Here is a 144,179-nt window from a genome sequence, read left to right on the forward strand (position 1 = left end):
CTATTGATGGACACTTGGGCTGCTTTCTTGTCTTGGTGATTATAAGTACCACTGCAATAAACATAGGGGTGCTCATATTCTTTTGAATTAGTGTTTTGGGTTCTTTCAGATATGTTCCCAGTAGGGGGATTGCAGGGTCAAAAGGCAGATCTATTTTTAATTTTTGGAGGTATCTCCATACTGTTTTCCACAGTGGCTGCACGAAACTGCATTCCCACTAACAGTACAAAGGGTTCCGGTTTCTCCACAATGTTGCCAGCACTTGTTGTTTGTTGATTTATTGATGACAGCCATTATGACAGGTGTGAGATGATACCTCATTGTGGTTTTAACTTACATTTCTCTGATGACTGTGACATTAGCATCCTTTCACATGTCTATTGGAAATGTTATTTAGGCTTTGTATATTTTACAAATTCTTGAAACAACAAGGGAACATTTTCCTGGTTTTCCCAACTGCATAAATAATGATAGCTCATTTTAAGTGTCAGAAATTTAAAATCGATTTCATAGTTCCTGAGACTATCTTGAACTTCTAGTTCACCCTCATGAAATGTTTAAGCAAACACTACAAATAAGAGTGTTGCCCAAGACCAGTTATGTATACTCTCAACTACATTGTCAGGTTCCCGATTTTGCAATCCATTAACAGGGAAGTCACCCTTTCCTTACAAAGGAACAACTTGCTTGGCAAGTGAAATTGCCCGTATTGCTCTCAGATGTTTATCTTCTGCAACAATGATTAACTGTTATTAGAATTGCTAAGAAATTTCTAAAACCCACCTGCAAATGAGTAACACCCACCCCCCCAAAAGGAATGGGGGAGAAACAGATGGGTAATGAATGGACAAGTGAATACTTATGATGTGCCTGGGTTTCTAGAGTCACTTGTTTTTCAAGTGGGTAAAGTTCAACACTGTTAAGAATAGGATGTTACCCTAGGCCACTCAGGGTCAGTTTTTATAATTCCTTTTGCCCAAGTGTTCACCACCAATCTTAAATACTATTGCTTCACCTAAACAGAAGACAGACAAAGAGACAAAGGTCAAATGGAGTCTTACCAAATGTGACCAACAACATGGTACTTCAGACATCTTGAGTTTTATAATTTTTTCTTTACTAGAGAAAATATTAAAAGCTTGGGATGAATGCTAGATAAGGTAGGAATAGGATGTGTAATAATGATAAAAATGTAATGTAGTATTCACAACTATGTAATCCATTGTCGAAACCAACATCTCCCTGGATATTTCCATTACAATCCTTGGAGAAACATGGCCTTTGAAAACACTTGGACTTCAGCTAATGTTACCCATTCAATACAGAGACTTATTCTTTGGCTTAACAATATTTTGTTAATTGTTTTAGATTTTGTGATTGAGTAGAAATAAAAATTAATATATGTAGTTTATTTTCTTCATGAATAGGGTAATATAATTGGTGAGATAAGCACAAAATAAACTCCAGGTGGTGTAAATGCAATAATAGAGAAAGATACATTTTAGAAAGTTTTCTATCTGGAGATTGGCGGGATGAAAGAGGATCATACCAAGAAGATGTCACTTGATAATCTTCATGGCTTTAATTTTCTTATTATCTAAAACTCAGAGGCCTTAATCAAAAGTTGTACTTCATGCACTGTAATTTGAATAGGCTGAATGATGCAACAATAAATGAAACCTGGAAGAGGTTATTAAACTGTGGGGCAAAAAAGTGTTTAATTCGGAACCTGGACATTAAGTATGGATGATGAGATCATTTGATGGTGGGGCAAAGGTGTAATGGGTGCCATAACAGAAAGGTACTTAAAACCAAAGAATGATGCAGGCAACTCCATAGACTACAACAGAATTTATTATGGGGTAATTTACTCATGACACTGTAGGGTCTGACAGACAGATGACCCAGCAATCTGTGCAGATTCTTCTCTGCTCACAATTCCTATTATAGCACTTTATTTTTTATATGTATAACTCTGTTACTAATGATTGACAAGACAAAGGGACAAAGAATGCTGTTACCTCCTACTCATCTTGTGATGGATGATCATAAGATGCTATCGATACTATCACCTGTTTGATACTGATCTCAGTTGTCATACCATTCTGGTCTTTACTAAAAGATATTTATGGCTACATTTAAGGAACACAGATAATCATCAACTAGAAGGCTTTGCTAAGGACAGTAAGATTGGTTAAAGGTCAAGAGTGAAAACTTGAAGACACCTGGGACACCGAGATGGAGTTGGTTTCTGTTCACAGCCACATCTATAAAACATACGATTTTCTCTTTCTTCCCAGAATAAAAGGAGGTAAAAGTTAGCTAATCTGGGATTCTGTATTCTCCAAAGCAGGGGCACTCTTTCTCCTTCCATCATCAACTCCTAGATTGATAAAACAAGGTAAGACGGCACTTTTTGAAGAACAAGAGAGGTGCTGTAGGGTGTACCTCATTTCCTTACATATTCTTTCTTACATGCTAAATGAAAAGATAGTAACAAAAGAGTGAAGTAACCTTAACTGAGTGGGTACGGCCCACTTCACTGGGGCCATCTGAGCAATCCTCAGACAACCTGGAGTAGCCCTTCTGGTCTGGACATGGAGCTCACCGGGATTACAATTCTGATAGTTAAAAGAATATTTTTATATATGACTCTCACCACATTATGTAATATAAGTTTACATACGATTTTTTCTGCCACTTCCTGTATCACAACAGTGCAGTGATGATGCATTTAATAAAAATATGTTGTGTTGCTCTGGCCTGAGCTATATTTTCAAAAGTACTTTCTCACAGCTTCTTTCGCCTGAGGCCAATCCAAATTTCCTCCTAACTCCAACTTCGTGTCTCTGACGATAAATATCCAGTGTGTTAATCTGAATTGCTGTTATGACACTCATGGAACAAGATATGACACAATTCAATAATCTGGTTCAGTTGCCATTCTATAATAAATCCATTCATAAGTGATCATGAACTTTCAGAGATACCTCCAGGGCATGTTACCAAATTGCTAACTGTGGAGTTTATCATTTCCCTTTTGTTTTGGACTCCTGTCAATGCCTACTACCTAAGTATTGCTTAAAAAGGCCTCCAGGCAATTAATTCGGTAAAGATATGAAAAGCAGGATACTTTGTTTAACAGAGTTTGTCATTTATTTAACAAATAATTACTGGACACTCACTATCTGCCAAACCTTAAAAAAGGCACTAGGAATTCAACAGTTAATTAACAAGGTATGTGTGATTCCCACTCTGAGAGATTCTACAGCCTAATGGGGTAGCCAGTTTCAACACCAGTGACCCTGCAGTGCGGTGCCCTGGTTGGAGCAGTGCAAGGTGGAAGGTGAGCACACCGAGTGGTGCCTCTACGGACCTGAGTGCGCATCAGGCACGCTACCTCCTCGACAGTGTAATAACATTGTTGGAGTAAAGAGTAGGTCACAAATGCAGTTAAAAAATGCGCCAGAACTTAGAAATAAGAAAGAGTTCGTCAAGGACAAGGATTCAGAGTGGCCAAAGAAGCTAGGATACAGAAGAAGAGATTAGGATGCAGTGAAACTTGAGGCCGAAAGCAAACAGAGTGCCAGCTCAAGAGGCTGTTTTGTTTTTATTTTGTCCAAATGGCAACTGTGATCCCTTAAAGTGTTTTCGATGTGGAGAGACAGAAACAGCTCTTTGATCGGGAATTGGATCCCGAAAGTTCTGAGACTGGTATTATGCAAATTAGCAAACTAAAATATTCAGAACATTAAGAATGAACTCGAGTATTTACATTTATAAATCTATCCAGCATCTATGCAGCATGTGAGATTCCCATTTTTCCTTTTTGAGGAAATGTTTGGTGAGTTGTTTCAGATATCTGATTAGGCAGCAATGGACTTATACCTGGAGAAAATGTGTATCAGAAAAAAAAAGATTTAAAGGGAAATATTAGGAAAGCGACATTTGTTAAACTTTCACTACATGCCAGATGCTGAGACAAGTACTCTCATGAACATTTTCTACTGCAATTGACCTTAGAAAAAGAGAGGTAATGAGAAATATACTGGATTAAATGGTGAACGACTCAGACCCATGCGGCTTCAAATATAGGTCAAAGTCCCTAGTAGGAGTCAGAATCCCAGCAAACAAGGCGGTGTTGTCCTTTCTAATAACGTTGCCCTGAAATGCAACTAAACTGCTCTCTTGTCAACACAGGAATTTCTTTATTCCTTTGATCTCCTAGATCAGGGTTTGTCAATATTGACATTATTGACACTTGGGGCTGGATAATTCTTTGTTGGGGGACTTCCCTGTGCATCGTAGGGTGTTTAGCAGAACCCTTAACCTCTACTCAAGATGTTAGTAGCACATTCCCCAGTTGCGATGACCAAAAATATCTCCCGACATTACCAAATGTCCTGCGGGGGGGGGGGACTTATCCCCAGTTGAGAACAAGAGCAATGTTTCTCATCAGTGATGTGAGAATATCTGAGAATAAGATATTGGTGTTGGCAAAGTTTGCTTTAGTCCCTGGGGAAATAAGGAAACTGGACAACAAATTTAGTTCTTCATTTTGAGTTTATCTTCTTCCTCCCTTCGTGTTTGGTATCAAATGTCCTTTTCTTTTCCATAGGGTAATGGTAGAAATAAATAAATGATTGTGTTTTTAGTTTTTAATTCCTTACTTGGCACAATAAAAAATCAGCCATCTTTCGTCAACTTTCTGATTTTTATTTTTGTGTTTTTTATTGTTTTTCAATTATAGTTGTCCCCATCCCCCCATTACTCTCCTTTCCCCTATCCACTCCCACCTCCCACATTGAATCCTCCCCATCTTTGCCTTTGTCCATGGATCCTTTATACATGTTCCATTTGTGTTGTTTTATTGCATTTTGTGTTATTTTATTCATCTATGAAATCCAAAATATCTTCTATAGAGAAGATTTAATGACTACCTCCTTAAAAGGAAAATATTCTTACAGCATCTGGGAAGAATACATCTGGGTTAATGCTGACTACATAGGAAAGTTTGTTTTAGAACCCTGAACATTCCACGTTATGCCTCTTCTGAAGAAACTCCTTCTGTCACTTTTAAGTTTATTCTAATAATAATGAAAGTGTTAACTAATCTGGGCATATATGTTTTAATGTAAAGTGAGTATATGCTAGAAAATTCTTCAAGGCCAAAAGGAAAGTCTCTTTAGTAGTAGAATTTCAGGTACAAGCAATTGAGAACCAATGAAGGGCATAGAGCCTAGCTTCAATTATATTAATTTTGCTGCTGAAATCAGTCCTCTAAAGTGACATCATTTCCATAGACATTTACACCTGCATGCTGAGGAAGGAAAATGAATGAAACAATGTTCTAATAACACTTCACGTTAATTTGTTTGCAGGTTACAAGTGCCCTTTTTTAGTTTTCAGTAGAGATTTGAAAGAACACTCACAAAGCATAATACTTTTTTAAGACACTAATATGTTCCAGAGTGTTACAGAAGATGGGATAATATAATTCTTCTGTGTGAAGTAAGGGCAGTGACTGGGTTTCCGACTCCTGTGGGTAAATCTATTCCCCAAGATCTACGCTGTTGCAGAATTTTTGACAAAGTGCCAAAACACTGTTTCTGGCTAGTCTGTAACATCACATGTTTCCATATCCCTGAGGCTTCTGTTTGGTTACTTACTCTTCCCTTTCTATTTCTTTCATACAAATGTTGGAGAGGTTGTGGGGAAAAGGGGTCCTTAGTTCACTGCTGGTGGGATTGCAGGCTGGTACAACCATTATAGAAAACAGTATGGAATTTTCTCAGAAAAATAAAAATTGACGTGCCTTTGACCCAGCAATTCCACTGCTAGGATTATATCCTAGGAATACTAAAACATCAATATCAAAGAACCTATGCACCACAATGTTCATAGCTGCACAATTTAAATAGCCAAGAGCTGGAAGCAACCTAGGGGCCCATCAGTAAATGAATGGATCAAAAAATTGTGGTACATATACACAATGGAATTCTATGCAGCAGAGAGAAAGAAGGAGCTCCTACCCTTTGCAACAACATGGATGGAACTGGAAAGCATTATGCTGAGTGAAATAGACCAGGTGATCAAATACCATATGATCTCACCTTTACCAGGAAGCTAAACAACAAAACAAACAAGCAAGCAGAATAAAAACAAAGACACTGAAATAGAGAACAAGTGGGCAGTGACCAGAGGGGAGAGGGAAGGGAATTTAAGGGGAACAAAGGGAGGGATTTGGAGGAACAAATATGAAGGACACAGGGATGAGGACTAGGGGGGGAGGAAATGGGAGGGAGGTGGGGAGACAGGGCAGGGGGGTGCTGGGATGGGAGAAATAAACAAAAAAACTGTACTTGAAAAATAACTAAATAAAAATTTTAAAAACCTTTAAAAAATAAATAGCAAAAAAAAAGTAATTAAAAAAACCAAAGACCTGTATTCCCTGCATTGCCAACATGCAAAATTGTTGTAAGCTCACAACAGAGTATCCGGATCAGAGAGAACTGACATGATGCCCAGAGCTCTCCTGAGATCCCCTCCCAGCCCTGGAATGACTTCACAAGTTTAGTCTGAACAAACTTCAAAGCAACAGTAACTGGGCAAATGTGTGAAAAGACAAAAATCTCATCTTCCAGTTGGATGCAGATAAGAACCAAAACAGGTCAATTTACTTTATTCAATTTTATTTAATAATAAATCCACTGAGCACTTTGAATTTTCTATAACTGATATTACAAATGTTCTATTGACATTAATTTTAATATATATTCTGTGAATAAAATTTTGATGAACTCTTTCAATGAAAGTTCTAGAATTCACTGTTTGTTAATTTGATGTTTGGTGTTTCTGGGTCAGTGTTTTCTAATTGAGTTTTTTAAATCAAAGTGCATGGGTTTCTTTGGCTAAATTTTTAATGTTTACTTTCATCTATGTTGCTGGGTCTTTTAAAAAAAGTATATTTTCATGAAATTGTAAAAGAAGTTTTTTATTTGTATGGCACAAATTTCAAAGTTAATACCGGTGATGTACTTCATGGATCATCGCTGGCAACTACCATCGAGAGCCACTTGAAGCCAGAATAATGTCTAGTATTATTTTGTTTGTACAAACTGACCTCAGTCCGGATGGTGTAAAACCTTTCTACTGAAATCGTAGGCCCTAGATCAGCAGTATCGACTGTTTGTTAGAAATTCAGCATCATCTCCCCTCCCAGATCTGTTGAATCAGAATCTGCATTTTACCAATATTCTTAGGTAATTTGTACACATAAAAAAAGGCCAGATTAATAATTAAGCCATCTGTCCTTTCTTTCTAGTTCACCACTGCTTAGCCAACCTACTTCAGATTTCTAAATTTTGTTCCCTTTATAAAACGAGCATTAAGAACAAGATAATCTCTAAATTTACCTTCAGTTCTAAAACTCATTGCCAAATGTGTAGCACTTTTAAATATATTTCAAGAAGTCAAACACACTCTAAATGTTTTGTTCTTTAAAATTGAAGTAATTTAAGAAATAATTTGTCTTTTTTGAAAATAATGAAAGTTTGAAATAATTTGAAATTTTTTCTGTATGAAATGCTTCATCAAACACTTTATGCAGTCCAAATATTTTATATAATTTAACCTTTCCATACCTTAATATGTATGCTTCTCATTCTTTTCTCTCTTTAGACCTGTATGTTTTAAGTTATTCATAGAATATTTGTCTCTTAACGACATGAGCTGGTTGCATGTATTCTGTCTGACAATGTTCGAACAAAAGGGCACTAAGCACATTGCATGAGAAACACTCTAAGCCTTGCATCTAGTTCAGTTGGCTGAAACATTTCAAATTATTATTAGTGTTTTATCTTCAGTGGTTGCGCTGTAGAATATGTATATTTTGCTTTAGAGAAGAAATGGATATGTCTATTGAATATATTCACTCAGCCAGTGTGTGCTGTGTTCTGTCTTCTCTATGGACAGAAACTGGTTGTTCACAAGGATTTTCCAGGGAAGTGTAGGATGCCTGAAATGTAGTGGGCATGCAGTAAGTGAGTCTAGATTGATGTATGAAATAAATTAAACTTTTATTGATTTAAAACTCTTAGAGAAAGTAGGTCTGCTCAGCTATGGAGACTCATCCATGCCCTCTTGGTAGTCGACTGTTCCTATCAATTCTCACTATAGTATTCCCTGGAATTACAAAGAAGTATATACATGTGTTCCAAGACACTCTTGGGAAAACTTGTGTTAAAACCAGCTTCCTTCATTACATACCTAGAACCTGGAAATACCAGAATTTCTTCTTTACCTCTCATGAGATGAAGAGGAATCTTGAGAACTTTAAGTATGATGTATATGCTTCAAGACCTTCTCATGGAATGTTCTTTCCATAAATCTTTATGGTTCACACCCTCATCAGCTTTAAGTTTTTCTCAAATGTTAACTATTCACCACGGAGAACCTGTATCCCTATGTCATTCATCTGGTGTACAAGGGGTTGATGACATTGACTGCTGACCCTCCTGGGGTCACCAAGGCCTTTCTCATTGAGGACGACCTTACTGCCTAGTAAGTAGGTCGCCATTGAGGGCCTTGAGGGGACTCCATAGACCAGAGCCCTGCTGGGCATGGAACTCCTTCTAGGGAAAGACTTTCGGGCCCCCTGCCCACGGACTACTTCCTGACCAAGTTCTACCAGAATGTGGACGCCAAAGGTGAGATCTGGGTCTACATGATCCAGAGGGACTGGACAACTGAATCAGGAATCCAGCATGTGTTGCTGACCACCAAATGCCTGCTTATCTACCCTAACCTTGAGTCTGTCCTTCACCAGGGAGCGAGTCGTCTGCACTGGGAAACTGCTGGGAGTGCCTCTCCCCGAGGTATGGCTGAACCCCGGGATCCACGGGGGCCTGTGGGGAAGGAAGCCTCCTCCACCCTCCCCGTGGCCCCTCCCCGTGGCCCCTCGGTGCCTGGGAGGAGCTGAGGGCACCATGGACAAGAAGCATGCTGGGCAAGGAAAATATGAGAGGCAACGCTGCAGTGGCCATACTGGGTTCCTCTCCTTTCCCACCCGAACCTGACCGGACCCCTAACTCTGTGTCCAAGTTATTTAATCATGGCTGGAGTGGAAGAGGGTATGGCAGTGCTGGGGCCTGGATTTGTTTCTCTAAATAAAATTGGAAAAGCAAACATGAAGTTGAGGTTTTGTCTTCCCTCCTTATTTCAAATTGCATTCTTTGCTTTAGTTTTCTAAAGTCATTTATTCCCCTTAAGACAAAGTATATATACTAATATACTAATATATAAATATCATATACATATATGATATTCATAATATATTAGTATACATGGAAATATATTAAATGTGTGTTAAATATAAATATATAACGTTAATTTCCCACTAAAATGAGGGCAAAGATTTTGTATTCCTAACACCTAAAAAAAATGCCTGCGCCCTGGCTGGTGTAGCTCAGTGGATTGAGCACGGGCCTGCGAACCAGACAATCGAGGTTTGATTCCCACTCAGGGCACATGCCAGGGTTGCAGGCCGGTTCCCTGCAGGCCAGTTCCCAGCAGGGGATGCACAAAAGGCAACCATACATTGATGTTTCTCTCCCTCTCTCCTTCCCTTCCCCTCTAAAGATAAATAAATAAAATCTTTAAAAAATTTTTTCAGTTCTTGGGAGCCATTTGTAATGTAAATCTTCAGTTTTAAAAAAAATGCCTGGTACCAAATATGTGTTCAATTAATATTTATTAAGTGAATAAATTCATCTTGTACTTCCCCTGCCTCAGCCCCAGAATTCCCATGTCTTGTCCCAGTGTTTTATTTTTATTTTTTTATTTAATTGTTGTCCAAGTATAGTTTTCTGTCTTTTTCTCCCATCCCAGCCCACCCCCCCAGTGCTCCCCACCTCCCTCCCATTTCCACCCACCTTAGTTTTTGTCCACGTGTCCTTTATACTAGTTCCTGTAAATCCTCCCCCTTTTCCCCTGAAATCCCCTCCCCTCTTCCCTCTGGTCACTGCCCCCCTGTTCTGTATTTCAGTGTCTTTGGTAATATTTTGCTTGCTTGTTTTTTTTGTTGTTTAGGTCCCTGTTAAAGGTGAGATCATATGGTATTTGTCTTTCACTGCCTCAGTGGTTTTGCTTTTTAGAATTTTCATAACTTCTTGATGTTTCTATTTCTATAACAATTTTAGAATCATCTTGTTTCCAGGATAAAAGAAAATCTGTTGTCAGTTTTATTGTGGTGCATTAGATTAAAGAAAACTGATATCTTTATAAAATGTTGAGTTTTCCCATTTAATACATTCCCACGTATGTTTCTTCTTTCAAGTCTCTTTTGTGTTCTCCAGGGATATTTTAATGCCTTCTTCACACAATTTTTAATACTTTGAGTTTATTCTGAGTTGTTTTATTTTTTATTATTAAAATGTCATTTTCTATTATATATAAGGGATATATTTAATTTAATTTTTCATATGAGAACTATTGGTAGCTGAATACTTATTTCATATTTTACTAACTTGTTTTATAGAAACATTTAAATGATTGTTTTCAGTTTTTCAAGAGTACAATAATATTGTCTGCAAATAATGAGAGTTTTAGGTGCATAGTATTTAATTCCATTTAGGAAAAAAATAGTTCATACCATAATTGCAGAGGAGAAAATTCAGATTTCAACGGTGTACATGAATTTGTCCCTTTCCATTCACTCATAAATTCTTCATATTTATTGAGTTTCTGCTATATGCCAGGCACTGGGAATTATTATTTTAAAAACAAAGAAAAGAAAGAAGCTGGGTTTTGTTCACGCCTTAGGGAAAAAATGCATTATTCATTTTATTCATTGGAAATTAAGATTTGTTAGTATTAACTGACTAGAAAAGGAAGAAAATTCTGTAGTATAAATTCCTGAAGGAACATTGTTTTTTATTTTTGATAGGTAATATATCTAATGGATTTAGTGTTGAACAGTTTGCCACATTTCATAAATGCATCCATGAGTACAGACATTAGAAAGGGATTCGCTGTATCTAAACTGATAAATAAAATATGTATTAAACTAGATTAAGTAACTATAGTTTATGTTCTTAACATTAAAAAATAAGATATGTAAAACATGACTAACAATTATATTGGTATAATGAAAATGTGTGTAGTTTCACATCTGTGCAAATTCATTAGGAAATATTGCTAGTTATAAGGTATTAAAGAGAGCTGGAATATATTATGTTTAAAGTGTGGGCTGTGGAATCTGACAGGGTTCAAATCTAGGCTCTGTTAAATAACAAAATCCAACTGAGTAAATTTGAACATCTGATTGGCTTTATTAAGTCATTCATAAACTTGGCAGCAAATGGAAGGGCACTGGAAAGTATTGTACAATAGGGAAAGTTTTAGAGGAAGAAGACAGTGGGAGGGACTCCATTAGCAAATAGAAGACAAAGGATTTAGACCAGGGCATCTTCTTTTGGGTGGAGGGGAAGCCAAGTGTTCCATTTTGCAGATTTTCTCTTCTTCTAATGGGCGGTGAAGATGGCCCGAGTAACAGTTTATGTCATTGGTGTTGAGTAGAAAAGTCCAGACTGGTTGACTTAAGGTTATATTTCTGTGAAAGGTTGAAACTGTAACTAAAGCAGGTATTAAATCTAGGTTTAGTATTGAAGCAGGGTAGCGAGGCCAGATGCTGGGCAGTGGGGGAAACCAGTGAGCGGGTGGGGAACCTGGTTTGACACAGAGGCTGCACTCCCCTGCAGGGTCAGAACCGCCCAGGCAGCAGATTAAAAGTGCCGGAGGCAGGAGGAGTTGGCCTGAGGCAACTGTAAACAAAACAAGCCAGCCTGCTCCCCAGTGCTGCAGGGACCTATCGGGGGAGGGGCTTTGGGAGAAGGCTGTTGACCAGGGCAGCGGTAAACATCTTGTGTGGCCCCCAGCACCGGCGTAGCTAGTGACTAAGCTAGAGTGAATTTGTACTGAGGCTGCTTGCGCCTGAAAGGGTCAAAATACACGTATATGGTGGAGGTCAGCAGCTGCCTCAGGGGCTGGATGCCCCACCCTGTGGCCAAGACCCTGTGTGCCTGTGCACAGCTGGGAAACATCTGTTCCCTTCTGCAAAATGGTGGCTGGAACAGCGACAAAGACAGTTATGACAAACATGACTGATATTGGCTCACATTGGTTGAGAAGTTGGACACTCCCACAGCAATGGGATTCCGGAAGGGGACTTTAAAGCAGAACACGCACAGAAACCTCTCTGTCTTGCTTGCCTTGTGCGCCCTGTTAGGGTGTGTTTGCGGAGTGCCCACAGGGCTGGCAGATGCTGGGCCCACGTGGAGTTTAGGCCTCGGTCAGTGGGAGGCCTACGCACAGAGGTGGAATCCCATGCTGGGAGGTGTGCCTCGCTGCGCACCAGCTCTTGGGCTACTACAACACTGTGCACTGCACGGGTCACGAACTGCTTCCGTTTCTTGGCCTGAGAGCAGCATGTGGAGGCTGGGAGCAACACAGCAAAGTATGAGCTGGGAATGTTCCTCTGCCCTGGGGGTGCAGGCCGCCTCGGGCGCCAGGGTCCCACGGATGAAGCTTCCGCTGAGTGACTGTCTGGAGTGATCTGGCAGCGCACCCCACCCCAGACCCAGGAGAGAGAGAAAGAGAGAACTGGGTGAGGCCATGGCGACGCTAAAACCTGCAGGTGTGCCCCAGAGAGAGAGCGAGCCTGAGGATGGAGACCGGTTTGTGTAGCCGTCTTGAGCTTCAAAAGGACACAGATAAGCAATAATGGGAAAGTTCGGGCGTGGATTTAGATTTCAGTCTCTCTGGGAACATGGGAATTTCGGTGCTTTGCAGAAGAGGTTGGTTAGGAGTAGGAATGCTCTCAGCTCCTCCAAATTGGGTACCCTGTTAATAAAAACCTCTTTTGTTCCCCCCACATCTTTGCGTTATGCTTGTACATGACAGCAAATGGCTGGACCCCAAGCCGCCCGGTTGCAGTTCCATGGGTTTTTAGCACAAGTGACGCGATTTTGAGCCTGTGGCTGCTTTTTAACAGCTCTTGCACTTACAGACTGATTGATATCGGATATGTTGAAACCTCCTGAAAACTATTTTCTCATCTTCAAAATGAAAAAAAAAACCCAACTCGGCACCAAACTACAGTGTTTTTATGAGGATGAAATGCGTTTTACAAGGATTAAGGATGTTTAGAACAATCCTTGGCACTTAGTGAAAAATAAATGTTAAGACAGATGCGGTGAAATAGACATTGGGAGTAAGCGGAGTAAAATTCTTTGATCTAGCCTCACACTTGCTTTTGTAAAATATGGCCATTGTAAAGTACATAATCTCCGAGATCCTCCCCATGTTTATACAGTTTATCTCGTTGGTTAGATTATATGCCAAGCCACGGAGAGAATCAGTTACTTGGTTCCAAAGCAGTGATTTGCATTGTTCCAGGAAAAAGGATCAGTTGTTTGCTATGTGTTGGAATCTGCCCAATTGGCCTGGAATTGTGCAAAATTAGTACAACAATATTTGATTAATATAGTCCAACACAAGCATGGGGAAATGTCTTCCCGATGAACTCCATCCATCCGGACTAAAAAGAAAATCAAAATATAACTGAGCTCTTAAAAAATTAGGCATTTTCATTTATAAACTTAAGATTGTATAAATAAGAAAGCACTTGTTTGGGATTAGAAAATATTCTAAAGTCAACAAATCACTAAGGTCTTTGTTGAAAGCCTTTAAAGATCTGAATGGTGTATGTTTCCTTTTGTTCATTGACCTGTGATATTTTCAAGGTTTTATAAAAAAGTAAAGAGAGGAACTACTAACCTATTATTTCACATCAAACAATGAGAAATAAATGCAGTATTTTTATTGTATTTTTTTTCAGTTCTAGAAAGCCCTGAACAAAAATAATACGCTTAAAAGAAAGCATGGCCTACTTTTGAAAAAATAGCACAACTATACAAATTAATCCCTTTCAGAGCCAAACTTCTCGTGGCCCAGCTAAGCAAGTCACTCTGCATTATGGAGAACATCACGTGTTATTTCACTGCACATCTGTCACACATTTTAAAATATATTTCAATCCATTTTGCTTCCTTCTTTCTTTTTTATGTAAGGTGGTTGTGTTCCTTCTGCCTTTAAGGACAGTTCTTCCATGACTTGTATTTTAGATCCCATTCTGTCCATGTCTTTGACCTTATTTTTAAACAATTGGTCCATGTCTGAAACAAACTAACATTTTGAATTACCTAATTTTTGCCTCATCATATGTGTAGGAATACCTAGTCTTTTTTAATAATTAATTTTATTTAGTTATTTTTCGGAATACCTAGTCTTGATAATGCCTTCGCAATATGCAACTGAACAAAAAAATTGTCAGTTAAATTTGGTGAAAGTATTTCCTTTTCCAATATTTAAGTCAAATCACGTTTACTCTCTCCTATATTGCAATACCCAAGGCTATTGATTTTAGCCTACTTAATGAATAGTATTAAGATTAAACTAGGGCTGGGGGGACTGAGCATTCAGAGATGACCTTGTATGGAGTCAGTATAACTGATGAAAGTCAAGATTATAAATAAGTAAAGGGTGTCTTTTTGAAGTTGTGGAGAACTGGCACTCTTTGCTTTTACACTTACATAGCTTTAGAATAACACAGAATTTCTAGTTAGAACTTGCTTTCGTTTTTCAAGCCCCACTTTGTATAACCAAGTCTACACTCAACAAAATCCTGTAACAAGAGCGAATGGGTTATAAACAAGTTGGCCTACTTCAGAGCTAGTGGACTACTTTCAGTTTCTCAAGTAGAAAGGTCTTTCTCACAACAAGGCTTTGACCCATGAGTTTTAAAGCATTTTCATAATGTATCTGGATTTAAAATATACATATATTATTGTAGGCCGATATTATCTCTTATTGGGAAAAAAATTCTTTCGACAAGACTGCTAGCACTTAGGAGCACTAATATTTACAAATCTCAGAGGACTAGGTACTTTACTCTACTTTGGCCATAAGAATTGCTTCTCCTATTCTTTTCAGATTACATTAAATTAAAAAAATATTGGAGAGAGTCAGATGTGTTCCAAGGACCCACCAAAATGCTTGAAGCACAAAGATGAATACGAAATGATTCTAGCCTAGATTAGCTTGAAAATATGTGCCATTGTGCTCCTTGTAACTGCAGTTATATAATTTTCTTGTATTGTTCTCGCAATTCCCATTATACAGAATGGGGCAAAAGTAGGTTTATGATTTTGAGTGTGCAAAACACAGAGTATTATTGTATAAAACTCTTGTAGTATTATGTATTAATTATTGTATTATTTTCCATACAAACAACTGTAAACCTACTTTTACCACACCTTGTATAATTGAAGTTCAGATGTCTAAGCACAGTGCTGGCTTAATAGATATTATGTTAATCAAAATGAATTATATATTAAATAAAGTTCTCCAAACTATTTCTTGTACACATGTTCCTCAGTCCAAGTGAACAAATTATAACCCCCCTGAATGAACTACATCTAGAAGTGATCGATCTGCTGCATTGTGGTTCAAGGAAAAGTTCTATAAGATCCTACCACCCCCAATGTGTATTAGTAAATCTATTTTTTTGGAGAGCTTTTATGTGTTACACCAGAGGCATGGACATGTGAATCCCCACATGGCCAGATAACAGCTTCCAATTCAGTGGAATTCTTAATCATATTAATAAAAATACATTTCTTTCCTGGGTTTTAAAACATCTAAATCAGAAAGATCCATTGTTTGAGCAGGGAAAATAAGTCTTTTACAATAGCTGTTGCCAAATCCACACCTTGACTCCCAGAGTCATATATTTCTATCTCTGGAAGAAGGAAGAATAGGCACTTCAATATAACTCATTCTCAAACCTCCTTGCAATAGTCCCTTGTAATGTTTTGTTCTAAATTTATAATAATCTTGCAACAAATTTGTTAAGGCCGATAAAATGGTGTGGTTTTTTTCCTCAGGCCATTTAATGGCCTTTTAAAAAATACTTTGGTAATTACCCAAAATATGGCTTTCATTTCCAAAGAAATAAGTGAGAGAACTCTATTTCTGGATTACCCGAGGGAGCAGATAAGTGATGCAGTTTCAACCAATCCCATGCATTGTTGTGAGACCTGAAATCAGAAGTGAGTGAAATAAGGAGGCAGTGGAGGAAAGTGTGAGTATGAGTAGCAATTTCTAGTTCCTTGAGGATAAGAAGGACACTTTTTTACTTCTAGTTCAGTGTGTTTATTCCATAATTCTAGGAGTCAAAGGTGTGGATTCTGGTCCTCCCTAGTTACACTGATCAAAACCACACAACTGGGAACTGAGTAAACAACCAGGAAATGGATCTGGGCTCCCCGTGGTCTGCTGTGAAGCCAAGTGACATAAAAATTCCAGTTCTCCATCGTCATAATCCTTTCCTCTCAGGTATTATTAGCATGATAGTATATAATATTTTGTAAAATATTTTTATATATTTCTTTCCAAGATCTCATGTGCTTTATAAAGTGTTCAGGGTGTATATCTTTGGAAAAGCTAGGAGGAAGATCATAGGTAAGGATTATCTATACAACTGAGGTAGAAACCAATGAAAATTATGTAAATATTTGTGGATAAAAATTCAGCTATTCATATCATACCTTGGTGGAAAAGATAAATAATCTCTTCACCATTAATGAAGCACCTATTGAGAGCAAGCATTTGGGGACCACATTTCTATTGCTTAATATGGAGTACTGGGCTGAATACTTCTAAAAGTTCTAGGAAAATTAAAAAGAAATGACAAGCCTAGAATGCTAACCCTTCTCATCCAGACTTCTGTAACAGAATTGATTCCTAAATTCTTGATGGATGTAATGAATTATCTTCCCTCCTATGCGTTCAGAAATGTACTGAATGTATATATGCACTGTCCTGGAAAATACTGCGAAAAACAGTCGTGTCAATCATTCTCTGTGGGACTTAATTCTCTCCTATTGTCCAGGTGAGAAAGGTTGCTCGTCTGTTTTGGCTAAAGATATGCATTGAAGACAGATGTCACCAAGATGGCAACATAGGAGGCTCCTAGAATTCCCCCTCCCCATGGATGCAGCAAGAATACAGCTACCCATGGATCAATCCTCTCTGATAGAAATCCAGAAACTACTTGAATAACTTCTACATATAGAAAATTATCAGCATGTGTAAACACAGTGATTAAAGTAAACAATTGAACTTTTTGGGTTCAATGCTTATACAAAACATGAATTAATATACACGGTAATTAATATGATTTGCCTGGTCATTAAGGACATTTTCATATTTTTATGAAGACAGTAAACAGCAAATATAGACATTGTTCTATATTATAACTATACTATTAGTGTATAGTTATACATGTAGACATCCTTCCATTTAGTAAACTCTGTTTCTGTAATTGCTCCTAACCTGTCTCCTTCTGATTTTGTCCTCTGTAGTTGTTTGTCCACACAGAAACCAGACTGATTCCTGAAACTAAAATGAAGCCACATCACATGCTTGCTTTCCTTTAAACCCATCATGACTTCCCATTTCCCAAAGAAGAAAAGCCCAAGTCCTTACAATGGCCTGTAATCTTGTTATCTTGGCTGTGTCTTCATTTACTCAGCTCCAGGCTCTTTCACCTTCTTGCTGTCCCTAGAACATATGGGCCATACTTTGGTTTTTCACAGGCCTTTTCCTTCTCTCTGGGTCTTTCTCTCTTCCACTGTGATAGTCTGTTTTCTAATTTATCTCCTTCATCATCTATTGGCTATTTCTCTCACCCCCTTTAAGCCATTGCTCATTATGTATGTCTGACTTTGGCTATCTTACTTGATAGCCTACACCACAACCACTGCTCACCTTTTTCACACTCTCTGACTGTTTTTCCTTCTTTAGTATTTATTACCCTTTACAGGATTTACTTCCTTTTATTATTTATTGCTGATCTGATCATTAGAAAATGTAAACAAAATTTACATGATAAATGTAAACATTAGAAAATGTAAACATGGGCAGGCATTGTAGGTCAATCAGTATTTCTTGAATGACTAATTAACCCTGAACTTTAATGTACCATAAGTATAGATTAAGAATTATCTAAAGAAATGTTTTAAAATATATGTAAAACATAAAGAAATGAAGCTTTGCCATACAACACTATATTTGCTGGGTTCACTTGACTAAAGATTCAGTAGGCTCTAACAGGCTATTATACAAATAATGGGGCATATTTGTGAGATACATAAAAAATACGTCCTTTATTAAAGAAAAACAATTACAGGGTTAAATGTTTTGTCATTATTTTATAAATTATTAAACATTTTAAACAAAAACTCAATACCTGGAAGAAAGGAAATCACTTTTCTAAACAATTCTTGAATTGAAAAGAATTTCAAATAGTAACTACAGAGTATTTATAATAAATGACATTAACAACATTGCGTATCTAAATGTAAGAGACGTGGCCAAAGTCCTCTTCAGTCGTGCATTCAAGTCCTCACCAGTTCATTCATAACCTGGGCCATGACCATTGCCATATGCCTCTCTCCACAGTCTTCTGCTCTTCAACCATGTTTCGGCTTTCTTAGAAACCACTAGCATGTTTTTTAGTAAGGCTTCCTCTGTGGTGGGCAGAGCTGACTGCTAGAGACATCTGGTGGAAAAATGCAAAGATAGTGAGAAGAGTGTCAGCATGGTGTGCTTTGAGCTAAAATGAGCAGAAGTGGCACACTTTTTGTTGCCCTTCAGTGCTGTTTCTTCAGTGTTCTCCTTTCCTGCTTCTAGTGCCTGCTTTGGAACTCTGATGCTCCTGTCCTGCCTCTGTGCTCCTCTACATGGCCCACCCTTTTCAGCAATATCACATGTATCGAGATTTTCTCCATCACTAGTCCACCCAAACTCACTTATAATTTCATGAACGAAATAAACAAAGAGCCCTGGCTGGTGTAGCTCACTGGATTGAGCGCGGGCCTGCGAACCACAACCGAGGTTGGATTCCCAGTCAGGGCACGTGCCTGGGTTGCAGGCCAGTTCCCAGTGAAGGACACACTGGAGGCAACTATACATTGATATTTCTCTCCCTTTCTCCTTCCCTTCCCCTCTAAAGATAAATAAAATCTTAAAAAGATAAAGAAACAGACTCATAGATACATAGAACAGACTGACATCTGTCAGAGGGGAGAGGGTTTGTGGGGGGCTGGGTGAAACAGGTGAAGGGATTAAGCAAAAAACAACAACAAAAACCCGACCCTCCTAAACACAGACAACACTACGGTGATTACCAGAGGGAAAAGAGGGTGGTGAAGACAGGCAGCAAATGACAGACTTGGGGGTAAATGGTGATAGCAAAAGATTTCAATTTGGATGAAGAACACAGAATATACAGATGATGTAGAATTGCACACTTGAAACCTATATCATTTTATTAACCAATGTCACAACCAATAAGTTCACTAAAATTAAAACGAAAGACTCACTTGTCTTGTGCTCTTTTCCCTAAGAGCATACCTCTCTGTAAAGAGTAAACCAATCAATAGTTTAAAACCAACTGATTTAACTTCTACAGTTGACCTAACGCACAGTCTAGAAAAGGAATCCCTTTGGGTTAAAGAGAAACAGCTTTCATCAGGGTTGCACTGCCATGACTACAATTATCAGCCATTTTTCTGCCCCTTTTACAGCACATCCTCTTTAACAAAGGTGTTTATAATATTCCTCCTCGCTTTCTTGCTGTTCTCTCTTGAAGTCATTTATAAGTCTTTTTTTTCCCCACCACTTCATCAAAACTGCTTCTGTCAGAGTCTACAATGACCTGCGTTTCGTCCAAATCCAACGCCAGTGTCTCTGCCTCCCTTGCCCAGCGGCAGGCAGCCTGACCCCCCACTTCTGGGTGGTGATGTGGAGGATGTGGGACCAGGCCCTGAGCTCCAGGCTGGAAAATGGTTCGGGGAGGGTGGTGGGTAAAGCCTCGCAGCTGCGGGTGAGCTCCTGGGAAACTCCGTCCCCTCTCAGCAGAAGCTGGGGAGCTCGTACTGAAACTGTCAGTGCCTCCCCTCTCCCAGTCTCAGTTTGAGACACCGAAAGGGGCCAGTGGCAGGAGAAGCCACAGGAGAGCGCGGCCCTGCACTGTAAGAAGATGGAATGCTAATTCCTGGAAGGACAGAATGTCCCCGCCTTCACTTCCCCGCCTCACCGCCCCTTCCCACCCCATCCCCCTGCATGTCTGCTGCCTGCGCCTCTGCTGAGAGAATAAAACCTGTACTCTGTGCACCACTTCCTCCCGCTGAGACCAAACACGAGGGTGGACAAAAAGTATGTTTACAGTTGTTTGTTGCCAGCCTTCATTATTTACACTTTCTTGTAGTTTGCTTGCAATCCTCAAGCACACTTTGGCACGGAGTGTAAAGTTACTTTTGCGTAATTACTCCCTTTAAGTTGTTTTTTTCCCTTGACTGTTCTGTAGAGTCCTCCACTTTCATCACGGAACGGAAAGAACACATGACAAAGACATTAATTCTACGGGGGTACTAACAAATCTACTGTTCTGCAGGCGGTGTATCTGTAGGGTACACTGGACTTGTTGATATTCCTGTTTGTTCGCTGTTATTAAATGCTTCCAGCTACACAGTGGATCTGTAGCTAGTTGTCAAGAATCTCATCATCTCTAAGCCAAATAATCCAATTGGGATGTTGGAAGTGCAAGAAGGTACTTTAAAATCATATTTTGGATTAAAAGAGCCTTACACCTATAATAGAGAAAACTGAAAGGAGTAATCAGTTTAAGAAAACTCAAAAGCCCTGCATTTGGGTGGGTCGTGGTAGCACTGGCTCAGCCGGGAAGGGGCAGCTTTGTAATTCTTCTATTCAGATGAACTACCGTTATATAAAAACAACCCCCTCTTCTGCAACCCTCCCCAGGGCTGCTTTTTCTCACGTGCACACAGAGTATGACATGGTTAGCAGTGGTCTTGTCTCAGCCTTTCAGAGTTCACAGGGGTGGGTGGAATTAAATTCCCTCCAGTCATAACTGGCAAGACAACTTCAAACCATGAGTTCCCCTGGGGCTTACTTGAGGTAAGTGCGTCAAAAAGCCACACCTCAAAATTCTAGAGGGAGAGGATTGACTGTCACATTTCTGCCTCTTAGGGCTGGGAGGAGCCCTCTGACTTTGCTCACCAGGTAAGTGGTTTTGCTAAGAGCACCAGCAGACAGGCCCCCACCTGAGTGCTTCCACGGTTTAAGAACCAGGCCCCTTGGTGGAAACCCTTGACTCATTTCATTTGTGACCCTGGGCAAGCTAGTCCGCTTCTTTGCACTTCAATTTTAAAATGGGGGGTGGGGGAAGGAGGGTGTATAGTTGTTATCTAAAGTCAGTTTTCTTTTACTCTGAAGCTTGTCTGAAGCATTGAAGCATCTATAACTAAAGGTCAGAGTTTGTGCTTCATTGAAGAGAGACCACCTCAGAACCTTCATAGAAGAAGGACAACATCAGGCACCTCAAACTTCCTAGCTCCAAAGAATAGACTCCTGGGCACAGACTTCAGTGGCTTTGCTTGGGCAGGGCTCCAGGGTGCTGCTCAGGATTTCCGGAACTCTGTTTATTTCAGAAATGGACAATTTCATGAGACCACTAACCTGAGACCTAGTGGAATAAGAATTGCTAACATAAATGAAGTAACTGATACACTGCACTGTGTTTACTGTGGATGTTGTTTTAATGTTTGATTTTTTTTGAGATATAAGGAAGCCCTTTGTAAGCTGTCTATAACTGTTAACTAATACATTCTTTAGTAAATTGAAATGAATCATTTAAAAATGATATCTGACTTTTACTGTCTGCCTTCTCCCCAAATTCAGAGCATATTCTTATTTTTCATGGGGATATAGCTATTGCAACTGTTAAAAAAAAGAGAGAGAAAGAAAAGAAAGCTCATACTAATAGTGGTAGTTCACATGTTCCTGCTACATGCAGTGAATGTGAGTTTGGTTAACACACCCTGTAGTTGAGGAATCAACCTCAGGAACCTCTCAATTCAACAGAACCTCCTTATAATCTGGGACCAAAATAATAGCATGTAATAGACATTAGCAAGGAGTCTTGCCAGATATTACAGAACCTATGTATTATAAAGGAGAAAGAAAATAAAGGTGATTTTGTTTTTTTCCCCAGAAAAGTCAAGAAAACAGCAGGAACTGTCTGCAAGTGCCCCTTTAATAGTTCTAATAGGTAAAGTCATGAACCACATGACTTTCATGTGGTTCAATGTACTTTCCAACTGCCATCAGATCCACACCCAAGAAGCCTAAGAAGATGTAATTTTCATCACCTCCAATTCTAGAGTCTCAGAGTACCCACAAGAAACTGGCTACACCCAAAGGAGACCAGGTTTTATTATTAATTGAGGTGGCACTGGTTAATAAAATTACATAGGTTTCATGTGTACAATTGTATGCTACGTCATTTGTATATTGCATTGTGTGGTTACCACACAAAGTCACATCTCCTGTCAACATATATTTGACCACCTTTACCCTTTACTAACCCCTTACTCCCTTTTCCCCTGGGTAACCACCATATTGTTGTCTGGGTCTATGAGTTTTTATTTGTTTGTCTTGTTTTCAGTTTTATATCCCACATATGAGTGAAGTTATATTGTTCTTGACTTTTTCTATGACTCACTTCACTTAGCGTGACGTTCTATGGAATATGTATAGTGAGAAGAGATTGTGAATTTATAGAGCTCCTCCACAGCCTCAGAGAATTAATCTTTGAGAAAGCCAGAGCAAAAAGCACCATCTCCACCTTCTAAAAAACTTCCCACATCAAAGTGATGAGTATAGTCACGCAAATGCTCTGCAGTCAGTAGGAGCTGTTGATGCAAATAGCACTCAGAAGCAAACTGCTGCAAAGCTACCCAACCCAGATGCCTCTCTTTGCTCTGGGGTCCACAGTCAAGAACAGTGTATTCTGCCCCCACACTGATAGGTGCGACTTCAGTCTCTCATGGCCCAGAAATTACTGGTGTGGCCATTGTTGACTTCCCTGCTGATTGCTTTGAATGTCTTGCATATTGCATATTCTACCTTGGTTACCTTGACAAAAGGATAAATTAGCTAATATTTGTATGGTACATTAACTAGGTGAACATAAATCTGATACACTGATGCTACTTAATAATCAGAAATATTTATGTTATGTTAAATATTAATGAGTTATGTTATCCTAAAAGCAGAATCTAGAAAACTAGTGATATCAAAATGTGTTTAGTTTAACCCTGATTTTTAATCTTTTGTATGTAAGACAGCTTGTATTTTTAATCTAGTTATGAAATTAATGTCAAATTAGTGGAAAGTTAATATTATTTTAATATTTTGTAAACGTGGTTTTTTACATCTTCAGAACTTAAATTGCATGAGGAGAATTTCAAATACATATTTTATGTATACATAAGTTTCCTGTGAAAATGTTGCTGAATTGTGACAATTATTTCACAGTTGACATATAGAGAGGAGTAAGTGTATGTCCATTTGATAAAACTGAAGACTATTGGGAGTTCCAGATGTTTGGTCTTAATTATAGTAAAATTATAAAGTAAAATCATTATATAAATTTACAGCTGAGTTCAAGCACATATCACAAATCCAGGCATTATGAAGGATAAAGAGAATAAAGAGTTTTATACAAAATTTATTAGCATCTCAATCTACATAATTTAATTTTATCATTTACTAGAATTAAAGCCACAATTTCTGGAACATATAGATACATTAACCCAGAACTATTAGGAGAAACAAAACCTAATTTGTTAGCTTATAATTTTAGTGTCTTTGATTATTAGTCTATTAGGTTGAATAAAGTCTTACATATTGAATTATTATTTATATTTCCTGTTTTACAGTAATTTCCTGATGTTCTTTCCCATAAATCTGTTGAGGTATTGATGTTTTTTCCTATTCAATTTGTGAGTGTTATTTAGAAATCTTGTTTTGTTGTGTAGAAGGATAATGCTAATGTGGAAGAACACAACAGTGAGATTAAAGAAAAATCCTTTTGTAACTAAGAAAAAGTTCCTTTCAACCGAGCATAAACCTCTGCAAGGACTATCATGGAGCAGCGATAAACAAAAGCACTATTGCTTGGGCATTCGGATTGGCTGAAAGGAGTTTTAGCAAATGATAGGTAGCTGCTACCACAGCCAGAGTCTCTTCGTAGCCCGTGTAAGTTCTTTATATGATGGGTGTATTAATTATTTGCAATAGTCACTGAAAATATTTCAATATTTATTATTTTATTTTAAAGTTTAGTTATTTTTATCTATAGAGTTAAATATATTGAGGTTAAATAAGCCATTTCCCCATTATACAATTTTCAATATTTTTTTTGCTTATAAGGACACAGTATTGGTATTCTTAGAAAGTTCCCTGTAGAGTTATGAACACATATGTATTGCCTTCATTGAGACTTTATTTTGGTGTGTAGTATAAAATGCAATATATTTTTTAGAAAATTGTCACCATTTGGCTCGACATGTTTATTGAATAATGTGTTTATTTCCCATTGATTTGTTTTGCCATCTTTAAAACAGATTTAATACTTTTGCATAAAATATATATTTAGAGATTACTTATTTTGTTTCATTTATTTGTCTCTTATGTCAGATTCACACTGAAAAAAATGTTTAAGTTTTAGAACATTTAATATGCGAAAGAATACTCAATCCACTATGAATTATCATTAAATTTTTTGCTGTTCTCTTTATCTTATCTGAACACTTTGTGTTTAATATATTTTCAAGTTTAGAGAGTTAACTGAAGTAAACATTTTCTGACATATATATATATATATGTTTTTTTCTTTGTCTTTCTTCATGAAACATTATTTTTCTTCTACCCAAAGGAATGTGTTCAACAAATGCATGTCTTTCTCTTTCTTCATTCTTAAATGAAGGTACCTCCTGCTATGAAACAAGATACCATTAAATCTGGAAGGATACCCCTCAGTTTTCTGGACATCTTCATTAAAGAGTCTGCAACTTTTAGAATACCTGTGTCTCATATAAAGCTGGAGAGCAGTTCGGTCATACAGTGATATTACAACTTCTAGGACTTGGCAAGTGGACAAATGCTGCTACTCTTCTCCGTGAGTAAATCTAAGAGGCTTCCTGAGGCCATTAGAAGACCATGAAGTGTGTTTTCGCTCCAGAGAAGGAGACAGGCAGGGTAGATGGGCCCAAACCTGTGTCACCACTGTTGGCAGGACTCTAAGAATGGCGTTTTTTGGGACCAAATCAATAGTGATGCAAAGGGGCCTTTTGCTGAACTCTGCTTTCTGGCTCTCTAGATGAAGGGGCTATCTCCCACCTTCAGCTGGGAGCATTCAAGGACAATTTATTCTCTCTCTAGAGTCGCGGTGCAGCCAGTGTGCAAAAGTTGATGGAATCCTCATGTCAAGTAGGGGCTCTCACTGGCCTCATGCACCGTTTTTGAAATCATTTTCTAAATTAGGGTGACGTTTTTCACCTGTGCAGTTTAACCTTCAGTTCTCTATGTTCATTTTAAGGGTTGGCTGTTACTAGAAGTGTTCAAAAGCTACATTTTAGTCCCATCTCAGCTCTCTACTGTCATGGCTCAGCTGAGAAAACTCCTATTGGTTGTTAGGGAATTTGTCTAATTCTGTTCCTTCAGTTGCTATAGTTGTAGAAATGTCTTTTATATTCTGACACATTTATTTTAAAATTTAATTTGTGCTACCATTCTGGTCTTTCCATTGGTCATATCTATTGCAGTGCATTTTAACAAGAGGCTAGAAAAAATTACTTTTCACTGGAATTTTCTGTTATTTTTAGACATATGCTGTTATTTGCTTTAAAGGTACCTATATAATCTCAGCAAAAGACTAAAAAATGAAGATACTTCCACCATTGCTCCTCTGCATTCAGGTTCTCTTTAATCCAGTATTGCTTCACTTGGATTACAACCTGTACGCAGCTTGCAAACACACACACCGAAGACAGCTATTGTTCATAACTGCCTAAAAATGTTTTGAGTTGTATATGGTTCATTGTTTGAAAAAAAAAAGAATTCCTTTTGTTCAACATCTAGAAGACAACTGTTATCTTTATTCTAGGCTAGCACTGTTGGATCAATTTAAGAAATGATGAAATTATTCTATGTCGGCAGACCGGAAATTATAGCCATTAGCCATGTGTGGCTGTTGAGCACCTGGAATGTGCTTAGTTCTTTTTTTTTTTTAAATTTTTTATTGATTATGCCATTACATTTGCTCTATTCCCCCCTCCCTTCCCCTCCACCCTGCATACCCCTCCCCCACCATTTCCCCCTTTAGTTCATGAACATGTGTCTCAAATTCTTTAGATTCTGTATTTCCCCTACTATTCTTACCCTCCCCCCTATCTATTTTCTATCTACTGTCTATACTACTTATTTTCTGTACCTTCTCCCCCCTTCCCCTCCTCCCACTCCCCTGTTGCTAACCCTCCCTGTGATCTTCATTTCTATGGTTCTGCTCCTGATCTAGCTATCCTCTTAGTTTGCTTTTGTTTTAGGTGTGGTTCTTAATAACTGTGAGTTTGCTGTCCTTTCACTGTTCATCTTTTTTATCTTCTTTTTCTTAGGTAAGTCCCTTTAACATTTCATATAGTAAGGGCTTGGTGATGATGAACTCCTTGAATTTGACCTTATCTGAGAAGCACTTTATCTGTCCTTCCATTCTAAATGAAAGTTTTGCTGGGTAGAGCAATCTTGGTTGTAGATCTTTGGTTTTCATGACTTGGAATACCTCTGTCCAGCCCCTTCTTGCCTGTAAGGTCTCTTTTGAGAAATCAGCTGACAGTCTGATGGGAACTCCTTTGTAGGTGACTGTCCCCTTAGCTCTTGCTGCTTCTAGGATTCTCTCCTTCATTTTAATCTTGGCTAATGTAATTATGATGTGCCTTGGTGTGTTCCTTCCCGGGTCCAACTTCCTCGGGACTCTCCGAGCTTCCTGGATCTCTCGGAAGTCTATTTCCTTTGCCATCTTGGGGAAATTCTCCTTTATTATTTGTTCAAATAATTTTTCAACTGGTGGTTGTGCCTTTCCCCCTTCTGGTACCCCTATAATTCGGATGTTGGAACGTTTAAAGATGTCCTGGAGTTTCCCAAGCCTCTCCTCATTTTTCTGAATTCTTATTTCTTCATTCCTTTCTGCTTGATCATCTTTTTCTTCTGTCTGGTGTTCTCCCTTGATTTGAGTCCCAATTTTCTTTCCATCACTATTGGTATCTTTTGTATCAGCATTCATTCCAATTAATTTAGCTTCCATATGTTTCTCTAATTTGTGACTAAAATCCACCAGTTCTGTAAGGATCTTTATAACCAGTGTTTTGAACTGTGCATCTGAAAGACTGGCTATTTCTTCATCACTTAGGTCTATCGGTTCTGGGGCTCTGAGTTGTTCTAGAGCCATTTTTGGTTTATTCGTGCTGTTTAGTGATCGGAGCGAAGCCTTAGTTGTTTACCAGGACGGGGCGACCCAGGTCGCTGGTTTGTGACGCTGTGTGTGGGGGCGGGGTCAGAGAGGGAGCGATGGCGTTCCTCTCCGCTAGCCCAGCGCATCCATACACTCAAACGCCTCAGGCTTGCTTATCCCATCCTAATTTTGCGAGCCTGCTGCACCTCGTGGGTTTCCCTTCTCACTGGTTTCTCCGCACGTAAATGCCCGCGACTGAGTGACCCACCGCGCCTATTCCGTGTGCGCTCCAGCAGCCAGCTCGCTGGCGATCAGCCCTCGGTTGCCTGCGCGCCCCGTGCACTGCCCCGGGAATTTTTTCTTGCTAACCTGCTCCGCTGCTGGCCTCGCTCCTCGTACCGGTCCAGCCGAGTATCTAGTTGTCCTTTGGACTCCGTATTGTCGATTTTCCGTGTGGCTTGGTTGTGACTGCTGTTAAAAATAGTTGTTCTTAGATTTGGTTGTGCACAGAGGCAAGGTGGACCCTCCACCTACTTCTCCATCTTGGCGAAGTCTCAGTTCTTTTAACTTATTATAATCAATTAAAATTTAAGTCATGTGTGATTGATGGTTAGCATATTGGGTAGCAGCTCTAGGTGTGGTTGGGATTTGGGCAATGAAGCATTTAGAGAATTTTTCACCATCGTGACAATCTCTTTGTCAGGAGTAGAGTGACAAAATCAATAAATATTTCTGAAGAGGCTCTTCGGTTACCTTTTGTGAAAAAATGGTACATTTACTGATCATGGTGTGCTTATTTGTTGTGCTTACGCAAATTAGCACCTGAACAAGAACTGATGTCCAAGGTCTGTGCTTGTGCTCAGTCAGAAGATATTACATTAGAGAAGTAGTAGACAGACGGAAAGAATAGAGCCTCAACAAAAATTTTAATTAGGAAAAAACTATAATAGGAAATGTAACTGATTACAAGATGGGTTTTAGAGACTAACAGGAAAACATGAGCCTTGGCTTGGCCGTTATCAGCTGTGTAACATTGGCAAGTTACACAGAATCTCTGAGATCCATGTATTTTACCACTGAAGTGGGGATAGTAATAATACTTCCATAACTTTTTAGGATATGTAGCAAAATGCCTGGGATAAACTAAACACTTTGTAAGTGTTAACTTTTCATATAATTAACTCCTCCCTACATGTCCAAAGCATAAAATTATACAAATTTAGAAATATGTGAGTATTGTAAAAGAGCATGTCTGATATACAGAAAAAATTACTTTAATGATGGATAGGTAAATAGATTTTCATCTCCCAAATCCACAAGAAAGAAAAACAATGCATGTTCATGTACAGATGCTTGCGGATATAAGTTGGTACCACTAGGAGGCAGCATAATACATCAAACAGGACTTTGGCACAGAAACACTGGGGAAAGTCTTGGTTGTATTATTCAACAATTCTGTGACTTAGAACAAACCCTGGAGTGATTTCAAGTTCCATATGAAGTGGAAATAATGACGTGTGTCTTGCCTACATAACATTAGAACTGTGTGAGCACAAGAACTGTGTTAAAGCATCTTTAATATATTACACAGAAGGTCCTCATTCTCCAATCTTTTATTCACAAAACCACGGCAGATAGGAGGTTGTATGAGAGAACAATAAATGTTAAAAGCAAGAAAGCAAAGTTATTCACTGATGAACTGACACTAATAAAATTGGCTTACAGGCATCTTCCCTTCCCACCTGGGGAGGGATTAGCTTCTATCTGTGCCGTGATATCAAGGACTCAGTACGCTGCTTTTTTACCAGCTGTTAGATGGTAAAAGTTGATAATATAGTGTAAAGATAATGTACTGTGCAAATTAAAATTGCTTTAAAAACATTTAGGATTTTGTGAGGGCCATGAAAGTAATAGAGATTGTTTAAATCACAAGCAAAGTGCCTAACAAATAAAAGAACATCAAAGCTGCACAAGTTAATGACTTATATGGGGAAGTTCCCTGGGACACTAAGGAGATTGACAGCTGAAGCAAAGGAGAATGAATTAAAGGATGGGGTATTAAGAAAGACTCTTGGCAGAACTAAAATCTGTATCCTCTTTTAAATGATGTTAGATGACAATGTTACAAAACTCAACAGGAGGTACAGTTGTGCTTTTGTGCTATTACAAAATTTTGTTGAAAAATAATGGCTCCCCCCAAATCACAATACTTGATTCTTTTCCCAATCCGTGAATTATGGCACACACACAATTACCCTTTAAATTTTAATTATATGATACATCTATTTTTCAAAATATTTTTCTTTATTTTTCATGATAAAGCCTACGTAGCTTCCCCCCTCACTATTTTCTATGAAATGTTGGTTCTTCTCTCAGATTAATTTATATAAGTGGCCTTTTTCTGGTACCAATTATACTTGTACATTGAGGACCTCCAGTATATATTAAGGTGACTTATTTAGTAAATAATAAATTCAAATTTGGAAATTGCTAAAATAATTTCACATGATTAGGTACATGCCTTATTTTTTCCACCTTGTGTCTTTGTATCAGCTGTGCTTCCTCCCATGTTTACCACTATTCTGAATATATAGTCAACAGCAAAAATATTAATAATAAAGTTAAAAATAAAACTTTAAAAATATGTGTTCCAAATATAAAAGTGTTCAATGATAACAAAAGTCAGGAAAATTATAATTAAATTTAGAATATGTGTGTACGTATTCTGGATTTAATTATAATTACATAAAAGACTTTCTTCTTTTACACAACATTATGTTTGGGAGATTTAATTTGTTGTCACATGTACTTACGTAGACCATTCATTTTAATTATGACGATAACGATCCATTTTCTACTGGATGAATATTTGATGCATTTCTTGTTGTTTGGGGCTTTAATGAAAACAGCTACAATGAACATTCTTTTCATGTACCCTGGTGAATATAATCACACGCCCTTCACTAATTTCTATAGCATAGAGACCTAAGAATAGATTTTCTTATTCCTAGGGGATGCTTATCTTCTATTTTATTACATAATGCTAAACTGTTTCTCAAAATAGTTGTCCACTTTCACCCACGATGGCTCATTGCTGCTGTTGCTTCACAGTCTTTTTGATATTTGGTGATGTGAGAATATGCTAAATTTTGCCAATCTAAAGGCTTATATCTCTTGGTGGTTAAAATTCACATTTCTTTTTCTAATTATATATGAGAATGACCACTTTTACACATATGCACTAGTTACTTGAATATCCTGTTGTTATGAAAATCTTTTCAAGTTTTTTTGCCCATTTTTGCTTGTGGGTGATCTATGCCCTGTGTTTTATTGGTGTTTTTTAAAGAATAATGGAAGTGAGTCCATAATTCTCTGTAAGTGTTGCAAATATTTTTTCTCATCTTGCACCTATGTTCAGCAGGGATACTGGCTTGTAGTTTTCTCTTCTTATAATGTTCTTATATGGTTTGGATACCAGGGTAATGCCGACCTTATAAAACAAGTTTGGGCGTATTTCTCCCTCTTCAATTTTTTTTGAATAGTTTGAGAAGAAATGATTCTTTTTTAAATGTTTGGTAGAACACCCCGGGTGCACAGCATCTACTGCATAGTCCTTGGTGAGTGCTGTGGGCATCCACTGAGCCTGCAAGACCTGTTGGGGTCCTCAGGGGCATCTCCAGGTCCAATAACTAGGAACCAGGGCAAGCAGTAGTTGTGGCTGTAGCCAATGCAGTGCACACATTTGGTTTCAGGGAACATCCACAGGTCCCTGTGCAATGGCAGGAGTCAGCTGGAGACACATATGTGGTGGTGGGGGCCAGGGCCAGTAGCAAGAGCTGGAACAAGCTGTAGGTGCACCGGCAGTTATGGAAGGCCTGGCTGTTGGCATGCATTACTGAATTTTAACATGGGTGCACAGCAGTGGAAGCCAGTGTTGAAATTCAGGCTGGGGGTGTCCCAATACTCAGCTGAAGAAGTTAGGGGCAGTTGATTCCTGGGGTTCAGGTCAGAGACAGTAGCCAGAGTTAGATCCAGGCCCACGGGCAGCTGTGAGGCCTTGGGAGTCAGGGCAGTGGTGTTCAGGCGCACAGCTGGAGGAGTTGGCCCCAAGTGTGCATACATTGGTGGGAGGCAGCTGTGGGGCTCTAGGCTGGTGTTGGCTGCCTGTTGGTCCTGATCTTTGGCAGGGTCAGAGATGGGTTGAGGGAGCTGGGATGGACTCAGGAGGCAAGAGTCTGTGAACGTGAACACCTGTGGGATGAAAACCAGTGAAATCTGTAGTGGGTCTGTGGAGGCTGAGCTGGCCCTTGTTTTGTCTTCAGTGGTGAAAGCCACTGAAAGGGGTTCTCTGCATGTCCCGCTCTGCCGCTGGGAAGCATAGTTACTTCTGCTGTGTGCCCGATACTAGTAGCCCCCGCATGTCTTCCTTGTTCCTAGTCCTTTCAATAATTTGCAGCTTAGCTGGTGAAACCAACTTTGGGTGAAACCAAAGGAGGCGGCTCACTCCACACTTTGTTTGCCAGAGAGGGGAACTCTTTCTGGCTGGGGAGTTCCCTCTTCATGCTGTTTAATGCCGGCCTGGAGGATGGGATGATGCAACCAAAGGAAGCTGTTCTTCCCTTTTTAAGTAGTCATTCTAAAATTTTCCCCCAGTGTTGTACTGAAGTTTCTTAGGTGGACTCCAGATCTCCCCCAGTGCTGTTTTTGTTAATAGATAGCTGTCTAATTGCTGATCATGGTAGACGATCTGAGGTTGGATCTCTTTTCCCACCATTTTGGTGACCAGGTCTCAAATTCCTTCCCATCTATGAGTTTAGAGTCATTTCCAGCTTTTAGAAGATACTGCATTCCTTGGCTTTGGTTCCCTCTATCTATCTTCAATGCCAGAAAATGTTGGGTTGGATCCTTTGAATCCTTTTCACATTCCATCTGTTCTGACATCCTCTTTCACTTCCAAGAACTCAAGTGATTAGATTAGGCCCACCCAGATGATTTATGGTAATCTCTATGTCCAGGCCCTTAACTTAATCATATCTGGAAGGTCCTTTTTACAACAGAAAATAACATATCTACGGGTTCTAAGAACCTAGGAATGATGCTCACATCATTCGAGGTCCATTATTTGGACTATCACGACAGGCGTTTTTAATGCCTCTCATTCAACTTTTAGTATTTTCCCTCTTTAGTTTTTGCACATGTGTTTTTATTTTCATATTTATTCTTATAAACTTTATATATTTAACATTGTATATGTTGAAAATGATTTACCCACATTGTAAAAATTGGTAAATTCTTTACACTATTTGTTTCTACCACAGTGCCCCCCCTGCAGTCCCTCCCTGATGCCCTGCAGCAGATTTAGGCACACTTTCTCACGTTTCAATCACGTTTAGTTCATGCCACCACGACAGTACTCCCATTTCTGAAAGTGTGTATTTTTAGCCTCTCTGGCTCTATTACTTCTTGCATATGTCTTGATTTTTGACAAAATGTTAACAGTTTTTTGCTCTGGAGTATTAACTATATATTTTTTAAACTTAAAAGATTTTATTTATTTATTTTTAGAAAGGGAGAAGGGAGGGAGAAAGAGAGAGAGAAACATCAGTGTGTGGTTGCCTCTCATGTGGCCCCCGCGGGGGACCTGGCCTGCAACTCAGGCATGTGCCCTGATTGGGAATCGAACTGGCAAACCTTTGGTTCACAGCCTGTGCTCAATGCACTGAGCTATACCACCCAGGGCTGGAGTATTAACTATATTTAATGAGTGGCCTAAATTAGTCTGTGAAAACAAAGTCTCATTTGTAGATAAGTAAGTTATATAGGAAGCTTAATAAACTATAACGGTCGTACTTAGGATATGTGGTCATGTAGTAAGCAGTTAGACAGGCATGAGCAGAGTAGGAACATAGGCCAGGTGCAGTGGGTCACCACGGCGGAGAGCCTTGGGTGCCTGGCAAGGAGCAAGACTACAAACTCTTGCAGGACCACTCCATTAAGTATTAACCCCTGAAGAAGACATCTAGTCCTCAGCTGTGTTTCTGCTCCAGGCCAAGAAAAGCAGCAAAACCAGACCAAGTCAGGCCATGGCTGACTTTAGGACCAGCCCCTCCCTGCATTAACTGGTGACCCCCTCCCCTAGTGCCAACCAATCACTGGTGGCCACCACCCTGAGGGGATACACCTGGAAAACTGATGAATATTCTATTGGGATCCTCCCCTGAGACTTCAGATAAAAACCATAAGAACAGAGGACTTAGTGTGGCTCTTTCTCTGGAGCATGCTGGCGCCTTTTTCTGTCCCTTTTTCTCCATCAAGGTATAACTCTCTCTTTCTGGAAAATGCCCGTAACTTTCCCCCTTCTCCTTCTCCAGTTTTTTCTGCATTTCTCTTTACCTGTCTTAGTCCTAAGCTCCAAGGGTCCTTCTTCTTTCTCTGTAACCAATTTCCTGAGCCCACATAGCCTAGCTGGATCACCTTTCCAACATCTGTGACTTTCTAAGTAAACTTTCTGTTATAATTTGAGTCTTGGCTCTGACTTCTTTCTTAGCCAGAACTCAAGTAGAAAGAAGGTTGCTGAACCAACCTTCTTACTCTGCTGGTTAAATTTGGTACCATTTTGCTGTTAACTATAGCATAATTTTACTAAGTAAGAATTGGGAATTTTAGTAAATAATTTTAAGACTTGGCAATTCGTATCAGTGTATCAAAGGAGTACTGAAATATATTTAAGTGATTTATTGTAGTTCAGTTCTTGACTTATGCTATTATTTAAGTTTATTAGAATGTGATGGCATTTATTAGAATAAACAAGTCCTTAGTATAAAATATTTAAGAGGTTCAGGCAACATATACTTGTTTTTTAAGAGTACAGGAAATAATGGCAACAGAATTTGGCTGAACTTACTCTTACCAACATTTTTTTAGCACCAGGTATAATTATAAATGTTCTTACTGAAAGGAAGAACCACTGCAGAGAATATGAAGTTAAGGACAATTCAAAAAAATAATTTGCACACTCTAGTCTTGCTGTTTTATACCTTGATTTGGTAACAAGTAGGATTCTATTAGGTTCCATTCAAATTTTAAAACTTTGTCACACATACTGCTTTTCCTTTTCCAAAAACAGGAAAATGAACAACTTAACAGTGAAGTCTTGGTAGGGTGTTAGGTAGTTTTACCCACAGGGAAGCCAACTTGGGGATTTTTTGTTGTTGTTTGTGGCTTGGAAATTTGATTTGAAAAAATTTGAAAAACACTTTAAAGCAAGAACTATTTTTTTTATAGCCTCTGTGGCTGAAATAATACCTGGCACATAATAGATACTGATTAACTATGATAAGTATTTTTGGAATGAATGAAAAACTATATTTTCCTATGTGAAAATCCTAAAGTTTTATTATTATCTCTCTTGAGTTCTTACACATATGATTATGAGACACAATCCTAAAAATATTTTAATTTTGTTAGCTTATGGTTTATTCTCAATTGTGTTAACTTTTCATCAGCACAAAAAAAGAGAAAATTTTTACAGCATATGATGAGTTGCAGTGACTGAATCCTGTATGAGCTTATGGCTAACCCCTGATTTTCTCTGATAATGAAGTTAAAATACAATTGGGTTACAGTAGATGTTATCTTGCTTTTCATTGAAATTGTACTTGACCTATGACTAGTTTTTCTTTCCTATAACACTCTGGAATTTGATTTTTTAACTCAGAACTAGTATTGTTTCAAAAATGTAAATATCTTTCATAAGATCAAAGAAATTGTGTACTAATAACCAAAAAAAACACAACTAGTATTATTTGTACTTTCTCAGAAAAGTATAAATTAATACTTCAATTGTTCATTTCTGACCTGTCTTAGAGACCCATAGTTTGTTTTCTTAAAACATTTCTTAAGACATTGCTGAAATATGTATTGAAATATATCGAGAATTTAAATGAGCATTTTTAGTAAAGAAAAAAGTGCATATACTTCTGTCTCATCCTATATATTTCCTCACTGTAGATCAATAACTAAAAATACATTATTTTTATCTCTGTGATGTAAATTTGTATTCATCAAAGAAAAATAGGTAGCAGATATTTTTAATAAGCTTATGAGAGAAAAGGCATTTCATTATTTCAATGGACTTCAAAGGAATTAAAACAATTTTAATATATAAACAGTTAACTACAGGGGAATTTCCATAAGACTGTCAGCTGATTTCTGAAAACAAACTTTGCAGGCTAGAAGGGATTGGCAAGAAGTATTCAAAGTCATGAAAAGCAGGGACCTACGGCCAAGATTGCTCTACCCAGCAAAGATATTTAGAATTGAAGGGCAAATAAAGAGCTTTCTAGATAAGAAAAAAATAAGGGAGTTCATCATCACCAAACCATTATTATATGAAATGTTAAAGAGACTTATTTAAGCAAAAGATCAAACTTGTCAACAAACTTAGCAACAAACACATATCTATCAACAATTGAATCTAAAAAACAAATTAAGCAAACAAGAAGAACAGAGAGAGAATCATGGATACTGAGAGCATTTTGATGGTTGCCAGGAGGGAGGGATTCTGGAGGAATGGGTGAAGTGGTGAGAGCATTTAGAAGTACAAATATGTAGTCACAGAGTATCAATGCGGATGTAAAATACAGTATAGGAGATGGAGTAGCCAAAGAACCTACACACAACCCATGAACATGAGTGATCTTGGGGGATCACCTGAGGGAGTTGGGGATGCGGGGGGAAGAGGGAAAAGGGGGAAAATTGGGACAACTGTAATAGCGTAATCAATAAAATAGAATTAAAAATGGTTATCAAACTTTCCCATAATCTGATTAAATTGAAAGAAAATGAAATACCATGAATAAATGAGTGGAACATAATAATCTCAGTGTTGAAACAGTAGCATGATGAATTTTTCATGTCTCAGATCACAGACAAACTACCACAGGGAGTTACCACTGGAGCTTTCCCTTTCTGGACATTCTGGTGTCTAATACAAGTTTAGTGAGTCTCTTGATGAAGTGACATTGGTTCATCTCATCTTTAATCGATCTGGGTTCCCATTCTATTACTTCTACATAAACCACTGATAACAAATTTTGATTTATTCTTCAGAGCTAAAAAGTTTCTTTAAACATTTGGGTTATATATATACTTGTACTCTATAGGTCTTATTTTTTAGTCTCAAGAGCAGCAGGTTGATCTCTTCTATATTTGTTTTTCCTCTTCTATGCAGTTGGTTTTCCTCATCACAAATGGAGACATATCTCTCCCACACTGCTATGACCTCAAAAAGCATATGTTAATAGTTTTGTCTGGATAGTAATAATTTATTTTATAATCCTTTAAATTTTTCAGAGCGATGGTGCTTTATGATTTTTATTTTTTTTATTTTTTATTATTTTTTTAAATATCTTATTTATTTATTTTTCGAGAGAGGGGAAGGGAAGGAGAAAGATTGGGAGAGAAATATCAATGTATGGTTGCCTCTTATGAGTCCCCTGCTGGGAACTGGCTCACAACCCAGACATGTGCCCTGACTGGGAATCGAACCGCGATACTCTGGTTCACAGGCCCGTGCTCAATCCACTGAGCTACGCCAGCCAGGGCCTGATTTTTAAATATAAATCAAATTTCACTTTCTTTCAGCTAGGATGGAACAAGAGGAAGTAGATTTGCCCACCTATCAAAAATATACATAATTGCATTTTTGATAGCAAACATGGTTGACTAAAATTTATTTTGCATTATTAGCACTTTTGAAGTGTTTTCTTGAATGCCACACTTATTAATGGTAATGCTATGTTGATGAAGTTATTTCCTACAATAACTATAAGGTTGGGGGATCATTAAAAGTGTTTTTGTTTAGAGATGAATCTTAAACACTCGTTGACTTGATGGCTGATTTTCCAGCATGTGTTCGATGAGATGACCTCATTGTGGTGGTATAAAATGTTTTATATTATCTGACAGAAATGGAATTCTATTTTGTCTAACATGATTGAGACTCATTCCTCCACTTACAACTTATTTGTCAAATTCTTAGAAGAATTTTCCACAGACTAGGTTTTATGGCTCTCTACATTTCAAATCTTTTTTTCTCTTCCAGTTTTCACTTGCTTCCAGTTCTGGGTTCTATAGCATTCAATCATATCACTGCATAACATCTGGTCTTGTACCTTACTGTGCCTTACGGTGCCACAGTAAGTCAATAGTGTGTAGGTTAAGAGTATTTCTAGAAGCCGTACCTTCACCAAGAAGGCTTACAAGAACTTAAATATATTTAGAAATAATAGCAAATTACTTACATTTGTGGTATTTCAATAACTTGAAAATTCATGCCACCTCAACTTCCCCTTCAGAACAGCAACAACAACAACAAAAAAGCTCTCCACTCTTTCAACACTAATGGAAGGAAATGTGGTATGATGGAAAGGTAGTCAGAGCAGAAAGAGAGAGCATTCTTAATTCTGTACAATTATATTAGGTTTACAAAATTTGCAAAAACACACAACTATGTAGACACATTTTGAAGGTTCATCTAGTACCTTACAAGGGAGCCAGGTAAGAGAGAAGCTTGAAGATTCAACTTCAACAGTTTCCAAGTAGATCCACCACTAGACACATTCCCATGTTTTTCAGAGAATGAGTGGTGAATGAATGAATGGTTTTTTTCCCTGTAAATGTGGAAGCCCAGGCTGTCAGCTGAGATTACAGAACTCACCAAAGAAGTGAGAGGGACCTGTAGGAGCTCTCTCCTTCACTTGTGTTCTAGGTTATCAGGTCGGTCTTAGAGCCCTGTGCAGAACTGAGTGCAACTTCAAGTATGATCTGACTTTTGCTGTGCAGGCAAAGTAGAAATGTCACCTTGCTCATTCCAGAACATTCACCACTATTAATCTAAACTCAAGTGGTTTTGTCGTGTGTGTGTGTGTGTTTCTTCTTAATTACTATAAATTCTATTGCAATAGGTTGTTATCATATCGTTTAAGCCATTATCTTTTTTTCTTCACTGATTTGCTATACTCTGCCCTCTATTTCCCCTGACTCCCCTCCAGTCCCTAGGAGAGTAATCTCTTCAAGTAAACATACTGTTAAAAAATCTTTAATTCCAAGCCCTGGCTGGTGTAGCTCAGTGGATTGAGCACGGGCCGTGAATCAAAGGATCACGGTTCGATTCCCAGTCAGGGCGCATGCCTGGGTTGCAGACCAGTTCCCGTCAGGGGATGCATGAGAGACAATCATACATTAATATTTTTCTCCCTCTCTCCTTCCCTTCCCCTCTAAAGATAAATAAATAAAATCTTTAAAAAAAAGATCTTTAATTCCAAGCTTTCTCTTTTTCATGTGACTTCTTGGGATAATATACCTGTCTCCCAACCAGTCGGTTTGCTACTTCATATTTATTCAAGTTTTGGTCTGAATTATTATTTTTCATGCAAAAATTCAAACAAAGGAGGAAAACACAGGACACATGTGATAAAACTTTAGGTAAACCACAAACTTCAAAATATGCCCAAGAAATGCCATAACCACTGCTGAGAGGAAATAGGTGCCAGCAAAGAGAAAGACTGTGGTTGTCCTTCCACAGCTGCTTTTCTCTGATGTGCAGTAAAAAAACTAGTTAGACATCTGCACGCAACTCTGGGCGGAGTGAGCCAAGTGCGTCTAGAATTCAAAGCATAGAATGATGTGTGTCCTATACCAAGAATTAAAAAAAACTTTTATCTCTCTATATTTTCTCTATTGTCAGAATAGAAATATCTTTCCTTAATATCTTTGCTTCAGAGACAATATTTTATAAAGCATTTTATGAAACTAGCAGTAAATATTGAAAACAGAAAAGGACATTAAAAGAAAATAAATACACAGGTCCCTTATTTTTCATGAATATACAAACGAAATCCTCAACTAAACAGGAGCAAATTAAATTTAAAAATGTACAAAAGAAGTATGCAGCATGACCAAGCAGGCTTTATTTCAGGTATAAAGAGCAGGCTCAACTTTAAAAAATCAAGAAATGTAGCCTATTATGTCAACAAGCTTAAGAAGTAGAAGCATATGATCATGTCGACTGGCAGGAAGAAAATGTGACGAAGTTCAACACCCACTGATAAACACTGATGAAACAAATGGGAATTTCCTCAAGGTGATAAAGAATGCCTACAAAACAAAAACTACTGCTAACATATCTGATGATGAGAGATGAGATACTTCCCCTTTTATGATCACTCTCAAGTTTATGCAACATTGTATTGGGTGTTCTAGCTCATGCAAGAAGACAAAACAAAAAACAAAAGGAATACAGATTGGAGAAGAAACAAAACTATTTTTTTCACCAGATGATATGATTGTCTAGTTAGACAACCCTGAAAAATCAAAAGTAAAATGATTGGAAATAAATGTATACAGAAAATTTGCAGGATGCAAGGTTAACATATAAAAATCAATTGCATTTGTATACACCAGCAATAAACAACTAAAATTTAACACTTAAAATACCACTTACAATAGCACAAATAATAAAAGTAGCTGTAAAATTATCAAAATACAGAATCTGATTAAAAAATTATAAAACACTGATAAAATACAAAAAATAAAAAAATTTGACCAGTGGAGAGATATTTTATGTTTATAGATTGAAAAATTCATTATTGCAAGGTGTTAATTCTTTCCAAGTTCATCTATAGACTGCAATCCCAAGCTAACCTTCTCAAACTATTTTGCACGTACCGAAATTGGTTCTAAAACTATAGAAAGTCAAAAGATCAAGAACAGTTTTCTCATGCTGAGGAAGAACAAAGTTGGAGGACTCACTACCTGATTTTAAGACTCACAGTAAGCTAATGTAGTCAAGACAGCATGGTATTGGTGAAGAAATAGACAGATCAATAGAACAAAATGGAGATCTGAAAAGTAGAGCAGTTTTAATACAGTTGACTCATTTTTTAGAAAGACACAAAGGCAATACAGTAGAGAAAGGATATATACTATATATCTATAATCTATCTATATATACCCAGAAATCATGCTGGAATACAGACACACACACACACACACACACACACACACACACACACATATATGTATATATTCTGGAATTTATACATATGTATGCTAGAATATATGGTGCTGAAATCATTGAATGTCTATATGTCAAAAAAGAAAGAAAGAACATTGACATACTTAAGCTTTACACTTTCAACAAAAAGTAATTCAAAAAACAACCATAGAACAAAATGTAAAAGCAAAACTCTAAAACTTCTAGAAAAAGAACAGAAGTATATTTGCATAATCTTGATTTGGTGAAGAATTTTTTAATTCAATACCAAAAGTACTATTGATTAGGTAAAATAAATTAGACTTTATTTAGATTGGAAAATTCTACTCTAATAAAAACACTTTAAAAAGAATAAAAAGACATGGCAAAGACTAGTAAAAAGTATTTGCAAAACACATCTGATAAAAGGACTTGTATTCAAAATATACTAAGAACTCTATACTTAACAGTAAGAAAGCAAACAAGTGAATATAAAATTTGGCAAAAGGTCTTAAAATATACTGCTTCAAAGAAAATATACAGGTGGACATTTAGCACATTGAGCACATTGGTACTCAACATTACCTGTTGTAGGGAAATAAAAATTAAAACGTGGAACTACAACTAGACACCTATCAGAATGCCGAAATCTAAACCGCACCCCCCCAGACTGAGACTACCGATTGCAGGTGGTGTTGGGGAGCAACAGGCTCTCTAACTTGTGGCTGATGGAAATGCAAAATGGTGCAGCTACTTTGAAAGGCAATTCTGCGGTTTCTTACAAAACTAAACATGCTGCACCATATAAGCCAGCAACTACCCTCTCATTTACCTAATTGATTTTAAAACTTCCATGCATGCAAAAGCCTGCACATGAACATTAAGAGTAGAATGATTCATGATTTACCTCAGCTGGAAGCAGCCAAGACGTCCTTCAATGGATGAATGGATGAGAAAACTGTAATATATATATATATATATATATATATATAATGGAAACAGCAGAAAAAGGAATAATCTATAGATCTTAAATGCGTATTTCATAGTGTAAAAAACAGTCTGAAGTTACTATTTTCTTTGTAATTTCATTTACGTGATATCTGGATGAGGCAGAAATGTAGAGAAGATTTGGGAGCAGGGTTGAAAAGTGACGCAAAGTGGATTTTATTAGGGCAGTGAACCTATTCTGTACAATACTGTAATGGCGGATTCATGACATTAAGCTGTGAACTTCAAACTCATAGAGCTTTATGGTAGAAAGACTGAACCTTAATGTATGCTAATAATTTTGGAGGCTATGAGCCCCCAGTGTGGAATAAAAAACTCCCAGAAAAATCTGGACATATAGTAAATGTGTGAAACAGCCTCACCGAAGGGTGTGGGGGTAAAGTTTGCTGATCCTAAGCAATTTCAGAAATGAGAAGTCTTAACTTGTAAGACTAATGACAAAAGGAAGTGTACATAGACACTGTAGATAAGAAAGTAATTCTCTATAAGGTATGATGGGGAAACAATTTTGAGCCAGTAAATATGTATACTGGAAATGAACAGTTAAGTGAATGAGTAGTGATGGTAGTAGATTTGTTTCTCACTCTTGGTGTGGGAGGTCATAGAAATGCAAGGAGGAGGCTAGCATGATCCATGGTGTAATGTACAGGGGTGAGCAAAAGTAGGTTTATGGTTGTTCCTTTGGAAAAAGCCATGCAGGTTAAATTACCATCCATCATTACCTAAAGGATAAATCATACATACTCACAACTGTAAGCCTTCTTTTGCCCATCTGTATATTAGAGTTGGAGAGATTAATATGAACTCATTGATCCAACTGAAGGCATTTCCAATGGCTAAAATTGGAACAACGGGAGCAATATACCGGTAATAAATAAAAGAGTGCTGAATTGTAACTCGAAAAGTAAAATAAATATAAATGAGTTTTTAGTGATATAAATGATTGAATAAATAAATGAGAGAATAGAAATATGCCCTCAAAAGAATTTTAAATAATTATGTAGATACTCTGACTTCAAAGAGTTGGACCATAACTCCTACCTTCTTAAGTGTGGGCTGTACATCTTGGCTTCCTACCAAAGAGTACAATATAGAGATTGGGACAAGAGTAACTTTACAGTTGATAAACTTGATGAACACTACCATAGCCAAGTGACTGAAGTTAACACCAGATAAAGCAGTGACAAGCCATGTGGATAGTATGTACCCTTCCTTCATAAGATGTGATAGAAATGGCAATTTATCTCTGTAGTCTCCATTGAAAACTTATAACCTGTGTAATGATGAGAAAAAGATTAGACTACCCTACCATAATTTGAGAACAATACACAAAATATCTGACCAACACTCCTCAAAAATTTCAAAAATCATCAAAAAATAAGAAAAAAGTAAAAAACTGTCACAGCCAGAATTTTCCTAACAAGACTTGAGGACTATTATGTGAAAAGAATGAAATTTTTGACTAGAAAAAAGCATGAGGTAAAAACTAAGAAAAAGGTATTAGTTAAAAAGTGAATAAGAATTGTATAGATTTTAATAATAAGCTAAGAATGTTGATTTATTACTTTTGACAAATGTATCATACTAATGTAACATAATAATAAGGGTGTTGGGTATGTGGAAACTCTCCATATTATCTTCACAATTTTCCTATAAATCAAAACTATACTAACAAAAAACATTTATTTAGAGAATGAGAGATCCTTCACTCTTTAACCATATCCTTTGTGGTTTTACAGCTAGCTTTAGGGTTTGTGTCAGTGCTACCGTTCTTGCACACAAACGCTGCTTTTGATTAGGTGATGTCGCTCTTTCCATCAAATTCAAATATGGATTATTCTATTTATAGGACGTTTGGACTAGAGGAAAGTACAGAGAGACCCACGGCTCAGAAGCCAAAGAAGCATCCCTGTCATTGCCAACACAAGTGGACGTGCCAAGGTAAGACTCCATAATCTTTCATTAGACCACAGATTATAAAACTAGGATTTTTTATGAGTCTTGGAATTCTAAGTTTTTAATGAGAACTTTTTAAAATTTGAACTAAAGTCTATTTTTCAAAAAATTTGTGTTCTTATTTTGAATAACATGTTTATGCAGATGTCTATGCACCAGGTTATGTGGTTTTCTATCTCTGTAATCCTCACGTCTAGCACAGTTCCTGGCATGTGCTTATATGTTTATAAACACTATTAAACAAAATGTAATTTACTTAACTTGTGTTGAAGGTTGTAAAAGTGTTATAATGATTTGTTTTATTGAAGCAAAGTACATAATTGTAAAGATTAGCCTTTGAGTTTTGTTTCATGTATACAGTACAACTTTTATTTAAAATGTTTGGAAAGATGGTTACAATATTCAATCTTGCTTATGTTTCTCCATTAAACACTCATTTTTACTATTATTCAATTATTTTAGTACGACTTACGTTTTATCTTCTTGGGCTTCAATCCCATGGAATATTATCTGTATAATTTAGTGAAAATGTAAATGAAGGTAAAGTGACAAATTTTAGCTGAAATGTTTTGACTAACCAATTGATCAGTTTATATCGACCCATTTGTTGGATAAATGGTAGTTTTGAAACAGAAGTGTTAACATAAGGAGGACTTTAATTAAATAAAACGCATTGACCCTTACTTTAGAATCAATAAATCTCTTTAATGATAGCTAAGTATATGTTCATGTCAAGGTAATTTAATCAGAGATTGTAGATTTCTTCCCCCATCATCAGGTGATGAACTTACATTTCTATGACACATTTTCAATTTCATTTTAAATACGTAAATATTTCAGAGAGAAAAATTATCATTACAGATTACTCTGAGTGTCCAAAGTGGCATCGGATTGCTCTGAGACTGGTCAGCATTGCACTGGTTATACTCACTGCTGCAGTGATAGGACTAGCTATTTGGGGTAAGTAAGTTAACAGTTATATCCAAGTATAGAGATGAACATATTTTCTTTGGAGTTTACCTTTATTTCTCTAACATTGTCAGATAACTTTTCACATTTGCCTGATGATTTCTTTCATTGTTATTTCAATCACATTGGTAGTGAATGACACAGTTGATGATTTTATCAATAATTAGTAGATTTTCCCCGTAGAAAGGAGGCAATAAACTCATTTATAAAACCTATTCTGCTCATAACTTTAATTATTTGGTAAATAGCATGGGCTTGACAGACACAATTGTATGAAATGAAGTTTTAAATCTTGGTAAAACTGCTTAGTTTTATGAAAGTTGATTGGCCCTTTTAATAAAATCTTTGATTTAAAAAGTGACTACATATTTTGAAGTTTTGACAAAATTTATCAGATTCTTGAAAATTGAAGGCCAAGTACAATTAAAGATTTATTCCTACAAAGATCATTCCTAGAACACCCAGTGCTAGTGATAAAAAAAGACTGTGCATGGGGTTTTACAGCACACCTACTACACAAAGTCACCTACCAAAACTGGGGGTCACAGCAGATCAGCCTGACACATAGAAAAACACACAGAGGCAGCCAAAGTGGGGAGACAAAGAAACATGCCCAAATGAAAGAACCAGAGAAATCCCCAGAAAAAGACCTAAATGGAGGCAAGAAATTTACCAGACATAGAGTTCAAAAGAATGGTTTATAAGGATGCTCAGAGAACTTAGTGAGAACCGAAAGCAGAAGATTGATTCAGTGAATTGGAAAACTAGGTGGGAACAAACACCAATTAGAGCAGCAAAAAGAAAAAAAATTTTATAAAGTGAGAATAGTTTAAGGAATATTTTGGACAACATGAAGTGAACCAACATTCACATCTTAATGGTATCAGAGGGAGAAGATTGCGAAGCAAAGGACTGAGAACCTATTTGAAAAAATAATGACCAAAAACTTCTGTAACCTGATTAAGGATAACACACGAGTTGTGGAAGCACGAAGAGTTCCAAACAAGATGAACTAAAAGAGGCCTACGCAAAGACACATCATAATTAAAACGGTAAAGTTTAAAGACAAAGATAGAATCTCAAAAGCCACAACAGAAAGACAGTTAGTTACCTACAAGGGAACTCTCATAAGATTGTCATCTGATTTCTCAACAGAAACATTCAGACCAGAAGGGACTGACATAAAATATTTGAAGTGATGAAAAGCAAGGATGTACAATTAAGGTATCTTTACCCAGCATGAATATCATTTAAAATTGAAGGACAAGTAAAGAGCTGTCCAGGCCAAAAGAAAAAAAAGCTAAAGGAGTTTGTTATCACCAAACCAGTATTAAAAGCTCTCTTATTAAAGCCAAAAATATTAAAGGCTCTCTTTTAAGAAGAATTAAAAAACATAGAAACATACTTAAAAGAATAAAATTACAATAAATATGTACCTATCAATAATTACTTTAAATGTAAATGGCTTAAATGCTACAACCAAAAGACATAGGGTAGCTAAATGGATAAGAAACAAGGCCTGTCTGTTTACATGCAGTCTACAAGAAACTCACCTCACAATGAAAGATACACACAGATTAAAAGTAAAGAGATGGAAAAAGATATTTCATGCAAATGGAAATGAAAAAATAAAAGGGGAAGTAATTATATCTCACAAAATACACTTTAAAACAAATGTTATAGCAAAGAAGGACACTGCATAATGGTAAAGGGAGCAGTCAACAAGAGGATATAACCCTTGTAAACATGTATGCACCCTGTGTACGAGCACTGAAATATATAAAGCAAATACTGATGGGCATAAAAGGAGAGATTGGCAGTAATACACTCATAGTAGGGGATTTTAACACTCCATTGGCATCAATGGATACATCTTCCAGAAAAAATATCAACAAAGAAAGAATGACCTTAAATGACACACTAGGTCAGATGGATTTAACTGATATCTTCAGAGCATTTCACCTGAAGCAGCACAACATACATTCTTTTCAAGTGCACTTGCAATATTTTCTAGAATAGACCATGTGTTAAGACACAAAACAAATCTCAGTAAATTTAAGAAGATCAAATTAAATTAACCAGCTTCTTTGACCACAATAATATAAATCATTAGAAAGAAAATCATTAGTTAGAAATGAATCACAAGAAAAAAAACTGAAAACCATGCAAAAAATTAAGGCTAACTAACTTGTTTGTAATCAATGAATGGGTTAACAATCATATCAAAGAAGAAATCAAAAGATACCTTGAAAAAAATGAAAATGACAACACAACCACCAAAATCTATGGGACTCAACAAAAGCAGTCCTAAGAAGGAAATACATAACATTTCTATCTTAAGAAATAAGAAATTTCTCAAATAAATGATCTACACTTTAAGGAACTAGAAAAAAACAACAAAGAGAGCTCAAAGTGAGTAGAAGAAAGGAAATAATAAAGATCAGAGAAGAAATAAATGAACTAGAGTCTAAAAAACAATACAAAATACCAATTAAACCAGAGCTAGTTCTCTGAAAAGATCACAAACCATCAGAGAGATGCAAATTAAAACCACAATGAGATACCACTTCACACTGGTTGGGATGTCCATCATAAACAAACCAGCAGACAACAAGTGTTGGAGAGGATGTGGAGAAAAGGGAACCCTAGTGCACTGCTGGTGGGAATGCAGACTGGTGCAGCCACTGTGGAAAACAGTATGGAATTTACTTAAAAAATAAAAATGGAAATGCCTTTTGACCCTGTGATTCTACTGCTGGGATTAAAGCCTAAGATTCCTGAGACACCAATTCCAAAGAATCTATGCGCCCCAATGTTCATAAGAGCATTATTTATAATAGCCAAGTGCTGGAAACAGCCTAAGTGCCCATCAGTAAATGAGTGAATCAAAAAACAGTGGTATATTTACACAATGGAATACTATACAGCAGAAAAGAACAATGAACTTCTACCTTTCATGACAGCATGGATATAACTGGAGAGCATTATCCTAAGTAAAATAAACCAGGCAGTGAAAGACAAATACAATATGATTTCACCTATAAGTGGAACCTAATCAACAAAATAAACAAGCAAGCAAAATATGACCAAAGATAGGAAATAAAGAACACACTGACAGTAACCTGAGGGGAGGGCGATAATGGGGCTTAGAAGAGAAAGGGTCGTCGAGGAACAAGTATAAAAGACCCATGGAAAAAGATAAAATGAGGGTAGGGGAGGATTGAATGTGGAAGGTGAGGGTAGGTAGGGTGGGGGAGAGGAATGGGGGAAGTGAGGACAGCTGTAATTGCACAACAATAAAAATAATAAAATAATAGTGTCTAATATATTAAAATAAAATAAAATGATATTACAATAAGATATCACCTCACAAAGAACAGATGTTGGTGAGGATGTGGAGAAAAGGGAAGCTTCAAGCACCGTTGGTTGGAATGCAGATTGGTGTAGGCCCTGGGGGGAAAAGTGTGGAGTTACTTCAAAAAAAATAAAAATAAAACTGTCTTATGACCCAGTGATTCCACTTCTGGAAACATATCCAAAGAAATGCAAACCACTAATTCAAATGAATATATGCACCCATATGTTAATTGCATTGTTACTTACAACAGCCAAGATTCGGAAGCAGTCCAAATGCCTATCAGTGAATGAACGGATGAAAAAGCTGTAGTACACTCACACAATGGAATACTACTGGCTGTGAAAAAAAAAGGAAATTTTACCTTTTGTGACAGCATGAATGGACCTGGAGAGCATCATGCTAAGTGAAATAAGCTAGTCATATATAGTAAAAGAGAAATACCATGCAATCTCACTTATATGTAGAATCTAAAGAACAAAGCAAACTAACAAACTAAATAGAAACATCCTCATAGATACAGAGAACAGACTGAAAGCTGTCAGAAGGGAGTGGATAGCAGGGCTGTGTAAAGAAGATGAAGGGAATTGAGCAACAGTATGGTGATTATCAGAAGGAAAGGGAAGTGGGAGAGGTAGAAGAGGGTAAAGGGGGGATAAATGGTGGTGGAAGGAGGCTTGATTTGGGATGGTGGACACAGTACAATATACAGATGGAGTATTATAGAATTGTACATCTGAAACCTATATAATTTTATTAGCCAATGTTACTGCAACAAATTCGATAAAAAGTACTATTTCTAAAATGAACTCTAGTTTAATAAGCCCTATGGGTAATTATGTCTGTTACTGATTCTATGTGTTGTGAGCTTCTACATGTTAGGATATAAGAAAAATACTTTATACACATTACCGTTTAGCCTTAGAACAACTGTAAGAGTGTTAAGCATTACCCCCTCTCATATATGACAAAACTGGAAACAGAGAGCCTTCATAACTAGTCCAAAACCACAAAGAATTCTAACCTATACTAATAAACAGATGCAATATTAAATATACTTTAATTTTACTTAGATGATTTGTTTCTAATTACTCTTTTGCAAGTGAAAGTCTATTTCTAAATTATCTGTGCTTTGTCAAATTAGAAGGTTGAAATGTTAGTAAACAGGCTTCCCTTCAACTACCAGGGTGCATTCACTTGCAATTTCATTTTAATAGATAATTAAAAGGCAGAGTCTTATAATTGTAGAAATCTAATTAGCGTTACTCCTTCTCTTTATTCTTAGTGAATCAGCTACGCATCCATTCCTTCAGTGATAACCACTGCATGGAGGTGTTTGATAGTGATAATGAAACCAGAGCTTGCGATTGTATGAATATTTTTCCCAGAAAGCAGCCCAGAGATACAAACTCCCGGAGTAAGTGATTTTATATCGTTCTACTGTAGTGGAGCAAAAACTTTCCTTCTACCCTTTAAAGTTTAGTACTTGGGGGATTATGAAGTAAACTGACAGAAAAACAATTAACAGGAGAAAAACATTTATTTACATACATACCAGAACTCACAAAAGAAGTAGTTGGTTCAACATTCTTGAAGTTAAAGGCTAATATGCCTAACTTAGTTTAGGTAAGAGATGACTTCCATGGGGAAATCTTTTTTTTTTTTAAGTGAAGTGTTATATTTTAGAACAAAGTAGAGAAAGAAAACTTATGATACTGTCTGTTCATGCAGGTGAAAGTAGTCATTCCATTTCCTTCATGAACATAATATTCCCCTCACAGGGGGACTTATGGTGGGTTTCCTCTCAGTATTTTTCCTGGGAATAAATCACCCCAGAGACAAAATTTATGGCAGCCTAATTTCTCAGAATTTTCTGCATTTAGTCAAGTAAAAGTAGCTCTAAAGAGCACTTCCTGAATCTCAAATATCTTCAGCTTAAAATAATGCATATATGAAAATGAAATATTTTTGTCTGATGTATTCAGACCCCTGTCAGTATTTTGAAGATGATTTTCTTACTTCACTTCTTCACCCCCAATCCTGCTTCTTGTTAATCTGTTCGAGTTCACTGCTTAGACTATGCTTACTGCTGATTTGCCTACGTACCACCGATAAAACTCTTCTCAAAGGCCTCTGTCTTCAAGAGCCAATTGGCTGCTACTTCAAGTTTTGTAATCCCCTTGCTAGATAACAAACCTATCACTGGCTATCTCTTTCCATTTTTCAAAATTTTATTTATTTATTTGACTTTATATACTTATTAGGCATATATAAAATACTTGGTTTACTGACAAGACAGCAAGAAATTTAGAAAAATTTTCTGCCTTTAAGAATCTCATGATCAGTGTGTGAGATTGTAAAGACAGAGTCAAATTGCACTGCCATAGGCAGTTTAAACTAATGAAATCTTTCCTAGCAGAAGAGTAGCTTCCTACATGAGGCATTAGGATCTCTAAAGGCAAGGTATGCTTTAATGATGATATGATAATAATTACCTGATGACATTTAATGAGTGTAGAGTCATTCCCGGAATATGTATTTGATGAAAATTAATCTAGATAACATCATATTAAATCAAACTCACAAATACATTGAGGGTTAGAAGGTAATAGCTGCATGAAAATTTAAAATGAAATCAGTTTTTTAGAAAATCGTGCTAGGGACTTAAGGGATAAATTCATTGTCCTTTATCCTTGGAGATGATTTGGTGGGAAACTGCGAGGTGCTTTGGCTTACAGTCGTTTTGTTGGTGTGATGGTCCTCTACTCTGCTACTCAAAGATATACTAGTGTTTTAAACTTATTTTTATCCATTAGATGCCACTTCTATATGATAGTGATTACTGCTTTTGTACTTATTTTTTGTTTTAATATGTGATAAAGATGTTAATTAAGTTTTAAAATTATAATGTGAAAAGATCAAGTTGTAATGCATTTGGGGATCACTATGTCTCAAAGGAAGGGGTTTTTAGTTTACTGACGTTCTGTAGATCTCAATTCACTCCGTGCTACAGCCATCAGCATTTTCCTAAAATGCAGAGCAGCAGCCAGGGCATTCTTGTAGTCAGAACTCTGCAGTGATTTTCTATAACCCTTAGAATAAAGTCTAAGCACTTTGACATATTCTACAATGTCCTCTGAGTCTTGATGTCCTACAATAGTGGTCTAATTTTTCACAACACAAAGCTCTCCATTGTCTTAGTCTCCAAAACAAACCTCTATGAAGTAATATGAGGCAGTATACTCTCTCAACTTCAAGTCATTAATCATGCCGATCAAGTCCATCTCTTTTGAATATTTATTTCTCCATTTCATCTTCTTACCCTCTGAACCCTTCTAACATACACATGTACACATATAGTTCAGAATGGACATGCTAATAAAATATGATAAAATCATAGTTGATGTTTTATATTTCTTACATAGTAGGGAAGTTAAATGTAAAAACATATATTGGATATTTGTGGTTTTTACTCTGTAAACTGCCTGCTTGCCATCTTTGCCTCCCTTTAAAAAAATTTTTAAGGTGCTCATTTTTTTTATTTATAAGTGTTTATTGTAGAATAAAAGTTAACATTTTCTCACAATTTACAATTAACCTTGAAGTAAAAAACCCACCATAAACCATGCTCTTTAGCACAGGTTAAATACAAAGGATTATACTAAAATATATTTCTGGTCCTTATGTTAAATTTGGATATTTAATAAATGCATTCTCATTAAATATTGAAGGCCATAGAATGCAATATGAAAATATAACTGATGTTTATGTTTTTGATTGCATTTTTCCCTTAAGACTTAATTCTTCAACTCTTCAGTAGGTCAACAAAGGGCTTTCTTATTCTGGTTATTCCCCTATTCCTCCCCATACATTATTCTTCTAGGCTTCCCTCAACACTGGGGGGCCTCCTTTTGATGGGAGTCCCAGTGCTATGGTGTGCAAAAATTATCTGTTGACCATTTTCATCATCTTACATTTGGCATATCAATAATAGTCCCCTATACTCTAAATAAATACAGTTTTCAATAGATTAATTTCTTTTTCTTTTTACTGTAATGACAGAAACCTAGGCTTCTTTATTGCTGTGAGTATGAGACTTTTAGGCAAATGAAAAGAAGAATGGGATGAATAATTCATGTTTTATTGTAGACACAAAATGCTACCATTGCCTAAACCTCTGAATAAGCATGAGAGCTCAGTCATTTATTTCCATCAATAATTTATGATACTGAAATTCAGCAAAAGTAAAGTTTTTCTCCAGCTTTGGTCTCACGTGTATTGTTGGATATTTTTCCAGGTAAACGTAGATAAAGCCTAGTTTATTAACACACTATTTCAATAACCACTTTTCACTATTACTTATAAAATAAAATTCCCTGTAAAGAGGATTGTAAAGAATTAGGATACTTCGATGATTTAAAACAGAAACTCAAAATGTAATATTTTCTTAAAGTAATCTAATTTCTCATACTGTCTCATAAAGAGCTCCCACAGTCTCTAGTGGGAAAAGCTAACTTAAAAAAATTTTTATTTAGTTATCATAAACAAAACAACAAATAACAAATGTTGAGGTTGTGGGGAAAAGGGGTCCTTAGTTCACTGTTGGTGGGATTGCAGACTGGTACAGCCATCATGGAAAACAGTATGGAGTTTTCTCAGAAAAATAAAAATCGACCTGCCTTTTGATCCAGCAATTTCACTGCTAGGAATCCTAAAACATCAATATCAAAGAACCTATGCACCACAATGTTCATAGCAGCACAATTTACAATAGCCAAGAGTTGGAAGCAACCTAGGTGCCCATCAGTAAATGAATGGATCAAAAAATTGTGGTACATATACACAATGAAAAGCTAACTTTTACATAAAGTATCTTGTGGCATGTATTTTCATGTTCATCTCATTTAATATAAGCATGTCAGATAAGTTTTTATACAAATTTTTATTTTCAAAATGATAAGCAATATTTATTGCATATAAACATTTTAATAAAATACAGTCAATATTTAGGTACCTCCTATTTAGTTTAAAATATAAAAAGAATCATTAGTTCAGTTGAAACCTATGGGTACTTGTTTCTGATACAGGTTTATTTAATTATTTCAAGTTTTTCCTTTATACAGAGATAAGTCTGTCATTGAGGCATGTGGACACTGTGGTCATGTTGAAGAATTTGTTTTACAAAGTTGCTAACACCTGTGTTAGAAAATACATTCTTTTGCAGTAAAAAATACTCTAAAAATGACTGTTTTTTCACAGCGGTTTGCTTCTGATGCCATTCAAGCTCTTTGTTTTATTTTAAATTTCCCTATTATTAGTTACATGACTTATAGTAAATCACTTAACCTTTAGTTTCTTAGTTTATACTTAAGCTTTACCTTAGTATCTTTATTTACAAATGAGGAACATACAGTTAATAATTTCACAGATTTCCTAAGTTTCTTAGAAGAAAAAAATTTATATATTCATGCGCACTAAATTATTTGACATGTAGTAATTACTCAGTAAATAATAACAATAATTACTTACTGCATTTATCTCTTCTATAAGTGGAGGGGGAGTTTCTTAAAGGTGGGATAAAATATTTACTTTAAAGAAAATAGTTTACAAAATTAGTGCAAAAATTGTTTTGATTTTTGTTTTTTTGATGTTCAAACCTCGTTCTCATTCCTACTTCTATACATATTGTCATTTCAGGAAACCCTACACTAAACTTGTGCCCTAATGGTTGGGTGCAGGAAAAAGGGAAACGTTACAACTTTTTTTACACTTTTAAATCATGGATCAATAGCCAAAAATCCTGTTTAAAAATGAAATCACATCTTTTGATGATCCAAGACAAAGCTGAACTGGTAAGAGCTAATTTTTAGCCCTTTCAAAACTGGGAGAAATGGGTATATTTTATAATCCAAGAATTATAGTACTAATGATTATTGCCACTTATTGAATTCCTGCTGTATGTCAGGAACTATGGTAAGCATATTATAAACATTATATAACTTAGTGGTTATAATAACCTTATGACATGAGTGATGTTTTCCCCATTTTCATAAGAAGAATCTGCAGAACTTGACAGGTTGCACAAACTTGTCTGCGTCATTAAGTAAATGGCAGAACTAGGTTATACATGGCATCTTTTCATGTTATCTCTTAGAAAGATAGGAGCTCTCTCAGGTACTCACCAAAAGCATACGGATATTCAGAAATGTCCTTAATGTCTTGGGCAGGAAATGTAGGGTTCTTTCACTTCATTTGTACAACGTTTTGCCATAGGCATCAATTTTCTATAAGATTGCACATTGGTAGACAAAGCAATCCATGTATATAGTCATTGCTGCTTTAGACAGGCTTATTCCTTCCTTGTTTTTGCTTTACATCTTCTTTGTGGCCTTCTTAAGATTTTCCTAATTAGGGAGATAAATATCAAAACCTTTTAAAGTCCGGAAAAGACCAAAGGGTCTATTTTAGTATATATAACTCAGTTAAGTTCCTCTGGAACCCCTTTTACAGGATTTCATACAAAACAGTATACAGGATGGAATCTACTTTTGGATTGGATTAAACATTACACATCCACAAAAGACGTGGACCTGGATGGATGGAACCCCATTAAACCCACAATTGTGAGTGTCTGACCTTTGAGTTTCATTGGGAAATATAAAATCTCAGCAACCAATTGTTAGTGGGAGCCTCCTGAAACTCTAGATAGGTGATTGGTCCACATTGTAGACGTTGATCTTTGTTAATGTGTGTAGGAAATTTTCCTTAGAATAATGAAGGCTCCTAAGTTAATTTATTTTTATATTTGGATTTTTTTAGTCTACCTATAATATTTGAGGTATAAATAGAAAATCATAGTCAATAAAAATTTTCTAAACTTAAATTCTTACAAAATATTTCTTAAATTTCATAAAATAATCTTTATTTTGATTAATAGGATTCTAATAATTAAGAAATAATACAAAATAACCTCCATGCAAACTTGCTTAGAATTATTAATTTGTAATCTAGTTTTTAAAATTAAGAATATTTAAGTTTTTTAGATCCCTTGTGTTTTATTTGTTTAAGACACACAAAATGTCAGTTTAAACATCATGGAAAATCAGAATTAAAACAGGAATTTTCCTTTATATTAAGGATGAAGGATTTGTGTATATCTGTATGTATACATATAAACAGATATTCTCTTGTTGAGGTGTCTATGTGAGTTTAAAAACTTAGAAGAGGAGAGGTTTTCTCCCATATTCTTCACTCTCTTTCCCCCAAGAAAAGCTTGGGGTTACTGTCACCAGCTTTTAGCATGTGAAATCTAGATGTGCTAAAGAAGATTCTTTCTCAGGATCTCTTGTAGACACAAGGAGACTCATTATACACAAATAGTGAGGGAAGTTTTCTGGAATGTATGACATTTGGGAATTAGGTCTGGATAATAAAAATGTCAATAGTTTGATATATTCTATAGAAAACTGGTTTAATATATTTGGAAACGATGTATACTTTTAGATGTGTTATATTTCTATATCTTAAAATAATAAATATGATATTGTATGCTATAGAGTTGATTATCATTAAATTGTTGCAGATATTCAAAAAGCTTGAATCAGGAAATTTGGGAGTAACAAAATAAATTTTTCTTCAAAAATGGCAGGATCGGCCTCAGGAATGTTTGGGCTGGTTTACCATAGAATGGGTGACTTTAAAGAATAGAATGATTTTTATTGATGTTTGAATACAGTTGTCTCCATTTTCCCACCACCACTTTCCCCCGCCCTACCCACGCCCATCTCCCACCCTCAATCCCACTTCCTCTTGGCTCTGTCCACGGGTCCCTCATACATGCTCATTTACTTCCCTTTCCCTTTTTTCCTATGTTATTTCCCTCTCCCCTCCCCTCTAGTTACTATCAGTTGTTGTTGACTTCAATGTCTCTGGCTATATTTTGCTTGCCAGTTTGTTTTTAAACAATAGAAATTGATTTCTCACAGTTATAGCGAGGAGGATAGCAAGGTTGAGGTACCACCAAGGTCATGTTTCGATGAAGGCCCTCTTCCTGGCTTGTAGCTGGAGTCTTCTCCCCAGATATTCAGTAGTGGAAGGGCCTAAGAATCTCTCCATAGTCTCTCTGATAAGGAGCAAATTCTATTCATGAGGGGTCCACCCTCATGACCTAATCACCCCCAAAGCCCCATTTCCTGATACCATCACATTGGGTATTAGGATTTTAAAATATAAATTTGGGGGGAGGAACACATACATTTAAACCATAGCACACAGCTTGAGAAACAGAACTTTGAATTCATTTTATGTATGATAAAGTGAAGAGTCTTCCTCCAAATTTTACAAAATATATTGGCATAGTCATTATGGCCAGTGTGTATCCTCTTAAAGGCCCTACTTTCCTAATACCATTGTTTTTAGGGGTTAAAACAGTTAGACCATAGCGGTCCTTTAAGATCTTTATTTTTATATAATTACATGGCATTGGGAAACCAGTGTTTCTTATTCACATTTTTATTCCATGCAGTATTTCTAGTTACAAATGACCATTTTTGGTTAAAATGTCTTCATTAAATAAACGATTGTTTAATGTACATTCTTTGTCTGAATATTACACTGCCTTAGATTTCCAGGTTGGAGAGTAGCACATTCTTTCTAAGAAGAGAGAAAATGCATACAATATTCATCTTTGTGTTTTCAGCAGTGTGAAGACAGTGTCTCCTCTTCCTCTACAGATTTCAAGTCACAGGCAAGGCTGGAGACAGTGCCTGCGCTGCGATAACAAAGAAGGGTGTTTTTTCTGAAAAATGTCACAGTCAAGGTTATTGGATTTGTCAAGATGTGATTTCTTCAGATGATGACCTCTAAATTGATCCAGGTATTTCTCCCATTAACAAAAATTTCACAAATATTCCTTATGCATTTATGTAGAAACCCTTCATTTCTACAATAAATATATGCTAATTCTGATGACAGTGCTGTAGATTTGTGTCACTATAAATCTAGGCAGTCATCCTCAGTTGATTCACATTATATTTTGATAGTCATCTCTCATTTATAACAGTAGCTATATCAGAGAGAAACTATCCTTCTACTCAATAATTCTCTCCTTAAGACTCTCAATCACCATTAACAGAGGAGCTTTTTTATGTTTTTTTTTAAAGAGAAGACATTAGATGATATATCCCTATACTTTATACCATTGAGTTTACACATTTGTCTACATCTTACTACTTTTTCCTCTTCTTATATCTCCAAAAAAAGTGGTATCCCTCTTTCTGTCTAAATAAAATTTCCAAGTCTGTAGCCAGGGTTACATCTCTTAATTATTCTAGGAAATCCCTTCCTTGATTATCTGCTCTCTTACCCCTCTCTTCTTATACTTCCTTTTATATCAGCAACTAAACATTCAAGAGCAACAAGAAAATTTTCCCTCAACCACATGTGGCTTCTAGTTTCTGTCCATTTTTTTCACACCTTGGGGAAAACATCAGCACTATTGGTGTTCCCCTTTTCCTGTTTCTATCTAAGACTTCAAGTTTTTTTTTTAATTGTTGTTCAAGTACAGTTTTCTGCCTTTCCCCCCACCCCTCCACACCACCCCAGCCCTCCCTGCCTCCTTCCCTGCCTCCCTCCCCCATTTCCACCCCCTCTTGTTGTTGTCCATATGTCCTTTATCATTGTTCCTGTAATTCCTTCACCTTTTCCCCCATTATCGCCTCCTCTCTCCCCTCTGATAACTGTCAGCTTGTTCTTAATTTCAATGTCTTTTGGCAGTGTCTTTGCCCATCAGTAAATTAATGGATCAAAAAACTATGGTACATGTACACAATGGAACTCTATGCAGCAGAAAGAAAAAAGGAGCTCCTTCCCTTTGTGACAGCATGGATGGAACTGGAAAGCATTATGCTGAGTGAAATAAGCCAGGAGATAAAAGACAAATACCATATGATCTCACTATTAACAGGAATCTAATCAACAAAATGAATGAGCAAGCAAAATATAGCTAAGACTTCAAATTTGTAAAATTTGCCTCCTGCTTTTCCTGCAATTTCACTAAAGTGTTCTCACATTGTCACCAATGACTTTCTTCTGGCTAATTACAAGAAGAACATTTTAGCGTTCATTTTAACTATCAACTTTGCTCATCACTGACCTATCCTTTCTTCTAGAAATATTTTCTAACTTCAGTATCTGTGACATGAAATGTTCTTGAACTGCTATCTACTTCTCCAGACATTCCTCCTTACTCTTTTCTGCAGTGCCTCTTTCCTCTTCTGATCTCTTAAACATTGTTGTTTTTCAGAGTTCTGTGTGGGTTCTCTCTCATACAAAATTCTTGGCTAAACTTGTCCACTCTATAATTTTAATTGCCACTGATTTACTGGTAAGTCCCAAACACTTATTTCTAGCCTAAACCTTATTACAGTGGATTGCCCATTGGGCATCTCTATTTGGACAGCTTAAGGCTCCTCAATCTTCACATGTTAAAAATTAAACTCACTAACTTAATGACAGAAACATGTCTATACTAGTCTAAGCCAGAGTCCTTGGAGTCAACCATGACTTCTACCTTTTCACTCTCAGTATTCAAACACTAATTTAAGTCCTGTCAATATTACTACATAAATATTTCTGAAATTCATTTATATATCTTCATACCTACCCTATCATCTGGATTACTGAGTCAATCTTTTTGTTTGCTTCTAGTTTTGTCTGCCAAAATCAGTTATTGATATTGTGTGTGACATAGTGACTCTCTAAACCTCATATCGGACCACAATGCTCACTACCTAATTGCTTTCAATGACATGTCATTGCTTAAATCTTTTTCCAACTCCTACCAGACCCTTTGGTTCCTCTTCATTTCTTCCTTATTTCCATGTGTATAAGCATGCAGACATACTAATTTTTGTTCAGTTCCTCAAATGCATGATGCTGTCTCAGGACGCTAATCTAATCACATATTGTTTGACTCAGTGTAACAAATATTTTTTTTCTGTGTTACTCACCTTTTTAAATTCTTACTTATTTTTCAGGTGACCTAGTTAAATGTCATTTGGAGGAATATACTTTTTGGACCATTCTCCACTCCAGACAAAATTTGGTAAATATTTTCATAGCTCCCTGTACTTATCTAATCTTAACATTGATCAATAGTACCCTCTTTTTTTGGCCATTGTTTCCCTAACTGATTTTAAATGCACTGTAAGCTATGCAAGATCAATAATCATTATTATTGTTTAGAACAATGACGTATAATGGATGATAAATAAATACCTTTTACGTTAATATATATTTGTAACATGTCCTATGAACTTCCCAGCCCAAGTTTTACTAGTTTTGCAGATCTTTTCCCAGTGTAGACAAGCATAACTTGTATATAGAGAAATAAATCACTCTATTTTCTTAAATAAAGGTCAGTGTTAGGTTTATATGCATAAATAAACAAAATTTTTCTTGTTTGCTGTTGGTTTTTGTTTTTAACCTAGAACCTACATTGAGACTTGGAGTAGAGACATGACTACATTAATATTTGTTAATAAAATATAAGTTTATCAATGGGACACCTATTTTAAAGTCCTAGATCCACTAAGAGTAAAACTTAAGGATATACCTGAATTTTAAAAATATATTTATTTCAAATACTTTTGTTTGAACAGAAGTAATTATAGTTTATAAGAAATAAAATAGAAAACCTTCAACTCAAAAAAATTAAACACAGGAACATGAAACCATGTTTATTTAGTATATGTCCTGTTTTTTTGAGTTTTCAATATTTGCCTTTTTTTTGAATTTTAAAATATATTTTATTAATTATGCCATTACAATTGTTCTATTTCACCCCTTCATTCCCCTCCACCCTGCACACCCCCTCCCCCACCATTCCCCCCCTTTAGTTCATGACCACGTGTCTCAAGTTCTTTAGATTCTATATTTCCCGTACTATTCTTGCCCTCCCCCTATCTATTTTCTACCTACCATCTATGCTACTTATTTTCTGTACCTTCTCTAATATGAACACTTAAGCAATGTGGAAAAATGATTGGAGAGCAGTTACAATTGAAGGGGGGAGAGGAATTAATGGAAGATTAAGAGATCTCTAATATTCAAAGCCAAGTTATCAATGTTCTTTGAAACACTGTGTGTAGAAGAGACTGTGAGCTGTCAGAGGGAAGGGAAGTTGGGGCGCTGGGTGAAAAAAGTAAAAGGATTAAGCCAAGAAATATTTTTATGATACATAGACCCAGACAATAGTATGATGACAGCCAGAGGCAAAGTGGGGCGAGGGGAGGTGGAGGTGGGCAAAGTGGGAGATCAATGGGGTTGGAAAGACTTTAGTTTGGGCAATGAGCACACGATGTTGTGTGCAGATGATGTTTTATTGAGTTGTACCCTTGAAACTTGTACGGTTTTGTTAGCTATCCAGTGTTACCTCAATAAATTCGATAAAAAGTATTTTAATAATTAAATATTAAAACATTTAAAGACAATTTAAACAATATGGCTGCATTTCTTTCTCTTTTTGTTTTATTTGAGGATTATTCATAAAATAACAACTCACATTAAATTCTAAAAATTGAATAGCAATAGAGAAATGTTTTACTTGTGAACTTCTGATGTGAGAATTCTAGAAACTACTGTGAATTTAATTAATCATGACTAAAAGTCCTAATACAAATCAAAGCTTGCCTTATTATTTCCATTATATATCTATGTGTGTATTTTTGAAAGATTAGAGTACCTGAATCTTAACAACTAAAGTTATTTTTAGATTATCTAGTCCTCCAAATTAATAATATTTTTTGACTACAGAGTGATTCTAGACGTTGGGAGGGAATCAGATTAAATAATGTAAATTAAGAGATTCTTAGTGGAAAAAGCTTCAGGAATAAATGGGGCAATGATAATTTATGGCACTTGAAAGTTTTTATCTTTAGACTTCTTTTGGAATGTGTGTGTTTATGTGTTTGTGTGCTTGTTTGCAATTGGGGAAAATTATGGTTTCACTAGGTAAGGGCTTCAATGAGGCTACTTCCAACTTCCCACTCAGACCCCTACTATAGATGAGTGTTACATCTTCTCCTCTACCCCCGCTCCCGAAAGGAAAAACAGCTCAGATTCCTTTGCTCCTAAAGATCTGACATTAGGTAGATTTGAAGTGTAACAATAGGAAAAGAAAAGAACAAGTTGCAGCTGCACACTTGCCACTCTCTATTCGTTTCTCACTGATGTTATGTTAACACAGTCAGGTGCACCTATTCAGTGATGCCCTTCATAGTGATGGTTTGTTCATTTCAAGAGTAGCCAGTTTAGTGGGGTGAACATCTTTGAACACCCATAGCTAAGGAATTTGAAGTTTCATACTACTTTTCTTGCTTACTTTTTTAAAACAGGAAGTTACTTCATTTGTTTGTTTTGAACATAGGAAGTTTTAATGTTGATTTTCTTAGAAATATTACGTAACAATTTCTGAAACCAATTTAACACATAAATTGCTGCGTAAGTTCCGTTGACTAAAAAGAAGTTGTAATACATCTTTCCAGTACCTTTTAAAATAATAGTTTTTAAAATTAAATTAAAAATCATAGACATTAACTTCATAAACAGAAATTTCATTCAGGGATATATACTTTGCTGAAAATAATTTACAAAAATCCTGTTTGGTACTAGTAACTTTTATGTGTTCAAACACTTCGTTACTTGTTTTACATTGACTACTAAAGTATACATACAGTTCTAAACACAGTTTGCTCATCATATTTAGACAGGTATTAATTTAACATCATGTCATTAATAACATGCATTTGATAGCAAAACTATGTTTCATATTTAAAAGACTATTGTGCTGAATCTAGTGTGTGAAATACCCGAAGCCTCCTTGAAATACTATAATACAGTACCATGTACCAGGGGAGAATGTGATTTAGTTTGCATTGAAATTAATTTATGGATTAATATTTTTGTTATTATGAGAAATAGCATTTGTACAATGATTAGGTGTTGGTCTAAGATTTGGTATGAGTTCCAGATTAAAGTTAAGTTTGCAGTAGAGTTAGTGAGTACCCTTGAATTTACTGTGTGGTATGAGGTTAAAATCAACAAAACAAATGAGCAAAATAGAACCAGAGACATGAAAATAAAGAACACACTGACAGTGATCAGAGTGGGCGGAGTGGGGTACGGGGCCAAAGAAGGGGAAGAGGCAAGTCAGGAACATGAATAGAAGACTCCTGGGCATGGGCAGCGGGGCAGGGATTGACTGTAGCAGAGCAGGGAACAGCAACAGGGAAAAGAGTGGGGCAACTATAACTGAACAACTATAATAAAATAGGTAGAGAAAAATACAGAATATGGTGTTAACTATAAAAGAAAGGATACTGTGCTAAACATAGTGTGTGAAATGCTGGTAGCTTTTCAAAAATATTATTATAGTGCCATTTACTGGGGCTATGTGGTGGCAAACATAGTTGGCAAATGGCTCTTTTGGACACTATCCATTTCACCTGGCTGGTGTGGCTCAGTGGACAGAGTGCCAGCCTGTGAAGCGAGGGGTCGTTGGTTCCATTCCTAGTCAGGGCACACGCCTGGGTTGCAGGCCAGTTCCCCAGAATAGGGGGTGTGCTAGAGATCACCACACATTAATGTTCCTTCTCTTTTTCCCTTCCTTCCCCTCTAAACATAAATAAACAAAATCTTTAAACTACAAATCATTAAAAAAAATTAAAAAATTTATTCCAAACAAGCACAAACTGAATAAACAGTCTTGAACTCCATTTGCAAGTGAGTGCTTAAGAATCTTAATGCTTAACCTTTTTTAACTTCTTTACTATTTTGCGGGCTCCCTTTCTACCATTATCATTATTTTTCCACCAAATGTCTTCATTAATTCCCCCCAAATAGTTTGATTAATTTCCAAAAAATAAAAACAAACAGTTGTGTTTATTTTAATAGTGAAAATGCATGTTGAATATGGCAGCTCAAGGGTGGTAAGCCTGAGATACATGTTAGGTGTTGCTTTGGTCCAAAGCAAAAGCAGAACTCCAAAAAGATAAATGAATCAATACATAAACCATTAATGGTAAATTGTTTATAAACATTGAATTATCAACCTGGGAATATATGTCCATAGATATCATATATCAGTTGATTTGCATTCTCACTTCTAAGTAAGCATCTCTTAAGTCAAATGAATTATCATATACTTAGTCTCACAAAATAATAATATTATATTCATGAATATCTTTTTTCTGCATTTATACTCAACGTTTAAAACATTTTAGCTTTTCTACTAATCACTGCAAAAAATAACATGTTACTTTCATATTTCATTTATGCTTAATAATATATATCCATATATATCCAATTATTTGTAAACTTAAGGGCATATATATTGTACTTGAGAGTACAACAAAAATTTTATTCAAGTAGAAAAATGTTTTAACTCTTAAAATGATCTTTCTAGAATTTTAGAGATACGCGCTTCTAGGCATAATTATCCATTAACCCCCAAGAGAGGTATATTTGTAATTTTATTTAAAAACAAAACCAAAATATCAATTCATTTTTAAGGTAACAACTTTATTTTAGTATCGGTTAAGAAACTTGAGGAGAACACTTTAAAATTTATGTCATTAAGTATGAAACAGCATTAGGTACGATAAAAGCAGAGTCATACAAAAGATTCTTGGCATTGTTCTATTAATGAGGGTTAACACAATGAAGATACAATTTTTAAAACTATGCCTCGAAAAAGCAAAAAAAACACTAGTACATTTTTCTACTTGAGTTTGGACACTGTTCAGTATTAGAAGTTTTGCAGATCCAGTATTTCAGAATATTGCAGCATCTCTATCTTCTGAAACATGTGCATTACTCTTTTTTAACTTTATTTTGATTGTTGACACTGTGACAGGTGTCCCCCTTCCCCCTCCCCCTTGGCTTACCTCCATCCATCCTCAGTTCCCCTTCCTCTAGTCACCCCCACACTGTTCTCTGTGTCTATGGGTTATACATATATGACCTCTGGCTAATCCCTTCTTATTTAATGCTTCTCTAAATACACATGAGCTGATTTATTTGTCTGATGTTATGCTATTCTTCTGCCTATAGGCACAGATTTAGCTCCATGATCAAACCTAAAAGTTACCTTAATTTAGACCCCACCTATTTTTTTAATTAGGAAAAAAGTATACCTGTCTATGAAGTATTTTTTTTACTTAATCCCTTCACCTTTTTTACCTAGCCCCCCAAACCTCTCCCCTCTGACAGCTGTCAGTCAATGTTCTCTCATAGACAGGCAACAGTGTGGTGATTACCAGAGGGAAAGGGTGTTAGGGCAGGTAGAAGAGAGCAAAGGGGAGATAAATGGTGATGGAAGGAGACTTGACTTTGGATGGTGAGCACAATACAATATATAAGTGATCTATTATGTAACTGTACACCTGAAGCCTATTACTTTTATTAACCAATGTAACCCCAATAAATTCAATAAAAATGCAAAAAAGGTTTTATGTGAACTACAAAGAAGAAAGTTTATAGATCTTTGCCACTTTGCATGCATCTATTTCACATATCCCCCCCAGACTTGCCCTTCAGTTCCAAAACTGCATAATCTGCTTCCTACTAAGCTTTTCCACCTGGACTTCTACAGACTTCTGAAGCTCAATAATTTAAAAATATCCTTTTGTTTCCATATCAGTTAACAGCACCCCTATTCACTTGATTGATTTACAGGGAAACCTGGGATTTATTCTTAACATCTATTTCTCCTCCATCCCTCTCATCATGTATTTTTCTAAGACTACAACCTTTGAAACAGTCTCTGAATCCATTTATTCCTTTGTATTCTCCCTGCTACCATTTCTGGGCACTGCTCTTATCACCTTTTCTTGCAGCGATTGGACAAATTTTTAAGTTTGTTTTTTGTCCATCAGATAGATTTTATATTGCCCTGAGAGTTATTCTGAATTATATATCTGAAGACATCACTACCTTATATATAAGTATTCAATAACTTTAGAGAAATAACCTAAAGCATCAAGGCTTAACTTCCCTTAGCATGGAGTCTAATTTCTGCAGAATCTGACTCCCTCCCTCCCCCTAATCCAGCTCTTATTCTTTCCCATCATATATCTGTCCTTCTAGTGCTTCCCGACTATTGCAGTTTGTCATTTGTGTAACACTTGGTATCCTCACATGTTTTTCACTCTACTAGCACTGTTCTTCCTGATAATTTTCTCTCTGGAAAAGCTTCAGTTAAAAGATATTTTCCTGTAAAAATTTTGCTGGGCACCTCTTTCTCAAGTTTTGGATGCTTTCTCCATGTGTTGTCATTGAACCTTTTCACATATCATACACACATTTGTTTTTATACTTCTACTTTGCTTGGTAATTACATGTTGAAGATTTATCTATTCAGTCTCTGATTTTCTAAACTAACTGTAGATCTAATGCTCAGTTCCTTGTCACCCTTTTTTATATTCCAGCTTTTGATAAATACATTTTACTTACTCCTGATACAGGAGAACAATGGAGTAATAATACCATACAGTTTGATAAAAGAAAGACCTTAAGAACAAAGTCAAAATACAGACCTTAAGAACAAACTCCTGAGTTTTCTAAAGATCCATGCAGTGGTTGGTTTTAATTAGAAAGGAAATTTCCTCATTAAGTCTTTTACTGTCTTGGCACTTACTGGACTGTGGACAGTTATTTCTCCTATTCATGTTGAGACTAAAATAATCAAATGACTATTTGTAAAGAATGAGGGAAAAAGGCAAGTCAGGGAAGAAAAGAGTTAAAACGAGGATGAGTAGAGAGGGTGAAAAGGTGGAAAACTTATTATGGTCTAGAATAAAAGATGTAACAATGAGAGTTTACTAAGTTATTTACCTAAATTCTTACTAGTCCCATTCTCTAATTATATATTATCCTGTTAAAACTGTTTATATTTCTATCAATAAGTATACATTAATTATCCATAGATGCAGATCACAGATTCCACAAGAACTTTTAAATAAAGGATTATGTTTCACAAAGAGACCTTGTTAATGTTGAATAAACATAAAAACAATACTCTCTGAAGAAGTATGCGTTCTGATGCAGAACCTGATTTGTTTTCTCAAATGGAGAGAAACTTGAGGAGCCAAATTCAAGCCAGCCCTTCATCCATTTGCCCACCAAAGGATTACTATTTAGATCGTGCCTTGTGCACTAGGTTCTTGGCATTCACAGATAGAACCTTGCTATTTCGAGACTCAATCCTGAAGGTCCCTTACATGATGGTCTGAAAGTGAAATCTCATTATTGCTTTATTTTTTTTTGCTGTGAGGTTGGGTGGGAAAAAGATTCATTTAGCTAGTAAATCAACACCTTTAAACACTATTATTGTATTTGAATTACACTAGATTCATGAATGAATCTCACAAAGCAACACAAATGCTGCATACATAAAAGAAAACCATCCAATGGTTATTGATAACAAAAGAAAGGAGACCACAAAAATATCAGAGTTCTTTTGATAAAGAGTAATTTTAAATGACATTTGTCAGAATCCATATGATTACATCTTAAAATGTCATTTAATTTCTTTCATTCATACATCTAAAATTCAATTCTATAAAATTTGGAAACTTTTAAATATGTTGAGGCATATACTTTTTGAATGCCAAGAATCTAATAAATTTCCAAAAAAAATAATTTAGAGATTTGAAGTGAAACATCAATAGAAATTCTAAACATGAATTTGTCTGTACCTTTACACTAATATAGCACATTTCTTTCAAGAAGGATACAAACTATATTTTATGTAAAATATCGTAGACCTGTGACATCTCAACTCCCTGGGATGCACGTGTCTCGTTTGCTGCAAATCCATTTTCTAACCAAATGGGTACTGGAACTGCTGATCCCAATCTTGTGAAGATAGGCACCTTCTCCAAATCCCATAACTTTAAACCTGAAACAAAACACAAGAGTTAAAAAAGGCTACAGAATGAGTGAGTACTTATTGGAAAAGTTAATAAAAGAAGGTCTTCTGCCGTGTGCTTTTATTCTTCCCCCAATCCTGTATCATTGGAATGTAAAGCAAACTGAATTCATAGACCTTGCCTGGCCTAAAAATGTCACCTATATGATGAAGTGCAGGATTTATTCATGATATCTTTATTATTCAACAGCTCTGGACATCGTTTTTAAAATGTAAAAGGGTGATGAGTATACTCACTTCCCACAGTTGTAAAGGTTCAATAATATGATCATGAAGCGTTGTATTTGGAATATTATGGATATTAAGTAGCTTATGTAATAATTTGTACTACTGCATTTTCTCTGGGTTCATTTTATTCTCTACCATGAAGAAAGCTTCCAGAATGGTGTGTATGGGTTATAACTCAGATCTCTCCACAGTGGGAAAGGCTCAGCTCCCAGCGTTAGGTGTGTAAATTATACACCCAGGACTTACCAGCCATTGTACACAGTTCCATCTATCCACTTCCAGGCCTGTCCTGGTTTTCGGCTCAGTCCAATCCAATATTGAGAATGGTCAGAGTAGCGCTTCAGGAAATCCTTTGATAAAGAATATTTACAGGATAAAGGGAAAATGCCTCGTTCTCTTGGATTTGCTTTCATCTAATTCGTTACATAATCTTTATATAGACACAGACTTCTAGATTTGCTAATAATCTTAGAAGTGACATTATCTTCATCTAGTTCATGCATTTGTTTATGGGTTGTGTGACTTCTTTAACAACTTTGGTAGTAAGTGGCATTGTGCAGCTCTCTCTCTTTTCTTTTTTCTAAATGAATTTTGTATAAGAGGAAAATGATCCCTTTTGTGAAGGCTTGGTCCAATTTGCTGGTAAATCTTTCTAGGCTTGCTTCCTTTTAGGATGGGAGAATTTTAGTTAGGAGCAAAATATTTTGAACAGTTTATTCAAGTTTTGTGTAAGTTCATAATTTATTCTGATACTTTGTTTTCTGACATGATTACCAATAATTTAAGTTTTGTTTTATTTGGCTTAGGTTTGGTCAATGGTTGCTTTTCATATCTTTACCTTTTGCTTTATCTCTGACTTTCATGTATGTGTGTGTGTGTGCAGGCATGTCTACATGCTTTAATCTGTAAGTGGCATTAACTGTACTTTGTTGGTTTTTAAAAACCAATGTGATATATTTATCTTTTAAGGGATAAATTAAAGACATTAACATTTTATCACAATTGCTGTTATATTGAATTTTGTGGTTTCTGACTATCTTTTTCTTCTTTCACTTTTTATGAATTCTTTTGAACTGATACTTTTTCTGTGTCTTTACTTGAACACTAGTTTATTTGAGCATTTTTTTACTTTTTCATGCTTACCATTTTATTTTTAAGAAATATATTAATCTATACATATTCCAATTTTAGGTTTTCTAAGCAATTGCTTAAATAATCATTTAGACATAATTTGTTTCTTCAAAGTTTTAAAAGTTATTGGAATAGAAATTTTTATAGTATTTTATGCTCTTAAATCTCTGCTGTTTGTATCAGGGTGGGTCTATCTTTTCTTTTTATCTGTGATTAGTACTGTCTATCCAGATAAATAGCTTTACCTTTGTATATCCTCATTGAGTATTTTGTTGCGTTCCTCTTTTTATTTATGTTGATTCCAAAAACTATTTCAATAACTATGCTTTTAAATTTATTTTCTTTGCTCTGTTTTCAGATCGATCTAATACTTTTTCATTTTCATGCTTTACTTTCATTTTTATTATTTAATATTCTAATGAATTAATATATGCTTTCATTTATATTTTTCAGTCACCCTAATATACTCACTATACATCTTCATCAGAATGTTCTACAAAATTAAATTTGACTTGGATCAATCCCTTTTCTGTCTATTCTCTATAGAGAAAGTGTTCAATAAATGAGAAATATATCTCCATGCTACTTAAGACCTTTTCTGTCTCTTATCATCTGATGTTCTACCTGGCTGTTATTTCTGGTCCGAGGGCAGTTTGCCTTGCACGCCTTTATATTCCCTCATTTACCTTTTGTGCCCCAAATCTCCCAGATCTTCATAACTGTGCTATTCATTTTGTAATTCTTTCTGGTATTTCTGGCAAATGGCTTGTTGTGGTTCTTTGCTTATATTTTTAAAAAATATAGTCCCACAAAGGCAACTTTCATTTGGTGTAAAATAAGAAGGTGAACAAAAATAGGCAGGTGACCCTGACTGGATGCTTCTTGTGGTCCCAGTTGCTGTGGAAAATAGGATCCCCTCTATGCTGGGTAAGAAGCTCTTTTCTGGACCATTTCCATTTCCAGTACATACTCTATAAACAAACTATAATCTCAAGAAGATAACTGTAGCTCAGGAGTATTGCCTTACCAGTTCTTGTGTGGTGTTGAATACAACAAGAGTTGCTGCATGAGAGACACAGAAGTTCTGGCTTGCTGCCCAGGTTGTTGTATTTTCAGAAAAATAGAAGCACTTTCCTAGGTAACCAATCCAGCCATCCAAGCATGATTTGGGGTCGGGGGAAGATTTACATTTTTCTACTGAAAAATGATTTAATACCACGTTAAGTAGTGAGGAGTGAAAAGCCCTGAACAATAATTAAAACAATTATCCATGTGATGAAATCCACCAGAATTGCTTTGATTCTTTAATCAAAAAGATGTCATTAACACTTTACATTGTTCCCTAAGTGAGAACAGCTTCCAGTTGTTTGTACTTATTTTCTTACTAAGTTGAAAGAAATTCTTGAATGCTGAGGTAGTAGTGTTTGTCACATTTAGGGCTTTGTGACCTTCTCAAGTCACACACTACTTCTAGGTGACCACATTCTCATAACATTAAACAAATATATTTTATATCCATATACAGGCACATAGATACATACATATAAGTGTATATATGTATATATACTGTGTGCAGAGATACAGATGTGTCTATATATGTACACAGTATATATTTGCATATACATTTACATATGTATGCACACATATAATCATGTATATACATCTATTTATATATTTTTTAATGCCTCATAGAATAAAGTTGGTTAATAATATATTCCATATAAAATCTTTATACATATGTGCACATATATGTGTACATGTATACAGAATACTGCTAATTAATTTCTATTACTTTATACATGTATATGTTAAATTCATATTTATAATATATACATTCATGTATGAATTATATACACATCTATATTGTATATACTTATGTATATATTTTCAAACATTTCATTAAAATAATTTTGAGTTCTTCATAGAATATATGTCCATAGTTCACTATCAGATAGGGGAGATGTATTTTGCTGCAATCAAAGTCTAAAAGTAATCTATATTTTGTACCAAAATACGGTTATTAGGATAGCAACAATTTTTGTCTTGTTCAGTTCTTTATAACCCATATGTTTAGCTGTGAATTTTGACTAGGAGTTGGAAATCTATCCCCATCATTTTAAGCTGTGTAACCATAGAGAACCTTGAACTCAATTTTCATTCTTATGAACCTCTCTAGTTGAAGTCTCATTTCTAGACCTCAACTAGAAACAGCTTAGGGAAAAAATACTACCGTTTATATAAAAACAAATGGTTTAGGGCAAGGTCATCCACAACTGGATAACCTTCCATAAACTGTTTGCTATCCATCCACAGTGGCATTAAGACCTTATGACAAACTGTTAACTAAGTCACCAAATGCACTGTTTAGTTCTTTTGCCATTTCTTCAGCATGATATTTTCTTGACGAAGGAAGCAGTTTGGTGATTTACATTTTACCACAAACTCCTTACCTTGTAAAGACCAAATAATACTGGCTATGAAGGAAATTTTATAGACATTGTTATTTTAATTCTCACAATATTTAGTACAGGTAGTATCCTCATGTTATAGATAGGCAATGTACACAGAAGTGTCTGATGACCCTTGATCCTGAGCTAGAGTATAAAAGGTACGCATACAATGAAATATTTTATAGGAGAGTTAATATGAGCATATTTAGGAAATAGAAAACTCACCTGTTAAAAATATGGCCAGTGTAATTATTATAATCACCAGGATGGTGGGGATGATTTTAGAGGTACAAGGCCTCTTTTTATTCCTTCCTAGATTTTCCTGTGACTGTAGAGTACGTCTGGAGGAAGTATCATAACCTGTAGAAAAATAATCAGTTTTTCATTACTGATAAATGACTTTAGATTGTTTTAGGGTTCATCAATATATACAAACAAATCATATTTATTTATATATACTATCCATTATCAATAGGAAATTAAAATATACCATTTACAATGGCATAAAATATTAAATACTCATAGATAAATCTGACAAAAAACATGTAAAACTTTTATATGGAAGATTACAAAACATTGCTGAAAAAATTGCAGACAAAATAGAGATACAGTTTTCATAAATCATAATACATTAAGACACAATATTGCTAAAGCATCAATTCTACTCAAATTAATCTATAGATTTATTACAATCCCAAAGAAAATTCTGAGCATGCTTTTTCTTTTGTAAAAATTGACAAGCTGTTTATAAAATTTATATGGAAATGCAAAGGAACCAGAATGGCAAGCACTGAGTTGGAACACAAACATTACCTTGTTTAAAGACATAAAACCACAGTTGCCAATAGAACATGTATTTGTGTCAAAATAGACAAGAGGTCTAGAACGGACTCACACCAGATTTTGGGCAAAGACACACACAAAAGGCTCATTTTGATAAATGGTTCCAGAGTAATTGGATATCTATGAGCAAAAAATATTTCTGATCCATATCATATCCTACATACAAACATTAAGTCCAATGGGTCATATAAGTGAACATAAAATCTAAAACTATAAACCAAAGATGTCCTCAATCTAATCCAAAAAAGTGTAGTCCATTAAAAAGTAATAAACTGAACTTCCTAAAAAGTAATAACATCTGATATTAAAAAGATAGTGTTAACAAAATAAAAAGACAAACTGGAGACTGGCAGAAAATATTTGTGAACTGAATGTCTGATAGAGGGATTGTGTCCAGAATATATTTGATATTTGATAAATACTACTCAATACTTGATAGGAAAACAATACAATAAAATATCTGAGCAAAAGAGTTGAACAAACACTTCATGAAATAAGAGACATATATGGAAAATTGAGCATAAAAGGATGCTAATCATCATTAGTCATAAAAATGCAAATTAAAACTGAATTTAGAAATCACTATTAGAGTGACTAAAATTAGAATGTCGGACCACATCAAATGTTTGGGATGATATGAAAGAACTATGGAAATCCTATCTGTCGTTGGTAGAAATGTTAACGGTACAACCATTTTGGGAAGCAGTGTAGAAGTTTCTTTAAAAAACTAAATATAACCTATGTACGCAAAGATGTGTACATAAATTTTTATAATAGCTTTATTTGTAATAACCCCAAACTGAAAACTTCCAAATGTTCATTAATGAGTGAATGCATAAACAGGCTGTGGTATAGCTAGATGAAGGAATACTAGTCAGAAAAATAAAAAAGAAATGAACTCTTGATATCTATGAAACATGGACCACTGTTAAAATAATTGTGCTGGCCCTGGTGGAGTGGCCCAATTGGTTGGAGTGTCACTGATCACATACACCACAGATTGTGGGTTCGATCTCTGCTCAGGGCACATACCTAGGTTGTGGGTTCAATCCCTGTCAAGGTGTGCATGACAGGCCATCAATCGATGTCTTTCTCTTTCTGTCTTCCTTCTCTCTCTTTCTCTCTCCCCCACCCCCACTTTATTCTCTTTCCAAAATCAATACACATATCCCCTTGGGTGAGGATTAAAAAATAATAATTATGCTGAATAGTACAAGCTAAACAAAAATGAGTACATGTTGTATGATTCCATGTATGTAACATTTCAGAAAACACAAACCTGTTATAGTGACACAAAGTTGTGGTTGTGTCAAAGAGGACATGCTGAAAGTGGTAATAAGAAAGATTACAACAGTGTGTGGCAAAACATTTGGCATTGATGGTTATGTCCAGCATCTTGAATGTATTTGTGGCTTCATGAATGTGTGTTGTATCAAAGTTTATCAAACTGTATACTTTAAATATATGCATTGTAATATATGTCAATATTATCTACATAAAGCTGTTTAAAAAAGCACAAAAAGCTGTTATCTTTTATTAATACCATGTGGATCTGTTTATAAGATACCTTGGAAAGATAGCTGAAAATAATTTGACACAGGTAGAAAAAATGGAAAGCGTAGAGACACTAGTTCTCCAGGAGGGCAGTGATTCCGAGTGGGCGGCAGGGAATGACCAAAGGTAACTTTGCTTAGATCACAAACCACATCTCCAGCCAGTCGTACCCACGCTCCTTACCTGAGGACTGGGAATCTCCTATGCTTCTCAGCCTTGTGTCATTATCCATGTTTCCTTCAGATTAAAAAAATACAGATTGGTCATTGAGAACACACTGGATTCAAGATCCCTGACCACTACTTGTGTTTAGCTTTAATAGTATAAAGCAATATCTAAAATGAAAATACAACATTAATATGAAAATATGTCAATAGTTCCTTAAAAATCTGATCATTCGATGCCATTCAAAAATCATTCTGTATCACTGTAGTTTGAGGAGTCCCTGGAGGTAGTTAAGACTCTGAAATAATTCTGACTGGATTCAGTGCAAAGAAAGTAAGATTCAGAGGTTTATGAAAGGCAACTGTTTGAGTCTTTACAGCATCACCCTGACCTACCAAAACATTGACCACTATGGGTCCCAATTTAAAAAAATCTGAGCATGAGATGGAAACTTAGACTTCAATAAAATAATATGAATTTGCTTTAAAAATAATAATTAAATAATATGTAATATTTATTGTGTTTTACTGTATGGCAGGCCTGTTTCTGAGCTCTTAAATGTCATGCTTTAATTTAAGCTTACAACATTATCAAATAGGAGCCTACTATTACCATTAATTCACAGATGAGGCAACTTTAAAGCAACAGAGAAGTTAAAGACTTTCTTAAAGTAACACAGCCAATGTGTGGCAGAGCTTAGATACTAACAAGCTCTGTTTATTCAACCACTCTGTTATATTTACAGCTTCTCTCTGTCCAGAACGTTTCCATAAGTATTCTTATGCTAAACTCCTGCTTCCAGATACAGATAGCAGAACTCAAGTCAGACAACAGCAAAAATGTGCTATTTGCACTATTCTAAGATGATTATAATCATGTAATTTCACTTGACAGAGGTGAGGATGAAATAAATATAAGCATGGCAGCCTATATTTTCAAAGTCACCTGGCTGAGAGACAAACAGAAAGTAAAGGGTTGGTAATTTTTTAAAAGCTGGGCTATAAAGTATAAAGTTCTCTTTAGTTATGTATTTTGAAGTTTATAATGTATATTTTTTCACATCTCCAAAACAATTTCAGGAGCCAAGCAGATTGTGTGTTTGTGTGTGTGTGTGTGTGTGTGTGAGAGAGAGAGAGAGAGAGAGAGAGAGAGAGAGAGAGAGAGAGACAGAGAGAGAGAGAGAAAGATTGGGAAAACTTGTGGATGGATTTTTCTCCAATATGCTATTTTAAAATCATAAATTTTGCCACCAGTTAGCCATGGCCACATTAATGCTGATTACAAACCATACCCCAAACTCAGGTTCACTTACTCGTCTGTGGTGTGTTAGCTGAGTGTTGTCTGATAGAAGTTGGCAACCATATGGCTGTTTCAAGCTGCAGTCCGTCTGTGCTTGCTATTTGGAGATCCAGGTTGAAGAGGCAGCTCTTCCAGAAGCTCTTCTCAGGGAGATATCAGAAGTGTGGGGCAGTGAGCCCAGCTACTCAGCATATCTCAAGTCAAAGTTAACCACGTTGGCTGAAGCTCACTTTCTGGCTGACAGTCGGGGGAAGTACACTTTATGTCTGGTGAGAGGAACCTTTTACGTCACAAGACAAAGGCTTTGATACACACTTGAAATCTGTAAAATTTTATTAAACAATGTTACCTCAACAAATTAAATTAAAAAAATTTTAAAAAGAGGAATGAATTGTCAATAACTTACAAACCATAACTTGCTGGCTGAAGCATTTCTTGAGCCCTTCTGGTCAAATGTCACCATTGATCTGCTTTTTTGTTTTTTAATTAATCTCTTAGATATTTTTGCATTATTTTGATTTTAAATTAAGCAGTTTACTTAAGAGTGCTGTTTTCAGCCTTTTCCCATTTTCTCTGATAGGCAACATAGCATCTTCCATTTAAATAAGGTTAATTACTTTTCAAAATGAGTTCCGTATAAACTTTTCCTATTTCTCATGTGTATTATCTCTTTTCTTCACTTTTGGTACATTTATATGCCCACTTTATGTTAGTCCTGTCATGTTTTTCAAAAGGAAATGCTACGGAGTAGAACAAACTACCTTGGGAGGAATAAACTTGTATAACACTACAACGAATACATACAAGTAGTTGGAGCCATAATATTGGAGGCAAAAGTCTTGTTTCAACCACTGTACTTTATAAATGAGGAAAATAAATTAAGTATAAATTAGTTAATTATTCAATTTTACTCAGCTGATTAGTGTCGGGTTCTGATTCTGCATTTGCCAATTTATTTTCTTTACATGTATGTCTAACTTTGTAGATAAATGTGATTGAGATTTGAAAGTTTGTTCTCAACTTATAAAATGTTCAAATCAGAAACTGGGGACTCATTTGATGTTTAAATTTTTACCCACAAATAACATTGATCAGAATTATGCATAAATATCTCTTTAATTTGTCTCCTATTGTCTCATCATCATAATTTTACTAAATATTTTAATGCCTTATTTCTTCTAAATCAGACATTTTATGTTAGTTTCTGAAATAATTACTGCACCTCTAGTCCAATCTCTATCTTCTTTTCAGCCCAACTTTCACATTACTGGAAGAATTGTTTCTTTCTAGAATGCAAATCTATTCATAAGCTTCATGGCTTAATTTTTTCAATTCTATTACCTCCAAATCAAAGTTAAGCTCCTGAGAATGACCCCTGGCAATTCAAATGTTGAATTACATTATCCTGTTTGCCTCTCTTCCTCTTTTTCCCTACTGGATTTTGCATAATTTTTCAAATATTCACACTCTCTCACTCTTCCATGCCTTGGCACATGCTGGTAATTCTACCCGAGGCACCCTCCTCTGATTGCCTACCCAGCTCAAGAGTTGCCTCCAGTGAAAACAGACTTACAAACAAACAAACAAAAATAACCATCTCTCTTAAGTCTTCACCTTCCCCAACATACTACCAATTCAGGCTCTGTATTACAGAATTTACCATTTTAAATGATAATTGTTCATATCTTTCTCCTTTAAGGTACTAGAAGCTTCAAGATGGAAAGAAATCTGTGTATTCACCTTTGTATTGCCACATAGTGATTAAACCAAAGTAGAATGCTAAACCTAGTGTTTGATGAATCAGTAAATTAATGTCCTCAGTCCTTTTGACACAGTTTCTGGTTCAGCCTCATTGGACCCATCCATGCTTTCTAAAACCAAATCTCTTTTAATTACAAAATGTGAATTTGTGCCTTATCAGATGTATCATTGTGGAATGTGTTTTTCCATTTGTTGTCTTTTCATTTTGTTGATGGGTTTCTTAGCTGTACAAAAGTTTATCAGTTTTGTGTAGTGTCATTTATTTTTCTTTTATTTTCCTTTCCCAAGTAAATCTATCAGAAAAAAGATTACTATAAGAAATGTCTGAGATTTTTACCGCCTATTTTTTCTTCTAGGATTTTTATAGTTTTGTGTCTAAAATTTAAGTTTTTAACCATTTTGAGTTTATTCCTGTGTATAGTGCAAGTAGGTGGTCTAGTATCATTAGTTTTTGCATGTATCTGTCCAGTTTTCACAACACCATTCATTGAATAGGCTTTCTTTAACCCACTCTATGTTCTTGCTTTTTTTTGTCAAATATTAATTGAACATAAATTTGTAAGTTTATTTCTGGGTTCTCTATATTGTTCCATTAATCTCTATGTCTGTTTTTATATCACTACAATGCTGTATATTTTCCTACCTTGTCCTCCAGCTCATTGATTCAATCCTCTGCTATGCTGTTTTGATTACTCTGGTCTTGTAGTATAGTTTCATTTCAGGTAGCATGATTCCTGCAGCTTTTTTCTTCTTTTTCAAGGTTGCTGAGGCTATTCTGGGTCTTTTGTGATTCCACATAAGAATCACAAAATTCTTATGAATTTTGTAATATTTGTTCTAGTTTTATGAAATAGGGCATTAGTATCTTGAAAAAAATTGCATTGCATCTATATACTGCTTTGGATAGTATGGACATTTTAGTAACATTAATTCTTCTATTCATGAACACAGTAAATACCTTCACTGACTTGTATCTTCTATTATTTTATTCTTCATTCTTATAATTTTCACAGTACAGATGTATTACATGCTTGGTTAAATTTATTCCCTGGTATTTTATTTTTTATGCAATTGTAAATGGAATTGTTTATGTAATTTCTTTTTCTGATAGTTCATTATTGTTGTATATAAATAAATCTGATGTCTGGATATTTATTTTGTATTTTGCTACTTTACTGAATTAATTTATTAGTTCTAGTAGTTTTTTTTTAATGGAATCGTTAGGGTTCTCAATATACAGTATTTTGTCACCTGCAGATAATGTCTATTTTACTTCTTCCTTTCCAATTCAGATGCCTTTAATTTCTTCTTTTTGTATGATTGTCGTGGCTAGGACTTTCAGTGCTATCATGAAGAATATTGGTAAATGAGGACATTCCTGTTTTGTTCTCAATCTTAAAGGGAACACTCATAGTTTTTGCTCAATGAGTATAATGTCAGCTATTAGTTTGTCATACATGGCCTTTATTATGTTGAGGTATGTTCCCTTTATTCTTACTTTGCTGAGAGTTTTGATCATAAATGAATGATGGATTTTATGAAATGAATTTTCTGCATTTATTGATATAATCATCTGTGTTTTACCCTTCACTTTGTTTATGTGATGCATCACATTTATTAATTTGCAAAGATTGTATCAACCTTGCATTCACAAAAAAAACCCACTTGGTCATGGTGTTTGTTCTTTTTAATGTATTGTTGTTATCTGCTTAGCTAGTGTTTTGTTGAGGATTTTAGCATCTATGTTCATCAGGGATATTGGCCTATAATTTTCTTTTTTTTCCTGTAGTGTCTTTGTCTGGTTTTGAAATTAGGATAATGCTGGTGTCATAACATGAGCTTGAGAGCCTTCCCTCCTCTTGAATTTTTTGACATAGTTTGAGAAAAACAGGTGTTAGGTCTTGAAATGTTTGGTAAAATTTGCCTGTGAAGCGATCAGGTCCAGGACTTTTGTATGTTGGGAATTTTTTGATTATTGCTTCAACTTCACTAGGTGTAATCTGTCTATTCAAATTATCTGATGCTTCTTGATTCAGTTTTGGAAGAATGTATGTTTCTAGGAATTTATTCATTTTGTCCTGGTTGTGCAATTTATTGGCAAATAGTTGTTCATAATATTTTTTAATAATCCTTTGTAATAATTGGTGTCAGTTTTTCCTCTCTTTCATTTCTGATTTTACTTATTTGGGTCCTCTCTCTTTTTTTCTTGATGAGTCTGATTAAAGATTTGTCAATTTTGTTTATCTTTTCAAAGAACCAACTCTTGGATTCCTTGATCTTCTGTATCATTTCTTTTAGACTGTATTTTATTTCTTCTCTGATCTTTATTATTTCCTTCTTTCTCCTAACTGGGCTTTGTTTTTTGTTCCTTTTCAGGTTCCTTTAAGTGTAAAGTTAGATCATTTATTTGAGCATTTTCTTTTTTTTTTTTTCAGATAAGTTTGTAAATCCCATGAATTTCTCTCATAGGACTGCTTTGGCTGTACCTCGTAAATTTAGGGTTGTTGTGTCCTTTTCATTTGTTTCAAGAAATATTTTGATTTCTTCCTTGATTCTCATTGTTAAATCACTCATTGCTTAGTAATATGCTATTTAGCTTCCTTCTCTTTGTGTGATTTTCTTTTTTCCCTTGTGATTGATTTTAACTTTCATACAATTATGATCAGAAAAGATGCTTAGTATGATTTCAATCTTCTTAAATGTATTGAGATTTCTTTAGTGGCATAATATGTGGTCTATCCTAGAAAATGTTCCATGTGCAGTTGAAAAGAATGTACAACCTGCTGCTGTGGGATGAAATGCTCTGAAGATAGTAATAAATCCATCTGATCTAGTATGTCACTTAAGGCCACTGTTTCCTTGTTGATTTTCTGTATGGGAGACTTATCCATTGATGTCAATGGAGTGTTAAAATCCCCTACTAAGATGGTGTTACTTTCAATCTCTGTTCTTGTCCATCAAAGTTTGCTTTACAAATTTAGATACTCTGTGTTGGGTGCATAAATGTTGGCAAAGGTTATGTATTCTTCTTTGATTGCTCCCTTTATCATTAGGTAGTGTTCTTTGTCTCTTATTATAGCCTTTATTTTAAAGTTAATTTTGTTAGCTATAAATATTGCTACCCCAGCTTTTAAATATTTTATTTGCATAAAATATCTTTTTTCCATCCCTTTTAGTCCTTGTGTATCTTTCACTTTGGGGTGCGTCTTTTGTAGACAGCATATATATGAGCCTTATTTTTTATCCATTCAGCTACCCAATGTCTTTGATTGAAGCAGTTAAGCCTTTTACATTTAAAGTGATTATTGATTGGTATGTATTTATTGCCATTTTATTTATTTTTAAAGATATTTTATTTATTTGCTTTTAGAGAGGGGAAGGGAGAAAGAGAGGGAGAGAAACATCAATGGGCGGTTGCCTCTTGGGGCCCCCTTACTGGGGACCCAGGCTTGTGCCCTGACTGGGAATTGAACAGGCAACTTATCGGTTCATAGGCTGGCACTCAATCCACTGAGCCACAGCAGCCAGGCCAATTTTCATCTTTTAACTATCTTCCTCTTCTACTTATCCCCCTCCTCCTTCTCCTGCTTGTTCTCCAATACCGTCTCCTTCTCTTCTTCAGGGAGGCTCTTTAATATTTCTTGTAATGCCTGTTTGTTGGTAACAAACTGCTTTAGCTTTTTCTTGTCTGGGAGCTCTATTTCTCCTTTCATTTTAAATGGTGGACTTGCTGGATAAAGTAGTCTCGCTTGTAGGTCTTGGTTTTTGTCACATCAGTCCTTTTTGGCTGAAATGTTTCTGTTGAGAAATCAGCTAACAGTTTTAGGGAAGCTCCCTCGAAAGCAACTGTCTTTTTTGTAGCTTTTATGATTCTCTCTTTGTCTTTAACATTTGCCATTTTAATTATGATGTGTCTTCATGTGGTCCTCTTTGTGTTCATTTTGTTTGGGACTGTCCATGCTTCCTGGACTTGTGTGTCTTTTGTCCTTCATCAGATCAGAAAAGTTTTCAGTCACTATTTGTTCAAATAGGTTCTCAATCCTCTGATGTCTCTTCTTCTCATACCCCTATGACGGTGGTGTTGTTATGCTTCATGTTTTCCCTAAGGTCCCTTAAACTATCCTCATTTTTTAAAAATTCTTTTCTCTTTTTGCTCCTCTGATTTGGTGTTTTTTTCTCTCTTGTCTTCCAAGTTACTGGTTCAATTCTTTGCTTCATCCCGCCTACTCTTTACTCTTTTCAATGTGTTCTTCATTTCAGGTATTGTATTTTTCATTTTTTTACTGGTCCTTTTCTTGTGGTTTCTATGTCCCTTTTTTGTGCTGTTGAGTATCTGTATAACCATTATTTGAACTCTGTAACTGATAAATTTCTTGCTTCCATATCATTTAGCTCTTTTTTAGGAGATTGCTCCTGTTCTTTCATTTGGGGTCTGTTTCTCTATTTCCCCATTTTGGCTGCCTCTTTGTATTTGTTGCTGTGAATTAGACAGATTTTCTATGACTCCCAGTCTTCATGGTCTTAATGTAGTAGGTGTCTGGTGGGGTCCAACTGTGCTGTGCCCTTAATCACCTGAGGTGGGTGCACCACAAATCTCTCTTGTGTGGCTTATGTGGTCTTTTTTTGTTGAAATTGAGTTTTTTCTTATTTTTATTTTTGAAAGAGGGAGGAAGAGAAAGAGAGATAGAGAGGGAGAGAGAGACAGACAGATGGTCAAACAGAGAAGAAATATAGATTAGTTGTTCCATTTATTTCTGCATCAATTAGTTGATTCGTGTATGTGCCCTGATTGGGGATCAAACCCACAAACTCGATGTATCAGGAGGATGCTCTGAATAACTGAGCTACTTAGCCAGGGCATGATTAATTCTTGATTGCTACTGCTCTGTTCAGGGCTGTGATTGGACTTCAGGCTGGCTGACTCTGAGGCTCAACCCCAAGCATAGTGAGAAAACTGCTGTGCAGGTGCTCGCTACTTGAAGCAGAATTCACCTCAGCAGTGTTGATACCTTTTGAGGCTTCTCTTTTGATACGCTGTTTTTTGAGGCTTATTGCACTCTGCTGTGATGTCTGAAGCTGGCTACTGAGTGTATTTGTTCTGGGTCTCTTGAGAGATACTCTGGTCCAGACCAGTATCAGTCACTGTTTGTAACTAATCCTGGACAAACTGTTTGGATGTACAAGAGATCCACAGTTTTGTGGTTATCTTTATTAGGTCTGGGTGCTGTCAAGGAAAGACCAAGCTGTGTGCTAACACTGGTTTTTACCAGCATCAGCCTCAGGGACAAGTCAGCAAAAATCCCAAGGTTCCCTCAAGGTCTAACTCCTTCTGCTTCTGCTTGCCAGCTGTGTGTTAGGCCCAGTCTCTGAAAGAGCCTTTGGTGATACTCGCGTTGCATAAGCTATGATCAATGAGTCACCAGGTGAGAGTGAGTGGTTATCTTCCGAGGGGGAGTTACTTGCCAGGCTTCCTCTTAAAGTTAACTACAGGGTATACTAGCTATTGAAGATGAGTAGTGTGTAATAAAATATGGAAGGAGCAATTTTTTTCATTTCAATGACTTTATGTTTTTATATCTTTAGAATAAGCAATGATTTTGCTCCTTTTGCCCAACCATTGCTACTTGTGATTTTCTTTTTGTTCATGGGAAAACAACCAATGCAATTAATTTTCATACTTTTAATTTATGAGATTAGTTTGTTAATTCTACATGGGATTTAAATTCATAAGTACTGAATACAGAAATTCTAGTCAACACCAGAAGTTTTTTGAGACCATTCAATTTACTACTATTCTAGGTACTGTGATTTTTTTTTTTTTAAGAGGGAAAAGGTACTAAATTGAAGTACACATTCCAAATAAGTTCTTGAACTTCAAGGGATTCATTCACCATATACAATAGTTTGGTAGAATGTGTGTATGTGTTTAGTTTTCTGAGTTGTCCCTTTCACCAGACCTTTGGAGAGTCCATTCAGGTAAGAGATCTTTATCAGCTGGTACCCTGAGGTCCTAGACTTATCCTGATCAGTGATCCCTTCATACCTTTCTTTTAAAATGTATATCTCTGTTTTTACCCTCTTTAGTGTCTTACTAAACTCCTTTACTTCATTTTGTTTGTTCCCATAGAAATACATTCCTTCAAATAGTTATACCTGGAGAGAGATAAATGTGGGGTAATTTCTAGGGTTTTGACTTGGATGACTGGAGAAATATGGTATGGTGGGTATTTATTTCTCATTATTTCAGATGTGCAGCAACTGGACCACTTCCCTTTGCTTAGGCAGATCTTCACCACACGAGTCCAGATGGAAGGATAAAGAAAACTTGTCACCCCCCCAGCCTCCCTTGGAACTGAGGATACTGAGGGGCACGTCTGGGTCATTTGGCTGTGCCCAACTCAAATCACCAGTAGGGAGCTCCCTATACACTTTCCTATTAAAGCTCCTCTGAACATCTAGGTGGAGTTGTCTAGTAGCCATTTAAGTACAAGATTCCAACTTTTAGGGAAGAGATATAAATTAAAACTAAGGGCTTGAGATTGTCAGCATGTATGAGTCAATAAAAGCTTTGTATATAGAAGAAACTACCTACATATAGAATATGACAGGAATATATGCCAAGTCAGAATAAAACATTCAAATAGTAGTATCATATGATTCATGTTATTTTATTATTAACTTTTTTCATTAAAAATCTTTTAATTTTTAAATAAAAATTTTGGTACCCTTATTCTAGTATGCTGCCAAGCCTTAGTATTTGGTCTCTTTCTCCTCATTTTACCTTACTAGGCAGTGTGGTTTTCTGCTTCCATGCAAAACCTGGGCCAAAGCTAGCCCTAGTCAACAACAACTCAGTTAAACCTGTTTCACACAAATTCAGTCTTAACCTATAAATAAATTGAACAAACTGTCAAAAAGAGCAAATACTTTATCATTACATTACATTTGTTGGTATTTTGGATTCTTTCAAAGCGACTGCATCTAGTGAAAATTTAATCCTCATTGACCTAATTTAGTAACTACTTTGCAATATAATAAATTCTATATTTTCATTTTGATGGAATAACTTGCAATTGTGTTTCTATGACAAAGGTATTTCTTTACTTAAGATGGACCATCTTAAAAGTTAAGATTGGAGCAAAACATTTTATACATAAGAATTATCCTAATTAACTTTAACTTTTACTTATAAAATTCAACATGTATATAAGTATATGCTTCAGATACAATTTTTTAAATGCAATCTCTGTTGCACTGCATTTTAAACCTTATATATAAAATATAAACCTGTTTTTCTTTCAGCTCCAAATTTATTGTTATGAATACTAATTTTTTACTTTTCTTTAACTCAGCATCTGTAAAGACATTTGATGTGTGGAGAGCTACTTTACTCATTCACTAAATGGCATTAGATTGCTTGATCGATATTTAAAAGCAGATATAACCTAGTTAAGTTTTTATTTTAATGTGCTTATTTTCTCATTATAAAACTGTAATGGGAGTAGATTTTATCTATTCAATACAGTTTGTACTTTCCTTACTTCACAGCATTGACTTTTGGGTAATCAAGGATCCAATCTTCTCTTTTTATGATTGGAGATAAAGGAATGGAACACACAGAGTCTGGCAGAAGGAACACCATTGAGTGTGGTGGGTAGAGTATATGAATGTCTCTCATGAGATGGACAGCAATTAAACATTTCACCTAGAATGTCATATGGTGTGCTTGAGTGTGATGTTGTTATGTTACAGAATTACATGGTCATGATTTTGTAATAAAAGATTTTTCTGTGATAAATAAAGGGTGTTATTTGTGCTGGGTCCTATATAAATTCTGAACCATTGAAAGAAGAAGGAATGCTGTCCACACAAGGCATTTTGTATCAGCTAGTGTCACTGTACCAGGTAATTGACACCAATGACAAGGGAGGTATGGATCTGTGGAACCTTCATGAGCGAGCAGTCAGCATTTTTGCCCTCATTGCTATTTTCGTCACCCTGTGCTGTTTCACCCTTGACCTTAGGCTAATGCTGTTACAAATGAAGGTTATTTTCATTTCCAGAGGTTGCTTACATCAATATCTTAGTGCCCCCACCCCAATTCAGGCACTAATATACATCTTGGAGAACAAGGGGGGCTGTTTCACTAAGAAATATTTCACTCATATTTCTTTCTCTCTCTCCCTTCCTCTCTCTCTCTCAAATCAATAAATATATTCTAAAAAACCAGGTTTAACTCATGTTAGTATGGCAAGTCCTTTGCTACCTCATTTCTATTTTTCCCGAAGAGAGCAGTTGTTTCTGTCATCTGTTCACAGATCACCACTTCTCACTTTGAAAACTGCTCTTCTAATCTAGTTTAGAAGACCTAGGCAAAGACCACATCCCCCTTTTATTTTTAGAATAGTTATGCCTATATCTGTTTCATTTACAGAAAAGTGAATGTCTGTAGGGGACCGGTTTGTCTTGGCTTGGCAAATATGACTTCGCAACCTACAGATGCGAAGCGGGGGGGCAGGAGCCAAACCTTCAAACCGAGTTTTCCCGTGGGAATCAGGCCTAGAAAATGCACCCAGACTGTTATGGCTAAAACTTGCTAAGACTCCCTCACCCTGGTCTAAAACAACAAATGTGTATTGTCTATCTTCAAGTTAATTTCCAAAGCCTGTATGAGTTCTCCCAAGGACAGAGCTAATGAGCTCCTCACCATTCCCCTTTGCATGTTATTTTTATTTCCTTGACTGTACCTAGAATGTAGACAATAATATTCTATGTGATAGATAATAAATCTTTTTATGATGTAAGACCCCAGGAAAACAATAAAAGCTTGTCTAGGCAAGGGTTAGGGCACTCCCCTCTTGAGGGAGTGGCCGAGGCACCATAGGCACTCTCCCCTTGAGAGAGTAGCCATGCTGTTCCCTTTTCCACACAGGATTGTTGTCGCCTGTGCATTGATCCTCGTGGTAAACCACAACAGGCAGACTCTGCTGGGCAGAGTCTGCAACAATGTTTTAGCTGGGGTGTAGTTTATACAGAGGAGATTGGTAAACAATATTAAAGACTTAAGATTGTCCAGAGGATGATTGGCCTTGAATAAGAGAGAAATTTTATTAAAAAGAGCTTTTCTTTTCATATTCCTCTTTTCCAAAAGAAAAAAATAAGTTTGAGGTCAAGAGTGTGGTATTTAACACACACCCTAAAAAAATGTAAAAGTTTTGAAATACATTTAGCATGAATGTCTTATATTTAGAAATAATTTTTTTCTTCATATCCCACATTACATGCTTTTAATTATTTCTTTCTTTTTCAGTGGACATAGAAAGACTAACTGTTAGCTTTTGCTACATAGTAGTCTTTTGTATGTAGTATCTAAAGATACTTCTTTAGTAAATTTTGGACTAAATATCTATTTTTCTTTCTTGTTTTTTAGAGTCACATATTATCTTCCAGAGTTTAAATTTTCCTTTGAGAAAAAGTTCTCCCAAACCTACTCTGGTCTCACTGTGACTCACGTGCAGTGGCTCCTTCCTGCCCCATTTGACCAATTAGATTTTTCCACTTTTCATAACACAACAAAATATTTTAGAAATAGATGATGTCTTATAACTGAGTCTTTCTTATATGTCTTACTTGATATTTAACATGTAATATCAGGTAAGGGAGGGAAGCTATCCTTCTTCCTTTGGGATTAAGACATACAAAGAATCTCTGCTAGTCTATTTCTCATTTTATGGAGAAGGTGACCTACAGAGGAAGCCCAGAATCGTAGGATAAGAAAATGAAATGATGGAGAGAAATGTTGACCTTGATAGAAAAGCAGCTGAGTCCCCACAGTGAGCCTAAAACCAGAGCTGATTAAACAATACGCTTTTGTAGGTATTGTATAATCAGTCCTCATGAAAACCTAGGCTTTGGTAAATACCATGTTTTATAATATGCACTTCCTAGGTCAGGAATCAAAAAATTAGCCAGCTCAGGTCCATGGAGCTGGATAAGTTGTCTGATTCTAAAACTCATACTCATGGTTTTTTTCATACTCAAGGTTGTTGGGTTTTTTCCTAATGCAATTCTCTTAAAAGCCAAATTTTCTTTTGAATATTTTATATCTTCCTGGGAAAAAATTTTCTAATTCAACACCAACAACCTGGTGACCGAAGGGTTGGATTCAGCCTTTCTGTTTCCTTTGTTTGCAAAGACAATGTTTAAAGAAACATTTTTACAACATTTGATAACATATGAAAATCGGAAGCTGTTACACAAAAATATGGGTTTCCTAAAATGCTGGACTATGTCATCACCAGGTCTGTAATCCTTCCTAGCAACATTAAAAAAAAAAAGGGAGCCGAGGGCTAGAATGGAAGAGGACAGGGGTCCTCAAATCTGATTACATTAGAAATGCTTTGACTTTGCAACACACATATGTTTGTGTTCCATTTGTGACCAATTCATCCTAATCTGTAAATGGAGATTCAGTCACAGTAAGTTCTACATGCAACCACTGATGTGGGATGTGTGCTCTTCAGTTTGTCACAGTTCTTACTGCACCCTCTTCACTCACACGTGACCTCCTGACCTTTGTAGAAGTTTGTCACCTCCGTTTAATCACATTCTCAACTCACAAACTCAAATGACAATTTGGATTTCTGTGTTCAGCACTCTAAAGCTCATTTTTTAGAAATTTTACCTGTACTCAGAAAATTGCCAACTTTTAAAAATTGAAATTAATCAATGAATATTGTCTGGAAGTTATATAATTATATATATCATAGTTCTCTTTATTATAGGAGCTGAGAAGTATTTTCTACTTTTTGTTTGTTTTTTGGATGCTTGCGTTTTACATACAAAAATAAGCCTGCTAACAAGAGAAATGAAACCTAGTTAAATCTTGTTTCCAGAACATACCAATTACATGGGAAATTCAGGAGAATGCTCTCTTATTTTTGTGATATTTTTTGTTCATTTTATACTTTCCTCCTTCCATGAAATTCCTCCAGAACACCAAATCTGTACTACATGGTCACTACATCCTTACCCTCTCCATACCTATTTTGAAAATTAGATGTAGCTCTGGCTGGTTTGGCTCAGTTGTGTGCAGTGTCATCCTGTACATGAGAAGGTTAGGGGTTCAATTTCCAGTCAGGACACACACCTAGGTTGTGTGTTCAATCCCTGCTTGGGGCACTAATGGGAGGCAACCGATCAATGTTTCTCTTTCACATCAATGTTTCTTTCTCTCTCTCCCTTCATCTCTCTCAAATCAATAAATATATATTTTAAAACCAGGTTTAATTCATATTGATGTCAGAAAAGCAAGTAATTGTGAAGGTAAATTGCTAGGTTTATTCCACTTTATTCCAGAATATAGATTGACTTGGCAGGGTGCAGTTCTCTTATGTTAATTCGTAGAACGAGACCTCAGCAGTGCAGCTTACATTCAGTCATTCTCGGAATTAAAGGCTGGATGACATTACGCCGATGTGCAGATGCGAGGCGAGGCCTTGCCCGACTGAGGATTCCTCTGAGAAGGTGCCTACACCGTTGAACAGAGTCCTGTATGAAAGGAGAAGCAGCCTCTCTTCGTGGTTTCCATTCTGCCGTGGCCAGAACAGGAAGGGATTTCCCAAACAGGCAATGGCAGTTTCTTAGTCTTCAGTGCAAAGTGACACAAATGACACCAAGAATTTGTTTCAATACTAAAAGCTAAGCCACCCCTGCCCCCCTCCTTAAACATCCCATTCCATTCCAGCCCACTGTCTCCATTCATTCATTACGAGTCAACTTTCTGGTTTAATAAAAATAAACCATTCCCTTCTGAGAGCCCAATATTCCTTCTATTATAGCCTGTTGCTCCAGGATTAGACAAGTGGATCAGTCTCAAATGGCACCGCTTTCTTTCCTGACTGGCTCTTCATTCAGTGCACACGGGTTATGCCAATGACTGTGCCAGTACAATTTGAAAATTTGGAGCAAGACGCTTCACTTAATCATACATAAGATGTATACAGAGTTCTTTTCCCCAGGCTGTGTGCTATGGCTAGAATGTATGAATCCCACCAAATTTATATGCTAAAATCTTAATACCCTATTAATAATATGAGGAGGTGGAGGTTTTAGGGAGGTGATTAGGTCACGAGGGTGGAGGCCCCATGAATGGGATTAGTGTCTTGTGAAAGAGGCTTCACAGGGCTCCGCAGCTCCTTCCACCACATGAGGACACAACTAGAAGCTGTGACCCGGAAGAGGGCCCTCTGCCAACTGTGCTGGCACCCTGATCTCCGACTTGTAGCCTCTGGAACTGTGTGAGATAAAATTCTGTTTATAAGTCACTCAGCTTGTTGTATCTTGTCACAGCAGCCCCAGTGAACTGAGACACTGTGTCCCCAGAATCTTTTGTGTCCCACACAGGTGTGTCAAGACCTCCGTGGGCAGAGAGGGGAAGATGAATGAAGAGGAGCTGTTCATGGGGCACCTTGCACTCTACCCCTCTTAAACCAATGTGCATCCTTTTAAAAAAAATATGTTATACCTACCGCTGTTCCACATAAGACTTGATATCCAAACAGGATTCTACTACTTAAAAAGTTTGGACACCCCTGAATTACAGGGAAATCTAGTGGTATTAGAGGTGAGAAAAATAGATTCAATACCATTCCAGTTGATTTTACTATCAATTAGTACCTAATCAGGAGGCTAAAACCCACAATAATTTAAATAGGGAAAACAATATAAAAATTATTAATAGAGGGTTGGAGTAATGAGGGTATTTGTTAAAAGGAAGTGAAGAAAACTAAAAAAATAGAAAAATATTCTACAGAGGGAGTAAACACTACCCCTTGGGGTGAGATAAAACACTCAAGGAAGCGGCCTTGAACTGTGGACTGAAATCCTGACCTTAGTAGATATGGCCCAAGCATGGCTCAGCAGATACGGAGATGCCAGCTGAAGTGCCACATCAGTAACTCTTCCCTCGGGAGTGCTGGGACAAGAGTCCACAGAGGGTGCTAAAATTGGGAACTCGCTCTAGGATTACCAGAGGGTATGTGAAGGGAAGCCCATCATCGTAGCGGCCCTGCTGGGACCACTCAGTTATGAAGGGCTTGAGAGGGCACTATTTGAAGTCGTTCAGGGGAAGGCACTCAGCTGACCACTGTGGACTAAAGAAAAACCAAAGCCGGGAAGCAGCCTGATGAACGAAGTTCACTGGAACCAGGAAGAGAAACTCCGTCTTCTTCCAGGTGTCTCCAGTCCCCTCAGCTGACAGAACGTCACACTGTGCCAGCTGGCAAAGGGGAGATATTTAGGGTCTATCAACACTACAGCAGAGCAGACCATGCAGGGCAGATTTGGACCTAAGAAGCTATAAACTGATGGTTGGCCCAATTCCTAAACTAATTGTTTGTATGAACTCCTTGCATTTTTCTGATAGAAAACTTGAGATAAGACCAAATCCTCTTAACTCATAGAAGTGTCATGCAGACCCTGAGAAAAGGATAGTTAGATGCTTGATGTTTCCAAGCACCTTGATAATGAGGATATTAACTTCATTCCACTCACTCATAAATTTATACTTTTGAACGCCTACTCTGTTCATGGCATTGTTCTTAGTGCTACAGGAGATGCAAAATATACAGTTCCTCAGGGGAGAGAAATGAGTGTAAAACAAAACTCTTAGCATTCAGTAAGGTAATCTAAAATATTCTAGAAGATACACTGGTAAGAATCCAAATCCAAACAGCTGCTAATAGAAGAAATGTTCAGGAGGTGCCTTAAAAATAAAAACCACATTTGTTTTTACTAAAGCTTATTTTACAAGTGTTTGAGTTGACTTGCAAAAAATATACACTTAGAGAAATATTCATTATCAGGAACACAGGGGGGAGGCTGCTTAATATATTGTCATAAAACTAAGCAAATATGGGTTTACTAAACATCAGATTTGACTTTGAGATTTCTGGTAGACAGAACTGAAAAGGAAGCATGGTTACTTACATAGCTGTCACTATTCAAGTCATGAAACATCACTTCATTGGGGCTTGTGAAATTTGTTTTCTTAATATCCAAAAATATATTTCTTACATGGAGTTTTCTGTGCTGATACATGTTAGTCCACAGACAAATTTTTATTTGACTGACATACAGTCTCAGAAACACAGATGGGCCCTCCAGAACTAAAATGATTGTGAACAGTTGCTGTAGTTAATAGCTGTGGGCTAAGACACATGTGTAAAGCACATGATGAAGTTTACACAATGTCGGTCCAAAGCAGACTTTACACCAGGTTCAGCCAGTGTTTGGCTTATGATAATGGGTTTTTGTCACACAGTGATTTTTAAGGAGAAAACAAAAATACTCATTTTGAATGTCTGTCCAAGTTCGCTAGTGTCTAAAGCTCTTATCTTCACCCAACTAACTTCACTATCTGCCCCTTGGGTGTAATATAACTGAGTATTATTATGGACTCTGAAACCACATTGCTTGAGTTCAGATTTCAGATCTGTCACTTTCTAGACCTTATACTATAATTTACTCAAATTCTCCAGAAGAAAAAGTGTCTTTATCTTCAAGATGGAAATTAGAGCATCATTCCAACACCCCAAGATTGAAGGTTTGATCCCTGGTCAGGGCATATACAAGAATCAACCAATGAATCCACAAATAAGTGGAACAACAAATTGATGTTTCTCTTTCTCTTCTTTCTTCCCCTCTCTCTCTCTAAAGTAAATAAATAAGAATGAAATATTTTGTTCATTAGATTCCACACTTATGGATACAAAGAACAGACTGACAGCTGACGAAGAAGAGGTGTCTGGGAACTGGGTGAGAAGGAAGAGGGGATTAGGCAAAGAAAACACAAAGACTCATGGACACAGACAACAGTGTGATATTGCCAGAGGGTGAGGAGGGGGAGTTTGGGGGAAATAGGAGATACTAAAGGGAGCAATAAATGGTGATGGAAGACTTGACTTGGGGTGGTAAACTCACAGTACAATACACAAGTGTTGTGGTGTAGAATTGTATACCTGAAACTTATATAATTTTATTAACAAATGCTGCCCCAATAAATTCAATAAAAATAAATAGGCAAAAATAAAATGGAGTAAAATAATAACAGTGTCTCAGGTCTTTTTTTTTTATGAGGTTCAAATACATTTATTTTTAAAGCAATTAGAACTATACTCAACATATAGAAAGTGCTTATTTAAGTGCTGATTTTTTTCACTATTTGAGTTTGAAACCTCACAGAATGAGTTGTTTAAAGCAAACGTTGATTATTTGCACTATTTTCTATTTGTTCAATTTACATCTGAGATACTATTTACTTCAACTCTTCCAACCATCCTGATGAAATAAACTTCTAATTTATATTTCTATAACCAATTATTTCTCACAAAGGTATCCAGTGTTTAGGGTCCAGGCGAATCTTGCAGTGCCTCGGTCACTGCCCGGTGGCCAGAGCAGCTCAGAGTCTCAGTGCGGGTCCTGTCCCCGCCGTGCCTCTTGACACCCTCATTACTGCGCTCCGTGTGTGTCTATAGTTCACTTTCGTGTTCAAGTGGGGAGGTGCGACTCTCTAGTTAGTGAAGACACCAATAAACGAGATATGTTAAGACTAGTTTACTAACCCATTTTCAATGCTCATCTTTTTTTTTTTCATAATTTAAGGCTAATTTAATCATGTAAGAAATCAGAAGAATTATGGAGATGTACAAAACAAATGGAGATCTAACGAGGCACAAATGAGCTTTGTATTTTCTCAACACATCCATCATTTGGAAACCCAGAATCACCAGTTTAATTCTTTTTTCTCATTTCCCAAGCTTCTTATATGGCATACACTCAGTGTGTTTTCTGATTTTTCTTCCTCATCTATAAGTTACAGTGAGTCAAGTCAGTTACTGATGTTAGCAGTTGGCTCTCAGTATCAGAAGACCCTAGACAAAACAAAGTTTTCCAGTAGTGTGCTCCTTAGACTACCTTTGTTTAATGGCTCCATCTGCTGGAAGGAGTCTGCACTACTTGTTTTTGTTATTAGACACAATGTGTTAGGGACAAGATAGACAAGGCCCTAGAAATATCTAGAAAACTTCCAGGGAATTTGATTTAGAGCTAAAACTACTGTTAGTTGCATTGTAAGGAGATTAAGGAAGGGATGTTCTGGATTCCCAACACTGCAGGTTGTCTTTTCTTAAAGTGAGGGCACTGATTGGGAAGGAAGAGCTTAAAAACTAGAATAGAGAAAATGGGAAGATTCCAATCAATCTATGGACATGAAGTCCTAAATTCTATTGAGCCTTTTCTTGCTAGCAGTAGTAGTTCTTCCACTCACTCCTGTCTAAGGAAGTTAACCTTATTTGTTTTTGTTTGTTTTGTTTTGTTTTTTAGAACCCGTAATGCCCTACTTTAAGGGAGTTAATTCTAGGTCAAGTTAACAGGAGACTAAACTGAATCCTAAAAGCATAGGGCCGCATTCCCTCAATCAATTTCCAGACTTGAGTCACTTTATAGATCTGGAATCTCTTTAATTAAGAGTTGGGGCAGAGAGGATAAATACCTTATGGAAGGACTCTGTTAAAGTAAAAAAGTTTATGTAGTTAACTTCTTCCCACTTTCCCCTCAAAGAGATCTATAACCATTTACTTTGGTGTCTTCGCATTGAGGAAAGGGGATCAGACTTTCGTAGAATTACTGGGCCCTTCCAGATCATTGATTTTTCAGTATTTTCAACATATACATTTATATTAAATAACATACATTTCCATTAAGCAAAACTTTATATGCTCCCCATTTAGATATGTGTTTGTATTATCACTCAGTTCAAAATACAGGGCCCAGGAGAAGTAACACCTGCTTGAGTGTGTTTGGAAGGGTAATAATATGCGTGTAATAATTTATAGTTTCAATTTGAACGTTTCACTTAAAATGTCATATGGTGTGCTTGAGTGTGATATTGTAATGTTACAGAATTACATGCTTATGATTTTGTAATAAAAGATTTTGTAATAAAAAGGGGCATTATTTTTGCCAGAGCCTATATTTTGCAATTATCATTGTGATATTTTTACATAATCAAGCTATTGTCAAACAAACGATTTTTTCTTCTGTTTTTGACATTTCCCCTTTTCTTGCTATCAATAAATTCTAAGAGATGTATTGCATAGTTTCAGTTCATTTTAATTTGCAGAGACTTATAAATGTCCCTTGTATAATTGGAAAGAAAAATGCAGTTGTTTCAATGTACTGCTCCTGACAGATCATTGGACACCTGTTTTACGTCAGTTTGGTTAGTTTCATTCTTCAAATCTTTGACATGCTTACTAATTTTTTTCTGTTCGTTCCATTCATTGTTGAGAGAGATCATTTTTCCTTTTTCTAAAATTATATTTTGTAGATTATGCTATTACAGTTGTGTTTTCAAACTGTGCTAATCTTGTTTTATTTTCAGCATTTGTCTAGTTACATGCAGCTAAATACTGGTATATTTGGGTTTAAATCTCTCAGTAGCTGCTTTCTAAAAAAATAACCATTGAGAGGTAAAAGGGGATTTTTGTGAAAAGATGGAAAGTACATGGGAAAAATAAGAGAACCTGCTTAGTGGAAGTAAGCAAAACACATTGTTCTCTATAACATCAGCTGCTCTTCTAAGATATTGGATTACATTGGCCAGAGTTCCCTCTTACTCCCAACACATGTCGAATTTGTGAGCTCGTGTTGGGATAAGGACTAAGGAGAGGTGAATTTTTCTATAAGATAAATGAGAAGAGTATAATGCATTGGGGGAAGATGTGGGGACCTGAGGAAGAGAGGAACCAGAGTTGAGAGGAACCGCATGGATGGAGAGTGGGAAGTTCAGACCCCCAAGAGCAGATAGTCCAAAAGAGATCTGGGGGAAAATTAGTAAGATTTGATTTTTAATTTTTTTGTACTGGAGTGTAATGTGCATTTCTCTCTCCATATGTCACCTCCAAACATTATCAGGTTTTGCTAATATTTGTGAAATACACCAATTTGGTGAAAGAATTCTAGGCCCAGACACTAGCAGAAATGGATTCTTTTGTCTCTGTACTCCTCCCACTTTCTTACATTAGTTGTGGAAATGCAGAGAGACAGTCAAAATGGAAACTCTTAGAAAATAACAGAATATTATCCCTCTTGGGAGCTGGATTAGGCCAGGTGGGGGCTAGTATGAATGAAAATTCTTAGACCCTTCAAATACGGGGGATGGCTCCAGGGTAAGATTCTAAACGCGGTGGTTTAATGGCCAGGATTAATTATAACAGCTCAAGATATCTGCAGAATGAAAGTCCCTTACCAAAGTTAATCACTCACCCTCCCATCTCAATTATTATTAGAAGCAAAACTTGACTTGGATTTTGAACAAGTGGTTTTTTTTTTTTTTAAATATTTACGGGGGAAGGAGAGAAAACCCCCTCCACTCTACACCAGCCAGGGCTCCCTCTTTGAACAAGTGGTTTAATTTTCTTATGTCTTCGATGCCTTATTGAGTAAAACAAACAAAAACTAAATTTCTCATCACAGAATTGTTGTGAGTTTCACATAGAGTAACATATGTAAAATCGCTGTGTAAATCATAAAGCAACACACACACACACACCTCACTATTATTGCCACTGACCATTTGACCTTGTATACTAATGGTTGGGGCTACCAAAGTCTAACCTCCCAACAGTCTTCCCTCAACAAAAATTCTTCTTAGCCTCCTACAAAAAGCTTCTGATCTTGAGCATTTGTAATAGAGTCTCTTGCTTGCCAAATTTGGAGAGCTCATCATTAAAAAAAGAGATGGCCCAAGGCTGGCTTCCTTTTTTGAAAAAAACTAATGAATTTACTTCCATTTTTTCCTGTGTCTTTCTACCTAGCATGACTTAAGAATTTCCAGAGCCCCAGTACAGAGGATAAAAGGGATTTGGTAAAGTCAAGGATATGGGAAAATGTGAATCCTGCCAGGACTGCCAGGCCCTCCCGTCCCTATTCTGCTCTTGGCTGGAGTGTGCATCCTCTGTCTCCTACAGCCACCTGGGCAAGCTTTCTCTTAAATGCAAGTAACCCTTAAAGGCAAGTAACCCTTGCAAGATCACTGCTATAGCAATGGTAGAAGCTGAGATACTGTGCCAGGAACTTAATGAGGGCTTTCTTCTTTTTTTGTCCTCTTTGGCCCCACAACTGGCATTCCCTCTCTCAGCAAATACTCAATAGATCTAGCTACTGACCGCACTTAGCCCTCTCTAGTTCTGGTGTTTTTTGTCACCTTCTCATCCTGAACACTCTATGGAGGCACTTCTTTCTTCAATGGTCGCTGTCTCAGCTCCCCTGTCTTCTCCTTCACTAACTTCTGCCTTCTCATTCTGGTATAACTTCACATTGAGTTCTGCTCCCTCAAAGCTTCTTTCACTCTCATCATTGGCTTTCTCTCTGCCCCCAGGTGTTAGTCACCTAGTTATTAACCAGCAACATTCTCATGGATCAGTTTTCTTGTGTCCCACCAATGGTCTTGTATCCTCTGTCTTCAGAGTCTTCTCAACCACTGGGTTCTACTAATTCCTCATGTACTCTTTGTTCATATTTGTGATTGACTTTCTCATCTTTGTAACCAGGGTCTTCTCTGCCACTAATCTTAGCTCCCCTCACCTTCCCTCTGGCTTACCATATCACCGTTTCTCTCTGTCACCAGAGTCCTTTCTGTGACTAGATTTCATGTTCTTATAGGACTTTTTTCTGTATTCATCATTTTTCCATTTCCTCTCTTTCCTCAGCACACATATAGACATGAGCTACTATTCCTAAAAGAGACCTCACTTTTCTTCTGGACTCTTACCTCCCCACCTGCCGCATCTGTTCTCAGGATGTTATCGTCTCACCAAACGTAGTCCTCTCTGTTGATATTACTGATTCATTTGCCTTTTATCTAATACCACCAATCTCTCCACTCCATCATCCTCAGACTTCACTTATCCCTGATTCTGGCTTTAAGAGGGCATCACAACTTGATGGACGGTATTCCAGAGAGTTTATCTTCAGATATCTCCTATTGATTGCTCTCTAATTTCCCAATAATTTTGTGATTGCCTATTTCAACCATTTTCTGGTGGTTGGTGTGTGGCAAAGACTTGCCCTATCTCTCTTGCTCAAACCATTCTCTTCATACTTCAGAGAGCTCTCCCTGGGAAGATTTTACAGCTAAACATGTGGATGCTAGTAACTTCTATCTCCTCAGGACTATAGTCCAAGCCCTTCTGAATATACACGTCAAAAATGGATTTCTGACCTTGACAGGAGAAAGAAAATATGAAAAGATCACTTTCAAAATATCTGTGGCAAGACTATGAAGCATATTCTTTCAAATCCACCCTAGGAGCACATGAGCAGGAAACAATACCCCCACACCCTTCTGTGAACTAAATGTGTACTATGTACCTTTGCAGCCGTCAGCTGCGTCTGAATCCCAAGACCTTTGCAGACCACTTGCAGCATAAAATAGGTACCTCTTGTACCTATTTGCTCTGCAATGCAAGTCCTTGGTGATTATTGTCCCTGGAACTATTTCTGTGTTTTCAAGTAGTTTAGTTTGGAAACTAGTATACTAAATATTCATAGAGATTTATAAACATGCCTGTGTGCCCCCAAATGAAAAACTATTTTTTGCTGAGGTGCAGTGCCAATATACCATGGTATAAATGCTTTACCTATCAGTGTATGTATAATGTCCACATCAACATGTATAAGGTGGTATGTCATGCTATGCTATGAAGTTCAAGAAAACCTGTAGGAATACAATCACCATGAAAAGATTAGCATACATGTCACAAAAGTGTTTGTTTCTAAGCACTTATTTATAAGCACTTATTCAGATTAACTCCTTTGGTATTTGTAGGATTCTCATTTGATATAAGTCACAGAAGCAGACACTTTGTTTCTCCTTTGTCACTAAATGTCTTACTAATTAGTTCTCCTTTGTCTGCTTTTGAACCCCATCTCCCAAGCCACCTATCAGCATTTTACTCCTATGCTTTCTTATAGAGAGCTTAATACAACAAATAATTTTATCTTTGTGATTGATTATGTGGCAGATACTTCAAAGGCACTGAAAATATAAAAAACCTAAAATAGAAAAGATAGTGAGGCCTTATGTAATTTACAGTCAAGTGAGGGTGGAGAACATTAAATATTTGCTCAAAGACTGATGTAAGACCAACAATGTGGCAAGTGCTGGGGAAGGGACTATGCTGCTGAGAAATCTGACCTTGCCATGGAGCTCAGTGAAGTGTTCTTACAGTGTGAGCCAGGGGACAAATAAAGTTTGGAAGTTAACTTGATGGAGAAGAGAGGAGAGAGAAGGGCCGTCTAGGGAACCTGTGCCAAAGCGATGTGGTGAAATAGCATATAAGTCCCTAAAATTAGTCTCTGTGACAGTGGCACTGAGGGTCGGGGTATGTTTGGGGAAGGAAAGGAAATAAGTAGGCGGGACTAGACCCGACAGAGGAATTTCTAAGCCACGTTATAGACCTTGGTGTTATCCTAAGAAAGACACTGAAGTGTTTCTTAAAAAGGAAGGTTTTATTGTGTGTGTATGTGTGTGTATGGATATACGTATATATATAAAATTTTATTTTAAAATGTTACTTATGTTTCATGGCAGAGGATGATGGAGATAGGGTAAGGCTAAACAAGAAGACCTTGCTATTGCCGTTATTTAGTATTTTAGTGCCCTCGTATTGAGACCATAAAAGTGGTGATGGAGAGAAGGGAGCAGATGGAGAGCGATTCAGAACAAAGATGACACTTGGTGATGTGAGGGGGGGAGGGCAGCCTCCAGGCGTGTGTGAGAGAGCGGGTGGTGACAAGATGACGGTGGGTTGGCCACCGTTTTCTTGCAGGGCATGCCACCTGTTAAAACACGGTCAACTGGAAGATGACGCCTTTTGTGAAGAAAGTTAATGAGTTATTTTTTTTTAAGGCCAACGTTTTTATTTCTGTTCTTCCCATGAGTGAATGGGTAACTGTTTGACCACTTTCAAATTTCCACCATTGAAACTGTTGTAATAGGAGTTTATTTTCTTTTTTTTCTCATTTTTTTATTTAGTTATTTTTTAAGTACAGTTTTTTGTCTATTTCTCCCATCCAAGCCCACCCCCCCCCGTACCGCACTCCCCACCTCCCCCCCACCCCCCAGCCCTCCTCCCTGCGTCCCTCACATTTGTTCCCCCAAATCCCTCCCCCCTTCCCTCTTAAATTTCCTTCCCTCTCCCCTCTGGTCACTGTCCCCTTGTTCTCTATTTCAGTGTCTTTATTTTTATTCTGCTTGCTTGTTTATTTTATTGTTTAGCTTCCTGTTAAAGGTGAGATCATATGGTATTTGTCTTTCAACACCTGGCTTATTTCACTCAGCATAATGCTTTCCAGTTCCATCCATGTTGTTGCAAAGGGTAGGAGCTCCTTCTTTCTCTCTGCTGCATAGAATTCCATTGTGTAAGTGTACCACAGTTTTTTGATCCATTCATTTACTGATGGGCACCTAGGTTGTTTCCAACTCTTGGCTATTGTAAATTGTGCTGCTATGAACATTGTGCTGCAAATGAGTTATTTTTTATATGTTGAGCTTGAACTGCCTTTGAGATTTTAGTTTTGACATGTTAAATAGACAGTATGGTATATGGGAATGGCACCCTGGGCTGCTATGTAAATTTGATACACATTACTGCACACGTGGTGATTGAAACTGAGAGTGTAAGAGATTAGCTTGGGATATTGTAGAGGGAAGGTGTAGAGAACATAAAGGCTAAAGTTCCAAAATACAGGCTAAATGAGACTAATGGTTGAATAACTGCATTGCTAATTCAGATGGAAAAAAATGTACTCAGCATAAGTGTTCATTTTACATAACATTTTTTCCAGCAGCCTTCCCACACTATAGAGAGATAGTGCTATAGTGACAAGAGCCATACACGAACACATTCTTGCACATACAGAGCCCTCGAGGATATAAGTAATACTCTGTCTGGACTATCCTTTGTCATGAGTTCAAACTTCATGTGTTTTTCAGCCAGAGAAATGGAGACTGATTTACTGCTGAGTGGATGACAACTGACAAATCCATTGCTCACGGTCTTCACATTTTTTCCCAATTATGTTAACACGAGACACCTGGGCACATTTCATGCTCCGAGTCCATGGTGTGCTTTCTTCTATTGAAAATCTGTATAAAGAAAGCAGTTATCTTTACATCAGCCTGGAAAATATGCATATATCCAGAGACTAAGAGGAACTCAGAAAATATTTTCTAATTATTGAATAAAACTATGATCATCAAAACAACTTAAACAAGACACAATATGAAAGGTAAAGTAATTCTTCCACCTTCAGTTTTATTTCTTAAAACCTCTCTCCAGAGAAGTTAACAGTTAATAAATCTTAGTTTAAAATGCATATGGATAAGGTTAAAATGTTACCTTTGATTTTTTTAAATTAAAAATTATTGAACACCATAGGAAATAAACAGAAATTTATATTTGTGAACTAAATTGGTACTCTCATACGAGATTTTACGATAGCCAATTTCTTCTTTAGATAAAAAATAAAATAAAAGTTTGCAAATCCTATTTCACATGTAAACTTTCTGAGTGAATGAAGTGAAATTTGTTTTCTTTCTCAATTTTCTGTGTGGAGCATTTTATGTGAATATTTACCAGGTTATAAAAATTGGGAAATTAATACTTGTTCACTCAGTTCAAGTCCAACAATATCAGATGACCCCTTCTTATCACACAGGGAGTCACAGAAAAGCTAAAAATACAATAAACTTACAGACGGGGGTCAAACGAGCTGTTGTCTACCCAGGTCCATAGTTTTTCTTTGGTTGGAATACTCAAGCCAATCCAATAATAGTCTGAATGACTTAGGTGCAGCCATAGGAAACTCTAAATGGAACAGGAAATGTTTTATGAAACAACTGACTAATTCTTATTGATATAAGAAAGGCATTTCAAGTGCACTTTATATGTACTTGGAGTTGTACCAGAAGATGGAAATGAGCAGATGAATAAGACACTTTGTGTTTTCTTAGAATCACCATAGAAGGATAAACTACTGCAATGCAACGCAATGACTGCTCAAGCAAAATTACATACAATAGTAGTAGGTCCTAAGGCTGTGGACTCAGCCTGCTTAGTTTGAGTCCTAGGTCTCCTATCTACTGTGGTGCCTCTTAGCACAGTTATTCAATCTTTTTACTTCTGTTTTTTCCAGTCTCTAAAACTCAGACTGTAATAGTTACTATCTCAAAGAAGTATTATGTTTTATTGCATAATATTATGAAACACAGCCTGGTACACAATAAATAATCATTACATAAATGCTAGTGAGTATTATTAAAAACAGGTATGAAATAAGTATAGAAGCAAGAGAATACACAGAAAAAATTAAAGAAAGCAGTATCTGACCTAATGTTGTACATGTTGTTTATAGTTTTTTTAATATCTCTTATTTCTAGAGAAATATAAACCCTGAGCCAAAGTACACGACCAAACATAACAAGGGCTGTATTTCCTGGGTTCCTTTTTGGCTCAGTGTGACAATGTGACTAACCTTATTTCTGACTAATGAAAAGAAACGTGATACTGAAATTAGAATTAAGACATTATAGGGCATGGCCATACTCTTTTATTCATCATTTCCTTCTTTCTTTAAGGACACATGGGTGTTCTAGATGGACTCATAATTATTTTGGGGGGTCATTTTATCTTTAACTTATTTGAAAGCTGGAAAAGTATTTGTCTGAAAATTATTTCGTTTCTTGGAGTAATTATTCTTCTGTAATATATATTTTATCTGACTTTTACTTGTCTATTTTTGGAGAGATTTGGAAATATCTATGCATAAGTTCTATGCTGACTCCTATTTGACTTTCACTTATCCTTAAAGGGAACAATTACATCTAATCCATTCACTTGCTAATGAATATTGTGAAGAGGTATAACCTGTACTGGAAAAAAAGTTTCCATTAAAACATGCTGTTTCAGTCTACTGTTCTCCAAAAATCTGGTTTGCTGTTTGACCAGGAGACATGTCTTTTTGCTTTTCAGTATTCTTCCTTTTAATTGTGAGCAGCCAATAGATGAGGTTCTTAGTAAAGTCTTAGTAAATTGTACAATTTCTCTATGCAATGATTCACTGTTAGTTCATTACAGAGCCTGCTTCTCCTTTCTTGTCTTAAAAGTGACCTCTAGGAGAAGAAAACAGTTTCAGTTCTTAATCCATCCTTATTTGGTTCATACTATCTGACATAGAGTCTCACAGTTTGGTATTTGGGGTTATACTGGTTACCGTGAAGAGAGCTCATTTCTATTTTTGTTGTTCTTGTGTAGCTTTCCACTCTCAGACGTTTCCACAGCTGCCCTGTTGTGAATCACACAGAAGGCTGCTGTTGCTTTCCCAGGACTGTGAAGCATTCATTGGGTTTTCAGAAACAGCCTTTGTCATAGTTGTAATTCCAGCACACCAGTACTCATGCGGAGAATCCTTATTTGATGTTTGCCCATGAACACCTATATTGATCTTATTAAGTAGAAGATTTAGTGTTCAATCTCATGTAGCAAAGTTTCCATTTAAATTAAGTGAGAGTTAGCAAAATATTAGTTCTCCTCAAGGAAGAACAAAGTCTTAATGTGAAGTACTGTGCTTTTTCCCGATATTGTCCTTAATTCTAACAACCTTTGTGAGCGCTCTAACAGACATGGGAGGTGAGATATTTTATCTTACATTTCAAGGTGGGATATGATAAGCATGTGATTTAGTTGTATAATATAAATGAATTCTTTCTATTCTTTTCAAAAAGAGGCCTAAAATAATTGTAGAGGTCAATGATTCATTCAACCAATATTTTGTAGTGAATAGCAATGGGGAGTAAAAAAATGATAGAAACTTTCAAATTTGTAGCACCAGGAATACATCGTGATCATGAGGGATGCTGTAATCTCTAAGTTCTGTATCTCACCATATCAATGAAGTCCCGAATCACCATGAGCTGTGAATTTTTCATGATGCAGTCATTTCTACTTTCAATCCAAGATTTCTTATGGGTATCAACCCAGTAGCATTTCCCCTCATGTAGCTTCCAGTCTTTGTTGGGGCATGGTTTGTGAGCAGTAGGAGGGTTGGAAGAAACTGGGAGAAGCAAAGGGTAAGTGATTAGGAGAAACTTGGAACCATACCCCTAACATTGTATGATCATACCAAGTTGCAATTTTATTGGTAATTTAGTATTTATTGCAATATTACATGATTAAAGCCTCTAAAATTTGTTAAATAATGGTTCAAGTTTTTTTTTTTGACAAAAGTATGTGCTTTTCTCAGGGTGGATTTGGAAAAAATAAAAATTAACAGGCTTGCAACCATGTGTATAGTCATTCATTCATTATTTATTTACTCATTTAATTTATTCTCTTAGAAATATATCATGTTTTCTAAGAGCTAAACAATACACAAAACACTAGCATGGGACAATAAATACCACCTCCAAGACACAGGGTGATAAAATTTTACAGAAAAATTAGAAATTAGGGATTTTAATTAGTCGTCCACCCATGGACCAGATATTTTGGGAGCTATGTATCACACTAAAATAATTTTTCTTGAGAAAAATAGGTCACACCTAAAATTTAGTTTAATCCTCCTGTACACAAAAGGGTCTTGACATTCAAAAATGCACTGATAGTTAACAGATAGTTCTAATTTATAACATTTGCCAGTAGGCTTAGATGACAATACACAATAACCTAAATATACCAATAATTTATTGTCCTGTCAAATAAATATTCTTTGAAAACTCACACATACACACAAACACACTATGATTTGAAGCCGTTGAAGAGTGAGAAAAGTAGGCGGATTTTGGAGGGTTGCTGACACTTGAAAGGTGTGGCAAGGACCCCTGGGTGAAATCAATGGGAGGGAGCACTGAATGTGGGGGGGAGGGCAGGGGAGAGAAATGGGGGGGGGAATGAGGACAACTCTAATTGGACAACAATAAAAAAGAGAAAGGTATAGAATGGTAAAAGTTACTCATTTTCACAACTTTTAGCCTAGAGATATTAACATTGGTAATGTGTGGAATGGGTAAAATTTTAATAGTTAACCTGCATTGTTTCTAACCTGAATAGCCAAAGAACAGAGTTTGGGGCAACCACAGATACTAAAAATGATAAGTGAATCCCATAAAAGAGAAAACATAGGGTGTGTGCACCAACTTCTGTATGTAAGCTTTTCCTAAGTCCCTGCATGTGAAAACTAGGTTACTGCTAAGGATAAAAAAACTAAATTGAGATCTGAGCTGCTGCCTAAAAGACAGAAATTTAATATTGAGTCCAACTACACATACCTGCTAAAAAAGAAAAGTCAACTCTTTTTTGGAGAAATATATCAGAATCCATAGATTTTTAACATAAATTTCACAATGTGAGAGTACTCTCTCAAAACATTTGCCATAAGGAAAAACAGGAAAATATGGCGAATTCTAAAAAGAAAGGGAATTAATGCAGTCTGGTGGGAAAATGATGCAGAAGTTACGATGATCAGACAAGTATTTTAAAGCAGCTGTGATAACATGCTCACACCCAGGATGTGAAAAACATGTGTTTTCAATGAATCAAAAGATAGGATACTTCAGCTAAGAAATATAGAATATAAAAACTAAATAAAATGTAGAATTGAGGGTCCCATGGACAAAGACAATGGGGGAGAGGATTACAGGTGGGGGTGGGGAGGGCAGGGGAGAAAAATGGGGCGAAGGGGGACAACTGGAGTTGAACAGCAATAAAAAAAGAGAAATGTAATATATGATACAAAAACTGAGCCAAGTGAAGAAAGGGCAAATGAAGGGCACCAGCAAGAGGAAGGTCTAGAAGCAACCTGGCATGTTCAGGCAGGGCAGGCACGGGCGCGTGGGAGGAGAGGAACGGCAAGGGGAGCTACAGGAGGAGAGTGGGGGCCAGGTCTGGGAACCCTAGTCTTTTCCCCATAGGAGGTGGTGGCCCAGATATTTCAGGCCCAGATATTTCTGTTGGCAGGGATGTGTGGACATAATCACATTTTTGGAAAATTGCTTTGGGTACACTTTGAGGAGTATGAACAAACCGGTAGTGGCAACGAGACCAGATGGGGAAGCAACATTTGCACGGAAGCCTACGTTTCCCTAGTAAGCCCTAATGTTTGATGCAAATACAACTTTTGACTGTGTAATATGCCTCATAAATAAAGCTAAACATATTTTACTTGAAATCAATTAAAGCTGCAATTGACTATTTTGGAATAAAAACTTCATTGGGTAGGCTTAAAAGCAAAGAATTAATGAAAAAATCTGGTTAGTAAACTTAAAATAGTCTAATATGAAAAACAGACAAAAATCGTTGTAAAACTATTTTTACAGAATCTCAAAGATTTGCAGGACAATATAAAATATCTAACATTAAAGATAAAAATTAAAGTCTTAGAACCAGAAGAGAGTGAAAATAATGGATTCCATATTTTTAATATTAGATACTTTGACTAGATAATTTGAAGCTGTGCTTTTCAACCATTTTTGTTTAAAAGAATATAAAAATGTATTTCTAAAGTATCACCAGATTAATAAATAACAATCTGTTTATAGTCTACCAATTAACCACTGGGATCTTTGTAGCTCAAAGACCTTAAGGCATGCAAATGTGTTTGGGCACAGTATTAGGAAAACTCCTCTTTGAAGATACTTTTACTGCAAGATAATTAGAACCTAAACAAATTAGGTAAAAAATGTTGCTTAGCTTGGGAGAAAGAAGAAAAGTTGCTAAAAAGAACCATTTATCTAGACGTGAAATGGGGAACAATGACTGTGTAAATGAATTCAAAGGCAAGATTCCCTCAAAGTCTATGCCTTATATCAGTGCTAGGGTTGTAAGACAAGCCTTGGACTTACTGAAAGGTGATGCAGTGAGTTTATGAGGCTCTTTCATTAGTCTAGGGTCTTCACATGGGCCATAAGTCATCCAAATCATTAGCTCCCCATTGCAGAGGAAAATGCAAATAATCTTTGCAAAAAGTATCTTTTATTTTTCTCTTAAAAATCCAACAACTGAGATTAATCAAAGTTTTAAAAAAAATCAAATACTTTAGGAACAAGGAACATAGTAGTAGGAAGTATAAACAGCAGATTTGGTCACTAAGGACTTTAGATATTTAATAATCAGATCTGACACATAGGTAATTATCAGATATGTCAGATGGTTACAATAATTTGTTTTGGCCTTTCAAAGTGTCACGCACATGAACTATGAACTGCCAACACAATCATGAGATATCTTATAGTGCTTGATTCTTCAACCCAGTTAGATCATCTGACCACAGCGATGAAGCTGCCAGACAATATGACATCAGGAACTAAATTAATCATATTGAGGAAAACAATGGAAGCTTGCGCAAGAACTAACCAATCAGCTTTATCCTCGAACCCTAAATCCTAATCCTCGATCTCTGACTTTAAAAACCTTTGATTAAAAACCATCAAATGGTTGGTAGGAGAGGGGGGAAGTTTACAAACAGATTTGAAAATAAATCTTTAGGTTTGAAAGCTAGTCCTTGAAACTAGACTTAATGAGTCAGCAGCTTAGAAACAGGAAGAGAGAATTTGTGAACTACACTCTGAAAACATTGCCAAGAATTCACAACAATGAGGACAAAAATACAGGGTAAAGAGAAATGGAGGGTAGAAAACAAAGGTCTATTACTGCAAATCTAGTGTATGTCCTAGAAAGAACAGAGTGAAGGTAGACAAAGAATTAGGAGTCATGGCTGAACAGATCCATTGTTTACTTTAAGTTGATTTTATTGTTTAATTAAGATCAAACAAATTTAGACTTGGTATTCTTTCCTGTTGAATTGAAACTAGAAGTCTAGGAGAGGTGACATATATCTATAACAACAGAATGAGGACTAGAAAATGGGTTTCACAGAATTTAAAGCTAGTCTTTTGATGGCTGCTGGTACCATTTGTATTATAGGCACTGAGTTCAATAAAGTGTGTTGCTTTGGAGATAATGTTCCAAATACTTGTCTTTATAGTTATGCCAGTTAAAACACTCTTAACTAGTATGGATGTTGTATCAGATACTATTTAGAATTTGTCTGAGCAGGCTTGGAAACCTCAAAATCCATTTGAAAGTTTTAATGAATTTTCAGAATCTGAATGGACTCTATAACATAGACTAGTAAGTCTTTCTAATAAAACTATATCTGAATGCTCAAAGGAAGAAAGATATATGGTGTTTTTATACAGAATTAAAACTTAAATTGAAGGACTTAAAAAAGTATAAAAGAAACAACTGGAAAAAGGAAATGAAAAGGCCAAATAATTATTTTTATAAAAGTATGAAAATACATTCATATAAGAGGAAAATAGAAAGACCAATATAAGATTATCATTTGCAATTTGTTTTTCATGTAATAACATTAGGAAGTTGACAAAAAACTGCCTGGTCTGATAATAAATTTTAAGAACAAAAATATTTTGAACACATTTGCACTTGTGTATGTTCCAACAGAAATTAAAAAAGAATAAAATGCAATTATTTCAGTGAAATACCTTTACATTCATTTAAAACTCATTATTTAAACTCACTTTTTCATTTGCCTTGGATCTTGGAACATTTTTATCATAGACTATAATGGGCCCATGAAAAGCAATGATCTAAACCATCCTTTTGTAGGGGTAGAATCTCCCTATGCAGATATACTCAAGTAAAACTGATACTACAGTTCATGCTTGGTTACTCAGGAATTAAGCCAAACAAAATAATGTTACCTATTGAGGTGATTGTTCCAGATTTATTTTTCCCATTACAGTATGCCTCTTTTGATTCATTATCCACTTCAGTATGTCTTGCAGATTTGTACTGGATAACTAATGAAAGAAAAACAAAATTTTCTAATCAAATGCAAAGCACAAAACCACTGAACTGTAGTGCCAATGAAATTTTCATTTATGGGGAAATTCCGCAGTAAGCTAAATGATTGGAAGTTAAGTAGGAGAGGATCCAAGGTTGCAGTGGGGTATGTAGATGTTATATTCCCCTCCTCTCAGGGCCAAATTGGAATTACGACTAAAATGTAGAACAATCAAGCTGAATAACCAACAGAAAACTTGCCGATCAGAAGTCTTATAACCAAAGATTTACAGAAGAAGCCACATCTACACTGGTAGGAATGGTGGAGATATGAAAAGGATGGCTCCATTTTTTAAGCACCAGCTGAGGTTCAGGAGGGATATGGTATCTCAGCTGCAAAGTTTCCTGTGAGAAGTTGAGGTCTCAACCCCATTCAAAGATACACAGCTCAGAGCACTACAGCCAGCAAGAGACACCACCACATAACATCTGGTTGTAAAAGTAAGTGGGAATTTTGTTTGCCAGGAAAAGATAGGAGTCTGCTAGAGACACAGTTACACTCTTAAAGAGCTTATGCACGAAATCTCCTTCACAAACACTCACCCTGAGCTCTGGTGGAGGGGGTGTGGAGTGGACTAGATTGTGTGAAGAGAGACTGGGGTCTGTGGTTTTGGGGAGATTGCTGAAGGAACAGCCACCAGGAATGCTGTGCTGATTGCCTCTCCCATTCCACAGAAGCCAACTGTCTTGGGTGGAGCATCCCTCTCTTTATAGCATCAGCCTGAAGGGATGCAATAACCTCACTATTTGAACTCCCTGTTGACTCACCTTGCAGAGCTTACACCCTGCTGGGGAGTCAGCTGCCTTGGCTGGGGTATAGAGATCTGGGCAAACATAAGAGGTGTCAGTGACTGGTTGGTGTGGCTCTGGGGCAGGGACCATTACCCACCACTTTCGCATTAACCTGACTGGTGCCTCTTCCCTCACAAAAGATCCACTAGCCTCACCTTCCTGGCCCCTGGTGGCGCTACCCTCTTGATTCCTGGTGGCCCCATGCTGCCAAAGTCTGGGCAGAATCCAGGACGATCTGAGTTGTGTGGCTCTGGGGCAGGGACAAATTCACCCATCTTCCAACAGCTTGACTGGCACTTTCCCCCTCTTAGGAGATCCACTAGCACAATCCTTCCAACTCCCAGTGACTCTGCCTGATGAGCTAGGCCTCACAGCAGAATCTTGGACAGACTGAGTTGTGTGGCTCTAGGACAGGGACTACTTTTCCCTTGCAGACCCAACCGGTGCAAAGCTATCACTTCATGCAGCCAATTCTTGGTCTTTTGGGGCCTGGTAAACTCTGCTGGCCTCACCTGGAAGAATCCCTGAACCCCTGCCCCATCACAAGGTCTGTGGGCACCCAAGGTCTGCATGGTAGCTAGATTTGTTATATTCTGTGACATTTGCTGAGTGCCCTCAGGCCCAGCAGCAGCACTGAGTTTGAAGTCAGTCTGATGAACACCGCTCGCCCCTACCTGGCAACTCACTGAGAACATACCTTAGGCAGTTTGAGTACCGCCAGAGGCTCTTGCAGTGACTGGGCCTTAAAGGGAGCCAGCAGGTGGAGGCAGGCAGAAGCAGATCGTGGGGTGCTTTGGGACTTTTGCTGACCTGCCTCCCAGGCCTAGGTAGGGATGGTAAAAACTGGCCTTGGTGTGCAGCTGGGTACTTCCCACACACACCGAAGCTCAGCAAAGACAGCCATGTATAATTGGAATCATATCAGGCATCTTCTCTCACAATAATGATGTGAAACTACAAATCAACAACAAGAAAACCACCTAAAAAAGCACACAAAGACATATAGGCTAAATCATGTGTTACTAAACAATGAGTGGGTTAACAATAAAATCAAGAAAGAAATAAAAAGATAACTTGAAACAAATGAAAAGGAGAACAAAACAACCCAAAATCTATGCAAAACCGCAAAAGTTGTCCTGAAAGGGAAATTCATAGGGCTATCTCAAAAAAGGAGAACAATTTCAAATAAACATCTAACATTACACTTAAAAAAACTAGAAAAAGAACAACAAAGTCCAATGTGAGTAGAAGAAAGGAGATAATAAAAAATCAACCCTGGCTGGTGTAGCTCAGTGGATTGAGCACAGGCCTGCGAACCAGAGGATCGCAGTTCAATTCCCAGTCAGGGCATATTTCTGGGTTGCAGACCAGTTCCCTGCAGGCCATTTCCCAGCAGGGGATGCATGAAAGGCAACCATACATTGATGTTTCTCTCCCTCTCTCCTTCCCCTCTAAAGATAAATAAATAAATAAATAAAATATTAAAAAAAATCAAAGCAAAACTAAAGGAAATAGAGTTTAAAAACACAAAAGATTAATGAAACCAAGAGATGGTTCCTTGAAAAGATAAACAAGACTGATGAACCTTTAAACAACCTCAACAAGAAAAAAAGAGAAAGGACTCAAATTTAAAAAATCAGAAATGAAAGAGAAGTAACAACTGACATCAAAGAAAAACAAAGAATTGTAAGAAAATATTACAGTCAACTATGTGCCAACAAATTGGACAATCTGATCAAATGGGTAAATTCCTAGAAACACGCAATCCTCTAAAACTGAATCTGGAAAAATCAGAAAATCTGAATAGGCACAGTATAAATAATTGAATTAGTAACAAAAAATCCCCCAAACCTCCCAACAAACAAAAGTCCTGTTCTGAAAGGGAAAATTGAACCTATGCATGCCAAAAAAAGAAAGAAAGAAAGAAAGAAAGAAAGAAAGAAAGAAAGAAAGAAAGAAAGAAAGAAAGAAAAGAAACTGCATTACCTTCTTACACCATCCACAAGAATAAACTTAAAATGAATTAAAGACTTAAATGTTAGACTCCACCCCCCCAAAAAAAAACCCCAAAACAAAAAAACTAGAAGAAAACATAGGCAGTAAAATCTCAGATATTTCTTATAATAATATTTTTTTCTTATATGCCTCCTTAGGTAAGGGAAACAAAAGAAAAAATAAATAATACTACATAAAACTGCACATTTTTTGCACAACAAAGGAAGCCATAAACAAAATGAAAAGACAACTTCCTGAATGGGAGAACATATTCTCTAAATAATACATTTGATAAGGGGTTAAAATCCAAAATTTATAAAGAACTTAATACAACTCAACACATACTCAAAACACAAGCAATCCAGTGAAAAAGGGAGCAAAGGACCTAAATAGACACTTCTCTATAGAATTCATACAGATGGCCAAAGACATATGAAAAGACACTAAACATCACTAATTATCAGAGAAATACAAATTAAAACCACCATAAGTTATCATCTCACACTTGCCAGAATGGCTACCATCAAGAAATCAATAGGCAAGTGTTGGCGAGGGTGTGGAGAAAGGGTACCCTTGTGCACTATTTGTAGGAATGCAGATTGGTGTGGCCAGTGTGGAATTTACTAAAAATTTTAAGAACGAAACTGCCTTCTGACCCAGAGGCTCCACTTCTAGGAATATATCTGAAGAAACTTGAATCACTAATTCGAAAGAATATATGTATCCTATGTTCATTGCAGCGTTACTTATAATAACCAAGGTTTGGAAGCAGCTCAAGTACTTAGCACTAAAGGAGTAGACAAAAGAACTGTGGTGCATTTCCACAATTGAAGACTACTCAGCCATATAAAAGAAGGAAATCTTACCTTTGAGACAGCATGGATGGACCTGGGGAACATTATACTAAGTGAAATAAGCCAGTTAGGGAAAAATAAATACTATATGGTTTCACTTATATGTGGGATCTAATGAACAAAATAAATTTACAAATGAAGTAGAAACAGACTCATAGATATAGAAAACAGAGTGACAGCTGTTAGAAGAGAGGGTTTGGGGACCTGAGGAAAAAAGGTGAGGGGACTAAGAAAAAAAATCTCAAAAACAAAGACAACAGTATGGTGATTACCAGGATACAAGGGGATGAGGGGGGTGAGAGAGGGTAAGGGGGCATGAATGGTGATGAAAGGAGACGTGACTTTGGGTGGTGAACACGCAATGCATTAAACAGAAGATGTATTATAGAATTGCACACTTGAAATCTCATTGTAGTAACTGATGCCACCCTGACAAATTCAATATTTTTAAAAGCTTTTTGGATTGATGAATTTAAAACTAACTTCTTGCCTATAGATATAAGATTGATAATGTTCAAGAGTAGTTAATATGAATAAACTTACACATAAATATAGTTTCTATTTCATTTGCTTTTATCTGCATATAGTTTTAAAAAAAGGTTGTGCATAGCCCACTATCAAAGCGCACTGGGAAATTAATTATGTGATCATGTTTATTAAATACATATAAATGTAATCCTGATATCTCATTTCTTTATCAATGAAATAAATATATATATTATATCACATGCTGAAGTTCTGTGGCACATGTCCAAATGTAATTGTGTTTCAAATTCATACTTTTTGTGAAGTTTACTTTACTGTTTATGAATCTCTAGAACAACAAACACGATTACAACAGGTCACTGTAGAATAATACCTTGGGGATAAATGAATGGTATTGTCAGTTACTTACCAAAAATGCTGAGCATAATTATTATTACAAGGAGGACAATAATCATTGTACATCCAATTTTCAGAAGAATTCTATGATGGTGAGACTCTGCAAAATTGGACAGATTTCACTAGTAAGCTCTGTAGATAATGATAGTGATAGATAGGAAAGGGCTGAATAAACCCAGTCAGTTATGTTTCTCCTGAATTACTTTGAAATAGATAGGCCCGGCTTCCTTCTAAACACACACACACACACACACACACACACACACACACACACACACACACCCCATAACTGTTTTTTTTTTAGTTTGTGAAAAGGGGGGGCCAATAAATTCAAATCTCTAATCCATAATAATTACAATATATCAATCCCACTATATATGTGATATTAATACACATATACATACAATACTCTGAGATAGTACTAAAATAACTGATTTTAAAATATAGCCAATTATAAAATCATGTGTCAAGGCTGATTAACCTGAATGCTTATATAGTGGAATATTTTTATAGAGTGCTCAGTTCTATAAGGTGTTCGATATACCATTATTATTAAGTAAAACATCTTCAGTAAGAATACACTAATTTTTAAAATGTAAAGAAGTCCATGTAAGTTCATTTACCAGGCAAAACAATGCAGACTGGGCCAGTCACAGCAAACGCAGGAAAAGCGAGGTCCTGTTTCTACACCGGTCTCCAACATGAAGAACTGAGGTTATAGACCTCAACGCTTACAAAGTAAAACTTTGGATTTGATGAAAGGACTGACATAAGAGATATTAGGTCCTTTTTAGACCTCCGAGGTAAGATTTAAGAAAAACGTGAATGTCTGAATCTTATCCTGGAAAATTCTCATTACAATATCTCCTGATATTCCTCACTGATATTTTCTTTCTTTTTCACTGATATTCTGCTAATCTTCATGGTGACATCCCTTTTGGTTTTCTATGTTGGAGAACCAATGAACCTATAGTATTTATTGAGTACCTAATGAATCTCATGAATTTATGTATCCATTTATACATTCGTTCAGTTAATAAGCATCTTTTGAGTACCTTCTGTGTACCTACTGCTGTGTGAGGGGTTGGAAATACGAAGGTTAAGAGATTGGGGAGATGGTTTCAACATTTCCTTGATCAAATATGGTCATTTTAAGGGGCAAAACAGCCAGAGCAAAATAAGTGAAACGTAAGACGTTAGAAGAGGAACACCAGGGACAATTGTATAGGGCTTTGTAGGACATGAAAATATTGTATTTCAAATAATTCCCCCCTCTCTAATGATATGATGATAAGAACAAAAGTGGCATGTAACTAACAGAGATATGCAGCGGAAGGTATTTGCCTTCTGGTCATAAGCATGATCGTGGGCAAGTAGTTTCATTTTCATGTTTTCTCATGTTTAATGTTAGAAGATTGGACTAGATAGCATTCAAGATATTTTCCCCACATTTCTAAATCAGGAATGAAGTAAAATCCTATCCCTAAACCAGAAGGAGATCAAACCTTAGAATGCAGAAACAAAAATGCTGGTTTTGTTGATTGAACTGAGTGAAATAACCTCTAGAAAATTGGACTGACTGTAGGAGATTGTCTTAGGGTTGCAAGAATAAGAATGCAATCCTAGCTCATGTTGGTTTTCAAATTAAATTCCATCATCTCATAGAAAATGAAAACACCTAGTCTAGGGAGAAAAGAAAGCAAATAAGCAACTATTGGGCAGGTTAGAGAGGTAATGTTTAAAGATAGGAAGCGATGTGCTTCTGCTACTAAAGAAACACACATCAAATTCACTTGACAACTGCAGGCTTAAGAATGTCAAATAAAGATGCGTTCTTTGGAAATACAAAAAAAAGCAAAACATCCTTTCACAAGGGGAAGCACAATGAAAAGAACTTAAAATATTTAAACATTTTATAGGAACCTTATAATATAAAAAAATTCTTACTCTAGGAGAGAATATAAATTCAACATGGACATTTCCCTAGTGCTTCAGAGAATAAATACACACTGGATTTGAAAATATATCACTTTTGAGGTGTTTTGTGATTAAGGTATAATGTTATCTTTAGCCAGCAATTTTCAACCAGCGTGCTGTAAGAATTTTTAAAACATACACTAACTGACTGTTTACTCAGGGGCACTGGCCTCTTTTCCCTTAGATTGTCAAATAAAAAAAATGACAGCAGTCGACACAGCAACAGCTACCTGGTGTCAATGAATCAAAATTATACCTGTTTTCCTGTCATGTTGGCAAAAATATGTATTTTTTGGTGTGCAAAAAAACCTGCAGAAGGTTAGTAGTTAGTTTATGTGTACCATGAAATGAAAAAGGTTAAAAATCACTATTTTTAGCTATAGGCTTGTCTCTTCATATTTCAAAAGTATTCCAATACTCAAATAGTCATTAATTCTAAACTCTAAGAAATAAAATACTAACATTTCATGTCTCTTTAATTTGGCTTCATATTTTATCCTATCAAGATGCAATTTCTAAAGGAGTAAATAAAAATGGGAGTAGTTGCAGGAGATACTTTCCTCGCTGTAAATGAATTAGTGTGTTCACAGGTCAATTTGAGTCGAGGTGAGTGAAGCTGGAGAGAGAAAGGGGTCATGAGCACAGCTGCCACTGTCTGAGCCTAAATCTTCACCATGAGGACTATAAAGAGAGAGGCCATGAAAACCAAAAGCAAAGTTCTACGTATTAAAATTAAAGTTACAATTTATATTATGAACATTTTGTTTCATTAAATCTTACACTCAATAACTTTTACTTTTAACCCAATCTTCTATTTCCAGTAAGACAAACATAGACACAGGACAGGAATAAACAAGATTAAAAGTAAAATATTAATTTTAAAAATAGTCCTAAAGTCAACTTACCAGGTCTTGGAACTGGAGATGAATGTCCTAAATGTGAAGCTCTAATAGTTTGGAGATCAGCATAGACTATATCTCCAGACATGGCTTATATTAAAAAGGGGAGGCTGCCCTGCTGAAGGCGGTCTCATAGTTCTGCAAACAAACTTCTATTAAGTAGACTGAGACGGATGAGTTCCTTCCACTCCCCCAGGTGTTGTGGATTTCCTCTGTGAATAAAAGACGTAAGCAATCTGTTCAGTCTTATAAATCAAGAGAATTTTTAAACACTTGCATGATATAAAAAAATATCCCTGCAGTAGTTTCTTGCTCTTCCATTACTTTTCTGCCTAAATTTGGAATACTGTGATGATATTGCAGAACTTTCTTCTATAAATGCTTCCGCTTTTAGTTCAGATGTATGCTTTGGCAGAAACTCTGTGACTTTCCAGTAGAATAGCAATTTGGGAGGAACGAGGAGAAAGAGGGGTTTTATTAGTGACTGTATCTCTGAGGCTTCTGCGGGAGCAGGCGAGGCAGCAGGGATGGCCGGGCAGATGCTGCAGGTCTGCACTGTCGTTCAGGTTTGAGGACTTTCCGCAGCCCAACACAGTGTTGGGTTGTCCATCCATCTGTGCAGGTGGGGTGCCCTCAGCAAGAACCACAGTTACTTCTGGGTTCCTTTCACAGGAACAGCCTTTTGGCTTTCTGAGCTTCCTCTCTATCTTGGTTCTTTCCCACAGCCCACACCCTTTCCCAGGACTTTTCCATTTCTCCCAGTTCAGCAATGGATTGCCCAATAACATAAATGTCTTGTCCCACAACTGGGCCCAACATGGACATCCTTGTCCTATACCAGGTGCTGGGGGCAGACTGGAGTATTTTGGCTCTCCTTCCGACAGTGAAAGTGGCCCCATCAGGGTCTTAAGAGACAGGGGCATAAATGGCTTTTCTCATCCCCAGCTCCCTAAAGATTTGCTGTGCCTCCTCTATAGACTGCCAGGGTTCCATGTACCCGTGGGGAATCCTCTCAGTGGACCAGATCTTTATGCAAGTGAGAATAACTTAATCCATAAGGGAGTGAGCACCTTAAATCTCCCTCCCCACAGCACCAAGCAGGGTGTGTGGTGACGTGGCCCATTTTCTCTTCTTCCTGAGAGAGCAGAGAAATGCTATCTCACATCCAACCCCCGTATACTTGGCCTGGCCTTTTGCTGAAACTTGGCAGCTACAATAAGCCAAGTGGAAGTACATTTTCTTATCACAAACATTGCCTAAATTGAGGGCTGCCCCACTGCCTGGTGGTCGTCTTGCTGTTGTTGTTATACTTTTGCTTTCCTTTGTATTAGGGGTTGAAGGGCATTGAGTGTTTTATCCATCAATCACCACACCCTCTTCTTCTCTTTTCTAGCTTTCCCAGGGATTTCACCTCTTAGCATCTCAGTCAGTCTTGGTTACAAGCTCTTGGACCTTGATCCATGGCAGTCTGCACCTTCTTGGCTGCACAAAGCGGCACACTAAGGCCTCCAGCTTACCCTGCTCTCCCACTTGTTCGCCAGCCTTGAAGGTAACAGAGCAGTGAACTACTGCACATCCTTTTCTAACCTCGGCTCTTCTCCCAACTTTCTAATTAGAGCTTCAGCTTGTGGTTGAGCATCGGTGCCCAGAGTGCAGACCAGCCCACTGTGAAGTCATTCTTTTTCCTTCTTAGCCACAGCGTGTTCTACACAGTTCCTCAAATAAGTGCACTGAAGCACCTGGTGTTCTGGGGCGGTCCCTGTATGTGAGTGGCAGTCCACAAGCATCTAACATATAGGCTACCCCTTCTCTCACAGAAATAGACGGCCAACTGAAGACTCCCCCTGAGGATGCCTCTTTCCCAAGGCTCATTTCTTTGGTCTCCTAGCTGGCTCGTCAATTGTTAGAGAGCAAAGAGAGACTGAAAAAAGAGGTCTTCCGCTCCAGATTGCTAGGTGGCAATTTTAATGAGCAAAAGAAGTACTTAATGAGGCTTTTCTCGGGAGACTGCAAGATGAGTAGTTTCACAAGTAGATGCTCATCAGAGCCTTACAAATTTATGTAGAGATGTTAACTGTGTTCAGTCATGTATTCAGTCCAGATGATCTCAAGAACAGCTTACTCTTTCAAGACTATGTCCTTGGGACAGCTCCGACTGTGGAACAGGAGGCAGAGTGTACATTCCAAGGATAGGGAGCTGGGTGAGGAGCCTTGAAATGCTCAGGTCCAGCTTGAGAATTGTTAACCTGTGCTAACATCCTCTTGATTACTTCTCTTACAAAGAGACATTTGTGTTAGGAAAAAGGAACTACAAATACTAATGCTTAAGAATGACTGGTTATTTAATAATAAATTGTATATGTTCTCAAGAATAAGAACAAACTGATAGTACCAGAGGGGAGGTGGGAGAGGATAATGGGGGCGGGGAGAGGGAAGGGTTTTGAGGAACAACTATAAAGGACACACGGACAAAAGTGGGGTAGGATCGAGGGTGGGAGGCAGGCATGGCTGGGGTGCGGGGGAAATAGAGGCAACTGTACTTGAACAAAATTAAAAATGAAAAAAAGAATTTGGAAAGGTCCCATTTTCCACCAACATCATGAAAGCACAAAACAGGAAAATAAGACGACAACAGCACAATAACATACTAAAGGCAACGGTGTTAAAATGTTAACAGCACAAAACAGACAATAGAGTGTGCTAAGTAATGAACCACATGTAGAGGGAAGTCTGAGAAAAGGGAAGTTCTGCAATTCACCAGGGCCATACAGTTACAAAAAGAGGAAATATGGACTAAAATAGGGAGTACTATTTTAGCTTACAAGAAACCATGGGATTATTAATTTCAAATTCACATAAAAAGTTGAGGTTTAAGCAAAATTGGAAGGACCAATATTCTCTAACTAGTAATGAGAGACATTTACTTAGTTATTAGCACAGACATTTATTCATCTTAAGGCTAAGAGATTTTTGTCTAAATGACATGATATGAGAGAGGGATGGGGAGGGAGAGAAACGACCTGCAGTTTTCATTATTTTGTCGGAAATGGGTTTTTATTATACTTGTGAAATTAAAATATAGTTTGAATGTAAAAGTTAAAATTGGTAATCACATTTTCTCTTAATTTTAGTGACACTTTCTGTCAGATGGCATAATACTTATTTAAACATACAATATTCCAATTTCTGATCCTATGTCTGGAGCCTAACTTTTCTGTCTGGAAACTTTAAGAATGTTTGATTTATTTTTTGAATTCTGAAATTCCATAGTGAGGTGTGCTTTGGGTCTATTTTAGCCTTCCTGTTGGCAGTCAGTGGGACATTTTAAACAGAAAACATATTCTTAACAGCTGAAAAAACTTTCATATTTATTTTATAATTTTTTCTATTTTATTCTAATGTCTTTTTCTAGCCTTTCTGTTGTGAGATATCGGTGCTCTTTGGTTCAGATTCTACTATCATTATATTTTTTCCTATTTTTAAATGCATAGATTTTACTAGCTAGGAGACTGCCTCAAGTTTTTCCTCCACTCATTTTATAAAATTAGTTTATCTTAATTTATTTTATTAAAACTTTAATTTCCAAGGGTTTGTTCTTGTTCTTTAATGTTTCCTTATTTTACTCTTTTTAAGTGATTCAGTTTTTCTATATTTCTTATTCCCATGGCTATTGATTTAAACAATATTCAAACTGTTTTCTGTTTTTTACCATCAATTTCAGTCTGAACTTCATGTTATTTGTGCTTGCTTTGGTCTCCACTCTTTATGAGACCTACCTAAATATCGAGTGACCCTTGAATGTCTATTAAAGCATAAAAGTAAGGTACTAACTAAGCAGTGGGAGGCTCTATGTCAGGAACTAGCGGACATTACTATGGACATTCAGGCAAAGACTGCTCATATTTTCTTATTCTCAATATTTGTAAGTCTTTTATACAGGTTAGTTTTCTCCAAGAGAAAACTATTCTTCTAAGTGAAATAAGTCAGACAGAGAAAGACGAGTACTGTATAATTTCACTTACATATGGAATTTTTTTCACTACCTCCCTCCACCACCCCCTAAAACAAACTCATGCATACAAAAAACAGATTGATGGTTGCCCAAACTGGTGTGGGAGTGGACAGAATGGGTGGAGGTAATTAAAATGTACAAACTTCCAGTTATAAAATAACTAAGTCATTGGGATGTAATATAGTTAATAATACTCTATCGTATAGTTGAAAGTTGCTTAAAAGTTCTCATCACATGACCAATTGTGACCAAAAATGACCAATAAAATGGTCACTATTATGGGTGACACCCACTATGTTGGGTGTCAACTAGCCACTGTAGTGGTCATTTATATATATATGTACATACATGTGTTCTCATATATATATCACAAATCATGTTGTACACTTGAAAAATATGTCAATTATACCTCTCAAGCTGTAGTGGAACAAATTTTACTGTTCTAAGGACTCATGTAATCAGTTCAGGATTACACATTCAATCCAAAATAGTCTCTCTATCTGAATGTCTATAATATTAACTACATCTGCAAATTTCTTTTTGTCAGGTAATATCACGTACTTACATTCTCAGTGCTGTGGATATCTTGCAGGGGGTCATTTGACCTAGTGCAGATTTAATTTATAATGGCATCACAGCTGTAATGTGTCTAGGAATAAATTCAAAGAGATATATGAGTTTTATATAAAAAAATCTATAAAAGTATAAAAGAAATTAAAGAGACCAAATAAAGAAGACTGAAATAAAATGAGATTAAATCATAAGCAGGGATTAAAAGACTTAATAAAGGTGTCACTTTTGCTAGCTTGGTTCAACAGCTTATTGAATCTCAGTTCCAGCAGGTTTCTTGTGAAAATTGTGAAGACAATTCTAAAGTTTAAATGGAAATACAAACAGTTAAGAATAATCAAGATATACATAAAGAACAATAAAGTGGAGAAACTTGCTCTACTAATATAATTAGAGCAAGTAGAGCAAGCTCTACTAATATAATTATTTAATTATAAATAATTAAAACTTACTATAAAGGAATGCTAATTAAGATAATGTAGTTTGGCAGAATAATAGACAGATAATATATCAATAAAGCAGAATGAAGAGTCTAGAAAGTGACCATACAAACAAAAAAAACTACAAGACTTATGACTATAGTGACTGTAGCCCAGTGGAGAAAGGGTAATTTGCCAAACCATATTGCTAACTAGGTATTTGTTTAAGAAAAAGCAGAAGTTGATAAGGATCCAGTTTCATTGTTTTGGATGTTTATATCCAGTTTTCCCAACATTTAAAAGACTATCCTTTTTGCATTGTGTATTCTTGACACCCTTGTCAAAAATCAGTTGACTATATGTGTGTAGGTTTATTACTTGGCTCTTTATTCAGTTTCATTAGTCTACTTGGAACTATTTTTATTTTTATTTCAGTACCATATTGTTTTGATTATTGTACCCTTGTAATATATTTTGAAATAAGGAAGGAACCTATTTCAAATATGGAAGGAACCTTTCGTCTTTGCTCTTCTTAGGATAACTTTGCCTATTTGGGGTCTTTGTTTGTCTACATGAATTTTAGTGTTTTAAAAAACCTCTTAGGAATTTTGATAAGAATTGCACTGATCACTTTGGGTAATATGAACATTTTAACAATATTAATTTTTTCAATCCATAAACACAGAGTACCTTTGCATTTATTTATGTCTGCTTTAATTTTTCGCATCAGTGTTTTAAGGTTTTCAATGTACTAGTAGTTATTCACATATTTAATAGGTTTATTTCTAAATATACTATTCTTCTTCTGCCCTATTGTCAATGAGATTGTTTTCTTAATTTCTTTTTTCTTTAACATTTTATTTATTTATTTTTAGAGAGAAGGGAACGGAGAGAGAAAGAGAAGGAGAGAAACATGGATGTGCGTTTGTCTCTCATGCACTCTCGACCTGGCCCACGGCCCAGGCACGTACCCTGACTGGGAATTGAACCACTGACCTTTAGGTTCACAGGACTGAGCTCAATCCACTGAGCTACACCAGCCAGGGCTGTTTTCTCATTTTTTTTTCAGGCAGTCCATTGTTGGTGTATAGAAATGCACCTGATTTTTATATATTGATTTTTGTCTACTGCAACTTTACCGAATTAATTAAAGTGTAGTTTTCATGTTGTGTTCTAACCACAACACATATACAAGCACACACAGGAACACAGTAAACTTCTGGAGGTGTTGGGTATGTGTATTGTCGAGATTTTTAGTGATGGTAACACATATGTTCAAACTCACCAAATTGTATACACCAATTAAGTGTAGTTTTTGGTAACAATTATACTCCAATAAAGCTGGAAAACAACAAACCAAAATAAAGTATACTTGTTACTATTTGAAATTCAGATTGTTTTTATTTTATCTCTATTGTGGGGCAAAAAGAGAACCAACATCTCTATAATTAAATACAAAACTGATTACATTATCTATAACACTATTTACAAGAAAAAAAAATCACAATTGTTCCAAGAAATGCCTACATACAAAAATGCAATAATTTATACAGCCACTAGGTGACACTGCAGCTTGTCAGTGCCCACATGGGTTGGGGGCGGAGCCAAAAAACAATTCATAAGGGAGATTTTTGAAGCAAACTTGTAGTTAGTTACTAGAAAGCAATTATTTGTAATTACATACCAGAAAGTAATTATTTGTAATTAGTAGAACATAAAGCTGTACTCTAAATCATGAAATTACTTACTTTAATGATCCTATATTGGGGTTTAAAATAAATAACTTTCTTTTTTTAAAAAGTTTTTTTGTAATTTTTAGAGAGGAGAAGGGAGGGAGAGAGGGGGAGAAACGTCAGTGTGTGATTGCCCCTCATGTGCCCCCTGCTGGTGACCTGGCCTGCAACCCAGGCATGTGCCCTTACTGGGAACTGAACTGGTGACCTTTCGATTCTCAGGCCAGCACTCAATCCACTGAGCCATACCAGGCAGGGCTAAAATAAATGATTTTCTTATGAAGAGTAAAACAACTATTTATTATAGAATACTTTGAAACTATACAGAAACATAGAGAAGTAAATAAATATTGTCTATACTCCTACTACTCTGGGAAAACCATTTTGTTTTCCCAGAGTAGTAGTTTTTCTCTCTCGGCATATAGAAACACAAAACACATAATTAATACTTTTTGATATGTTGTCACTTTTTATTTTGGTATACTTACATCAAATAAAATTCAGAGTAATAGTGTTCTGTTCAGTAAGTTTTGACAGATGATTGTGCTTATGAGCACGCCTGCCGATAAGATATACACCAGAAGGCTCCTCCTGCCCCTCACGCTTCTTCCTTTCAGCCCCTTACAGAGGAATCCACTGATTTCTGTCAGTATTGTTTGGTGTTGCCTGTTCTTAAATTTCATATAAATGAAATATAATTGGCATCATATAACAGATACTATTCTATGCCTGGATCTTTTAGTTCAACATAATGCTTCTTCATGGCATGAAGTCTTGATGTATGTATTACTTTAACTGACCTAGCAATAATAGGTTTTGGTACTCTCCCACTTACATAAACATTCATCTTCAGTGTTATTTTTAATGTTGGCATATTATTTCATCATGTAGTAGAATCATATTTAATAAAATATTTAGTTTTGAGCAATTAAGTAGCTTCTGACTTACTATTATTGGAAAGAGTCCTTTGGATAAACATATTTATGATTATGTTTTGCACATCTAAGCTTATTCCTTTAAAAAATACTTCCCTAATAAACTATCACATAAAAAGGAGGATAAATCTTCTTAAGGTTTTGATAAATATTTTAAAACTGTTTTCCAAAGGTTAAACTAAATCAATTTATATTATCACTAACAATCACTATGGTCATACACTTTCTAACATTTTGTCCAAAATATGTTTAGCGATTTAATTTTAGTTATGATACATTTTCATGTGTAAAAACTTAGATTTATGAAAATTGAGAACAAGCTTAGAAAAATAATTTCTGTAATCATGTTATAAAAATTTTGAGTCTATTGAGGACTAACTATAGTGTATAACATTTTAATGGCATCTTATTATTTTAAAAATACTTTTAGCTCTGGCTGGTGTAGCTCAGTGGATTGAGCGCGGGCCTGTGAAGCAAAGGGTTGCTGGTTCAATTCCCAGTCAGGGCACATGCCTGGGTTGCAGGCCAGGTCCCCAGCAGGGGGTGCATGGGGGCAAACCACACATTGATGTTTCCTACTCTCTCCTTCCCTTCCCTTCCCTTCTCTCTAAAAATAAGTAAATAAAATATAAAAACATAAAAATAAAAATACTTTTAAATTTATTCAGTTCTTAAATTTATGTGAAATAAGCAGGTGAGGAATTATTCCCCTTCCCCAAGAAAGAAATTGAAATTATGTTGAAAAAGCAAAATAAAACACAGATAACAATAATTATCATCATCCAGGTACTGTTCTAAGTCCTTTTTCATGTATTAACGAATTAAGTTTGCAGCTACTTTTAACTGAGTTTTTAGCTAATTCTAATTTAAACAGCTAGTCGATTAGTGAGTAGTACAGATGAAACTCTGGCAATATTTCTTCTGTGCTTTGGCTCCAAACAGCAATGCTTTTTGCCTAGATATTTTAATAGTACACAAATCATCAGAGTTTTTTTCCTAACATTACTCAGGGGGAGTATATTGATATTATTAATGATAATATATTAGAGCTTGGAGGCCATTTGTTTTATTTCACTGCCGTGAGAACTAAAGGACATTGAGATTAAAAAGTTTCTTTATTATTTATCACTGAGCAGCGTCAGGAATCCACCTTTCTTTTCAATATGCCATGCTAATGACAACAGTTTAAAGATACCACATATAAAAGTGAAAAGAGGGAGGGAGTAGTGGGGGGAAAGGTGGAAGAGTTTTCAGGAACGTCTATAAAGGACACATGGACAAAACCAAGGTGGAGTGGGATCAGACTGGGAGACCACAGAGGCTGGGGTTGGGGGCGGGGGAGTGGTGGACGGAAAGTGGAGACAAGTGCACTTGAACAACAATTAAAAAACAACAATAAAAATATAAATAAACAAATAAAATCTTAAAAAAGTAAAGATACCACATATAGCACGCATTCCAACCTTCAGAGAAGTATATTACAAAATACATTCATAAAACAATTTTGAAAGTAATAGATTTTTTCCTGGCTGAAATATACCAAGATTATGTAGTACTTCATTTCTATCTAATGAATTATTTTATGTAAATAACTAAAATATCTATAGCATTTTGGGACAAGATGCTTTCAGTACATTGCTTATAAGGACCAATTACCGTCTTATTGGAGACAGAATGAACTTATAAGCAGGTTCTCACAAAATGCATTTTGGTGTCTCTTACTTTCTCTGTGCTTCTTTGGTATGAGTGTGATAAACAAGAAAGCAGAAGAAAATAAGAGAGAAAAAACATTTTAAATGACATAATTTTTTTAAGTCAATTAGAATATTTACTGCCTGCTATCATAAAAAGAATGAATACAGCCCTTTTAGAAACACACATATGAAAACAATTCAAAAAGTGGAAACCATGTTATAAAGCTAAATTTTTACAATAGAAACGTCTTTTTAAAATGTTATAGCATTTTTACTTTACCTATTTGGTATGACAATTTTCAGTGCATTTTAAAGGAGCAAACACTTCTTAGAGATTATTTTGTTGATTCTATTTTTATTTCCACATACACAAAATCAGCTTATAATGGCACCACATACAAAAGACAAACAAACAAACACTTTATTGCACTAAAAATACCTCACATGAAGTACTGCACATGACAGAATTGATTAGGAGAGGCATAAGTTTATAATCAGATATTTTGGATTTGAACAGTACAGAGTTTTTTTCTGGTAGGAATTTGCGACACCATATATTGCACACTTTCCAGCACTTATCTGTTTACAAATATTCTAATGTTCTTTGGTTTTGTTGCCATCTTTGTAAAACAAGGTGTAGATGGCTTTAAAGGCAAAGAACTACATACTATCGAAAAAGACGTTGAAGAAGTAAGGTAAAGAACAATGACTGAAGTACAAGATCATCTCATTCTTTTGGGGGGAGAAAAGTGACAAAGTAACCTGGAAAACTTCTCCAAAAAGAGAGAAATATTACAAAGCTTAGTTTCATAAGCATTTGTCCACTAACAAATGTTCTCTGAGTTTAACAAATGCATTTAGACAATGTCCATGCTACCAGTTGAAATTTCCTTTGTTTACATTCGGTTTTTAACACTGCCATCGAACTCCTTCAAATAGTGCAAAGGTGTGAAGGATGCTCGTCGCTGGTAGTCATCCAACAATAAATAATGGCTCTAAACCTAGCTATTTTATTATTTCTGAGTTGATAAAGTATAAAGTGCAGTCAAGAGGTTTAAAGTCATTCTTTTCATTCTTTGGATGTAAATATCCGTCAATCTGTGAAGTTTTCAGCTCACGACCAGGGTATTTATTCCACAAGGCAGATAATGCAGATATTCCTGGAATTCCTCTTCCTTCTCTATGCAGTCTTGTTTGGGAGGAGGATTCCAAAAATAATACAACGTCTTTCACAAAGTCCTTATGGAAAAAGCCTGACCAGAGAGCAGCATCCCTCAATGCCAATTTCCTGAGTTCCATGAAATAAGAGTCTATAAACAAATATGATTTTTCACTCTTCGAAGGGTTTGCTGCATACCCAGTGTAAATCCTTCCCACATTCTGTGCTGCTGACCTCTGTGCTGTTCAGAAGGGCACAGTTCCCTGATCCTGTAAGATTGAACCTGTCAAGCAATAAAGAAACTAAGAGTTATTTTCAGATCATCATTTCTGTTCAGTTACATGAGAATTAAAACTTTTTTTTTGCAGAGTAGGAATGCACCAGGCAAGTCTGCCAGTCGAATGATCATAGACTAATCTAGAGAGACAGCAGACAGTTATTCAAAGGAAGAGTATGTGGAAAGAAGACACAAAGCTAGGAAGAGTTAAGAGCTCCATTTATTTGGTTGGCATGCCACCAGAGGAGTGACTCTCGGTCATTTTTTAAATTTACAATCCCTTCAAGAAGCAATTCCCCAAAAGTATACACATTCAACAAGGCTACATATCAGTGCAGTGTGTACAATTGTATGGGGGTGATGGCCCTTGAAGCTCATCTGTGGCTATGATACCATTGGACCCCTATTAAGAATTCTTTTTCTAGAGATTTGAATTTATTCTCTGTATCAGTAATTACTGTATTTTGCCGCATACGATGTGCACTTTTTTGCCCAAATTTTTGATGAAAAAATAAGGATGTACATTATACATGAGTAGTGCCTGAAGTACCTTGTATCTGCTCTTGTGTTTTGTAATTATTTGTTACATAACATTTCTTGTACCATAATATGTTAAAAAATAAGTGCTAAAATTTCATTATAATACAAAAAACCAGGTATCTAAATATAAATAAATAAATAATTAAATTAGAAAATTAAAATGATAGATTTTCCCCTCAAAATTTGGGCCAAAAACGTGGGTACACATCATATGTTCCAAAATAAGGCTATAATGAAACTATATGGATAGCTAGAAATTCATTCAACCCTGAGTTTTCAGATGACAAATATTAACACTAAACTTATAAAGTGTCCTTCAAACTTTAAAATGTAGTTTAATTACAGGTAATGGAAATAAAGTCCCCATCTTTAATTCTGGGGCAAGTTTTCTTTCAGGTCCACAGAAGCTTCTAAGTAGGTATGAAAATATTGTTCTTTACCCCTGTGGAGATGAGAACTGGGAAGGAGTAAAAGGAAATTATTTTCCAAAGACTAGTTTATCACTGAAATATTAATATGAGATCGAGAATGTTAGATTGTGTTCGCATCATCATAACTATTCCTGGCATATTTCTAACTGACTCTTTTGTACATTACACCACATTGTTATACACCACATTTTTTCTGAGATCAAATTACCAGAAGCATTTATTGTATGAATTCCAAGCAGATGAAAAGAACAAAATGATAACATCAAAGCCTTTCTCTAAAGAATTCCAAACAGTTTAAGCATACAAAAGAGATAGTTAAAGCTCTGTTTAAAAAGAGCACAGCCTTTCTATAGAGCAGTGAGAGAAAGGACAATGGTTCTCCTGAGCTACCAGCCTGAAAAGGATAAAGAAACATCTTGAAACTCACCAGTTGTTAAATTCTTTGCCATTTGACCATTTCCAAGTCTGACCAGCTTCACTTTTCAGCCCGATCCAGTGTTCAGCTCGACCCACATATCGTTTTAAAAAGATCTTGAAGAAGGCACAAAGAGGGTGCATATTAAACAACCCCTCTGGGTAGGTAGGTCTATAATAAATTCTCAAAAGCAATTTCTCAAAAGCTGCATTGAGGTACAATAGTTAAGCTGATCATTCATTAGCTCTCTACAGAATTGACTCATTTGGATTTCTGGTCTTTGAGGCTAAGCGTTCAAATCAAGTTTACAAGATTAAATAGAGCCCTAATTTTGACCTCAGACAAAATTTTCCTACATGGGAGACAGGTACAATGTTTTCTTCATAAATCAAGAAACAGAATGAAGTTACAGATGAGCCATATACAAGAAAATTGCAATATTTTATGAAATTGTTTTTGAATACTATCTTACCATGTCCTTTTCAGAATCAATGAGAGCAAGAGTAGCACCATGCTTCAAGCAAGAGTTTTGGGCTAAGGTCCAATTCCTTGTTGCGTTGGAAATAAAGTAGCATTTCCTCTGGTATGCAATCCAATCATCTGAGCACGAAGAAATATGGCTGTTCGATGGTTCCGAAGGCACATACTGGGCTGGACAGTTGTATTGGCCCACTGTGGACAGGAAAATTGTTTCAGTTACAAAAAGAACTGAATATCCACAGCATGCAAACCTAGTTCTGGGAATGCTGTGCTGCACTAGGTGATAAAATAAAGAATGAAAGGCAAGACAGGCAAATCCTGAAGAGGTTAAGAAAGCAGGTTCTCACTTTCCCATATCTCCCATTGCACCTAATAATCATCATACAAGGTATAAGAAAAAAAGGGTGGCTTTTTGGCTACAATGTCCGAGAGTGGCAGAAAAAAATAGAAAAATCTTGAAAATAGCCTTGGACTAGAAAGGGTAAAGTGCATTAAACATCTCAAGATTTTGGATCTGAATGCAGGCGTGAAGGAACGTAAACTTCCAGTAGACAGAACACTATATTGGGAGATGAAAGAAAACTTGAAGGGGAGTCATTCAGAATACAAAAGGGTCTATGACTTAAGTTTGTTTATAAAGTTATGACAACTCATGCTTGTAAAAGACACAAACGTATCTATAACAGTATGTTTTCAATACTGTATGGCATTGACTCTGAGAGTTCCTAGATCCATTCTTAATTACCCATAACCACCAGGCAGTGGTCTTCAAGGTGAAAGGCAAATGACTAACCAAGTCCTGGTTAATCTTTGGCTTATTTTATCTGTCAATAATAAGTGAGCAGCCCACATTTTGTCTAAGTAAATGTTGATTTATTTGGAATCTGAATCAGCTCCTTTCGTTCCATATTCAAACCTACATTAAAGAAATTTTCTTCCATAATAATGTATAAATCACAGGCAATTTTCATACTTACAGAAAAGTCCTCAAAAACTCAAAATGGTATTATGTTAGTCATTGAAGAAACATGAAATTATATCTAGTATTTTTTAGGAAATCCACCATGTATGATATATGGGATAATCCTAAATTACTCCAAATTTCTGATTAATTGGACTAAGTAATTCCTGTTGACTGCAGCCAGGATTACCCCAAATGCTTACAGAAAAGCAACTCTGTGAATTCACAAAGTACAGACCCACCTGACAGGGCAATGAGAGTTATGATCAGAACAGTGATGAAGACCACATTCAGCACAGCGCACGGAATGGGAACTTGAAGGGACCCTTCACGATGTGATACAAAGACAGGGCTGGACGTTCTTCCTGCAGAGAGAGTTGCTGGTGAATTCGGGCAGACTGCAGAAGTACAATAGCACTTTTAGACATTTTCTTGAGACATTTAATTTAAAAAGGAGGTGTGTGTCTCCCTATCCTATAAGTGTATAAAATTTATAACTTAATTTTCCCCAATTTTTGAGTGAATTTGGATAGTTTCATTTTGGATAAAAATGAAACAATGTAAGCATAATGATGAGATCATAAAATACCTCACAAATATATGTACTTAATAGTTATGAAAATTCTGTCTGGTATAGTTTTATTGCTTTAGTCACAATTAAAACATTTATTAAATACCTGATTAGTCTAGATGACATATCAAAAAAATCCTAAGCATAATCTCTTAACCTCTCTGTATTTACTGCTTAAGAGAGATGATGTAAATGAGGATAAATGGGAGATAGTGTAATAAAACTCTTGAATTGATATATATGTATAAATATCTACAACTAGCATGACTGAGAATAAAAAAGACTGATAGTAGTTTTTGGTGAAGTTTGTGCAGATGTGAAGCAATTAAAATTTTCATATTTTACTGATAAGAGAGTAAAATAAAAAAATACTTTGGAAAACTTACTTAATTAACATAATTAATTATATACCTACCCTGTGATCCAGACATTCTATTCCTATGTATTTTCTCAAAAGAAATGAAAATATGTTTTTAAAGTGCTTTGTGCAAGAACGTTGATAGCAAGTTTATTCTTAAGAGCCAAATCCTAACAATAGCCCAAATACACATCGACAGGAAAATGGATAAATGAATTAAGCTATTATCCATACAAGGAAATTCTGCTCTGCAATTAGAAAAGAAAAAACTGATACATGTAACAAAATGAATGAATCTAAAAATAATCAGGGTGGAAAATCCATATATAGTTATATACTGTATATTTAAATTAATACAATATTCAAGAATAGCTGATTAAACTATGGCAATAGAATTCAGAAAAGTGATCACTTCTATCTGTGTATGAAAGGTAATTTGAGTGAAAAGAAATATAGAGCAATTTTCTAGGTTGATGAAAACTTCAAATGTTGATTGGAGTTGTAGTTATAATTGATTAAACTGTATGCTTACAATCTCTGCATCCAGTGTATACAAATAACACCTCAATTAAAATGATATGTGAATAAGCAGTAATAGAGGAAACAAAGCACTATTAAAGACAAAATACTTGGCAGAAGTTTATTTTTTCTTTTGCCCTTTGTATAATGCTGGAACGAAGTAAAAATTTGATTTCACCAATAAAAATACTGTTGAAAGATTTCGAATGTCAATATAATGTGAATAATGATTCTTAGTTACACAAACATACACACACAGACCCAGAGGAATATCTGTTTAAAATATAAATAAATAATTGAGAAAAGAGAATTTTGTGACTCAAAGTTTGATTTTTGCTACAAAGAGCTATCAGTTTTTTAAAAATTTGGCTTCACAAGTAACGCATAGTTTCCGTCTATGTCCTGAGAAAATAAAACATAAAATTGTGACTTGAATAATATTAAAATCTATGATAAAAGTCTCAAAATGTGAAAATATCTTAGTTTTCAATAAGAAGACTTTTACAATGAAAAGCACGTATCTTGAAATGCATGTATTTTTGCCTTAAAATATTTATCTAAAGTTAAACTGGCCAAAGAGATGTTCCTTTCTCTAATCATCATGTACTACATGAATGTCCACATCAGCTTCTCCTTCCGGGGTTGTTTTTTCCACCATAGATCTGGATTCAGATTTTTCAAGAGATGCCTTGGCTTCTCCCCTACCTAATTCTGTTGCTTTCAGCTTCTAAAGTAATTCTTTCTTTTTTGACCAGCATCCAGTTGTTACCAGAAGAAGCCCAGGGCAGGCAGTAGCAAGTTCAGAGCTCTCTGTCTAGTTTCACTTCTCATCACACTGCCTGGACTCAGGGCAGCAACAGCCCTTGTTCCTGAGCTGGTACTAACGCATCCGCTTCAAAGTCCACCTCTGTCTGTCGGCTTATCCAGCTGGTTGGCTTATCCAGTGAGTAAACTGTACAGATGACTTTCAGATTGTAATTTCTGTTCACTAGTGAGGATTATTGTTACTCAGTTTAATTTATCACCTAGATGACAAAACACCCCCAATACTTCCACTCTGATTATAGGCTCTTCTCATTAATGGAGAAACTGAAAACAAATCCACCATTACATACTGAGCCACAAAAAGCTGATGCTGGATGGCTTGGTTGTTCATACTAATAAAGCAACTCTAAGGACAGCAAAAAACCCCCCTAAACATTCAGTAGAAAATTGGAATGATCTCAGGAAAAGTTAAGAGTTTCTGAATTAGGACCTTTTTGAACTATGACCTCTGAGTAGTTTTATTATTACACTAGTTTTTCTCTTTAGCACCTCAACTGGGCCATAGCCTTATGGTTACGTGGTTACCGAAAAATTTGGAAGCTCGCACTTGTTATCCATGCTACACTTTGTGTTCTTAAGTGAAAGATGGTTTGTGGGAGATAATCAAAGCTTTTCTAGCACAAAACAGTTCAGTAGATACATTCTCAGAAAACAATCCCTTCCTCTAGATTGTTTGAGCCCTGCTGTTCATAACACATTCCTCTATTACTGCTTCCAACTAAACTCTACTTCCTACATGCTAGGTTTTGGGGTACCTCAATGATTAAAGAAGGAAGAGAGATAAATAAAAAAATCAAGAAAATCTTATAAAAACAAGTTATAGGAAAACAATGGAAAATTTTAGTACTAATAAATAGAATAGATCTGTGGACAGAAGAGACAAATAGAAGAGGAGGAATAGTGTATAGTTATGATTATCATATTTTGATGAAAAGAAAAAGAAAAAATGTCTGATTCATGCAGAATTTGAAGTCAATAATTAGACGGTAAAATTGAAGGATGAAACGTATGAAAAGAGTCCCATAAAGAATATAGAAGCAGCTCTGGCTAGTGTGGTTCAGTGGATTGAGCACCACCCTGTGAACCAAACCCTTGTCTGGGTTTGATTCCCAGACAAGGCACATGCCTGGGTTGCAGGCCAGTTCCCCCATTGGGGGCATGTGAGAGGCAACCACACATTGATGTTTCTCTCCCTCTCTTCTCCTCTGTCTAAAAATAAATAAATTAAATCTTTAAGAAAGACTATAGAAGCAGAAGATGGCATTTTCAAGAATTCTTTCATGACATTCTCTTCATACATTACTGTTGGACACCTTGAAGTTCAGATGCTTACATGGTTATCCTTTCAGAGATTAGAAACCCTCACTTCCAACAACTGGAAAATGCTGTCATAAGAACATAAAATGAGGCACACAAGAAGCACCAAAAGATGCCGTGTGAAGGGAATCAAGAATGTAATGGTTTATGTGGAAAATAGAAGTTTTGTAAAGAAAGTCAGTGATTCCTGGAATATGGTCAGATGTATATGAAAAAATGACAGCGAGTTCTCCTGGCTAGTACAGAGGTTTTTCTAGTTGCATCTAAAAATTGAGATAATATAAACTGAAATAGAGAAACAGATCCTTGAAGATCTGCAATTCACCTTTGTGTTTCCTCTCGTCTCAGGAATCCTATCTTCTCATAGATAAAGACATATTTACTTCTTCCCATTTCCTCCTTTATCCTGACTGAAATAGTATGTAATCAAGTTCTTCAAAACACAAAGCCACATTTTCTTCCTTAGGTACTGTTACAGGGTGGGGAAAAAGTAGGATTAGAGTTGTTTGTACAAAAAAGAATACAATAATCAATAAATAATAATTCATGAGTATACTTTGTGTTTCGTGTACTCACAATTATAAGCCTACTTTTGCACCACCCAGTATATATCACCTACATATATAGTTATTACCAGTACATAAAAATAAGATCTGACTTACTTTGTTGTCCCCTCTCCAAGACGTTGTGCTCTGTTAGGGAAGAATCTTCAGAAATCATCTTTACTCTGGTCTGCTTCTCTGGTTAATCTCGGCTCAAGCCAATCTACAGTGAATGTTCACTGGAGCTCTAGTTTAGTCTGAGTCTCTGAGCTGCCTTTTATAGTTGCATTTATAGTCGCCTATGTTGGCTCCGCCCCCTTCCTCTTGCCTTCTAATCAGTCAGCTACTCCAGTTAGCTTTAAGTTATGCTCCAGTGGCCCAGACAGTGTATAATGTGTTGTTGTGAGCTATGGGTTTTCCCTGCTGTCTGAAATGTGCTTTCTCACAACTGTAGGTGTAACATCAAGAAACATTTGGGGTTTTCCCAGAATTTGTGACATCCTCTTAAATTTGTCGAAAATAAAAATAGTTTAGGAGACAGTGTATCTAAGTAAAGAATTCAAAGGGTAAGTAAAGAATTCAAAGGTAGAGATTCCTATCTTTGAAGTGGAAATAATTTGGAGAGTAATATTTCTCTGGAATCCCATTCATTTATTTGACTAATATTTATTGAACATTTACTATAAACTTGACACTATTTAAAGCTAGGTAATTTATTATTGAATAAGAATTTTAAGATCTCTATCCTCATGGATCTTTCTTCAGCATGGACAAATTTTCTTAGGAAGCTATAAATTGGCTTTCAGAAGTCTGTCATTGACTCCTCTCTAAAGGACAAGTTTTTTTCTAAAGGTATCATGTAGTAAGCAGTTGCTTTAATGCAGGAAATAGAAACCTGTGGTCTGGAACTTCCTTTCTATGCTCTAAAATTATTTATCTTGAACTATCTGTTTCATTTACCTTCTTTTAATTTTTTTTTGTTAAATTTTACTGTCATTTAAACCACTCTTGTTTTTCCTTAGTAGTATGTTATCTTCCTATTTTCCCCTATTTGCTAGATTATTTTTTCTCATATCCTGAGTATTAAGACATTTGGAGTATAATTACTATAAATGTATTGCCATAGTAGGAATATCATACAGAAAACTTATTAAGATCAACATAAAATAAATGCAGAATGTCTACGTATGGTGAGTTAAGGAGGGGATCAAAATACACAGTAGTTAACAATGGTGCCAAAATTTTATCATTAATATCACTTCTGTAGAGTAGAGACATTCTGTTTTTACAATAAAGCCTTTGTGAAAATGTCATGCGTAGGTGGGTTGGAAATTATCATCTACTATAAGTGAGTTAGGGCATCAAATTTATCTGTTTATTTAAGACGTGAAGAGGTACACGTTGGCCCTAAATGCTCTCTTTGCTTCCATTCTATTTTTTTTTTTGCCAATTTCCTAGTACGTTTTCCAGATAGCAGTTGAACAGTTTGTTTTGTAAATAAATGATATCCTTTTGGTGAGATGATCAACTCTTTCCCTGCTTCCACCTTCAATGACTTCTTATCAAGCTCATGTAAAAATGAATCAGCTTTTTATTGTTGAGAAGGTCCATGATTTGAACTTGGCTACCTGTCCTCCTATTGTTCCTACTAGCCACTGCTCTCTCTGTCAGTAATCTCTTTACTCTTCCACAAAACTGTCAAGCCTACTTCCATTCTGTGGACTTTGCCTTTTCTCTGGATGGTTCTTCCTATATCTACTTGAATGCCTTGTGATCCCTTTAATTCAATTCACTCACTGTTCAGTTTTCATCAGCCCAGAGAGATCTTCACTGGCCTTTTGCATGTAAAATAAAATGTTACACTCTAAGCTTCTATAAAACCTACTCCTTCTCTATATCATTTGTGGATATCTGATATTATGCTATTATGTGCACTGACTAGGGATTGAACCCACCACCTTGGCATATCAGGACAATGCTCCAATCAACTGAGCTACTTGGACAGGGCTAAACAGCTTAGACTTTTTAAGTGTGTATTTGTCTTTCTAGAGTTGAGAGATCTGGTTTAATGTTCACATCTGACACTAACTATACATACTATATTGTGATGAATGTATACAAAAATATTACTGTTAGAAATCTGCAACATTATTTGATCTCTTCTCAGTCTGAAGCATAAAGAGAAAGAAAATATCCTTATACACACTGATAATCCTTGCCATGCATCTTTTCCACATGAGAAGCAGGACTTTTCAACAGCTGATTAGGCTAACAAAAATCTGGTCCAGTTATACCATTTACTAATGCACCTTTCCCCTTGATGACTCCTGCATAAGTATGAAAATACAATTTTCTAAGCTGGACACCAACTATTATGTCTTTGATTTTGAATATTCCAGGACAGTTAGATACATTAACATAATGAAAATAGTGTATGCTGTACAGATAGATAAATCATTTCCCACATTTTTTCCTCAACTCCCTCTAGGCTAACTCTGTTGAATTCCATTCTATTCTTTGAAAAACCTAAATTTATTTTTACTTTACAGGGTGAGTTCTTGCTTTTGTTCTCTCTGTTCTCAGATTTTTCATGGAAAGCTCTTCTCATTAATATTTATGCCACATGTACCTCCTCACCAGACATTCCCTGAGCACCTGTATAAAATACTTCCCATCAGTCACAATTTATTACCTCATTTTCTTATTTTAGTTAACAGAACATTTCTGATGATGATATATTCTCTAAACTAAGAGAATGAGGTAATAAATTGTGACTTATAGAAAGTAACACATATAGTTTTCAATATTATTTATTTCCTTAACTAGAGTGTATGGTCTTTATGAGCAGGACCACCTCTGGATTATTCAATTGCTAATAGGGCCCAAAACACAGAAGTTCAACAAGCCTGTTGGGTAGATACATGAAAGAACGTGTATGAATAGTGACCTAAGCATTTTTTAACTGTGCACCTTTGGCTTTACCTGTGAAATGAAAATATTAACAACCAACTTATAATTTTTGTGAACAAATATTACCAATTAGAAAAATAGTTCTCTACTACAATATAGTAGCCATCTGATGATATATAAATGAATAATGGTTTGACATAAGCCATGAAAAGGGAAAGTTTCTTATTTGACCTAAGGCACCAAGAATTAAGACTGAGAATTTACAGCATGATTGCTGACTCAGCACTCTCGTCTGTGCAGCTCACACACTGGCAGAGGAAGCTGCTCGTCCCACAGTCTCCTCTGACCGCTTTCATGGTGCGAAGACACTTGCGTACGTGCTCAGGGTCTCTTGACTCTTTAGCCCCAGTTAGGAAGGTACATTTTTACATATATTGACATATATTTATATTTATAAACCCACACATGTATATGCTACATATATTACATATGTACTTGGGCACAGAAAAATGATAGAGGTCTTATTGGAAGGAAATAAATATCACTGAACATGACCACATTGAGCCCTGGCTCAGCTGGTTGGAGCATCATCCCACAGACCGAAGGCTCTCGCAGGTTCTATTCCCAGTCAAAGCACATACCGGGTTTCAGGTTCAATACCCTGCTGGGGCATGTATCAGAAAGCAACTGATTGATGCTTGTCTCTCATGTGGATGTTTCTCTCTCTCTCCCTTCTTCTTTCTCTAAAAGCAATGAAAATTGTTCTGTGTAAGGATAAAAAATAAGTAAACATTGTGTGGGCGACTTTGCTCCCAAGTCCCCCTGTCCGCCACGGATGGAAGTAACACTACCAAGACATGATCTGCTTGGGGAGGAGAGGTGGCCAATTTCTCAGAGGAAAAAGGCCAGAAGCCCTTACCTCCAAGGGCTTTTATTGGGTTGTAATACACAGGAATACAGGGCAGCAAGGATCAAACAGTAGATAACATTTCAAAGAAATCTGAGAGCTTAGTCTGAGTGAGTGTCTGTCAGTAAAGGGGGTTTGCAGAAACTTTGGGAGACATACTCATTTCCTGCTCGGACCCTTAACATATGAACGAAAGCACTCTTAGCAAAGCAGGTTTCACAGGACTTTCAGGAATTCTTTCTGGTGCCCTATCATCCTGGAACCCGCTGTAGCCCCCAAAGAGCTGCACCTCCCTCCCCATCATAGGTTTTCAGGCTTAAGTGGATTAGAGCCAGGAAGCACTTCTCCCAGATGGAAATGGGGACTCAGGCTACGTCACATAGCCGGGGGGCAAGGGTCCATCACTCCCTCTTTGTTGCAGCCCCCTGAGTCCTTCCATGATGGCCTCCCAAGTGATCGTGTCTGGCTTAGGTTGCCCCTCTCTGTGAGGAGTCTTACCCATCATGGACTATTGGACCGTGCACTGGGGGCAGGGGGAGGAAGCAGAGGCAGCGTTTGCTACCAGAATCAAGCTTTGTCTCCTTGTGGCTCGCGATCCAGAGGTCTCTCACTCAGCCTTAGCCATGGGGGGTAGTTAGAACTCCTGAAACCAGGCAGAGCGGTTCCCAACAAAACATTATCACGCTGATTACAATCTGTTACCTGTGTTCTGAAATAATTTCTCTGTCTTTGGGAGCAAAGTATTTTGTTGAAATCAGCACTTGCATAGGTGGGAGTAGGCAGCCATGGCAAACATAAAATCCAGCCAAAGTACCCAGCACATGTTATCAGTAGGCCTCCTGAGTACCCATTGGCCCTCAAGCTGTTCCAGTCCTCTGTGACAGTCTAAACTTCAATGTAAAGTGAATAAGTTATTCATTAGTTACCCCTTCCCCCCTACAGTAATTTTTTTTAAGTGTAAGAACTCTCCCTTAGCTTTGAGGAAGCAATCAACTTCAATTCCTGTAAAGAAGTGAACCCTGAGTAGGGGTTGCCCAGCACAGCCCTTGTTGACACCAGCTGCCCTGAAGTAGGTATAGAAGCACGTCATTTCACTTGCACGAGTGTCTTCCTATGCCACCACCACTTACACGCTCATATCATTAATTAGTATTTGTTAAATGAAAGAACGGTGTCTGTACATGAGAAATGATAACACATAGGACAAAGCAAAGTTTAGAAGGTCAGGATGTAGTGAGGGAGAAATTTTGAGGTTAGCGGGTTTTTCAATGGTCCCTATTCATCTAAATATGGAAGCAAACTTCCTGTGTGGTCAGCTTTGAGGGATTTGATTCTCCAAAGCAAGAGAACACATGGTGAAAAGTGAAGAAAAAACTAGTACAAATAAGCTCTGTTTTTCCCAATCTCTTCACAAAACATATGACAATAATACATCCCTTTCAACTTTTTTCAGAGATATTTTATGTCTTATTTCATAAATATATAAAAATTAAGGACATCCACAGGGCAGAGATTATCACTGACATTTCATAATTCTGTTGAGGAAGCTGATGCTCAGAGAAATTAGTTCTTGGACAAAGTTAGAAGAAGCCACTCAGGGCACCAGAACTCAAGGTAGCTCTTCAGGTTTGACCTTATATGAAGAATCCGGGGGAAGGTCCCAGCAAGGAAATGAAGTAATGTGAGCTAGACGCAAAGTGACGCTGAGAAGACAGGATGCGCAGTCCTTATCAGGCAGCAGCAGCTCAGCGGGGTGCTTCGGTGGCACCTGTTCACAGGGACCGCAGCTTCCGACCTATGACGGTTTCCGGACACAACCTGTTCAGCAGTTTTTTTTCAATTTCCTTTCTTTTTCAGTGACTGAATTTGGTTTCTTAATGCCTGTTAATCTTCTTGGGAACCAAAACTTTAATTTTTAACACTTTATCTTCTATTCATTTAAGACGAATTATGACAATTGGTAAAATTTAGTTTCAAATCAGAATGTGTGTGTGCTTTCAGTTGTTTACCATAAAGGGCCAGTCAAGGTAACTGTGAGTAAGTGAGGGAATTTCCAGCTCTAAACACTTTCCTTCCCTCATGTGTAGATACCTTCTCTCCCCTCTCAATTAATCTTTGAACTTTCTAATTTTCCCCTTGGGTGAAAAAATCTCCTAAAAACAGAAAGTAATTGGTTTGGAAAATATGAACTAGTCTATTTCTTCTTCCTGACTGAGATGGGGAGGATAAACTATATCATTCACGTATACAGAAACGTGTAATCGAAAAAAATTCAACAATGTTTAATAGTAAAAGATACACAATAACTACATCAAAGATGAGATACAATGTTTATACCATAGAACTTTATGTAAATTAATCCCAGGCTTATTACCTGTAGAAAATATTTCAGAGGAACATTCACAAACACTGTGGTATGGAAGTGGAAAATGTAACATATAGAAATTTGAGGTAGACCAGGGCCTGTGCCAGTAAGTGATTCAAAGTGCATACATTTGTATTTGAATCTTGACAGGTGCACAGTGAATTTAAAGAGAACTGCTTATTCCACCTTCTGTGCATCTCTAAGTCTCTACTTTAAAAAGCCTTGAAGAAGATATTCAGGGATTGTTATTATCATTCTGCCCAATCGGTTTGAAGTTTAAATATGTCAAATTACTTATGACGGGTCAGATTGTCTTTTACTGAAGCAAGATACTAGGAACCCACAAAAGGAATTCTTCAGAGAGCAGGAGAGGCTGAAACAGGCATGACAAATTATGGTTGTGTATGGTGAATAATTTTAAGCAAGCATATTTAACAATTTCAATAAAATGAACACATTCTAACTAAACCAAACACATTCCAGGCAAACACCTCTTCCAAAACTGAAACAAAAATAAATTTCAAAAGTCTCCAATAGTTCTATACATGTGAAATAAATTGAATTCACAATCAAATACATTCTCCCGAGAAAGAAGGAAAACATGGCAATCAAGACCAGCAAGCCCTCCACCCCCAGGACACTTTATGTTCCAATCTACCAAACATTTCAGGAAGAAACAAGAAAGTATAAATTCTTCCAGAGAATATAAAAACATCAGGTCAGGAAAACACTGCAATCAGAACCTACCCAGCCAATTTCACGCATGAACATAAAGGAACAACTAAAAATAAGTTTAGAAAACTGAATTCAGCAATATGTAAAAAATAATAAAATGTAATATTGGGTTTGCTCTAAGAATACAATGTTGCTTTTTCTTTACCAAAAAACCCCCCAATCAACCCAATTAAAACACGGACAGAGGACCTAAACCCACACTTCTCCAAGACAAGTAACAATAGATATTGGAGAGGTTGTGGAGGAAAAAGAGGCCTCATTCACTACCGGTGGGAATGTAAACTGGTACAGCCACTGTGGGAAACATATGGGGTTCCTCAAAATATTAAGAATAGAGGTCCTATATGTCCCACTACCCCTCTTTAGGTATATATCCCAAAATTTGAAAACATTTATTTGTAAAGTTGTATGTATCCCTATATTCATTGCAGCATTATTCACAGTGGCAAAAACATGGAAATATGCAGTGTCCTCTGGTAGATAATTGTGGGGGCAACTTTTCCCGCAAGCTCCCCCGTCCGCCACGGATTACAGTAAACAGACATGACATGATCTGCTTGGGGAGGAGAGGTGGCCGACCCCTCAAAAGGGAGGGGCCGTGAGCAGTGGCCAGTTTCTCAGGGGAAAAAGGCTCAAGCAGTAGATAACATTTCAAAGAAATCTGAGGGCTTAGTCCGAGTCAGAGTCTGTCAGGAAGAAAGTTTTGCAGAAACTTTTAGGGTTGCCTGCTCCAACCCTTAACATATGAATGAAAGCACTCTTAGCAGAGCAGATTTCACAGGTTTTTCAGGAATTCTTTGTGATACCAGATTTTTCTCCCCAGGATCCACTCTAGCAAGGCAAGAAGCTCTACTCCTCCCCATCAGGCATTCAGGCTTAAGGGGATTAGAGCCAGGAAGCTCTTCTCCCAGAGGACATGGGGACTTAGGCTATGCCACATAGCTGGGGGCACGGGTCTATTGCTCCCTCTTTGTTGCAGCCCCCCCGCCCCCGAGTCCTTCCATGATGGCCTCCCATGTGATCATGTCTGGCTTAGGTTGCCCCTCGCTGTGAGGAGACTTACTGGTCAACAACACAGACCAAGCTTTGGGGGCAGGGGGACGAAGCTGAGGCAGCATTTCCTACCAGAGACAAGCTTTGTCTCCTGTGGCTCGCATTCCAGAGGTCACTCGCTCATTCTTAGCCATGGGCAGTGGTTACAATTCCTGAAACCAGGCAGAGCGGTCCACAACAGATAATTGGATAGAGAAGATGTGGTGCACATATACAATGGAATACTACTCAGACAAGAGAAAAGAGGACATACTGCCATTTGCAATAACATGGATGGATCTTGAGAATATCGTACCAAGTTAGTCAGACAAAAAATGTTAAGAACGATAGGATTTCACTCATACAAAGGACATAAAATGGAAAACAACAAATGAATAAACAAGACACACAAACCAACACTCACACAGACAACAGTATGGTGGTTACCTGGGTTAAAGTAGTAAAGAGTAAGAGGGGTCAAATATATGGTTGTGGAAGGAGATTTCACTTTGGGTGACAAACACAAAGCAATGTGATGTATTATAGAATTGTACACTTGAAACCTATATAATTTTATTAACCAATGTTACCGCATTAAGTTTAATAAAAAAGCAAGCAATGTAATATGTCATGTTAACAAATTAAATGCCAAAAATTAATTCAAAATATGTAAAATACAGCATTTGATAAATTTAACTATAAATTCATAATAAAACCTATAACACACTATTATTTTAATTACACATATTATTAATAATAATCATATGAACCTCTTTATAGATTGTAGAAAAGGATATTTACAAAATATGTCATACTTAAGGACAGATCATTGAGAAAGATTTCCCATGAAATCAGAAATGAGACATGATGTAGTATACAGGTAGGGTCAATAAATGAATAACAGTAAAAAAATAAGCAGATAAGAATTGAGTAGAGAGTCAAACAATTTAAATTAGCTTTTTAATATTTTGAGGTAAGGCAGATTGTAAGGTAGTTGTGAAGGGTCTCTTTACACATTAACCAATTTATTCTGAAGGCAACATTTTACAAAACTATAGTGCAATATCACAGCCAGGATGTCGAAACGGATACTGCTAAGGTACAGGGCACACCCACTACCACATGAATCTTTTTGATTGTGCTTTTGTAGACAAATCCAGTTCTAGTTTGCCTCTCCCTCACCCTTATCTGCCATGCCCCCTGTCCTTAAGCTCTGGCGACCATTAACCTGTTCTTATTATGATTTTGTCATGTCAAGAGTGTTACACAATTGGTTTCTTACCTTTGGGGGTTGGCTTTTTCCCTCTCAGCATAATTCTGTGTAGATTGATTCAAGTGGACGCCAATAGTTTGTTCTTTATTGCTTAAAATACTCCACCCTAGGCATTCATACCTTGAAGGACATTGGGTTGTTTCCAGTTTGAGGCTGTTATGAATAAAAGTGGTTGGTATGAACATGTGTATGTACATCCTTGTATAAAAATAAACTTTTATTTCTCTGGAATAAATGTCCAGGGATGCAACTGATGGGTTGTTTGGTAGCTGCATATTTGGTTTATTAAGAAATTGGCTAACTCTTCTACAGTGACTGTACCGTTTTACATTTCCATTAGCAATGTGGGATGATTCAGTATCTCTTTATCTTTGCCAATATTGGCGTTGCCACTCTTTATTGTTCTTTATTTTATCTGGCCTTGGCTCGGTGGCTCCGTTGGTTGGAGCATTGTTCCTTACACCAAAAGGCTGAGTGTTTTGATCCCTGTCGGGGGCAGGTATGGGAGGCAACTGATGGATGTTTCTCTTTCACACTGATATCTCTCTCTCTCCCTTCATCAAACACATCCTCTCGTGAGGACTAAAATTTTTTTCATTTTTTTCACACTGACAGGTGCACAGTGACATCTCATCACAGCTTTAATTGTATTTCCATAATGGCTAATGATGTTGAACATCTTTTCATATGTTTAGGGGCCACCTGTATGTCCTTTGCAATGGAAGCTCTGTGTCTTTTTCCCAAGTTTAGTTAGATTGCATGATATGTGTCTGCCAATATTTAAGTCCAGTCTGCAGCCTGCCTTTTCTACTCTTTGTAAAGTCTTTTACAGAACAAAAATTTTAACTTCTTTTTGTCACACCTTTATTGTTTTTCCATTTTCAAATTCATTGCTTTCTGCACTTACATAACATCCTGTCTTCTGCTTGTTGTAGGTTTATTTTGTTCTTCTAATTTTCTGAGGTGGAGGCTTAGATCACTGAATTTATACTTTCCCTTTTTTGTAACAAAACATTTAGGGTTATACATTTTCTTCAAACTATTGCTTAGTTTTATGCTGCACATATTGACATGTTGTATTTTCATTTTTATTGAGTTCAATATTTTTAAAGTTTTTCATTTGATCCTCTATTTGATCCATGGATGATTTCGAAATGCGTTGTTTCATTTTCAAGTATTTGGAGATTTTTCATACTCTCTTTGTTTTACCAATTTCTAGTCGGATCCATTTCGGCCACAGCAAGTCTCTGTATTCCTTTCATACTTTTCAATTTATTGAAGAAGTTTCTTTTACTTCCCAGTATATGGTCTACCTTAACATATGTTAATAAAGCTCTTGAAAATAATGTGTATTTGCTCTCTTTTGGTTTATATAATATCTATAAAACTTGTTGGTTGATGGTATTATTGAATTTTTCTATGTTAGTGTTTAATGTAAGTCTATTCTATCACTTGTTGAGAGAAGACTATTAACATCTTTTACTAAAATTGCAAATTTGTGTTTGCCTCCCTGCACGTGGGTCTGGGTGTGTGTTTGTGGTAGGGGCGGTGAGTAACATCACCATAATAGAAGCAAAAACTTATTCATTGTTTCTTAATACTTCTGAGACACTGAAATTCCTCTTCAGAATGATTCCATACCTTTTCACTTTTCACCTTTAATGTCTTTGCATTTTTCCTTATATTTCTATCTATAAACAGGGAAACTGTATAAGAAACTAAAAAATGTGTCAGTTGACTAAAACAATAAAGACTCATTGTCTTCTCAAACAAGAAATTTAGAGGCAAGGTGTCTGTATCAATTGTGGTTGTTTGGATGTACATCGCAGGTCATTTGACTCATGATGGTTTAAACATTACTAACTAATGGTAGATTCAAAAGTGGTAATTTCAGTAGTTCAAGGTTTCAAGAACTGTCTGTCTGTTTTGCTATTTTTGTTTATTAGTTGGAGTAAAAATAAAAAATTTAATGAGTCAATGCATGTAAAACACGGCAGTGCATGGCTGAAAGTTGGTACTAACCAAATGTTAGCTGTCATACCTCACTGGTGTTTCATAACCCAATTGCTGGCAAAAAGTGAGACCACCATAATTATCAAGACCAATTAGGATTTATCTACTGAGTTAAAGGGTGGTATCTCCTGCCTCCTGAAACACCATGGCCACAGGGAAGAGAGTGAATTCCTGAATACACTCTAATTTCTATTAGGAAGGATGAAGGCAGGAATTGCCTTCTGGGTAGGAAATCATAACAACCTGAAACAGTTATTGAACAAGATTTGCTAGAAAGAAATCTTTGTTACTGATCTTTATATTCAAGTTCTGGGACTTTATGTCCCAAGCTAACATTTATCTTAGTCTCCTAACAGGAAATTTTAAAACCACATGAGTAATTTCAAAGAAAAAAGAAGTAAAGTGCTACTCTTCAAACACATAGACATTTTGTATGATATAGAATTTAGAAAGTGGGTGGGGAGTAGCAAGATCAGATAAAAAGGAAACGAAATACAGCCAGTTCCCATCAGTAGTAAAGGTTTGAAGTGGAATGGCTATAACGTACCATGTAAGAAAAGCG

The 144,179-nt window shown here is 36.3% G+C and overlaps 4 protein-coding genes across 13 annotated transcripts; 1 reads left to right on the top strand and 3 right to left on the bottom strand.

Annotated features, from left to right (window-relative positions):
- Positions 1–11,949: 11,949 nt before the first annotated feature.
- Positions 11,950–83,872, top strand: LOC119065701 (killer cell lectin-like receptor subfamily F member 1). 8 transcript variants are annotated; one of them, XM_053661839.1, is made up of 11 exons: positions 20,250–23,963; positions 24,091–24,246; positions 24,977–25,168; positions 26,156–26,259; positions 43,389–43,481; positions 44,358–44,456; positions 49,106–49,237; positions 53,518–53,672; positions 54,331–54,443; positions 56,553–56,695; positions 58,857–60,316. In XM_053661839.1, the coding sequence occupies exons 4-10, from the start codon at positions 26,256–26,258 to the stop codon at positions 56,683–56,685; spliced, it is 729 nt and encodes a 242-aa protein (XP_053517814.1). In that variant the 5' UTR covers positions 20,250–23,963; positions 24,091–24,246; positions 24,977–25,168; positions 26,156–26,255; the 3' UTR covers positions 56,686–56,695; positions 58,857–60,316. The 8 variants fall into 8 exon arrangements, 7 of the variants coding, with proteins under 7 accessions (XP_053517817.1, XP_053517814.1, XP_053517816.1 ...); XM_053661841.1 differs by having other exon boundaries at positions 20,250–21,207; positions 21,421–23,963; positions 24,977–26,259; XM_053661840.1 differs by having other exon boundaries at positions 20,250–20,340; positions 20,492–23,963; positions 24,977–26,259.
- LOC119065700 (C-type lectin domain family 2 member A-like) lies at positions 66,655–73,246 on the bottom strand. Its single transcript, XM_037167830.2, has 5 exons — positions 73,198–73,246; positions 70,843–70,977; positions 69,195–69,364; positions 67,283–67,386; positions 66,655–66,778 (listed from the first exon to the last, which is right to left on the bottom strand). The coding sequence occupies exons 1-5, from the start codon at positions 73,244–73,246 to the stop codon at positions 66,655–66,657; spliced, it is 582 nt and encodes a 193-aa protein (XP_037023725.1).
- Positions 83,873–99,124: 15,252 nt separating the features above from the next.
- On the bottom strand, positions 99,125–115,136 carry CLECL1P (C-type lectin-like domain family 1). 3 transcript variants are annotated; one of them, XM_037167893.2, is made up of 6 exons: positions 114,631–115,129; positions 111,762–111,848; positions 107,084–107,182; positions 102,248–102,417; positions 100,060–100,172; positions 99,125–99,451 (listed from the first exon to the last, which is right to left on the bottom strand). In XM_037167893.2, exons 1-6 carry the CDS (start codon positions 114,710–114,712, stop codon positions 99,319–99,321), a joined length of 684 nt encoding a protein of 227 aa, XP_037023788.2. In that variant the 5' UTR covers positions 114,713–115,129; the 3' UTR covers positions 99,125–99,318. The 3 variants fall into 3 exon arrangements, with proteins under 3 accessions (XP_037023788.2, XP_037023790.2, XP_037023789.2); XM_037167895.2 differs by lacking the exon at positions 107,084–107,182 and having other exon boundaries at positions 114,631–115,136; XM_037167894.2 differs by lacking the exon at positions 111,762–111,848.
- Positions 115,137–124,232: 9,096 nt separating this feature from the next.
- Positions 124,233–132,629, bottom strand: CD69 (CD69 molecule). Its single transcript, XM_037167878.2, has 5 exons — positions 132,503–132,629; positions 128,493–128,615; positions 127,282–127,481; positions 126,822–126,925; positions 124,233–125,429 (listed from the first exon to the last, which is right to left on the bottom strand). The coding sequence occupies exons 1-5, from the start codon at positions 132,558–132,560 to the stop codon at positions 125,318–125,320; spliced, it is 597 nt and encodes a 198-aa protein (XP_037023773.2). The 5' UTR covers positions 132,561–132,629; the 3' UTR covers positions 124,233–125,317.
- Between the last annotated feature and the right edge of the window lie 11,550 nt (positions 132,630–144,179).

This window comes from Artibeus jamaicensis, unplaced genomic scaffold, assembly GCF_021234435.1.
Source record: "Artibeus jamaicensis isolate MK-2021 breed Jamaican fruit bat unplaced genomic scaffold, CSHL_Jam_final contig_233, whole genome shotgun sequence".
NCBI lineage: Eukaryota > Metazoa > Chordata > Mammalia > Chiroptera > Phyllostomidae > Artibeus > Artibeus jamaicensis.

Excerpts from the sequence above, each read along its gene's own strand:
- LOC119065701 (XM_053661838.1), top strand. The coding sequence starts at position 43,343 with ATGTCGCTCTTTCCATCAAATTCAAATATGGATTATTCTATTTATAGG. Across the intron at positions 49,238-53,517 it reads CAGAGATACAAACTCCCGGA|GAAACCCTACACTAAACTTG; the intron begins GTAAGTGATTTT and ends TTGTCATTTCAG. Across the intron at positions 53,673-54,330 it reads TCCAAGACAAAGCTGAACTG|GATTTCATACAAAACAGTAT; the intron begins GTAAGAGCTAAT and ends CCCCTTTTACAG.
- LOC119065700 (XM_037167830.2), bottom strand. The coding sequence starts at position 73,246 with ATGGATAATGACACAAGGCTGAGAAGCATAGGAGATTCCCAGTCCTCA. Across the intron at positions 70,978-73,197 it reads AGGAGATTCCCAGTCCTCAG|GTTATGATACTTCCTCCAGA; the intron begins GTAAGGAGCGTG and ends ATTTTTCTACAG. Across the intron at positions 66,779-67,282 it reads GGAACTGTGTACAATGGCTG|GTTTAAAGTTATGGGATTTG; the intron begins GTAAGTCCTGGG and ends GTTTTGTTTCAG.
- CLECL1P (XM_037167893.2), bottom strand. The coding sequence starts at position 114,712 with ATGTCTGGAGATATAGTCTATGCTGATCTCCAAACTATTAGAGCTTCA. Across the intron at positions 111,849-114,630 it reads ATCTCCAGTTCCAAGACCTG|AGTCTCACCATCATAGAATT; the intron begins GTAAGTTGACTT and ends CCAATTTTGCAG. Across the intron at positions 99,452-100,059 it reads AGCTCGTTTGACCCCCGTCT|ATTTTCAATAGAAGAAAGCA; the intron begins GTAAGTTTATTG and ends TTCTTTATACAG.
- CD69 (XM_037167878.2), bottom strand. The coding sequence starts at position 132,560 with ATGATTTCTGAAGATTCTTCCCTAACAGAGCACAACGTCTTGGAGAGG. Across the intron at positions 128,616-132,502 it reads CTTGGAGAGGGGACAACAAA|GAAGAACGTCCAGCCCTGTC; the intron begins GTAAGTCAGATC and ends CTCTCTCTGCAG. Across the intron at positions 125,430-126,821 it reads GGCAAAGAATTTAACAACTG|GTTCAATCTTACAGGATCAG; the intron begins GTGAGTTTCAAG and ends ATTGCTTGACAG.